The sequence below is a fragment of the Gopherus flavomarginatus genome, chromosome 5 (assembly GCF_025201925.1).
Source record: "Gopherus flavomarginatus isolate rGopFla2 chromosome 5, rGopFla2.mat.asm, whole genome shotgun sequence".
NCBI classification, from domain to species: domain Eukaryota; kingdom Metazoa; phylum Chordata; order Testudines; family Testudinidae; genus Gopherus; species Gopherus flavomarginatus.
This window is the reverse complement of record NC_066621.1, coordinates 36428062-36568406: the sequence shown is the minus strand read 5'-3', so window position 1 is coordinate 36568406 and position 140345 is coordinate 36428062. Positions and strand designations below refer to the sequence as shown.

The 140345-nt window shown below is 50.6% G+C and overlaps 5 protein-coding genes across 17 annotated transcripts; 3 read left to right on the top strand and 2 right to left on the bottom strand.

Moving 5' to 3' along the window:
* Positions 1-42539: 42539 nt before the first annotated feature.
* On the bottom strand, positions 42540-51200 carry LOC127052514 (zona pellucida sperm-binding protein 3-like). Its single transcript, XM_050956297.1, has 9 exons — positions 51131-51200; positions 48557-48735; positions 47254-47366; positions 46263-46366; positions 45553-45724; positions 44450-44561; positions 43969-44155; positions 43270-43512; positions 42540-42796 (listed from the first exon to the last, which is right to left on the bottom strand). Exons 1-9 carry the CDS (start codon positions 51198-51200, stop codon positions 42540-42542), a joined length of 1437 nt encoding a protein of 478 aa, XP_050812254.1.
* A 1460-nt stretch (positions 51201-52660) lies between these two features.
* On the top strand, positions 52661-59174 carry LOC127052513 (transcobalamin-1-like). Of its 2 annotated transcripts, XM_050956295.1 has the most exons (9): positions 52661-52757; positions 53335-53517; positions 54375-54524; positions 54762-54914; positions 55099-55277; positions 55700-55886; positions 57885-58074; positions 58535-58653; positions 58879-59174. In XM_050956295.1, exons 1-9 carry the CDS (start codon positions 52661-52663, stop codon positions 58938-58940), a joined length of 1320 nt encoding a protein of 439 aa, XP_050812252.1. In that variant the 3' UTR covers positions 58941-59174. The 2 variants fall into 2 exon arrangements, with proteins under 2 accessions (XP_050812252.1, XP_050812253.1); XM_050956296.1 differs by lacking the exon at positions 53335-53517 and having other exon boundaries at positions 52668-52757.
* A 6367-nt stretch (positions 59175-65541) lies between these two features.
* On the top strand, positions 65542-71432 carry CBLIF (cobalamin binding intrinsic factor). Of its 2 annotated transcripts, XM_050956332.1 has the most exons (9): positions 65542-65631; positions 65922-66110; positions 68452-68586; positions 69229-69363; positions 69658-69833; positions 70069-70255; positions 70560-70695; positions 70901-71019; positions 71217-71432. In XM_050956332.1, exons 1-9 carry the CDS (start codon positions 65565-65567, stop codon positions 71276-71278), a joined length of 1206 nt encoding a protein of 401 aa, XP_050812289.1. In that variant the 5' UTR covers positions 65542-65564; the 3' UTR covers positions 71279-71432. The 2 variants fall into 2 exon arrangements, with proteins under 2 accessions (XP_050812289.1, XP_050812290.1); XM_050956333.1 differs by lacking the exon at positions 65922-66110.
* A 2863-nt stretch (positions 71433-74295) lies between these two features.
* Positions 74296-79145, top strand: MRPL16 (mitochondrial ribosomal protein L16). 3 transcript variants are annotated; one of them, XM_050956423.1, is made up of 4 exons: positions 74296-74478; positions 75222-75287; positions 77989-78137; positions 78411-79145. In XM_050956423.1, the coding sequence occupies exons 1-4, from the start codon at positions 74427-74429 to the stop codon at positions 78894-78896; spliced, it is 753 nt and encodes a 250-aa protein (XP_050812380.1). In that variant the 5' UTR covers positions 74296-74426; the 3' UTR covers positions 78897-79145. The 3 variants fall into 3 exon arrangements, with proteins under 3 accessions (XP_050812380.1, XP_050812379.1, XP_050812381.1); XM_050956422.1 differs by lacking the exon at positions 74296-74478 and adding an exon at positions 74485-75116; XM_050956424.1 differs by lacking the exons at positions 74296-74478; positions 75222-75287 and adding an exon at positions 75294-76136.
* A 234-nt stretch (positions 79146-79379) lies between these two features.
* STX3 (syntaxin 3) lies at positions 79380-115066 on the bottom strand. Of its 9 annotated transcripts, none has more exons than XM_050956328.1 (11): positions 114531-115061; positions 94448-94528; positions 93928-94027; positions 93655-93729; positions 93020-93087; positions 92068-92176; positions 91045-91118; positions 90587-90721; positions 88626-88736; positions 81209-81317; positions 79380-80624 (listed from the first exon to the last, which is right to left on the bottom strand). In XM_050956328.1, the coding sequence occupies exons 1-10, from the start codon at positions 114558-114560 to the stop codon at positions 81240-81242; spliced, it is 861 nt and encodes a 286-aa protein (XP_050812285.1). In that variant the 5' UTR covers positions 114561-115061; the 3' UTR covers positions 79380-80624; positions 81209-81239. The 9 variants fall into 9 exon arrangements, with proteins under 9 accessions (XP_050812285.1, XP_050812284.1, XP_050812278.1 ...); XM_050956327.1 differs by having other exon boundaries at positions 79380-80714; positions 114531-115058; XM_050956321.1 differs by lacking the exons at positions 79380-80624; positions 81209-81317; positions 88626-88736 and adding exons at positions 82942-85420; positions 86943-86984; positions 88859-88969 and having other exon boundaries at positions 114531-115051.
* Between the last annotated feature and the right edge of the window lie 25279 nt (positions 115067-140345).

The window sequence follows — 140345 nt, the reverse complement described above, 5'->3', positions numbered from 1 at the left end:
GAGTTAAAAATAGCAGTGTAGACACTCAGGCTTGGGCTGGAGCCTGGGCTCTGAGACACAACCCCCTTGCCTGACACCTCCCACCCCACGTTCCTCACTGGCATTTCAGCTATGCAGAGATGCTCTGCACAGGCTGTTTCCACATGGTGAAGGAAGGGCACCGTCTCTGCAGCCCCCTGAGTAGATGGGGCTTGACTCTGGCACCTGAGCCAGCCAGCATCTCCAGTGCCCAATGCTGGCACAGTCCCATGCTGCAGATCACCTATGTATTAGCCCAGAGACAGCTGCATCTTTGATTCCCTGCCCCCCCTCCCCCCGCAACCCCACAGCGTGTGTGAAATTTCCTAGGCCGGGTGCAAGAGGTAGGAGACAGGGAAGGCGAGAGGCCGCCATGGCCTGGATGGTAGGGACAATGAGGCTATTATGGTTCAGACGGTGGGTCAGGAAGGGAAACTCCTCCTGAGTCACCAGGAGAACTAGACGGCCCATCTTTTAGAGACTCATTGTGTTTGGGCACCATCCACACTGCACACCAGTGTCAGCAGCAGGAGGGCAGGTGTAACTGGTGCCACAGTGTAAAGCAGGTGGTGCACACGCTGTGGTGTACAGCTACATGTGTGAGGGGAAGGCTCCAGCAGCTCCTCACTGGTGGAGCCTTTCACTGCTGGGGGGGAAGGCTCTGGTAAGGTGGAGCTGGTGGAGCCTTTCCCTGCTGCAGGAGTCTATGCCTGTGGTGGGAAAAGGCTTTAGCAGTGCTGGCGCAGTGGGACATGGCATTGTTAGACATACCAGTGTAGATGGAGACGCGTGGCTAGGGCAAGTAATGAACCAGGTAGAGTGTGCATGTGGGTACATACCCACTCCCTTCGGGTGTGTCTTTACTGTTCTCACCTAAGCCACAAGCTGGCTACTTACCCATTCCTGGAATATCGGACATTCCGGTACTTTGGGGAATGGCAGGGGCATACGCATGCAATGTGACAGCGCATGGAATGTCCTGCTCTGTGGCAGGGTGGGGGTATCCTTTTTTAGAACTGGATGGGTAGAGTGGTGTTTCCCATCAGATACTGGACAGAGGTACGTTCAGTTTTGTCCCCATACAGATAGGGAAAACCTCCGAAAAAGAGGACTGTCTGGTTTAATACCAGACAAGTGGCCTCCCTACTGAGCTATAACTCATCAGCTACACTGCCATTTATACCTGTGCTAGTGGGAACCACTCATGTACGTACTCTACATTCCCCCAAAAGCAGGCAGTGTAGATGCACCTATAGACTCAACCCTGTTTCCTGGGGCGGGGGGGAGGGGAGCTTGTCTCTTTAAATCACTATGAGCTAAGCTGGTCTGACTCTGAACTCCATTCCCCTGCCCGCCCCTAAAGTGATGCTGGCATTACTGGGTCTCTCCCATGCTACTGAGCTGGGGCATAGGGAGAGGGGCACTCTACCCCATGGAGCATGCAGGGGGCAGTTTGCTCTGGAAGGAGGAGTCCAGACTCCAGGGTTCACACCGCAACTGGATCACCCAGTTACCCCATGCATATGAAGAGCTCTGCAGAGTAAGGATTATTGACATCCTGCAGAGGGCCCATCACTTTCTGGGTTCTCTCCCTCCCCCCTGCCACCCTAGAAGTCACACCACAGAGAGGAGAGGTACATCGCACAGGGCCATTTGACTCACCACAGCCCTGGCACAGCCCCCCAGGGGCAAGGTACAGGAGAAGGAGACCTGCTAGCATGATCACCAAAGTCCTCATCATCCCTCTGTCTCCAGTCACTCCCTGGCTGTGCTGGGACCTGGACGAGGACCTGGTATTTATCAGCTGGAAGGAGGCGGGGACACCAGGGTGCCCTGCCCTCCTCCCCTGGCTTCCCTCACCCTGCTATTTCCCCATAGCAGATTGGGAGACATTAAGCAATGCCCAGCAGTATGGGCAGGTCTGTGCCCCAGAGACTGGCACAGATAGAGATATCCAGGGCTGTCAGACCACTACTCCCTCCCTATCTCCTCTGGGTGCTGCAAGGAGCCAACTGGCACCAGAGACCTAGATGGAATTCTCCCCGTCACAATCCATACTCCCAGTTCCCCGGTTGACTTGGTGTCACAGGGCCCTGGGTCACAGCTCACTGAGGGGTCGTAGGACTGTGAGACCACAGCTGGCTCACACTTCTGCATGGACACTTGGACACCATAGGCCACCCCAGTGAAGTTTTGCACCAGTGTAAGGGAGAGGAAATTTGGGCTTCTTGGCTTTATCCCAGGTCATTGTGTGCAGGTGCTCCTGGCTGTAGGCAGGAATGAGGGGAATTGGCAGAGCTTGTGGGGAAGCACTACACAGGGATAGCAGAGGTGTAGAATCAGGATTAACAGGAATCGCCAGAGCTGGGTGGGGGCTCAGTATGGGAATGGAGTGGGCAGTTCTGTGGTCCAGGACTCCAGTGGTTTCAACTGAAGCCTTAGCTGTCCAGCACCTGTGAATAGCAGGCCCCTGGAGTCTCAAATTAGACACCCAAATCTAGTGGGTCCTTGAAAAATTAGCCCTTGACTGTTCTGTGTCTCAGTTTTCCATTAGTACAATGGGAGTGGTCATCACTTCCTCACTCACCAAATGTGTGTGTGTATGTGTTGGGGGGGGGGTTAGAGTAAGTTCATCCATCTGTGCATAATACTAGGAGATCCCTGCCTAGGAGATGGGGTGTTGTGGTCTTGCTCAAGTATAACGGTTTCATCCCCAAGTGCTGGACGGAATACAGGGAAACAATGGGTGGAAATTTTGCAACAAACCCAAAACCCCATCGCTCTCTTATCACAAAGGGGTTGTGAACAGACATAAAGTCTCTTGAGAAAGTGGGTGGGTGGCTTTTAATTTACCTTCATTAGGAAGGGGGAACGTCCCCACCCCTGGGAGATGAACCTACAACAACAAAGGCTCTGGGTATTACAGGCCTGCTAGCTAGATCCCTTCTGGCCTGACAAGGCCCTGTTAAATCTATAGAGCAGGGGTGGCCAACCTGTGGCTCTGGAACCACATGTGATTCTTCAGAAGTTAATATGAGGCTCCTTGTATAGGCACCGATTCCGGAGCTGGAGCTACAGGTGCCAACTTTCCAATGTGCTGAGGGTTGCTCACTGCTCAACCCCTGGTTCTGTCACAATCTCTGCCCCCACTCCACCCCTTCCTGCTCCCTCCCCTGAGACTGCAGTGCCCTCGCTCCTCCCCCCCAGAGCCCCTTGCACATCAGGAAACAGCTGATTGGGAGGCGCTGATCGGCGGGGCTACCGATGGTTGGGCGGTGCTGGGAGCTGATGGGGGGCTGCTGACGTATTACTGTGGCTCTTTGTCAATGTACATTGGTAAATTCTGACTCCTTAGGCTCAGGTTGACCACCTCTGCTGTAGAGGATGGGACCAGAGCTGGTAATGGAGGAATCATAGACACCTGAGTGCTGCTTCCCTATGTATAAAACCTGGTAATGGGGGGCAGCTTCTTGTCATGTGGCTGTCTCCTGAGTTGGGGGTAAATGCTCATCTGAGTCACAGGTGCTTAAACTCAAAATGCTTCAGGTAAAGTGAAGGGAATGGGAGTTGCTAGGAGCAAACTGAGCTGCTTGCTCTGGTTTATCCTCCAGCTGTGCAGGGCCTTCCTACTTGTGCTCCAGCCTCCTGGAAGAGCTGCTGTGTGGGCAGAGCTGGATCCAGGTCTTGTTAAGCATGTGCTTCCTTAGAACTTTATGTTCTGGGCAAGTAGAACCTGGGGATCTCCTGTATGCAATGTACTCTGGGCACCTGCTCAGTAACTTGTCTGCTGGCAGGTGCCTACAAAGCTTCACTTCCTCCTTTCCCACATGGGAAACCCATCTCCCTGCTGGCGCTGGGTGTGGAAATTGTTCCATATATCAGTCTATGGCTGTAAATCTCCCTCCTTGTGCAACTTCCCTAGGGCTTAAATGACCAATCTCCTGTTTTATGCTGTGTAACTCTAGCCATGTTGATCCCAAGATATTAGAGACAAGGTGGGCGAGGCAATATCTCTTATTTTACCATGATGGCCCAATAAAAGATATTGCCTCATCCCCCTTGCTTCTCTATTTTTGTAAATCAGTGGCAGCTGCTGTTTATGACTGCTATTCAACAGAAGGGTCTCCAGCCCGCCTGTGATGATAGTTGGGGAGAAACAATTATTGATATAGGAACTGTTGAAAGGTGAGGTGATATGGTTGGGGTCTGCAGCAATAAATCAACTGAGTTCCCAACTCTGTGACTTTGCAGATAGGTGTGAGCGATTCTTGGGTTAACAGACCTGCTCTCTCAAAGGGCCAACACTGCATTTTTGTGTCAGGCTTCCTGGAGCTTAATGGCAGCAATGAGACAATGGTGAAGGTTCCTCTTGTGGTGGCTCTTGGTGCCTCTGGCCACACATGAGATCTGTAATACAAACTACCAGCTGGACACTCCTATCTGCCCACCTGAGAGGCTTCTAGTAGCTAGAATGGATGGGGACTCTGAGTCAAGGGCCCTGGGTTCTATTTCTGCTCTGCAGGTGTGACCTTGCATCAGTTACTGAAACCAAAACTTACCAGAATGGCTGCTGGATTTCTGGGTACTGCATTTTTGGAGGGTGTCCAACTTGAAGCATCCACAGATTCAGTGGCTGCTGCCCAACATCTGACTCCTCTGAGAAGCTTGGTGGCAAACTGTTGTGCATGTGGCATGGTGCTGTTGGAAGCATTGGAGCTCCTGGATGCCTTTTGGGTCCTTCAAGGGTTAATGCTCTCGCTTTATCAGAGAACTACTGCAGCACGAGTAATCTGGTGCTGGCTGATGCAGAGCTTCCTTGTTCCTCCTTCACAACTGGGGGATAGATGACTGAAGGTGGGGGTAGATGACTGTCTGGTATTTCAGCTCTGGAGTTGGTAGATCCTGGCACTGCTCTGGCTCCAGTTTCCACTCCCCTGAAATGGAGAGGATTCCTGGTGGCCTAATTCTGAGTAGGGAAGATGTGGGAGGCTGGGAACTGTTGGAGAGTTGCTGTGGGCAGATGGGGGGCCCAGTCACCACTCAGTTTTGTCAGTCTGGGGTGAGTGGGGGAAACCCACATTCCTGAGCCAGGCATGCTGGCAAACCCGCCAGTGCATGACAGCAGACGAGAGTGTTTATTGGCTTAGCAAGTGTGGCTTGAGGCAGTAGTACCACTACTGAGACAGGAAGAAGGCTTCTGTTGGCCTAAGCTCAGCCTGCACTAGAGGGATCTGCTAGTATAGCTGTATTGGCAAAACCTTTAGCATGTAGACATGGCCTGAGTCTCCATAGGCCATGCATCTCCACAGTGGGCCATTGCAACTCAGAAAGCAACCTGCCCACTAGAGGTAAGTCTACACTGCAATTAAACACCTGAGGCTAGTGTCAGTGGGCTTGGGCTAGGGCTGCAAGAGCCCAAACATTGACACTGCAATCTTACAGTCCCATAGCCCAAGCCCACTGACATGAGCCAGTTATGGATATCTAATTGCAGTGTAGACATACCACAGGGGCTCCAAGGACTCAGTAGCTGCTATAGGGCACCAAGGACTGTCTGACTCAGGCTAATGAGGTGGAAGGGACACGTCACTGTCAGTGATGCAGGGTGATGGATTTTCTAATCCCATCAATGGACGCTCACCCCTTCTGCTGACACTGGGCTTGTCCATCCTGCCATGTTGTCACTGGCTGCTCCTCCCAGGGGCGGTATCAGTGCGTGCCCCTGGGCAGCAGTAAGCAGGGGATCTGTTGGGGTGGTGGGGAGATCCCCTCTCCTGCTAGCACAGATCTGGTAGCTGGACCCTGGGAGGTGACGGGGATCAAGAATGGCCTCTCAAGCACAGGGCAGGTGTTTGGAATGGAGTGGAAGGAGCATGTTGGGGTTACAGCTACTAGGAGCAACTGGAATTATGGCCCTGAGCCTTGTAGTGATGTATGTAACTATCCAGCATCGCTGACTGTGTCTGGGCTGTAGGGTATCTATCCAGCCCTTCCTGAATCCCTGTACTCCTGTGTCTTGGGAGTGGTGTAAATCCCAGGACAGGGTTTCTGGCGCTTGTGTCTGGAGGATGCCGTGGCTGTGAGTCTGCTAATCCCTGTGTGCCCCTTCTGCAGTGTCAGTGGTGTGTGGCAGCTCGTGGCTTCAGATCATGGTGCTGGCAGATCTTTGGGAACGGCATGACCCTTGCTGCCAGGGAGCTGACTCTGGGGGCTGGCTGTGCCATGACAGCTTTTGGGCCAGATAGCAGCTATTCTAGCTGGAATCCATTGGCATGCAGGGCCACCATGGAGGCGAGAGCAGAGATCAGTGGAGGCTGGGTATGTGAGTGGGTGTCAATCTCTCTTCCTGTTCAGGAAAGCCTGGTTTTAGTCCTCAGTCCCTCCACCCCCCTGACCTACCTTTTCTTCTGAGGGACACTCACCTTTCCTGGGTGATGGAAATCCAGGCCTCATATTCACTCACTCCATTGCTGGACACTGCAATGAGGCTCTTCTGGAGTCTGCATATAACCTGTCCCATGCAGGAGAGGACTAATAGAGGCTCTGTCTCAGCGCAAGCCCATGTGGAGGGGAGCCCAGGGGAGAAAGTGTTTTGGTATCTGACAGGGAACTCATAGCATCTCACTTCCTAGCTGCAGCTAAACTGGGGGGAAGGGTGTACAGTTTCAAGTGTGCTGCAGGGACAGTGGAGAGCTTAGTGAGTGCTGCAGTAATACTGCTGATGGGCTGGTGCCACACAAGGGCTGAAGCAGGTCTGTGAATGCTGACTTGTGAAATCGCTTGGATATCTCCTACCTTCCTCAGATGCCCACAGGTTCCTGCATTTGCAGGAGGAGGTGGTGCATGGGCTGATCTAAGGCAGGAAGTTACAGGCCTTGGAACTTGTGGAGCTTGGAGTAGTCCCCAGAGCTCGCCATGTACAGACTCCAAAGAGAGACTGCTGAACTCGAATTAATATGCAAATTAGATACAATTAACTCAGGCCTAAACAGAGACTGGGAATGGTTGGGTCATTACACTAATTGAATCTATTTCCCTATGTTAAGTTCTCCTCACACCTTCTATGGGTCATCTTAATTATCATCTCAGTTGATTAGACTCTTCCTGTTGGTATGCATACTTCCACCTTTTCATGTTCTCTGTATGTATAAATATCTCCTGTCTGTGTGTTCCATTCTGTGCATCTGAAGAAGTGAGCTGTAGTTCATGAAAGCTCACGCTGAAATAAATTTGTTAGTCTCTAAGGTGCCACAAGTACTCCTGTTCTTTTTGCATGTACTCACTGTGCCCCCATGGGAAGGGATCCTCCAATCTGTCTCCATTTCCCCCCATCTGGAAAATGACAGCATATCTGCCTACCATGGGGGGAGGAGGCAAGGAGATACTGGGGCTTAATTATTAGTGCTCACGTGAGATGCAAGGCTCAAGTGGAAGGTACCATTGTAACCCCCTCTTCACGGCACTGCATATCCTCTCTAGAGGCTGATCCATGGAAGCTTGCCTCTCCTACAGCTCCTGGCTAGAAGAGTGATTCCTCTGGATCTTGTGGCAGCTGCTCCTACTGCTAATACTTCCTGCGCTAGGTTCAAGCCCTAATGTTAGACCAAGCAAGGATGATGATGCTATAGCAGTGAAGAATGAAGTCTCTTCTCCCTCTAACTGGAATCTATTTACTTCCCCTCTGCCCCTTCCTGGCCTGTGACTGTCAGTGATTGGAAGGTTGGGGGACTGGTCCTGGTGCTCTGAGATGTCTCACCAATGGTGTATGCCCCCTCTTCTGGCTGGTCACATAGCCCTTCCTGGGCTATGGCTGGACAGGATGCTGTGCTGCTGGGTAGATGGAGCAGCGTGCAGCTGAGTAGCCGTGAGGATACTGACTCTTGGCTATGTTTGCTCTGCATAGCTCCTACCTGACACCATCCACTACAGAAACATCCTCTACTACAGACCTTCTGCCATGGGAGGCATGATCTGAGCCAGCGCCTTCTCCCTCCCCATAGAGTGCTTCTACCCCAGGTGAGTGAGCATCCTTCTCACAGTGCTAGGGGCTGAGAACTGTCCCAACTTGCTTCAAGGAACAAAGTCTTTCCCCATTACCTGGACTTGTTCACCCTCCTGCCGAGGGTGGCCTTGGCATTGCAGGTCTGCCCCACTGAGCTCTGTGAATGGCTAGGAGTCCTGGGTTGTCTTGCTGAGGATGGGGTTGTGACATTGCTCTCCATACGTTAATGGAAATATGCTTATGAGTGTAAATATAATGAGTGTAACTATAATGTAACTGGAATATGCTTTATGCAAAAGGTCACTTATAAGGTATTACAAAGATTATGATCTACTGAGCGTTCATCCCATTTGTATGAATGTATCATTCTTGTTTCTAAAACAAGAAATATGAAGTTAACTCTTAGGTCCTATTGAATTATGCAAAGTGTGGGTCATTAATGGTGCTTTAGAATCTTGATGGCACTCATTGATTAGGACAATTGGCTGCAGATGGTTTATTTACCTGCAAGCTCCTTGTGGATGTGGGGGCCAGCCTGTGGGTAATGCAGAATGTACATGCACACCCTACCTGGCTCTTTACTTGCCCTAGCCACATGTCTCCATCTATACTGGTTTAACAATGCCGTGTCCCATTGCGCCAGCACTGCTAAAGCCTTTTCCCACCACAGGCATAGACTCCTGCAGCAGGGAAAGGCTCCACCAGCTCCACCTTACCAGAGCCTTCCCCCCCAGCAGTGAAAGGCTCCACCAGTGAGGAGCTGCTGGAGCCTTCCCCTCACACATGTAGCTGTACACCACAGCATGTGCACAACCTGCTTTACATTGTGGCACCAGCTACACCTGCCCTCCTGCTGCTGACACTGGTGTGCAGTGTGGATGGTGCCCAAACACAATGAGTCCCTAAAAGATGGGCCGTCTAGTTCTTCTGGTGACTCAGGAGGAGTTTCCCTTCCTGACCCACCGTCTGAACCATAATAGCCTCATTGTCCCTACCATCCAGGCCATGGCGGCCTCTCGCCTCCCCTGTCTCCTGCCTTTTGCACCTGGCCTAGGAAATTTCACACACGCTGTGGGGTTGCAAGGGGAGAGGGGGCAGGGAATCAAAGATGCAGCTGTCTCTGGGCTAATACATAGGTGACCTGCAGCATAGGACTGTGCCAGCATTGGGCACTGGAGACACTGGCTGGCTCAGGTGCCAGAGTCATGACCCATCTACCTGGGAGGCGGCAGAGTCAGTGCCCTCCCTTCACCATGTGGAAACAGCCTGTGCAGAGCATCTCTGCATAGCTGAAATGCCAGTGAGGAACGTGGGGTGGGAGGTATCAGGCAAGGGGGTTGTGTCTCAGAGCCCAGGCTCCAGCCCAAGCCTGAGTGTCTACACTGCTATTTTTAACTCCCCAGTGCAAGTCCAGATCAGTTGACCCAGGCTCTGAGACTTGCTGTCACAGGGTTTTTGGTTTGCTTGTTTTTTTCTTGTGTAGATGTACCCTGTGTCTTTCTGTGTCTCGGTCCCATCTGTACAATGTGCTTAATAGTACTGCCCTGCCTCATTCTGGGGTTGTTAAGGATGGTGATGGTGCCTTCTAAAGTACCTCAGGTAGACAGAAGCACATGTAGCAAGGCTGGTGGTGGGGTGGGGGTTGGGGATTGTTTTCCTGTTCCATGAGAATTTTCTACTTTTCAAGAACATTTTCCCATCCTGCATGAGGCCAAAAAGTCAAAAAAACTCAAAAAATTTCATGAACTGAAAATCCAGAAAAAAACAAACCAAAGCAAAGCAAAACCAACAATTTTGGTCAATCAAAATGTGTCATTTTGATAACTTTGAAATGTTTCAACTTCACACTTTTCTCCCTTTTTTCTGTGTAAATTTACTAAAATTTCTGAACGAAAAGTCGCTTCAGTTGAAAAACCAAAGCTTTCCAATATGGATATTTTTTTAACCAAACATTTTTCAAGATGAGTGTTTCTTCCAACCCATCTCTGCTTCCTGAACAGTTCTGACACAGAATCAGCCTTTTTCAATTAAAAAATTTGGTCATTGAAAAATTCCAGGCCAGTCTCCTTCTAGTGGTTGGATGACCTAGAGATTTATGGATCTCCTCTAGTGCTCAAGCTAATGCTCCTTGTCTTTTAGCTCAAGCAATAGAAAGTCATAGATCGAGGCGCCTTGTCCTCAATCCTAGCTAACTTCCTGGCCACAGGGCCATCACCCAGATCCTCTCTGTCTTTGCTTCTTCCTTTGCAATCCTGTACCCCCACCCAATTCCTGGTAGGATCTGTGGATCTCCCCTTGACTCCAATGGTACAGTAGTCCCTGCAGTGGGAGACACCCCCTCCTCCAAGGTATAAATGGCTGGTTTTCACCCTCTCTCCTACCCACACAGATAACCTCCCTCTCTCCACCACCACAGCTGCTCCACACACCTATTTGCAATCCCATATTGATGTCACCTACACTGCTGTGGATGGTGTGAACCAATCCTTTAATGACTCCACCTGTGTCACCGTGCGCCAGGGCTCCTTCTTCTTTGATGTGATGGAGGTTGCCCAGACGACAGACCCCGGAAGATTCAGGTACCTGGTCGGCCTGGAATCCATCGCTGGTGCCAGTGGCACCATCAGAGAGAAGGCTAGATGGTAGGATGGCACTACTAGGGCAACAGAGATGGAAAAATTGGAGGGGGTCCCCAGGATCATGGGGGGGGGAAATGCCCCTGCTACCCCACCCTGCATGATTCCCAGAGCCTGCAGTTTGCTGGGGGTGAGTTAAAGTATCAGGGGAATTAAGGGTGATTCCCCTGCATCACTCATCTGGACACTGTCTCCTTGGGGTAGGGAGATCAGAATGCACGCAAAGGCCAATTTGGCTAATTCTCAATCCCCCACCCCCGACCTATATGGCAGGGGGGTTCAGTCTCATGGTGGCCTGGATTGCATGACCCTGTAGAGCTGGGGTTGTGGAGGCTATGAGGCAATGGTAACCAGGCCTCCTGCAGGATTCATTCTATCTCTCTGTAGGTTCACGTGCACACTGAATGTGTGGGGCTCATACATCACCTCCGTGCGGGGGCTGGAGGCCCAGTTCAAAGACAGCACCTACTGGCAGCTCCTAGGCAACTGCATCCCACTAACACTAGGTGGGATGGCAGGGGAGAATGGGAGTGGGGGGAAGTGTGAGGGGGAAGGGTTCTGTGGGGGAGGGGAACAGGGGCATGAGAGGCACAATAGAAAGGGGATGAGAATGAGGAGAAGACAGACCGACCCAGGGAGGAGCTGGTGTGCAGGTGGGTGGCCGGTGCTGAGGGTTCACTGACGCCATTTGCATCCCTTACCTTCCCTTTCCTCTCCTCGTGTTCCAGGTGCTGGGTGCTACGCCGTCTCCCATGGGGAGAGGCTGGAGGTCAGGTTCTCCAAGTACAATCTCCAGGGCACTGGCCAGCCTGAGGACAAGGAGTGCTCATAAAGGCGAAACTTGTCCTGGCCAGGGTTCAGCAGCCCCACCCATTCCCCCAGAGCAGGTATCTCCCTCTTGGTGGGACAGACCTTTGGGGATGATTGTGTTGTATTCAGATCCGTGACTGTTTCCCAAACTCTGCCTGTCTCTGTCCCTCACTCCTGAAATAAACCCTCTGCAACAGCCGTCTGCACCATGAGAGTTATTCCAGGCGAAAAGAAACTGAGAATGTGGGTAATGGGGCCGCTGGAGGGCATCCTCCATCTGGAAACACAGCACAGCAGCAGGGCTGCGTCACAGTGATGTCATGTACCTCCATCATAGTTAAGGGCTTACTCTGGAGCTCCCATTTAATGTATGGCACTGGCCAGTGGGGCACTGGGCTCACCATGGAGTCACCATCCCCTCTGGGGCCCTGGCCAATGGACCACTGGGTAGTCAGTCTTCAGGTCTAGAATCTCCATTGCTGTGGCACTAGCTGTAGCAGCATTAGTGGGAGGTCGTTGGGGCCCTTGGTGTAGCAGGGCAGGCTGGAGGGCACTGCTGATGGAGAATAGGAGGCTAATGGTGTTAACGACCCAGCTAACTCGTTCTTCTGCCTGGGCTCCTTGACTCACCGACTCTGGGTCACGCTGGGTCCAAGCCCCCCACCATGGGAGGGTGATGACTTTCCTTCAAGTGTCAGCCTGCGGACATGGTCCTTTAGTTCTAACAGTGGTGGTCCCAGCTTTTAGTGCTCGGGGTTCCAGATTTGAAACCTGTCTGATCAGCAACAAGTGCCACTGGGGGGTTCTCCTCCTGGGTCTGTGTGGAGACTGCCCTGGGACTGCAGGCAACAGGGCTAGCGCTGTGGGACACACCCACTGTGATGCCCACCAAGCTCTCACAGAAAGAACCCAGGGGTACTAGAATCCTGGATCAGGGACTTGGGTTAGAGGAGGCTCCCACATTGTGGGCTGTGTCTTTGGAGATTGCTCTTTCTGTGGGCACCTCTCCTTCCAGCACCCCACTCCTGCCACCATGACCTCCCTAGGCACTAATCTCATAGTAGATGGGGAAAATGTTATGGGGCAGGGGATAAGGAGAGTGATATAATTGGAGCCAGTCAAATCTTTCTAGTGGAAGAGGTATTTTTCAATGCACTCAGACTGATACCTGCCTCCCTTTGCCCCTGGCCTGTTTTGACTGGATGCACCAGGGCTAGAGATTAATGCTCTGTGCATCCTGCACAGGGCCTTGCAATCCCATTGAGCAAAACAGCCCTGATGGCCTGCAAAGTCTTGGTGTTTTAACACTGCTAACCACTCTACTCTGCCAGCTGTTTGGTAGCCACTCTACTCCACCAGCTACCCTGCTATCCAGGCCTCTCCACTATCCACTCCTCTCCACTATTGGCTCAGCAGCTTGTGTTCCGCACCCTAACAACTCAACGCAGCTCTCAGCTTTTTAGTGACTTCAGGTGGTAGTACTGTTGCACCAGTAGCCTGAACTAACCTGTAGACCTAAGGATTAATGATGTCAGCTCTATAACATGTAAAAAGACTCCTAATAGAGTCAAAATTAGCTCTGTTATTGTACAACAGAGAGATACAGGGTAAAAATAGCACTAACAGATCTCAGAGAAGACCCCATACAGCCAGATACAAATACTTACCTCCTATATCTTCTAATTCACTAGAATGAGTGGGGGTTGGAACCCAATGTCCCTTGCCTAGTGAGTGCTACTTAGGTGAGGGCGAGTCCCTCCATCCAAAATGCCAAGAACAGTTCTACTGTCCTTGATTCACATAACCAAGATAACAACACTTTATTACTCCTTCCCCTATAACAAAGAGACTGAGGATCCCACAGCAGCCGAAGTAACCAGGCAGTCCATCATACCAGGCAGGGTGGGTGTGTCCATGCAAACAAGATCAACCCCTGAAGTCTTTTTGCACAGCTCACCACCAGATGTTAGTGGAGAGCTCATTCTGACACTGCTTACATCAGCATGTGTGACCCTTCAAATCAGTTGTATGTGCCAAACAATGGAAACTTCTTTAAAATCATGGAGCTGATGGCTGAGTTTGATGCTGTACTCCAGGAGCATCTAAAAAGAGTCACCACCCAAGAAATGTACACACATCATTACCTTGGAAAAACAATTCAAAATGAGATCATACAGTTACTGGCAATAAAAGTCAAATACAAGATTGTGGCAGATCTGAAGTCAGCAGGGGGTTGGACTAGATGATTTCCTGAGGTCCCTTCCAACTCTGATATTCTATGATTCTAAGATATTACTCTGTTATTCTGGACTGCACACCTGACATCAGCCATACGGAACAAATGACTTTAATGGTGCATTTTGTAACAACAGAACCTAGTGAAAATGTCCCTGCAATGGTGACTGTCAGAGAGCATTTTCTAGAATTTATTGACATTGTCATACTAGCTCCTGCAGTATCATCAAATGTGCTTCTGAAAAAGCTGGAAGATACAGGAATTGTGATAGTTGACATGAGAGGTCAGGGCTACGATAATGCTGCAAACAGGAGAGGAAAGACAAGAGGAGTGCAGACACGGACCCGAGAGTTAAACCTTCAAGCCTTTTTTGTCCCATGCAGTTCTCATTCATTGAACTTGGTGGTCAGTGATGCAGCATCAGCTTCCAGTGAGGCTGCTGAAGTTTTTAATGTATTTTTCTCTGCATCAACTCATCAATGGCAAATTTTGAAGAAACATCTGGAAACATCCTCTCTGACACTGAAACCACTGAGTGCCACATGATGGAAAGTCGAGTGGAGGTGATAAAGTCTATTAAACACCAAATTGGGAAGATAGATGATGCCATAGCTGTCATTATGGAGGATAATACTATGACAGGAACTGTTCGTGTGAGAAAAGTACCAGAGGGAAGTGGAATCACCAGAAACACATAACTTCAAATTTCTGTGTGACTTAGTGTTGTGGCATGACATACTGTTTGACATAAATGTTGTAAGCAAGAGACTCCAAGGTGTTGACCTTGATATATCTGGAGCAATGGAACAACTGGACAAAGCAAAGTCATACCTACAGTCTTACCAGTCAGATGGAAGATTTCAAAACATTCTGAAGAGTGCACAGAAGTTGGCAGAAGAACTTCACACTGAAGCTATTTTCCCACCCATTCAAGAATACAAGAGTCATTGAAGAAGAAGACAATGTTTTGATTACGAGGCACAAGATAATCCCCTAAGAGACTCCAAGTGCTAGATTGTGCAATACAGTCAGCTGAAGAATGTTTCATGCAGCTCAAGGAACACAGCAGTGTATTTGGGATGTTGCATGATATTCCAAAACTCCTCACTATACCTGAAGACCTACACCAGCAGGGCACTAGAGACAGTGTTGACACATGATGACATGCGTGATATTGATGCGAGGGATTTAGGTGATAAACTGAAAACTCTTTCAAGATACATTTCAGCAGGACCAATTCCAAAGGCTTTTCTGGAATATATGTGCACAGATAAGATGACCACTCTCTTTCCAAATGCTTTTGTTGCTCTGCGCATACTTCTAACACTTCCTATAACAGTTGCCAACACATCTACGCTCCACAATGACACAGAAGAGGCTGGTCGGCCTTGCAACCATCTCAATAGAGTATGAGCTGACCCAGACTGTGGACCATCAGGAAGCAGTTCAAATCTTTGAAACACGAAGGCACAGAAAGCACCACTTTGATTATTCAAACAGAAAAATGCCACTGTTCACTACGCAGACAAGAAAAGTTAACTTTCAAACGCCTGAACAGCAAATGTAAGCGTTACCTAAAATTTTTGAACAAGGTATTTTAAGTTATTAGTTCTCCTTTATAGGGGTAGGTAGTAGACCAGTACCATGAGAGAAGAAGAACAGGAAGAAGGCAGAACTGAGACCTTTCAAAGTTTTGGTCCAAGCGAGGGCGTATGGGGGCATCATTTGAGCTCCCCGCCTCAGATGCCAAACTGTTGTGGGCCAGCCCTGCAGAGGACCAGTGATGGAACTTGGGACCCCGGACAATGGCTGGGAAAATGGATACCCCAGCGACGGGTGACCTGGTGACCAGGAGACCCAGTTCAGATGCCACAACCATTCTGGACAGTGGGAGGACAATGGGCTGAGTACAGTGGGGAACAAAGGATGGCTGAGAGGAGAGGAGGCCTAGGCAACTCTATTTACCTGGACAGAAGACAAAGGACAGAGGTGGGGCTTGGGGGCAGATGATATCAGATGCCCAGCTGGAAAGCACAGGGGCTCTGGACTGGAGACAGAGAGTGGACAGAGCCCATCTGGATGCAGGGGAGAGGACCCAGAGTGTTTCCTATACTGAGGACTGTGGATCCTGAGTGGACAGAGCCCACCTGGATGCAGGGGAGAGGACCCTGAGTGTTTCCTATACTGAAAACTGAGGATCTTATACTGTGTTGAGACTCTCAATAAGCCTCCTTAACATGCGTGTAAATTTCAAACAGCATGACATCGCCTCCTCTCCACACACACAGGGCAGACCGGGGGGGGGGGGGGGAAAGTGGGGAAATTTGCCCCAGGCCCCGGACTCCGCAAAGGCCCCCACGAGAATGGCTGAGGCTCTGGCCCTGTCTCCGCCTAGTAGCATAGCTAGGGGGGCAGCAGGGGGAGCGGCTACTCCCCCTGAGCACATTATCCAAAAGTGGCGCCTTAGGCGCTGACTCTGTGGGTGCTATTGGGGAAAATTTGGTGGGTTCCGCCCCTTCCCCCGGCCCCAGCTCACCTCAGCTCCTCCTCTGCTTCCTCCCCTGAATGCTCCTCCTCACTTCTCCCCATCCCCCCAGCTTCCCGCGAATCAGCTGTTCATGTAGGAAGCCTGGGAGGGCAGAGAAGTGGTGAGACAACTTGGCACTCAGGCCCAGTGAGATGGAGATGGAGCCGAGGTGAGCTGGGGCAGGGGGGCCGTCCACACCGCAGTACGTAACCTGGGGCAGGGGCGCAGGGGAGCCTCTCCCTGTCCCAGCTCACCTCACCTGCCCTCTGCCTCCACCTCGCTGGGCCTGTGCGCGAAGCTGCCACTTGCTTCTGAGCCCTCCCAGGCTTCCCATGCGAACAGCTGATTCGCGGGAAGTGGGAGGGCCGTGAGCGCTGCCTACCCCGGTGCTCCAGGTGCTGCACGCGGCGGCGTGGCCCAGCTCCAGCAGAGCCTCGTGGCTGTAGCGCCATCAGACACCTCCAGGCAGTGAGGCAAGGGGGCAGGGAGCGGCAGGGAGGGTTGAATGGGGGCAGGGGTCCTGGAGGGGCAGTCAGAAATGAGAGTGGGGGGTTGGATGGGGCAGCAGATGGCAGTCAGGGGCAGGGGTTCCAGGGGTGGTCAGGGGACAGGGAGAAGGGGTGGTTGGATGTGGCAGGGGTTCCAGGGGGCCATCAGGAATGAGAGGAGGGGTTGGATGGAGTGACGGAGGGCAGTCAGGGGACAGGGAAGGGGGGTGGATGGGGCAGGGGTCCCGCGGGGGGGTCAAGGAACATGTGGGGGTAGATAATTGACAATGCAGCTGCGGGAGAGCCTGATCTGTGTACTTGTGCAGGAGAGCCCACTCTGCTGTATTGCTGAGGAACTGAGCCTGTACATGGAACTGCCTGGAGGGGACTGGTCATGCGGACAGTCCCAGCCCTGCAACTGCACCCACAGGCAGCTGCCTTCCTGGCTGGACTCCAAGGATTGATAACAGGAATGGAGCTGCGTGGCCTCCAAGCAGAGACATGGGTGAGCTCTGTCCACCAACACAAACCCTAGATCTGCTGAGTCAGACCTTAGCCTATAGCAGTGGTTCTCAAATTTCTGTACTGGTGATCCATATCACATAGCAAGCCTCTGAGTGCAACCCCTCTTTATAAATTAAAAACACTTTTTAAAATATATTTAACCCCCTTATAAATGTTGGAGGAAAAGCAGGGTTTGGAGTGGAGGCTAACAGATCATGACCCCCCATGTAGTAACCTCATGACCCCCTGAGGGGTCCCGACCCCCAGTTTGAGAACCCCTGGCCTATAGCACCAGCTGGGCTCTGCTAAATGTGTGCTGGCCACAGGGGCTGGAACCTTAAGCCACAGCTTTTACGCAGCACCTTTTTTAATTTACCTTCTTGCTTTTACCAGGCTGTGTGATCCCGAGGGGCAGGGGGCAGGAAAAGGGCTGAGGGCCCCCCTTTGTCACTGCCACAGCAGTGCCACCCCTTAGCAGCACCTGCCCCTGTCCCTCCCAGCCTGGGGCCCAGCAGAGACTGCTGAGTTTATGTAGCGGAAGGAGTTCCCCTGATGGAGCCCTTCCTCCTTTAGGCAGGGGAAGCCCAGCTTTGCAGGAGGCTAGGAGAGGTCAGGAAAGATGCTGTTCTCCAGACCTTGTTTCTGCTCTTAACTGCCCCCTTCCCAGTTGGGAACTGGTGCCATCCCCAGAGCCTGTGTCCTGGGTACTCTATCATGCTGCATCTTGCTTTATCCAGTCTCAGCTCTCTTCTCTGACTGCTGCAGAGATGCCCCACTGAGGGCATCACTGAGTTGCACTGTGCTGGGTGCTATCTGGAGCCTGGACTCTTGATAGGTTGGCTTTAGTTTTGAAGGTGTGTTTTTAAATGTTTTCAAGCGGCACTGGTATGTCTACACAAGCCGGAAATTACAACTCCCTTTTCCAGTGTAAACATACCCCATATCATGGGGATACTTCCTTTCGTCCACCCTCTGTATATATGGGGAGGGGAATTATTGACCTTGTGCATATGTAATGGTGTTTGTAAGACACGGTATAATAATCACACTTCTAAATTGCAATGAACTGTGGAAAAGTTCCTGTTTGGTATGAGAGATGTTACTTATACCTAGATGCACTTCCCTTCCCCACCCTCAGCCCTACGCATGCTGGCTTGGGAATATCACTGCTGTAGTGTCAGCTTTAAGACACTTTTCACATGCACCACTTCTAGTATTACAGTAAGTTAAAACAAGCTGCAGTACATTGGGACATTAATACTCTATTACAGTGTTTGCATTAGCATATTAAAAGCAATAACACTTAACAGACCAGTCTATCCAGGACATTACTAGCACACTTTTCCCCCACCGATACATAGTAGTTGCTCTGTCATCTCCCATAGCTACTTGCTTTGCAGCTTTTTCTGTTAAAACTAAATTGAGAAGAAAGACTACTGATTCAGAACTTGTGTAATGGTTACTTTAGTAGTAAAGGGTGTAGGCTTGGAGGGAAGAAGGTTTCTATGATGTAAGCTAGATCAGGTGTTTTATCCAAAACCAGAATATGAACGGTGCTGGTCTTCTTGGTGGCTGGCTGACCTTGAATTATTGTCAAAAGTTAGAGGGTGACTCTTCTTCTTCCTCACATTTTGATTGAGGATTCCATTGATAGAGGAATATTTAGTTGTAGGACTCTTCCATGGTGTAGTTTTCATCTTGGGTGGCCCGGTCCTAATTATATGAAAGCATGTACTTTAGTCTTTGTAATTATCTGTTATAACTCTATAGCTTTTTATGAAGGCAGGAGTAAAATAAAAGTAGCTGCAATAGTTCCACAGTTAACTAAAACTGAAAATTTACATAATTTAAATCAGATTCCTAATCTTAAATTTTGCTTAATAAATAAATCCATAAGAAAACTCTGTTGGGAAACTGCTACAGTTTACTTAGAAAGTGCACTTCTATATAGGTCATAAGGATCCTATCTGGCTGAATACTGGCTGCTCTTTCTTTCTTTGATCTGCAGAGTGACTGTTGCTTCTCAGATATCAGTTGTGGGTATAGGAGGATTTCATTGCATCTTCTTTCTTGGCCCCAGCTACTGTTCTACCTTCTTGTTACATTGATAGTGGGTGAGTGTGTCTCGCCTTTTTTTTTTTTTTAAATCATATATGCTAGGGACAGTCTTGTCCTCTTCTCCTCTCCTGATGTCAGTGTAGATGCAGGCAGTGCAAAATGTACTACAGTCATATAGTATCTCAAATGCAAAGCTGTATTTCTCTGATCTGAGGTTTGAAGAACAATGTGGAACTAGCTATTTTACGGGATGTCTAGATTTCATTCCTGTAGTAACAGAACTGGTGATAGGAAAGCAGGAAGAGGTTTGTTTTTTGTTGTTGGTGGTGATGTGTGTGTACAGCTTAAATTGGTTAAAAACCCTAACTTTCAGTACTCAGTGTTTCAAAAATGTTAGACTGCCAACCTGTGTCGTAGAGATGTCTTTTGTTTAAAAAAAAAAACTCCATGAATAAAGCTTCTTAAAGGGAAATTACTGCTTTGTCCAACCCTGAAGAGCTATGAGATCTTTGCTTACCAATTCTTATAAAACTTGTATTTGTCATGTGTTTTTGGTGGCTTTAGTGTTAAAATCTATAATAAATAAAGTGCATTTCATTGATTCATTTTAAAATGAAACTAGAAACTGGAAAAAATGTCCAGTATTTTTTTTAAACCCGTGACAATTATAAACTACTGTATTCTGTCATTATACTTTAGATTTACTTTCTAGAATCTAAAGTATATCTAAAGTTCCTGTGAAATGCCAGCTGTGCAAACCCTTCTGTGGCTGGATCATTCTTGTGTTTTTATTTTAAGTACAAATAAATATGTATAACACATTTAAAAGTATGTAATTAGTAATTTGATATGTCTAGTGGCGCCTTTTTTATGTGTTTGCTCCCCCTGATGTTAGAACCTGGCTACGCCACTCTGCCTCTGCCTTCCCCCATCCCCTGGTGCCTCAGCACGCCGTGTCCAGGAGTGGCCCTGGACAGAGTTAAAGTGGCATGGCTCCAGTGGGGCCTGAGCTCCTCCCTGCTCAGAGCCACGTGGTAAGGGGATGGGGGCTGTGAGCTGCAGCCGAGCGGAGGAAGCTCAGGTCCCACTGGAGTCACACTGCTGCAGCACTGTCCAGGACCACTCCTGGACCCAGAGCGCTGAGGCTCCAGGAGAGGGGAGAGGCGAGGGTAAGCAACATAGTAAGGGCCCAGGGGTGGGATTGGATAACGGGCAGGGAGACCCGACCCGGGGACAGTCAGGGGACAGGGAGGGGACGGTGAGGGGATGGGGAACAGGAGGTTGGATCGTGGGTGTTTCGGGGGCCTGTCAGGACTCGGTGTGGGGGGGTGGATAGGGGTCGGGGCAGTCAGGGGACTGGGAGCAGGGGTGGGTTGCTGGGGAGAGAGGTCCCAGGGTGGTGGTTGGGGGTATTTCAGGGGGAGGTGAGGGGACAAGGAGCAGGATGGATTGGGGATTCTGAAGGGGGCAGGAAGTGGGTGGAGATCAGATAGGGGGCAGGGCCATGCTGTTTGGTGAGGCACAGCCTTCCCTATCCTAAAGGTCATTCAGCATTTTGAGGCTTGCAGACAGATCTTTAACACAAAGAGTCAAGCTGTCATCTTTTCCATGCGGGAGGGATCACATGAAAAAAGCAATATCCTACACCACCTACCTCCTTCCCAACCCTACCAAGGCTCCAGAGGGGTTCAATTTTAGCATCCTGTGTCCATTCACATGCATGTGCTATTTTCAGCATCTCAGTTTTCACAACATTGGTTCATCCCAGATTCTGGAACAAGCTCAAATGTTCAGTTTATGGAGTATATACATAAGCTATACTAAAGACAAACCCATAGTAACTGTCTCATTTGTGAGGGACCCTATGGAACCAGTCTCTAGGAAACAGATAAATTCATGGACATTAAGTCCATTAATGGCTATTAGCCAGGATGGGTAAGAAATGGTGTCCCTAGCCTCTGTTTGTCAGAGGGTGGAGATGGATGGTAGAAGAGAGATCACTTGATCATTACCTGTTAGGTTCACTCTCTCTGGGGCACTTAGCATTGGCCACTGTCGGCAGACAGGATACTGGGCTGGATGAACCTTTCATCTGACCCAGTATGGCCGTTCTTATGTTCTAACCTAAATGAATCCAAAGTTATGGAGACAGATATGAGTCAAGGAAGTCAGCAGAGTATCAGAAACCTGGAAAAATCTCTGACTGGATGGGCTCAGGCGTTTGGTCATAAGCTGAGGTGGTTCAGAAGTTTTGGATTTTTTTTAAGCAGAATTTTTTTTATTGTTTCTTTGAACAGTCAAACACATCAAGCAGCAAATATTTAGTCACACACTTCTGAAACCCCAAACCATGTTCATGATTTGGAAGACTAATTTCAGCTTTTCAATTAAAAAAATAACAAATTTTGAAGGAAAGACATTGTTTGTGATTTTTTCTGCTTTTTAAAAACCACTAGTTTTCAATCCAAAAAAAAGTTGACGGAAAATATTTGCCCAACCCTTTTAATGAGTTTTAATGCCTTCTAGCACTAGCTGATGCTGAGAACCAGTGATACCTTGTAAAGGTGACTTGAAAAGAAGTTCTCAAAACGGGTTTGTGCCAAGATGTGGAAGGTTTTTCTATGTTTATTTTTCCCAGGGCTGCTGGGGGGGGTGGGGGAAGAGTGGGGCAATTTGCCCTGGGGCCCCCACAAGAATATAGTATTGCAACTTTATTTTATGAAAGAGCCCCCCAAAATTGCTTTGCCCGAGGCCCCCTGAATCCTCTGGGTAGCCTTGCACACACACACTTCTTGCAAGATTCAAAACAAATTGACTAGTTAACAGGAACACTGTTATTCTGCTCACTGTGAAATTGGCCAAAGAAGAAACAGAGAAAGAAAGTAACAAGCCTGAGGCAGATTCAGAGCTTGGGAAAAGATGGTTGATAGACTCACCTTTAGGTAAACTGGAGTTAAAGTTGTTCTCTAACATGCCCTGGGCTCTAAGCCACAGATAAAGGGGACACTCCTGAGTGCTCCTCAGGATCCCTGTTCAGGTGCCTCTCTGTAGCCTTATTTGTTGAGTGGTTACTGATTATATATTGAATTTTAAGAATTCCCAATTACTCACCAGTGAAAATTCTGAGGTTTAAAAGGTCTTTGTCCCAGAGTCAGGCACAGCAGAATGAAGTTCAGTGTCTGACTGTGCACACCAGCATGCCCAGTGTTTACACTGCAGGCAAAGCTTTACATTCTGTCATTAGCATAATTAATAAAAACACAAATGTTCCAACCCGAAAGAGAATGTAGCTATAATGTGAAATTAATACAGTGTCCAGCACCACCCCTTACATATACTCAATCCTTTCTCATGAAGGCCTAGTGATGGGAAACAAGTGATGTTCCACAAGGGTACTACAACCCTGTCTCTGGCATGTCAAACAAGTTTGATGGGCCAGATCTCAAAGCTTACATGGTGGTTTGGCCTATTATGGGGCCTGGTGACTGCCATGAATAGTCATATAAACACCTGGCCTCCGTTGTCCATAACTGACTTCCTCACCCTAACAATGTTAGGGTGTCCTCATCCTATAGGTGAGTAGATTAATGAACTCAACTTATTATCATATATGTCAATTCATTGCTAAGGCAAATTTGTGGTTGTACTTCTACAGATGTTCCTCTCCTAAAATATCCAAAAGCTGGTATTAGTATTCCTGAAGTTACCTGGTGCAATGAAGCAGAAAAACTGCCAGCCAGCACAACAGGAGTTAAAGAAAGCCTTTGGACCCAGCTGGCTCTGCCCGCTGTACCTGTAGCCAATACCAGGTCTGGAGGAGGGAGAAAAGAAAAGAAAGGAGCCTGGCTCATTTTAGGGCTGACTACTGACAAAGAGGCAGGGACTAGCTGTCTCTTGGCCTGAAGGGATGGAGCACCAGCCTACCAGCCAGGGCAGCCACCTGGAAGTAAGGATTGGTTCCCCAGCAAAGGGGGCAAAGATGATGTGATTCTGGATAGTGGGAGCATGGGGGGCGGGGAGAATGAGACTGCCCCATGCGTCATCTTTGGGCTGAGGAGCCACAGCAGAGCCAGGAGAACCAGGACAGCAGTGAGTGAGCACCTCAGGGAGCCTCTCATGGCAGCCAAGCTCTGTGGCCAGGGCCCAGCAACCACTCTGACTCCCACAGCACAGAGCAGGGACCTAAGCGGCCCAGGCAGCTCTTGCCAGTTTTCAATTCATTTGGTCCTAAATGGAAGGCAGAAATCTGAAGGGACACATGACCCCACATCACCTCGGCCAGGGGGACTGTGAGGAAACTTTCAGCAGACCCCAGAGACATTGTGGGACACACCCTCATGAGCTTGCAGCTGCTTCACTCAAAGGAGCCTGGGACTGCAGCAAGGCACTGCCCAGATCCCAGAGGGAATCCTGCAGGAAACAAGCTGCTCAGTCGACTGGAGCCGCACAAATGAAATGGACTGGTAGGAGTCAGAATCCACTGCTCTGGGCTGACTCCCCACCAGAAGGGAAGTAGTATAAGGGCCTGGTAGGAGGCACAGCTTAGGACCAACTCTGCTGCCCCCTCCATATCTGCCCTACTGAGTTGCTGAGGTACACAGGAGATAAGCACACATTCAGCCCCTCTGAGCAGGACTCACAGTGCTACTGCACCAGATGGACAGAAGTTTTGTGTGTGTATCACCCAGATTAGACATCCACTCAAAAAGCTCTCAGTACCAGGACAGTCCCAGTTAACTGCTATTTGGGCACCTAGACACTAGTTGTTTGAGTGATTGTTTAGGTCCAGCTCAGATGTAGCGCTGTATTGGGGATCCAAGCACCATGAGTGAGAAGGTAACAGCAAGTGGAGAGATGGCACCAAACTAGTCATATCAGTCAGACTTATGTATCCATTAGTGCATAGAGTCAGTTGGTTCACAAAGGCTTTGTCTCATTGCTGCCACTAAGCCCCAGGAAGCCTGACACAAAAATGCAGTGTTGATACTTTGAGAGAGCAGGTCTGTTAACCCAAGAACTGCTCACACCCATCTGCAAAGTCAGTGTTGTGGATTCAGTAGTTTCATTACTGTAGACCCCAACCATATCACCTCACCTTTCAACAGCTCCTATGTCAATAACTGTTTCTCCCCAACTCCCATCACCAGCAACTCTGGAGACCTTTCTGTTGAATAGCAGTCATAAACAGCAGCTGCCACTGATTTACAAAAAAAGAGAAGTAAGGGGGCTGAGGCAATATCTTTTATTGGGCCATCATGGTGCAAATAGAGATATTGCCTCACCCACCTTGTCTCTAATATCTTGGGACCAACATGGCTACAGCTACACAGCATAAAACAGGAAATCAGTCATTTAAGCCCTAGGGAAGTTGCACAAGGAGGGAGATTTACAGCCATAGACTGATATATGGAACAACTTCCACACCCAACACTAGCAGGGAGATGGGTTCCCCATCTGGGCCAGGAGGAAGTGAAGCTTTGTTGGCACCCTGTCAGTAGATAAGTCACTGAGCAGGTACCCAGAATACATTCCATACAGGAGATCCCCAGGTTCTACTTGCCCAGAACATAAAATTCTAAGGAAACACATAATCAACAAGATCTGGATCTAGCTCTGCCCACTGAGCAGCTCTTCCAGGAGGCTGGAGCACAGAGTAGGAAGGCCCTGCACAGCTGGAGGATAAACCAAAGCAAGCAGCTCAGTTTGCTCCTAGCAACCCCCATTCCCCTCACTTTACCTGAAGCATTTTGAGTCTAAGCACCTGTGACTCACATGAGCATTTACCCCCAACTCAGCAAACAGCCACATAACCAGAAGCTGCCCCCACTGCCTGGTTTTATACCTAGAGAAGCAGCACTCAGGTGTCTGTGATTCCTCCATTGCCAGCTCAGGTCCCATCCTCTACAGCAGGGGTGGCCAACCTGAGCCTGAGAAGGAACCAGAATTTACCAATGTACATTGCCAAAAAGCCACAGTAATATGTCAGCAGCCCCCCATCAGTTCCCCCACCCCACTCCCAGCTCCTCCCACCCACGGGTAGCCCTGCTGATCAGCACCCCCCTACATATCCCAATCAGCTGTTTCATGGCATGCAGAGGGATCTGGGGGGGAGGAGTGAGGGCACTGCAGGCTCAGGGGAGAGGGCAGGAAGGGGTGGAGTGGGAGCAGGGCCTGTGGTAGAGCCAAGGGTTGAGTAGTGAGCACCCTCAGCACATTGGAAAGTTGGCACCTGTAGCTCCAGCCCCAGAGTCAGTGCCTATGCAAGGAGCCACATATTAATGGAGCCACGGGTTGGCTCCACAGATTTGCTCTACAGATTTGACAGGGCCTTGTCAAGCCAGAAGGGATCTAGCTAGCAGGCCTGTAATACCCAGAATCCTTATTGTTGTAGGTTCATCTCCCAGGGGTGGTGACATGCCCCCCTCCCACTGAAGGCAAATTAAAAACCACCCACCCACTTCCATAAGAGACTTTATGTCTGTTCACAACCCCTTTGTGATAAGAGAGGAGTGGGGTTTGGCGCTTGTTGTAAAATTTCCACCCATTGTTTCCCTGTATCCCTTCCAGCACTTGGGGATGAAACTCTCATACATGGGCAAGACCACAACACTCCTTCTCGTAGGCAGGGATCTCCTACTGTTATGCACTTTCCTTCTCACATTTGGTGAGTGAGGAAGGGATGATCACCCACATTGTACTAATAGGAAACTGAGACACAGAATATTCAAGGTCTAATTTTTCAAGCACCCACTAGATTTGGATGCCTAATTTGAGACTCCTGGGGCCTGCTATTCAGAGGTTCTGGGCAGCTGAAATCACTGGAGTCCTGGACCAGAGAACTGCCCATTCCATTCCCATACTGTGCCCCCACCCAGCTCTGGCAATTCCTATTAATCCTGATTCTACACCTCTGCTATCCCTGTGTAGCACTTTCTCCCCAGCTCTGCTAATTCCCCTCACTCCTGCCTACAGCCAGGACCACCTGCACACAATGACCTGGGATAAAGCCAAGAAGCCCAAATTCCCTCTCCCTTACACTGGTGCAAAACTTCACTGGGGTGGCCAATGGTGTCCAAGTGTCCATGCAGAAGTGTTAGCCAGCTGTGGTCTCATAGTCCTACATCCCCCCAGTGAGCAGGGCTGGCTTTAGGAAGTGCGTGGCCCAATTCGAACATTTTCGGCGGGGCCCTGGCAGGGATGACTTAAAAAAAAAAGTGGAAAAAAAAGCCTTTCATTTCTTTCATGTATTATTTACTTTCCATAACTATATAAATAATAAAATTATAAATTATGTACATTGCATCATATATGCTGTTGATTGGTTATTAATTACTGCTGTTTCACATGTGTGGGTCCCAGCTGCTCCCTGCCCACCTCATTGAAGCAGGTGTGCAGGGTTACTGTCCTGGAACTGCAGGGCAGCAGTGGACATGGGGCTGGCTGGAGGCAGGGCAAGGGGTGCAGGGTTGGTTGGAGATAGGAGGTGTGTGAGGCAGGCTGGCTTCAGGCAGGACCGTGGGGGGATGCAGCAGGGGTTGGCAGGGCTGGAGACAGAGGCAGAGACTGGCTGTCTTCAGGCAGGGGGGTGCAGCAGGGGCTGGCTGGAGACAGGGCAGGGTGTGCAGGGCTGGTGCAGGCAGCAGTGTGTGTGGGGCTGGCTGGCTTTGGACAGGGCCACAGGTGTGTGGCAGGGGTTGACTGGAGACACGGCAGGGGGTTTGACAGGGACTGGCTGTGGGCACGGGGTGCAGAGCTGGCTGCAGGCAGGGGGAGCGGGGCTGGTGTGGGCAAGGCAGAGGGTGCAGCAGAGACAGTTGGAGCCCCAGCCCTTTAAATAGCCCCCAAACTCCCTGCTATCCCAGGGCTTTGGGGGCTATTTAAAGGGCCCGGGGCTCCCCAGCTTCTACCCTGCCCTGGACCTTTTAAATAGCTGCGGGAGCCCTGGGGAATGCATGGGGGTGGCGGGGCTCTGGCAGCTATTTAAAGGACCGGGGTGGCAGAGGCGGGCAGCCAGAGTCCTGACCCTTTAAATAGCCCCCAGAGCCCCTCACTACCCCAGGGCTCTGGAGGCTATTTAAAGGCCCGGAGCTCCAGCCAGGAGACCAGGGCCTCGGGGCTTGCCGCACTCTGGCTGGAGTTCCAGCCAGGAGACCAGGGCCTCGGGGCTTGCAGCGCTCCGGCCGGGGCTCCAGCCGGGAGAGCGGGGTTTGCCGCGCTCCGGCCGGGGCTCCAGCCGGGAGAGCGGGGCTTGCCGCACTCCAGCCGGGGCTCCACCCGGGAGAGCGGGGCTTGCCGCGCTCCAGCCAGGGCTCCAGCCGGGAGAGCGGGGCTTGCCGCACTCCAGCCGGGGCTCCACCCGGGAGAGCGGGGCCTCGGGGCTTGCAGCGCTTCGGCCGGGGCTCCAGCCGGGAGAGCGGGGCTTGCCGCGCTCCGGCAGGCTCCAGCCGGGAGAGCGGGGCTTGCCGCACTCCAGCCGGGGCTCCAGCCGGGAGAGCGGGGCTTGCCGCGCTCCTGCCTGCGCTTCACTCAAGGGAGTGGGACCACGGAAGACCCCTGAGCAGATCGCAGCCAGGGACCCGGGGTAAGTTTAAAAAAAAATTGTCTAAGGCGCGTGACCCTCTTAGGTGTGGGGCCCGATTCCTGGGAATCGGGCGAATTGGCCTAAAGCCGGCCCTGCCAGTGAGATGGGACTCGGGGCCCTGTGACACCAGGTCAATTGAGGAAGTGGGAGTATGGATTGTGACGGGGAGAATTCCATCTAGGTCTCTGGTGCCAGTTGGCTTCTTGCAGCACCCAGAGGTCATGGGGAGGGAGTAGTGGTCTGACAGCCCTGGATATCTCTATCTGTGCCAGTCTCTGGGGCACAGACCTGCCCATACTGCTAGGCATTGCTTAATGCCTCCCAATCTGCTATGGGGAAATAGCAGGGTGAGGCAAACCAACGGAGGAGAGCAGGGCATCCTGGTGTCCCTACCTCCTTCCAGCTGATAAATACAAGGTTCCAGAGCAGCCAGGGAGTGACTGAAGACAGAGGGATGATGAGGACTTTGGTGACCATGGTAGCAGGGCTACTCCTTCTGTACCTCACCCTGGTGGGCTGTGCCAGGGCTGCAGTGAATCAAAGGGCCCTGTGCCATGTACCTCTCCTCTCTGTAGTGTGACTTTTGGGGCAGTAGGAGGAAGGGACAGAATCCAGAGAGTTATGCGCCTCTCCAGGATGTCAGTAATCCTTCCTCTGCAGACCTCCTCATATGCATGGGGAAACTGAGTGATCCAGCTGGAGTGTGAACTCTGGAGTCTGGATTCCTCCTTCGCAAGCAAACTGCCCCCTGCATGCTCCATGGCCTGAGTTGCACGTCCCTGTGGAGTGGGGGTTTGGGAGGCTATGAGGCAATTGCAACTAAGCCTCCTGCAGGACTCATTCTGTCTCTCTGTAGGTTCATGTACACGCTGAGTGTGCGGGGCTTGTACATCACCTCCGTGCAGGGGCTGCCGGCTGATTACAACCAGCATACCTACTGGCAGCTCCTGAGCAATGGTTTCCCACTAAAATTAGGTGGGATGCCAGGGGAGAGTGGAGGTCAGAAGTGTGAGGAAGAGGGTTGTGTGGAGAGGGAGGAACAGGGGGATGAGAGGCACAAGAGAAAGCAGGAATGAGAACCAGAAGACAGACCGACCCAGGGAGGGGCTGGCATGCATGTGGGTGGCCAGCACTGAGGGGCAACTGACCCCATTTGTGGGCCAGCACCTGCAGGACTGGGACAAGTATTTACCCCACCTGCTGTTCTCATACAGGGAAGTGTCCCAGGAAGCCACAGGATTTTCCCCACTCAAGTTGCTGTATGGGAGGAGAGTAAGGGACCTTTGGACTTAATGATGGATGAGTGGGAGGGGAAGGCCTCTCCAAATGGAGAATCAGTGGTGGAGTATGTACTGACCATCTAGGAAAAGCTCACTGAGCTCATGGGCTTGGCCAGGGGAAACCTAGCCAGGGCACAAAGAAAGCAGATCTGGTACGACCACTCAGCACACTCCCACTCCTATGCTATGAGGAAGAACAAGCTGTGAGCTGCCTGGGATGACCCCTTAAAGGTCATCAGACAGGTAAATGAGCTGAACTATGTAGTGGAACTGTCTAACTGGGCACACAGCCTCTGGGTGTACTGGAACATGGAGAAGTTAGTGCTGGCTGTGTGTGGGTAGTGGGAGGAGAAGGGAGAGGATCCCCTGGTGAGACTCCTCCTTGAAGCTGAGGCTGACACCCTCGCTGGAATCAATTCCCCTCTCAGCCTGCTGGGCAGGGGTTAGCTGGTCTATCAGAGGGGTGCTGCATTCATAGTGGCAGCTGTTCTTCAATCAGCCTGGGTTCAATAACCCAGCTGTTCACGGGGTGGAAATGAGAGCCAATGTTCCCATCAGATGTTCCCCATTCAGAGTCATTGAGAAAACAGCCCAAGACCTGGAGAAAGAGGTCAGGGATATGCTAGCTTTAGGGGTCATTCAGTCATCCTCCAGGCCCTGGGCCTCTCGTGTGGTGCCGGTCCCCAAGAAGGATGGGTTGATCCAGTTCTGTGTGGACCGGAAGCTCACTGTTATCACCATGTCCAATGCCTACCCCATGCCTAGGACCAATGAGATCCTAGACAAGTTGGGGGGTGCCCGGTACCTCACTATCACTATCAGACTCCTGGCAGGTGCCTTTGGACCCGAAGGCTATGGTGAAGTCTGCCTTCCCCACCCCAATAGGGCTCTTTGAGTTCCTGGTCCTGCCTTTTGGACTCAAGGGGGCATCTGCCACCTTCCAGCCCTTACTGAGGGGGATGGAGGACTTTGCTCTGGTATATATTGATGATATCTGTGTCTTTAGCTAGACTGGGAGGAACATGTGTCCAGGTGAAGAGGGTGCTGGGTCGCCTCCAGGATGCAGGACTGACAATAAAAGCTGGAAAGTGCAAGGTGGGGATTGCAGAGGTGTCATACCTGGGCCACAAGGTGGGGAACAGCCACCTGAATCCGGAGCTGGTCAAAGTGGAGGCAATCAAGGATTGGCCCACAGGTCCAGGTTTTCATTGGGATGGTGGGGTACTACCACGCTCTAGCTCCCTGGCAGTTCCTCTTACGAGAGCTTTGTAGGAAGGGAAAGCCAGACAAGGTTGTCTGGACTGAGTAGTGCCAGAAGGTTCTCTGTGCACTGAAAGGGGCACTTGTCCAAAGCCTGGTGCTGGTAAGCCTGGATTTTAACAAACCCTTCCTGGAGTTCACCAACGCCTCAAACACCGGGCTGGGGGTGGTGCTGATGCAAACTGATACTAAGGGGGAGAGACACCCCATTGTGTACCTAAGCAAGAAGCTGCTGCCCCGGGAGCAGCACTATACAGCCCTAGAGAAGGAATGCCAGGCCATGGTGTGGGCCCTTTAAAAAGTCACAGTCATATCTATTTGGGCAGCGCTTCACTGTATACACGGGTCATTCGTCCCTAATGTGGCTACACCAAATGAGAGGGCTAATGCCAAGCTCCTGAGATGGAGCCTGCTCTTCCAAGGTTATGATATGTAGGTGGTCCATGTGAGGGTGACTGACAATGTTATAGCCAATGCTTTATCACGGAGCGGAGGCCCTGAACTTCTCCAGGTCACTAGCTAAGTGACCCCGCTCATTTCAGACTCAAATGGGGGAGAGAGGTGATGAAGTGGGGGATTTCCTTGTTTTTTTCAATGGTTTGCATGCAGAGGGGGTGGGACGCAGTTTCCCTGGGTGTTACTGATTTAAAGAGATGATGGGAGAGGGAGTTTGTTGTTATAGAAGTCCAGTGATGGAACTTGGGATCCTGGCCAACAGACAGGAGAATGGATACCCCAGTGACAGGTGACCTGGTGACCAGGAGGCCCAGGTTAGACGTCACAGCCAGTTCTGGCTAGTGGAGGACAATGGGCTGCGGAGAGAGGACCCCGGTGACCTGACCAGCCCGTAGGGAACAAAGGATGGGTGAGAGGAGAGGAGGCCCAGGTGACCCTGTTTACCTGGACTGAAGACAAAGGACAAAGATGGGGTTTGGGGGTAGGTGATATCAGATGGAAAGCACAGGGTCTCTGGACTGAAGAGAGAGAGCGGGCAGAGCACACCTGGATGCAGGGGAGACTTAGATGTACTGTGCTGAGGGAGGCCAGGCCTGAGGACCTATGCTGTATTCAGGTGCCCTCCTGTTTTATGCTGGCTGAGAGTTGCTCCGGTATGGAGAACAGGGTTGCATTATTCCCTCTGGAAGTCGAGGCCCCGGGAGTCCAGAGCGAGTTGACTCCCTGAGGAGGCCCTATCAGGTGGTTGTCAATCTTTATGCTGAGGTCAGTCGAGGTATCCAGAATGGGTGGGTAGTCACTTGTGCCAGCCCATCTTCGATGTTGTCATTAAGGCTGAAGCGGAAATGATAATGCCGCATGGAACTCCATGGCATACTTAGCAGCCAGCTGGTGTCCCTGCCTCAGCCGTGGTTGTACACAGACAACTAGGGTCATTGAAGAACACGGCCTTGGCTCAAATGAAGTCTTTGAGCTGGCGCAGGCATGGGCTTGCTTTCTCTCGGAGTGGGGATTCCCAGGCCAGAGCCTTCCCAGGCAGCAGGCTGATAATCAGCCTCACACTGCATTGGTCAGAGGATAACTATGGGCACCGCAGAAATACGAGCTGGCATTGACTGAGAAACCTCAGAAGTGTGTCCCAATCACTGTTAAACTCGTCAGGCAGGACAGTCTTTGGCTACGTGGAGCAGGGGATGGGGAAGGGTGGTGCTGCCTGCTTGTGTTGTGCTGCATTATGGACCTTCAGGGCACTGACCTGGGTCTGTAGGGTCTACAAGGCAACCTTTATGTCCTGCAGGAAAACACTGGCCAGGGAGGAATCCATACTAGCCCCCGATCTGGACTTGTCAGCCTTGTCCCCTCTGTTTTATTTTTGGGCTGCTCAAACTGTCAGTGGACTGGGTCATAGTCAGTCAGGGCTAGTGGTTGGAGCATGAGTCAAGTGTCGTGGTGGGACCCCAAATGCCAGAGCCCAGGGTTGAGACAGAGTCGGAGCCAAAGGTTGGAACCGGATTACCAGGAGTCAGAAGGCAGGAGCAGGGCTGGGCAGAGCCTTCCTTACCCATACGCAAAGTATGCAGCTGCGTAGGGCACCAGGAAACTCAGGGCAACAAATTTTCTGGTGCCCTGCACAGCTGCCTGCTACTCCAGCCTCTGCTCTACTCTGCTCCAGCCCTACCCTACTCCACCTCTTCCCCAAAGCCCCTGCCCCACCTCTTCCCACCCCTGCTCTGCTCCAGCCCCACCCCCACTCCCCTGAGAAGTGCAGCAGGGCCAGGCCTGCACTCACCCATGAATGCTGGAGTTGGTTCCCCCTACCCCAAGGAGACCTGGCCCCCCCCGGGGGGGACTGCATAGGACCCCAGAATAGCTAGGGATGGCCCTGAGGCTGGGATAAGACTTGGATGTGGGGCAGGATCTGAGTTAGAGCAGTAGAGAAGCAAGGCAGAAACAGTGCTTAGAGAGAGATGAGCACAAGGAGGCAGAGAATCCACAGGTGTGTGCACTAAGCAGCCAGGGAGCTGCTGCTGGGCTTAAGAACCCATCTGCTGGTTTCCTCAGCCAATCAGGCAGGACAATCCATCAGGCACCTAGCTGACTCATTAGGGTGTCCGTGTTGGATTCTCTTCAAGACCTTTTCTACTCAGCTTGTCCAGAATACCTTGTTCAGTTCTAGGACAACACTTCATTCAGTTCTCTGGGGTCCAAAAAACCTGTTTGACTGCAGATTTTGTCACTCAGGTTCCTTTAGTTGGCATACAGCAAAGCTATGCTGAGTTGATCAGATTTAAGCACACGGGGTGTATGTAGGGTGTACCAGGAACCAAAGTTACCCAGCAAACCTCTTCCTTTATATACATTCCCACATTACACTGTATTTACTATCCATTGCATCACACAGTTTGGCATCAGCTAGTTTACTTTGCATGAACAAAACCCTGTGCCATGTGCACTGTCCATGTGCTGTTCCGGTATAACCTGAGTTTTACATTCCAGGTTTATCTTGTCCATTGTCCCTGGCATCAGGGTGCTGCTGTTTTCCTTAGCTCACACAGATAGCCTGACTCCAGCACACTGCTTGTTAAGCCCCTATTTACAACTTCACCTTCCCAAACACACTCACTAAAAAATCACACCCATTAAGAAATGAGGCCAGTCTCAAGCCAGGCCTACAGCCAGGCTCAGCTGCAGGACATTACTCCTGACAGGATATTTACTAAAATCTGCTAGTTTACACACAGATCAGGACAGGTGCTGAACTCAGCTGGTCTACTTACAGATCTGGACCAGATCCTAAATTACTGTGCTCTGTTGGTGACTAAAATAAATCAGCTCCCCCACTACCTCAAAGCATGAGTCACTGCACCCTGATCCTGCTGCTTTTTCAACGTTAGGTTCCTTGAACTTAGTTTCACAACACAATTTACAAAGCCACCTTAACATGTGTATAAACTTCAAACAACATGACTCCCACCCACTCATTCTTGCAAGATTCTTACCAACAAATTGACTAGTTAACAGGAACACTTATTCTGCTCACTGTGAAATTGGCCAAGCAAGAGAGCAAAAGTACCATTGTCACAGACTACACCAGAAGCAAAAGGGAAAAGTAGAACAGAGAAAGGAAGTATTATGACTGAAGCAGATTCAGTTCCTGGGAAAAAGTGGCTGGCAGAGAACAATTCTAACTTCAGTTTACCTAAAGGTCAGTCTAACATGCCCTGGGCTCTAAGCCACAGGTAAAGGAGGGACACCCCCTGAGTACTCCTCAGGATTCCTGTTTGGGTGCCTCTCTGTAGCTTGATTTGTTGCCTAGTTACTGATTATATATTAAATATTAAGAATTCTCAATTAGTCACTGATGAAAATTCTGAGGTTTAAAAAGGTCCTAGAATCAGGCACAACAGAATGAAGTTCAGTGTCTAGCTGTGTATGCCAGTGTGAATAGCATTTACACTGTGGGCAAAGCAAAGCTTTACATTCTGTTGTTAGCATAATCAGTGAAAACACAAATGTTCCAACCCAAAAGAGAATGTAGCCATAATGTGAAATTAAGACAATGTGTGGCACCATCCCTTACATATAGTCACTCCTTTCTCATGGAGACCTAGCAGTGGGAAACAAGTGGTGTTTCACAAGGGTTCTACAACCCTGTCTCTGGCATGTCAAACAAGTTCAATGGGCAAGATCTCAAAGCTTACGTGGTGGTTTGGCCTATTATGGGGCCTGGTGACTGCCATGAATAGTCATATGTAACCCTTCTGCCCCTCTGAGTTGCCAGCAACAAGGGCCGGGTTCAGTATCTAGGGGTTCCATTTCAATAACACAGTGCAAAACTGGCTCAAGCCCCCATCCAGTGACCTGGGACAATTACATACCACCCACCCCCTGGGCGCCTCTAGGAGGCAATACTTCCCCACTCACAATCACAGAATCCGAATGTAGCAAAATCCTTTTAATAAAGGAAGGAAACAATGTGGCATTACATTGGAGAAACATCACAAACAGGATTATAACACAAACCATGAGCAAAAAACCTCACCTCCAAGTACGTTTGGCAATGTCCTTTTCCCCTCAGAGTCTTAAGTCCAAATCACCCCAGAGTTCAAAAGTTCATCTGCAGAGTTTTATCCCCCCGCCTGGGTGGAAATGGGGGGGGGACACAGGGTGTAAAAGGGCACCTTACGTGGGCCAAGGCCAACTGCCCCACCTTTCCGAGGAGATCTGCTGCAGTCTTCACCACAAACAGCTCTGCTCCGCTACACTCGCTGTTCCACGGGCTGCTCCAACCATCCCACACACTGCTCCGCTCCACCAGATGCTCCACTCCACCAGCTGTCCCCACAAATGGCTCAGCTCCACTCTGCTGCACTAGGTCACTCCAACCATTCTGCAAACTGCTCTGCCAACTGCTTAGCATGATATCTTCAAGCTCCCCCATTAGTTAACACAGCACTCAGTGATCTCAGCTTGTAGTAGGAGAGCCCCAGTGCTGAGGCACCATTGGTCCAAAGTGAATCCAGCTCAGCAACCTCTAGCTAGATTCCTCATAGAATCAAAATTAGCTCTGCTATTCAACAGTAGGAAGAGAAGTGCAATTGGTATGCCAGGCCCTCAAAAGGTGACCCATACACATACCTGTCCCCAACCTCTCTCAGTCCACCAGGTTTTGGCACCCATGTCCCTTGTCTAGCGAGTGCTACTTAATTGACGGTGAAATGCTCTGTCATAAAGCGGTTTCATAGTTCCTCATTCACATAATCAGGGTGACAACACTTTATTCCTCCTGCAACAATTAAAAAGAAATTGGGGATCCCACAGCTGTCAAAGTAACCATCTCAGGCTGCCATGGGCTATGCTAGGTGGGGTGGGTGTGCAAATGCAAACACCTGAAATTCCCTTCCACACTCTCCATAATTCACCACCAGATGTCAGGGTAGAGCTCATCCTGACTCTGCTTACATATATAAACACCTGGCCTCCATTGTCCATAACTGACTTCCTCACCCTAACAATGTTGGGGTGTCCTCATCCTATAGATGAGTAGATTAATGATCTCAACTTATTATCATATATGTCAATTCATTGCCAAGGCACATTTGTGGTTGTACTTTTACAGATGTTCCTCTCCTAAAATATCCAAAAGCTGGTATTAGTATTCCTGAAGTTACCTGGTGCAATGAAGGAGAAAAACTGCCAGCCAGCACAGCAGGAGTTAAAAAAAGCCTTTAGACCCAGATAGCCCTGCCCACTGTACCTGCAGCCAATACCAGGTCTGGAGGAGGGAGAAAAGAAAGGAGCCTGCCTCAGTTCAGGGCTGACTACTAGCAAAGAGACAGGAACTAGCTGTCTCTTGGCTTGAAGGGATGGAGCACCAGCCTACCAGCCAGGGCAGCCACCTGGAAGTAAGGACTGGTTCCCCAGCAAAGGGGGCAGAGATGATGTGTGATTCTGGATAGTGGGAGGGAGAGACTGCCCCATGCATCACCTTTGGGCTGAGGAGCCACAGCAGAGCCAGGAGAACCAGGACAGCAGTGAGTGAGCACTTGAGGAGCCTCTCATGGCAGCCAGGCTCCATGGGCAGGGCCCTGCACCAGGGGCCCAGCCACCACTCTGACTTCCACACCACAGAGCCAGGGGCCCAAGTAGGCTGGGCAGCTCTCACCAGCTTTCAATCCACCAGCTCCTAAATGGAAAGCAGAAATCTGCAGGGACACATGACCTCACATCCCCCTTCCCTCTCATTGCCTCAGCAAGGGGGATTGTGAAGGAACCTTCAGCACCAGAGGTAACTGACTGAGCAGACCCCAGAGATATTGTGAGGCATACCCTCATCAGCTTGGGACTGCCCCACCCAAAGGAGCCTGGGACTGCAGCAAGGCACCACCTAGACCCCAGAGGGAATCCTGCAGGAAACAAACTGCTTAGTTGATTGGACCCACACCCCAAACTGAACAGACTGGTAGGAAGTAGCCCAGAGCAGTGGATTCTGACTCCCCACTGGGAGGGACATCAACCCCCTGTTCAGGGGTTGACATGTAGAAGGCCCTGGGCTCCGACCCACTGGAGTGCGAGGCCTAGGTCCCCCTACCCATCCCTGGCCTTAAAGACAGACTACTCAGCCCAACATGGGGTGGAGAGCCAGGCGATCTAACCACTAAACTGCCCAGCCACTCAAGTCCCTGTTACAGCTGGTATCATACTATACAAAAATCCCCTAAACTTAATATTCCCAGTTCCTCAGGGCCACTGTTGAGTAATTCACTTATACTAAGACTTGTAGACCTCAAAGCCTCCTGCTAACTACTTAAGCTAAATCATAGAATCATAATAGGGTATGTCTACTCTACAAAATTAGGTTGATTTTATAGAAGTTGATTTTTCAGAAACTGATGTTATACAGTTGATTGAGTGTGTCCCCACTACTATACAGTTGATTGAGTGTGTCCCCATTAAGTCGGTGGAGTGCATCCACAGTACCGAGGCTAGCATCAACTTTCGGAGCATTGCACTGTGGGTAGCTATCCCACAGTTCCCGCAGTCTTTGCTGCCTATTGGAATTCTGGGTTGAGCTCTCAATGCTTGATAGGGCAAAAACATTGTTGCAGGTGGTTTGGGGTACATGTTGTCAGGCCCCACTCCCTCCATCCATGAAAGCAATGGCAAACAATCATTTCTCGCCTTTTTTCCTGGGTTACCCATGCAAACAACATATCGCAGCAGGGACTGACTGGAGATGGAGGGAGCACCAGCAGGAGTCTATGATGCTTTAACAGGGGTGAGCATTACCTCGTAGTCCCCAACTGACCAAGCGAAGCGGGGTGACTCACTCGAGAGTCCAACAGAGCCTTTTGTTGTTGCCTAGGCCAGCATACTTTGTTCCTGTGTTAAAGCTGGGCTGGGTTTGTCCCGTACATATCCTGATGAGGTGTGACCTGCCTCTCTGCTCCTGAAGAGTTTTGCCTGGGCCTCTGCTCTTGGACAGGTTTTTGCCTGGGCTTGTTTTAAGCCATGGAGGACACATTTTCAGCCTCATAAGTGTATACACATGAAATTACAAACTATAACAACAAATGCTCAGTGCACCATAAGCCTTCTGAAGACACCCGACATGACAAACTTTGCATGGGAATCACACAATCATCTTATAAGGATGAACATACGGGATGATGGGAACTCAGAGGGTATCAATAATCCTTCCTCTTCAGAGTGTTTTATTGCATGGAGAAACTGAGTCACAGAGCAATGACTGACCATCCAGGGGGCAATTCTAATTCAGACACACATGAAAGACCACCTCTTCACACCCATCCATACCATGTTACAAAGTGATGAAATTCCAGAACAGTTGTTTCTCATAGGTCTCCAGCAGGGCTGAAGTGGTGGTAGCATGAAGCGAAGCTTGGAATTCTTTTGGGACTGCACAGTTCAGACAACCGCATTTCCTCTACTGCTCGCAGGCTTTGCCTTTGGAGAGTTTTAACACTCTAAGTGCTGTTATGAGAAACCTGATGTTAGGCTATGCTAACATAGAGAGGGTGGAAAGAAGGAATGCTGAGCTAGGCTTTTACCCGCATGTAATTGCGCCCTGGTCCGCTCACTAGGAAGTGGGGTTAGACATCCCTAATTCCTGCAGGCATGAGAATGTTTATATCACAATTTTCCCACTCTATGGCTCAGGGTATTTACTGCCAAATCAGAGAAGAATGGAGGAGTTTATACTCTCAGTGCCATGTGGAACCTTTCTGCCCGGTGATGCCAGCAGCCAGAAGAGCCAGGGTTCCCCTTAACATTACAAAACAGAAGCAGCTTGAGCTGGCACCTAGAAATGTGGGAAACCCATTCACTACCCTTCTCCTTGAGGCAATACTTCCCCAGGTGCAAGTCATGAGTCTGTGTATAAGAGCTTCAGTGGAGAGGGGTTTGGAGGGGAAGGAACCACCAAAATGGTAACTCAAAAGTAAAGTAAAACACTTGCCCCACAGAATCTTGGTCCTCGTCCCCTGGTTCTTCCCACTGCAAGGTGAGAAACAGGCAATCAGCTTAGCACACCCGTCCCTTTGCCCCTTGCTGCACCCCTACTCACAGTTTGGTGTCCAAGGTCAGGAAAATCCCAGCCTCCAGGGGTGCATTCAGTCAGCTACATATCCTGCCTGAGGGTTGGGGGAAATGGTTGAGTGATGCTGTGTTTAGAGGTTCCACCACCTAATCAAGTGAGTGATTTGAGCAGGTGGCCACTGCTGCCCCTTCTGCATTTTCTTTTACCAGAAGACTCTCCATCTAGAGTTCAGCCCCTTACATCAGTTTATTAATTATTTCAGCTCTAACGATCACTAAAAAGGTTGAAATAAGTGGAAAGTCCTTCCAGCTCTCTTTAAACACTGGAGAAGATGGCCAACCACCACCTAAGATGCTTTAAGAAGAAACTGTACACAGAAAGTCTATCGCCACTCCATCTTTCCCTAGGATTTGACATCACTACCCCACACTTAGCAAGTGAGCTACAGTTAGAGAGTATCAGAAGGGTAGCTGTGTTAGTCTGGATCTGTAAAAGCAGCAAAGAATCCTGTGGCACCTTATAGACTAACAGATGTTTTGGAGCATGAGCTTTGGTGGGTGAATACCCACTTCTTCAGATGCATGTGGTGGAAATTTCCAGGGGCAGGTATATATATCGGTCTGTATTTGTGCAGTTAGAGAGACTTCCTCACTTAACAGAACTCAAGTGCAGTTCTCTTCCCTATCCTTCAGTTATACAATGAGATTTCATTAGCTCTGCTTTTAATCCAGAACTGATCACTTTGGCAAAGCTAGTCTGTCTGCTGATCACTCAGGCAAATGAGGCACGTCTGTGCAAATGCAGTTGGTTCCCCCTGTTCCTCAATAGATGGGAGAAGAGCTCAGTTTGAGTACAGGTTTACACACACAATCCAATTATAGTGAGAGGAAAGCAAGACCCTCAACTGTCCAAGAAGAGTTTTCTTCTCTACCATATGATACACTAGCACTAACTATAACAGGGGTCAGCAACCCATGGCACACATGCTAATGGTGGCATGTGAAATGATTTTTAATGGCACAAAGTCCCGGCCAGTGGCCCTGCTCAGCCCACTGCCAGCTTGGGTGAAGGGAACCCCAGGCTGGTAGCAGGTTGAGTGGAGCTGGTGGCTGGAACCCCAGACTGGCAGCTGGCTGAGCAGGACCCCAGCCCTGCTCGGCCCACTGCCAGCCAAGGGTCCCGGTCACCAGTCCCACTCAGCCCGCTACGGGCCTGGATGGATGGAACCCCGGCTGGCAGAGGGATGAGCAGGACCAGCAGCTGAAACCCCAGCTGGCAGGAGCTGGGGGATGGAACTCCAGACTGGTAGTGGGCTGAGCCGCTCAGCCCGCCTCTGATCTAGGGTCCCGGGCACTGGCCCCTTGCCACTGGGACCTAGAAGGGGAAGTAAGATGGAGCGTGCGTGCTCAGAGCCAGCCGATGCTGGGGAGCTCTGCTGCGGCTGGAGGTACAGCCTGTGGTGCACGCCCATCTGGGGTCCTGCTGGCTGCCAGAACACTCTGGCAGGCTGGCACTGGCGGCCCCGTGCACTGGACTAAGCAGTCAGTCAGGCAAGTGAAAGGGGCTGGTGGGAGGCGCGGTGAGGTGTCCGAGTCCCAGGCTATCCTACTGCCCCCCTCTCACCACAGTGGCTGGGTACCAGGTCACTACAGGCAAGTGTCATCCCTAGGGCATGCACAGCTGCAGCCTCTTGGGGGAGGGAGCAGCAGGCCAGGGGGTCTTCTGCCACCCTCCATTTGCCTGCAGATGCAGTGCCTGCCCACAGCTCCCTTGGCAGGAACAGCATGGTGGAGGGATCCATCCAGGTAACCTGGCTGCAACCAGAACTGTTCCAGGCCATCCCCAAGCCCCAACCCCCCCCACAAGGACTTTTCCATACACACAACCCAACCCCCTGCCCTGAGCCCCTCATGCCACCCAACCCTGACTCCTGCATCCCCCATGCTCCCAGCCCTGACTGGCATCATCCACATCCCCCCAGCGACCCACAGCCCCTAAGCTCCTCTCCCTAAGGGGAGTTGCAATATGACAGTACCTGTAAGAAATTTAAGTTACTTTCATCCTTGCTGGAACCCCAGGCCCACAGTGGACAGAGCGGAGCCAGCGGTGGGCTGAACAGCTCATCCTTTGGCTGGTCTGGGGTTCTGGCTGGCAGCCCTGCTCAGCTCACTGCCAGCCTGGGGTATGGCAGCCAGCTGAGGGCTCTGCTCCTGGCCTTGACCCAGTGCTCTTCAGTCACCCCCTGCTGTAGCCCACATTGGAAAACTCAGCAAGGAAAAGTGAGGGCAAGGATCACACTAAACTGATAGATCTGCATTTTAAATGAAGCTTCTTAAATATTTTAAGAGCCTTGTTTACTTTAAACTCTATATTACATAAACTATGTGAGACCGTCTAAAACCATTAAAGATGTCTTACTGGCACACACCACCTTAAATTACAGTGAACTTGGCACACCACTTCTGAAAGATTGCCTACCACAGCACTCAGATATCTAGGCCAAAAGTCTTAGTGAATTTGCAGAGAGATGGCCTAGAATCCACCTCAGTAGTTATTAAGCTGGACTTTAGTGAGACCTTTGAGTATGGCAGAAAGATCTTTGAGATTGTCTCTGTATGATTCTCTATCCCTTCCTGTGCTTTGTTGCCTTCCCCATCTTCTCACCAAGGCATGGCTTAGGATCAGCTATGGTATCTTGTCCCACCCCGACATCAGCCCTACTGAGGTACACAGGAAATCAGAACACATTCAGCCCCTCAGAGCAGGACTCACAGTAATACCTCACCCAATGGACAGAGAGTCGTGTGGGTCACCCTGTAAGAAACCTGCTCAAAATGCTCTCAGTACCAGGACAGCCCCAGTTAACTGCCCTTTGGGTACCTTGACTCTAGTAGTTAGGGGGATTGTTTAGGTTCAGAGCAGTGTAGGGGGAGGGGTCTAGCCACCACAAGTGAGAGGGGGACAGCAAGTGAAGAAATAGGACCAAACAAGTCACATCAGTCAGATTGACTCTCTGCACCAATGGATACATCAGTTAGTTCAAAGCCCTTGAGTTCCAAGATTTGAAATGAAGTGAGTTTGTCCTACCCCCAGGGAAGGACCTAGGAAAAGCAGATGGAGGTAGCAGAGCATGAAGACTCAACATCCTCCCCCCACTCCATTTACAGTGGGGGGGGGGGAAGAATACCAAAGTCATCCTGGTTACCTAGCTCTTACCCCAGAAAAGGAAACAATGTTCCCTCAGCAACAAGCCTCTCCCCCATCATTGTAACACACCCTGTGGCAGGGACCAGCAGTGCCATGCCCCAGAGGAAGGGACATAGTGGGTGTTTTATGGTATGGCCATTGCTAGAGAGGAAGACACTCCCCCAGCCTAGAGGTCAGCTTATAGCTCCATATGGAGGATGGAGTGTTCTTTTGGAAGTTGGACCCTCAGTGGTCAGCTTGTCTTCTGATCCTGCAGGAGAAGGTACTGGTATGACTAGCCTTAGTTAAAATGGGGACAGAAGAGGCTCACAGAAGCCAGGTGGTGCTGAAGTCCCCCTGACCCCAGCTGCCCCCACACTGAGGAATGAGACATTTCCATTGACTGACTGGTTTATTTATTAAGAGGCAACTGGAGTTTCATACAGAGCCAGACTCCCCACAGGCTGCAGCCACCACAGCACCAGGTTTCTTCGAGGCTACATTAGAATCCCTAGAGGCTGTGGGTGCCATGGCAACAGCACCAGACTCCCCCAAGGCAACATCAACAGCACCCATCCGGTATCCTCTGTGGTAGTGCTTGGTGGAGCAGTAGCAACCCAGGATTCCCAGGAAGACAAAGAGTGAGCACAGCACTGCAATGGCCAGGGTGGTGACAGAGAAGGGGAGCTGCAGCCCTGTGGGAAAGAAACAGAGCAGAGCTCAGGAGAGAGGCTGTGAGGACATGTGGTCAAAGCAGCCTGGTTCCAACAGGCCTCCCAGCTGCTCTCCACCAGGGAATGGTCGCTGCTGCCTAAAGTCATCAATCCTTGTGTGTTTTTTCCCCTGCCCCACAAAGACAGTACAGGAAGGCTCATTTTTCCACCCCCTCCTGGACACTCTGTGCATGCGGAACATGTTGGCTTGGCCACATTTCTATTTGGGGGAGAATAACTGACTTCTGATCTCCCTGTATCCCAGATTTCCAGGATAGGGGCCTGCAGCCAATGGCAGCAACCCCATTATTCAGTTCTGCCAGTTGGCTAGGTGACAAGACAATAAGGAGTTGACCAGACTGCTCATGGCTACATTGAGCAACAGGACACCCACTGACAGATGGGGGAGCTGACTGGAGTGAGTCCCATGACAGAGGGCAGATCAGAGCACTCACCTGAAGAATCCTTCATGTCCCCTCTCACAATGGGGTTCACAGCCTGATTGGGAGAGAACAGGACAGGGTGGATGGCTTTAGGGGTGCCAGAGATGGGCACAGTGGAAGAGAGTTCAACAGCCCCTGCTGTGGCAAAGGTGGGCTCTGTAGAAGCCAACGTGAGGAGGCTGGAGCCCAGTGTAATGGAGGAATTGGTGGCTAGCTTGATGGGGCCAAGCTGGAGGTCTGCTTCTCCAAGGGGTCCTGGGGAGGAGAGAAAGAAAGTGAGCACAGCCACAGTCTGGGAGCAGATGCAGGATGCCTCACCCCCCTCCTCCTGCCATGCCAATGCCCACCAGCAATCAGCACAGGGTCTGGTGGGGTGGAAGCCACATGTGCAACAAGCCAGATGATCTATCCAGCCCCCATATCAGAAGCAGCTGGGCTCAGCTCTGACATCAGCCAGATGGGAGCTTAGTCTCAGGGCAAGAAAGGAAGCAGCTCTCCATCCTCTAAGTGTTAGAAGGGGCCATATGCCCATAGGGCAGCCACTGCTCTGGTGCCAAGGCAGAGCAGTCTGAGGGGCAGGGCACAGAGACTGGAGGATCCCAGGGAGACATTAGCCCACCCAACCTCCCACAACCCACCAAGGAATGGCAGAAGCCAGGCAAGCTCCTCTAGCAGGACTGCGGGGGCGTTTCAAGGCAGGGGCAAGGTTACCTTCCCTGTCCTGAGGTAGACGCCGGCGCCGCCTCCTGCTCCCACAGCCAGCAGGGGAAGCACAGCAGGAGCAGTTGCCTCCTTCATGGGAGCGCCAGGCTGTGGTGGCTGGGTCATAGGAGCAGGCCTTGTTGTGCTGGTCGGCAGGGCCAGCAGTCACTGCCTTCAGGTGGCACAGGAGATAGATCTGAAAACATGATATGTCACAGCCAGGTATGGTTCTGTGTGGGATGCAGGGAGAGCCCAGAACTCAACTCTAGGGTCAGGCTGAGGGAACCCTCTCACCATACAGCAGCTATTCTGCCCCACACCTCTGTCCATCCATCTCTAGGACAGGAGACCTCATCTCATCTCCTTGCAGGGCCCTGTGGGAGAGTCCCTCATGGAGATGGCAGCCATGATACTCACCCCATACAGGGAAGTCTGTGCCCTTCCAGGTGTCTCAGCACCTCCCCCTACCCCCAACCTCTTCTGTACTGACCTGGCTACTGGAAGCACCAGTGAAGACAAATGTGTCCAGCTGGAAACAGAGGAACTGGTCTCCTCGAGGGGCAAGGAAGTGGGAGCGGCTGTGCTGCCCATCCACAAGACACCTGTAGGAAGGAGAGAGGGTTACCCACCCAGCTGCCTCAGTGCCATGAGTAGCCATCATCCTGGTTCCCAGACTGTCCACATGGGACCTGAGAAAAGGCTCAGGCTGGGCCTCACCCAGATCCCAGGGCGGAGGAGACAAGGAATTGTGGGGATTTGGGGCAATGGTGGAGCAGCCTGAAGATACAGGTTGTACAGATCATTACTCATAACTAGGGCCTACCAAACTCATGGACATGAAAAACAAGTCATGGATGCATCTGACAAAGTGGGTATTGACCCACAAAAGCTCATGCTCCAAAACTTCTGTTAGTCTATAAGGTGCCACAGGTCTCTGTTGCTTTTACAGATCCAGACTAACACAGCTACCCCTCTGATACTTGAAGTCATGGACTGTGAAATTTGCTCCCCCCCCCCCCCCCCCCCGCCCATGAAATCTGGTCTTGTGTGCTTTTACCCTATACTATACAGTGGTCACAGGGGAGGTCAGTATTTATCAAATTGGGGGTCCTGCAAGGGGAGGTCACAAGGTTATTTTAGGGGGCTCATGGTATTGTCACCCTTACTTCTCTGCTGCCTTCAGAGCCAGGCAGCCAAAGAGCCATGGCTGTTGGCCAGGCACCCAGCTCTGAAGGCAGCACCTCACCAGCAGCAGCACAGAAGTAAGGGTAGCAGTGTCTCAACCCTGCCTACAATAACCTTGTGATCTCCCACCCCCAAACTCCTTTTTGGGTCAGGATCCCTACAGTTACAAACACTGACATTTCAGATTTAAATAGCTGAAATGAAGTTTTAGGATTTTTTAAATCCTAAAACTGAAATTGACCAAAATGGACCCTGAATTTGGTAGGGCCTTAACAACCTAGAAAGCCCACCATCCACTTCCTTCCCACCTCTCTCCATGGGCCAGTGCTGCCTAGTCCTTCTAGATAAAGTGATGCTTTGGTACCAGACACCAATGCCCATTCAGAGTCGTCTGCCCCAGATGCTCACCCATGGTCTGTGATGACCTCATACTTTATGGAAGATGCTGCACTTGGCTGTGCCACACACTCATCCACATAGATCCTCAGAGGTGCATGGCTGCCAGTTCTCACAGATGCCTGGATGTTTATCAGGTCACCAAGGTAGTAAGTGGGGTCAGACAGGGGGAATGACCAGGTACCTGAGGACAAAAAAGATGGGGGGGAAGGTGACACTTACCTGAACCCTCCTTGTTCCTGCCTAGCTAGCACTGTTCCCACCCCACCCCCCTGAACACACACACTAGCAAGGAGTCTGCCAGAGAAAGGCGTGTAAGACAGGAGGATTGAGGGTGGCATCAACAGATGTGGGAGGGGGAACCCAAGGCTAGAATAGGGGCTGTAAGGTGGGACTGAGGGGGTACTAACAGCTGGAATAGGAGGGGGCTATGGGTCAAGGTAAGAGGAGCTCAGGGATGAGAGAAAGGGGTGTTGGCAGGGCTGGGGGAGAACACAGGACTGAGGTGCATTAACCAAACTTGGGGTGCCCCCAGTTCCCCCTTTTTGTGAACAGTTTAGGTAGTATCTGCATGAGCAATGAAGTCTCTTCCTAACTCACCCCCTGGAGACAAGCCTGGCTAGTGGGATCCCAAGCCAGCCTGCCATTTAGCTATAGACTGAGTGGGATTCCTGGAGACTCCCAAGCACTGCCCCCGCCACCCCTAATATACCAGCACTCACTGTCATACACATCCAGGGCAAAGTCCAGATGCTGTCTGTGCATTAGGGTGGAGCTGAAGGGGACCCAGGTGGGCTGGAGGCCCAAGGAAGAGACATTACCAGTCCTGGAACAGAGGAGACAATCACTACCTCTTCCACACACCCAGGATCTCCCATTGTGTGGTGAGACATGGCTCTCCCCTTTGGAGGTATCCTGGCAGCCATTGTGTAGTGTGCACACACACACACACCCCGCCCTCAGCAGGACTCTGCAGTTACACATCATAACATTTAGAGCAGTGGTTCTCAAACTTGTACTGGGGACCCCTTTGACATAGCAAGCCTGAGTGCAACTCCCCCCCTTATAATTAAAAACATTTAAACACCATTATAAATGCTGGAGTCAAAGGGAGGTTTGGGGTGGAGGCTGACAGCTTGTGACCCCCTGAGGGGTCCTGACCCTCAGTTTGAGCACCCTTGATCTACAGCCACCCCTCCATCCCCTGGCTCAAGCCAGGACTATGGTGTAGCCAGAGCAGAGCTGTAGTGAAGAACTCAGCTGAGACATCTGTGAGCCCTAGTGCATTAGTGTTTCAATCTATTTCCTTGTCTCACCATGTGCACTAGCATGACATGTGCATGGCAGTAGCAGGTCAGCATTGCACTAGTACAGGTGACAGGCAGGTCACATGGACATCAGACCCCACCAAGGCTCTGCTCAGTTATGTGTTCCTGGAGCTGAGCTATGAGTATTAAAGACCTGGGCAGCATTAGTTGATGAATACCCAGCCTTGGTGCAACAGACCCAGCAACCACATCCCACCCTCAGCAGGACAACCCAGGACTCTGGACTTCCTGGCCATCAGCAAAGCTCAGTGGGGCAGCCCTGCAATGCCAAGGCCACCCTCGGCAGGAGGGTGAACAAGTCCAGGCAACATGGAAAGACTTGGCTCCTTGAAGCAACTTGGGACAGGTCTCAGCACCCAGCACTGCATGGAGGATGCTCACTCACCTGGGGTAGAAGCAGTCTATGGGGAGGGAGAAGGCACTGGCTCGGATCACGCCCCTCACAGCAGAAGGTCTGTAGTGGAGGAAATTTCTGTAGTGGATGGTGTCAGAGAGGAGCTATGAAGAGCAAAAAAACCAGCCAAGGATCAGTACTACTCCATCCACCCAGCAGCAGGGCCTCCTGTCCAGCCAGATAGCTACTTTGACCTGCCAGAAGGAGGAGGTGCATATGCCATTGGAGACCTCAGAGCACCAGCCAGTAGGGCACTACATTTGGCCCTCAACCCTCCAGCTACTGCCATTCAAGGAGGCAGGTAATAAAGAGACTCCAGCTAGAGGGAGAGGAGAATAGGTTCATCATTGCTATAGGGTCATCAGCCCCCTCCTGGGCCAACATCAGGGCTTGGACCTAGCGCTGAGACTCCTAGAAGTGGCTAACACAAGATCCAGAGGAATCCATCTTCTAGCCAGGGGCTGTAGCAGAGTCAAGCCTCCACAGATCAGCCACTAGAGGGGATATGCAGTGCCTCGAAAGAGGGGAGCTACAGTGGTACCTTCCACTTGAACACCTCATCACATGTGAACATGAATTAAGCCTCAGGACCACCATGGAATATGGGAAGTCTGTCATTTTCCAGATGGGGCAACAGAGAGTCCCTTCCCACAGGGGCATGCTGAGTACATAGGGAACCCTGGGCACTGCTTCCAGCTCCAATAATTCCAAGGCCTGTAACTTCCCATTTTAGATCAGTCTGTGTATCCCCACCTCCTGGTATGCAGGAACCTGTGGGCACCAGAGGAAGGCAGGAGTTACCCAAGCAATTTCACAAGCCAGTGTTCATAGATCTGCTTCAGCACTTGCATTGCGCCTGCTCATGGGCAGTGTTAAGCCCTCCACAGCCCCTTCAATGCACTTTAGACACTGTACCATTGCACCCAGTTTAGCTGCAGCCATGAAGTGAAATACTATGGGTTAGTATCCAATGGCTAGAAGGCCCTCTCCCCTGGGCTCCCCTTCACCCAAGGGCTTCCTTGGATATAGATCCCTTATTAGTTCTCTCCTGCATGGGACAGAGTGTATCCGGATTCAAGAAGGGCCTCATTGCAGTGAGTCTGCTCTGTGTCCATCAGTGGAGTGAGTGAATGTGAGGCTTGATTTCCATCACACAAGAAAGGTGGGTGTCCCTCAGGAGAAGATGGAGGTTGTGGGGGTAGGGGCTGAGGACTGAAACCAGGCTGCACTCAGCAGGGAGAGAGAGATTGACACCCACCCACATACCCAGCCCCCCACTGGTCTCTGCTCTCACCTCCATGGTGGCCCCACATTCTGATAGCAGATATTCTAGCTGGAATCTATCTGGCCCAACAGCTGTCACAGCACAGCCAGCCCCCAGCATCAGCTCCTTGGCAGAGACAGTCACACCATCCCCAGAGAGATCTGCCAGCACCGTGATCTGAAGCTGCGAGCTGCCACACACCACCGACACTGCAGATGGAGCACACAGGGGTTAACAGACTCACAGCCACAGCATCCTCCAGACACAACAGCCCCAGAAACCCTGTCCTGGGATTTACACCACTCCCAAGACACAGGAGTACAGGGATTCAGGAAGGGCTGGGTAGATACCCTACAGCCCAGACACAGTCAGCGATGCTGGATAGTTACATACATCACTACAAGGCTCAGGGCCATAATTCCACTTGCTCCCAGTAGCTGCAACCCCAACATGCTCCTTCCACTCCATTCCAAACACCTGCCCTGTGCCTCCCAGGGGCCAGCTACCAGATCTGTGCTAGCAGGAGAGGGGATCTCCCCACCACCCTAATTGTTTATCCCTGGTTACTGCTGCCCAGGAGCACACACTGATACCACCCCTGAGAGGAGCAGGCAGTGACAATGTAACCAGATGGACAAGCCCAGTGTCAGCAGAAGGGGTGAGCGTCCAGTGATGTGAGTAGAGGATCACCTCCATCACTGACAGTGATATGTCCTTTGCACCTCATTACACTGAGCAAGACAGTCCTTAGACCTATGGCAGCTACTGAGTCCTGGTGCTAGATGTCTGTGAGTTGCAATAGCACAGTGGTGACATGCAGGGTATATGGAGACTCTGACTTTGTCTTGTCTACACAGTAGTAGTCTGTTAGAGCTATATGACAAAGCCTCTTGGGCAGGCTGAGTTTATGCCAACAGAAGATGTTTTTCCTGTCAGCAGAGTAATACCACTTCCTGGAACAACATTTGCTAAGCCAAGAGAAGCTCCTTTCTGTTGTCATAGCTGTGATTATATGGGAATTTTTGGCAGCTTATCATGTTCTTCCCCCCCCCTTGACTGACAAATCTGAGTGGAGACCTGCCCTAGTCTGCCCAGACTAGGTCTCCAACAGCCCCCAGCCTCCCACATCTTCCCTACTCAGACACGGGCCACCAGGAATCCTCTCCATTTCAGGGGAGTGGAAAACCGAGCCACAGCAGTGCCAGGCTCTACCAACCCTAAAGCTGAAATACCAGACAGCCGCCTTCAGCCATCTTCCTCAATTGTGGAGGCAGAACAAGGAAACTCTGTCAGCCAGCAGGTTACACTGGCTACAACAGATCTTGCTGATAAAACCAGGTTAGAGGCAGAAGAAAGTGAGAGCATTAACCTTTAAAGGACCCAAAAAGCATTGAGGAGCACCAATGTAGCTTGCCACTAAGCATCCTGAAGGGGGAGGGGGGCAGGAGATGGAGTCAGATGTTGGGAAGCAACTGCTGAATCTGTGGGTGCCTCAAGCCAGACACCGCAAAAATGAGGTACCCAGAAATCCAGCAGCTGCTCTGGCAACCTTTGGTTTCAGCAAGGTCACCTCTGCAGAGCAAGGACTACAACCGAGAGCCCCTCACTCAGTGCTCCAACTCACTCTAGCCACTAGACAATACCACCCCAGAAGTCTCATAAGTGGGCACACAGGTGTGTCCTACTGTTATCGCCTTGTGTTACAGATCTCATGCCATCAGAGTCACCTAGATAACAGTGAAGGTTCTTCTTGTGGTAGCTGTCTCATTGCTGCCACTAAGCCCCAGGAAGCCAGCCACCAAAATGCAGTGTTGACTCCTTTGAGAGGGCAGGTCTATGAACCCACGAACTGCTCAGACTCATCTCACCTGGGACAAAGTCAAGGGTTGCAGGGGGAGGGCACAGATGGGAAAGAAAAGAGAAGCACAGTGGATTCCTCACTGCAGGCCTCAGCTACATCTCATCACCTTACTGCAGCTCCTACAGCAATAACCGCTTCCCCAACTCCCATCACCAGCAGGCTGGAGACCCTTCTGTTGAATAGTGGCAGCATCTACCACTGTTTTACAAGACAAGAGATTAGAGAAACAAGGTAGGTGAGAATATCTTTTATTGGGCTGTATTGGTCCACTAAGAGATATTAACTCCCCAACCTTGTCACTGAAATATCCTGGGACCAACATGGCTACACTGTATAAAGAAAGAGATTAGCTATTTAGGCCCTAGGGAAATTACATACTTAGGGAGATTTAAAAGCCACAGACTGGCAGAGGGAGCAACTTCCACACCTGGCATCTGCAGGGAGACTGGGGTTTCCCCATGAGGGCCAGGAGGAAGTGAAGCTTTGTAGGCACCCTGCCAGCAGATAAGTCACCAAGCAGGTGCCCAGAATACACTGCATACAGGAGAGCCCTAGCTTTTACCTGCCCAGAACATAAAGTTCCAGTGAAACAAATGAACAATAAGACCTGGATCCGGCTCTGCCTACCCAGCAGCAATTCCAGGAGGCTAGAACCCAGAACAGGAAGGCCCCACACAATTGGAAGATAAACCACAGCAAGAGGTTCAGTTTACACCCAGCATCCCTCATTCCCTCCACTTTACCTGAAGCATTTTGAGCCCAAGCACCAGTGACCAAAAGGAGCAAAGCCCAACAACCCACAGGAGCTCCCATCTTCCACTCCTCCCTCAGGAAACAGCCACATGAGGAAAAGCTACCCCCATTGGCTGGTTTTATACCAGAGGCAGCAGCACTCAGGTGCCTGCAATTCCTCCATTATCAGCATGGGCCACAGTTCCAGTCCCATCCTCTGCAGCTTTGACAAGGGGCAGGTGAGAGTGGCCAGCCAAAGCCAGGCAGGCTCCATCTAGTAGATGTGTGCAACCCTGAGCCCTTGGAGTTGTAGGGTCAGCTCCCAGGGGTGGTAACTCTGCCCCATTCCTAGTGAGGGTAAATTAAAAGCCACCTACCCACTTCTGTAAGAGACTTTATGTCTGTTTACAACCCATTTGTGATAAGAGCCAGTTTGTAAAGTTTCTGCTCATTGTTTCCCTGTATCCCTCCAACACTGGGGGATGAAACCCTCATACACAGGCAAGACCACAACACCCCACCTCCCAGGCAAGGATCTCCTAGTCCTACACACAGATGGATGAACTAACTCTCCCCCTAGACCAGCTGGTGAGTGAGGGGAAACCGAGGCGCAGAACTTTCAAGGGCTAATTTTTCAAGCACCTACTAGATTTGGGTGCCTAATTTGAGACTCCTGGGGCCTGCTATTCAGAGGTTCTGGGCAGCCCTGGTTTCAGCTGAAATCATTGGAGTCCTGGACCCCAGAACCACCCACCTCAGTGACATCCTGAGCTCCCACCCAGCTCTACCACTGCCTGTCAAACCAAACCCCGCTATCCCGTCCCTGGGACCCCTGCCACACACAGCTCTGGTGCTGATGAGCCTCAATCTCAACCCATAGTGCCCTGTTACCACAGCCCTGGCCTCCCCTCACAGCTCTGCCAAGGCCCCTTAATCCCAACCTGTAACCCTCTGCTATCCTACCCCAGGGCTCCATACACCAGCTCTCCTGATACCCCTCAGTCCCAGCCTATGGCCAAGGTCATCTACACACAATGACCCATGAAACCAGGAAGGGATAAAACCAAGAAGCCCAAATTCCCTCTCTGTTATTCTGGTGCACAACTTGACTGGAGTGGCCAATGGTGTCCATGTGTCTGGGCGGAGGTGTTAGCCAGCTGTGGCCTCACAGTCGTATGATCCTCCAGTGAGATGTCACCTGGAGCCAGTGGCACCAGGTTCACCAGGGTGGTGGGGGACAGGGGTGTGAACTGTGACGGGGAGAATTCCGTCTAGGTCTCTGGTGCCAGTTGGCTCCTCGCAGCACCCAGAAGCCATGGGGAGGGAGTAGTCGTCTGACAGCCCCAGCCAGTTTTATCTGTGCCAGTCTCTGGGGCACAGACCTGCACGTACTGCTGGGCATTGCTCAATGTCTCCTCTCTGCTATAGGGAAGTAGCAGGGTGAGGCAAGCCAGGAGAGGAGGGCAAGGCACCCTGGTGTCCCCGCCTCCTTCCAGCTGATAAACACCGGGTCCTAGTCCAGGTCCCAGCACAGCCAGGCAATGACTGGAGACGGAGAGATGAGGAGGACTTTGGTGATCATGCTAGTTGGGCTCCTGCTCCTGTACCTTGCCCCTGGGGGGCTGTGCCAGGGCTGTGGTGAGTCAAATGGCCCTGTGCCATGTACTTCTCCCCTCTGTGATGTGACTTCTGGGGTGGCAGGGGGAAGGGAGCCTTTCCCCACTGCCTTCCCCACCAGAGCCTTCCCTTGACTCATGTAGCTACGCCCCACAGACTGGGCACAGCCTGCTTTTCACTGTGGTGCAAGCTACTCCTGTCATCTCTGCTGCCAACACTGGTGTGCAGTGCAAAAATCATCCAAACCTGGAAGCTAGTCCATCCAATTCGCCTGGGATCTCAGGAGGCGTTTCCCTTCTGGATGTCCCATTGGAGGCTGAACCATGTGCAAACAGCCTGTGCAGAGCATCTCTGCATAGCTACAATGCCAGGGAGAGACTAGGGGGTGGGCAGGGAGGTTGGGGGGGGGGGCTGATGAAGGTGGGCTTAGAAATAGGGTGTAATTGGTGTGGGGCTAGGACTGGGGTGTGTTAACTTCCTCCTGGCTGATGCCTGGAGCCCCCCATTCCCCGCTCAGCTGGTTCTGAGAGCTGGATGGGGGAGGTTGTATAGGTCCCCAGCTGTGACTACCCATGTGTCATCCTGGCTTCTCCACCAGCCGTGAATGAGGCTGAGCGCCCCCTAGTGAGGGATCTGCAGAAGAAGATGATCTATTCGGTGAATGTTAGTGCTCCCCCGAACCCCAGCATCCTGCTCGCCCTGAGGCTGGCCCAGGAGCACAACAAGCGCATTGAGCAGGACATGCTGAACAAACTGAGTCAGGACGCAGTGGAGCGAGCTGGTAAGGGCTCTGCCCCCCTCCCCACACATAGACACCCACCAGGCATGTTGGACTCTGACATTGCTCCCCAAATAGAACCAGCCTTCCCAACCCAGCAACTCCCATTGGGAAGTGGGGTCCTCAACAACACCACACATAAAGTCAGACCCCTGAAAGGGTAATGGTGACCCCACAACAAAGCTGTCCCCCAAATATGCACCCCTCTGGGAGATAGAGGTGACCTCATAGCAGCCCCCCAAATATGCACCCCTCTGGGAGATAGAGGTGACCTCATAGCAGCCCTAGAACCACAGCCATCTCCCCAGGCCCACTGTGCCCCACAGCACCCCCAAACCACAGCCATCTTCCCATGCCCATTGTGCCCCACAGCACCCCCAAAACCACAGCCATCTCCCCATGCCCACTGTGCCCCACAGCATGCCCCAAAACCACAGCCATCCCCCCATGCCCACTGTGCCCCACAGCACCCCCAAAACCACAGCCATCTCCCCAGGCCCACTGTGCCCCACAGCAGCCCCAAAACAACAGCCATCTCCCAACCCCCTTCGCGTCCCATAGCACCTCCATCGGGTACAACAATGCTGGTGCTGAAACTGCTGCTCCCTTCCGAAAAGCATGAAACCAAAAGGAGAAGAGAAAGGCAGGAAAATAAAGGGAGACAGATAGGAACAGATAGACTGATGGGGTCGGGTGGGGGGAAAAGAGACACACCCAAGGGTAGTGAGGTGCAGGGAGGCTGGGACTGGGGCAGACACAGTGGTTGGGCCAGGGAGATAGAGGCTGGGGCAGGGAGCATAGGGCAGGTTTGCAGCATGACCAGCCTCACTGACCCCCATCCCGGGCGCGCTGCATTTCAGTTGTGTCCTTCTCCTCGGGCCAGGTGGCCCTCCATATCCTGGCTCAACAGGCCTCCTGCTCTGACCCCCGGTGCATCTCTGCAAACGGCTCCACCATCAATCTGGTGCGTCTCCTGGAGCAGAAGTTCAAGGCAGAGCTGCAGAACATAGGTGAGGAGCCCCAGCCTTGGGGCGGGGGGAGGGGGGAGATCCTGCCTGGCTCAACCCCTCTGCCCCTGCACAGTCGAGCTCTCCCATCCCCTTTTCCCTTCTTTCTCCTCCCTCTCTCTTTGTCTCCCTCTTTCAGGCCCTTTCCCCCCATCCCATGCCCCCCCCCGTTTTGCCCTCTCTGTTCTGGCCCCAGTCTAGGAGTATGTCTGTGGCTAACAAGAGGTCTCTCCCCCACAGCGATCCATGGCAACCCCTTGACCAACTTCTACCAGCTCAGCTTGGACGTGCTGGCCCTGTGCCAGCTGAATGGCCGCCTCTCACCAGCCAGGGCCAGTGCCCTCCTCAGCCCGGGCCACAAGAAGTATTACCTCGGTGGCCAGTTCTCTGTGGGTGGGTAAAGCCGTACATCCTCCTATGCCTGGAGGGCCCATGGCTTCCCCTATGGGGAGGTCCCAGGGTGGCATGAGCTGGGATCCCCGTGACTGTATCCATGGGGTCAGTGCTGGGATGACCTTCTCCTTCACCCCTCTCTGGTGTGGCAGTCCCATCTGAGCCACTTTTCCGGTCCCCACAGACACTGCAGCAGTGGCAGTCCTGGCTCACGTATGCCTGCAGACCAGGGGGCAGCCCCTTCCCCCGAAGGTGTATAAGAAGATCAGACAGAATGTGCAGTGGCTAGTGGACAAAATCCTGGCTGAGAAGAGAATTGATGGAGAGATCGGGAACATCTACAGCACTGGGTTGGCTATGCAGGTGAGGGACCAGAGTCCCATTGGGAATCAAAGGAGGTGGGACTGAATTCTAGCTTCAACCACAACCCAAAGGTCCTCGCCCCAACTGCCGAGCAGCTGGATAATTCAGTTGTGGAATAGTTAATGTCAGCAATTACTGTGCCATTGGTAGGTTCCAGAGTTAACACCATATTGCCATAAATGGAGGCAGCTCTCAGTGCCAGAGAATTGGGGCTGCAAATTCCCTCACTTATAGAAGGCCTTAAATATCCCTCCCTTCTGTCTACATTCCACTCACCCTTCTGCTCTCTCCCTGGTGGGCCATCCGGACGTGTTCTTGTAGCGCCTTCCCAGCTGCCTTTGCTCACAGTGTTGTCCTCTGTCATGGTCATGGGCAGCCAGGCCCCAGCAGGTAACCCTGCCCTTCCTCTCTGTCCTCCATAGGCCTTATCTGTCTCATCCAGCTATCAGAAACCCGGGGCCTGGAACTGCCTCCAGACTCTGCACAGGGTCCTGGACAAGATTCCCCAGGGCACATTCAAAAACCCCATGGCTGCTTCCCAGGTCCTCTCTTCCCTGGAGAACAGGACCTACCTGGACGTGAGTAGGCTCAACTGCTCCATGGACCCAGGTAAGGAGAGCAGACCATTCTCCCAGCACAGGACATGAGAACTGATAGCACCCAGGCAGACAGAGTCCATTAATTCAATCATGCAGTGGTTGGTGTAGTGGCGGCCTAATGGTTGGGCTCTTACCTGGCATTTAGAAGACCCATGTTCAGCTCCCTGCTCAGCCAATGACTCCTTGGGTAAGCCACTAAGAGTACATCTACACAGCAAAAAAAAAAAAAAAAAAAAAAAAAACCTCTCTGGCAGCAAGATTCAGAGCTTGGGTCAACTGACATGGGCTCGTGGGGCTCATGCTGGAGGCTAGAAATAGCAGTGTAGATGTTTGGGCTTGGGCTGGAGCGTGGGTTCTGAAATCTGGCAAGGGATTAGGTCTCACAGCCCTAATATCTACACTGCTATTTTTAGCCCCAGAGCTCAAGCCCAAATCAGTGGACTCAGGCTCTGAGACTTGCTGCCATGGGGTTTTTTTTGTTTGTTTTTTTGGATTTTTTTGCTGTGTAGATGTACCCTGTGTCTCTGTGCCTCAGTTTCCCATGTGTACAATGTGGTTAATAGCACTGTCCTGCCTCATTGGGATGTTGTTAAGGATGAAGATGGGGCCATCTAAAGTACCTGCGGCAGACAGAAGCACATGTAACAAGGGATGGGGGAAGGGGAATGGTTTTCCCATCCCATGAGAATTTTTGACATTTCAAAAAATTTTCCCATCCTGAATGAGGCTGAAAAGGCAAAAAAATCTCAGAAATGTTTTCAAACTGAAAATCCAATAAACAAACAAACAAACAAACAAAAATTAAACTTTTTTGATTTGTATCAATCAAAATGTTTCCTTTTGATAGTATCAAAATGTTTCTACTACAAACTTCCCTGCTTTTTTTCTCTGTAAATTTACTAAAATTTCTCAGCAAAAAGTTTTTTCAGGTTGAAAAACCAAAACTTTCCAGTTCAGAAATCTTTCTGCCAAACACGTTTCGATGCAGGAGTTTCTACCAACCCAACACTGCTTCATGAACAGTTTGGACACTGAACTGGCATTTTTCAGTGAAAAAATGGTTTATTGAAAAATTCCTGCTCAGTTCTATGTGTAGCCTGTGCTAAGCCAGTGTGGTTCTATGTCACCATCTAATGAGTGGAGGGCCTAGAGATTTATGAGTCTCAATCTAACGATCCTTGTTCTTAGCTCAATCACTAGGTCAGGGGTCGGCAACTTTTCAGAAGTGATGTGCCGAGTCTTCATTTATTCACTCTAATTTAAGGTTTCACGTGCCAGTAATACATGTTAACGTTTTTAGAAGGTCTCTTTCTATACGTCTATAATATATAACTAAACTATTGTTGTATGTAAAGTAAATAAGGGTTTTAAAATGTTTAAGAAGCTTCATTAAAATTTAAATTAAAATGCAGAGCCCCCAGACCAGTGGCCAGGACCCGGGCAGTGTGAGTGCCACTGAAAATCAGCTCATGTACCACCTTCGGCACCCGTGCCATAGGTTGCCTACCCCTGCACTAGAGCATCATCATCATAGATCCAGAGGCCTTGGGTTCAGCCCCAGCTAATCTCCTGCCTAGACAGCCATTGCCTAGATATTCTCTGTCTTTGCTTCTGCCTCTTTCTCTCCCCTTGACTCCAGTGGGACTATTCCCCCTACTGTTACTCACACCTTCTTGTCAATTGTTGGAAATGGGCCATCCTGATTATCACTACAAAAGTTTTTCTCTCTCCTGCTGACAATTGCCCACCTTAACTGATTACACTTGTTATAGTTGGTATGGCAACACCCATTTTTTCATGTTCTCTATGTATATATATCTTCCTACTATATTTTCCACTGCATGCATCCGATGAAGTGGGTTTTAGCCCACGAAAGCTTATGCTTAAATAAATTTGTTAGTCTCTAAGGTGCCACAAGGACTCCTCGTTCTTTTTGAAGTAGGAGAATAGCTTTCTCCAAGGTATATGTGGCAATTCTTCACCCTCTCTCCTCTTTCTCTCCACACAGATAACCTCCCTCTGTCCACTGCCAGGCCCACCTCACCCACTACCTGCCTACCTAGCATCAGAGTCACCTACACTGTTGCCGATGGTGTGAACAACACATTCAATGACTCTATCAGTGTCACCGTGACCCAGGGCTCCGTCTTCTTCAAGGTGATGGAGGTCGCCCAGGATAAAGACCCCAGCAAATTCAGGTACTTGCTCAGCCTGGCAATGTGGCACCCATCGCTGATGGCAGTGGCAGTGGCAGAGAGCAGGCTAGATGATAGCATGGGGCTCGTAGGGCAACAGAGATTTAAAAAACAGAGAGGTCCCTAGGATCACAGCGGGGACATGCCCCTGCTACCCCACCCTGCATGGCTTCCACAGCCAGAAGTTTGCTGGGGGCAGATTAAACCCTCAAGGGCTGGGAAGGGGGATCAAGGCTGGTTCCTCTGCATCACTCATCTGGACAATGTTTCCTTGGGATGGGGAGATTGGAGCTCAGGCAGGGGCCAGCTTGGCTGCTTCTCAATCCCTTCCTTCTCTTCCCCCTCCCACAATGGCATGGGGGTTCAGTCTCACTGTGTCCTCGGTTGCACATCCCTGTGGAGTGGGAGATGGGGATGCTATGAGGCAATGGTAACCAGGCCTCCTGCATGACTCTCTCTGTAGCTTCACATACACGCAGAGCTCCTGGGGCCCGTACATCACCTCCGTGCAGGGGCTGCAGGCCGATAACAACCACCGCACCTACTGGCAGCTCCTGAGCAATGGCATCCCGCTGAGCCAAGGTGGGACAATGGGGAGAGCAGGGGCGGGGAGCCGCGTGAGGGGAGAGGGGCTGTGGGGGAGAGAGGGAGGAAGAGGGGTGTGAGAGACACAACAGAAAGTGGGGATGAGAACCTGGAGAAGACAGATGGACCCAGGGAGGGACTGGTGTGCAGGTGGGTGACTGGGGCTGAGGGGCCACTGTCCCCATTTGTGTCCCTTATCCTCCCTTTCCTCTCTTGTTCCAGGTGCTGGGGACTACGTTGTTTCCAACAGTGAGAGGCTGGAGGTCAAATTCACCATGTACTGAGCTCCACGGCACTGGCCAGCCTGGGGACAAGGGGTGCTCCGGAAGGTGCAACTTGTCCTGGCCTTTCCACTGTTCAGAGATTTCAGGGTTCAGCAGCCCCCACTCCTTCCCCCCAGAGCAGGGGGAGGACGGACCCCTGGAGACAACTGTGGGTCTTGTAGTCATGTCTGTGTGACTGTTTCCCAAGCTCTGCCTGTGTCTGGCCCTCACTCCTGAAATAAACCTTCTGCAAGAGCTGGCTGCACTGCAAGGATGATTCCAGGCAAGGAGAGGGGCTGAGAAACTTTGAATGCGGGTAATGGAGCCTCTGATGGGCACCCTCTATCTGGAAACACAGCACGGCAGCAGGGCTGCATCACATGGCAGCCACTTCCCCCACCATAGATAAGGGCTTACCCAGGAGCAACCATCCCATCCATAGCACTGGCCAATAGGGTGCTGGACTCACCCTAAAGACTCTGTCTCCTCCATGATACTGGCTAATGGGGTGCTGGGCTCACCAAGGAGTCACCATCCCCTCTGGGGCCCTGGCCAATGGACCACTGGGTAGTTGGTCCCTAGGCCTGGAATCTCCCTTGCTGTGGCATTAGCTGTAGTATCATTAGTGGGAGGTCGTTAGGGCCCTTGGTGTAGCAGGGCAGGCTGGAGGGCACTGCTGGTGGAGAATAGGAGGCTAATGGTGTTAACAGCCCAGCTAACCCCTTCTTCTGCCTGGGTCCCCAGCAGCAGCACTGCCAGGGCTCCTTGCCTCATCCACTCTGGGTCTAAGCCCCCCAGCAGTGGCTGATCCACATGGGAGGGTGATGATTCTCCTAAAGCTGCCAGCTGGGGGACGTAGCCCTTTAGCCCTAGCAGTGGTGGCCTCAGCCACTTCACCTGGCCCTTGGAAACTGGGCCTGAAGGGAAAGGGCCAAGAGCTGTGGACTCACCCTACAGGGGGCAGGCGCAGTATCATAGCATTCCTTCTCAGATCTGAACCTTAGAGTTCAGAAAATGAGATACTAGCACCTGAATCCTCTAAGCTTAATTACCAGCTTAGATCTGATAGCACTGCCACCACCCAAAAATATAGTGTTTTGGGACACTCTGACCTCCCCAACCTTCCCTGGGGACCCCAAGAACCCAGATCCCTTGGGTTCTTAAAACAAGGAGAAATAAATCATTCCCCCCACCTTTCCCCCTCTCAGAATTTCCCTCCCTGGGCTATCCTGAGAGATACTGATCTAACCTCTAAATCACCATACAGAGAAGCATCTCCCTTCCCTTCCACCAAGAGGCAAACAGATTCAAGGAAAACAAAGAGAGATTCTATCTCTCCCCCTCCCATCTCCCCCCGACCCGTCCCGGTGAGTATCCCAATCCCCTGGAATAACACAAGGGAAACAAGGAAGAAAAAATCAATCAGGTTCTCAAAAAAAAAAAAAAAAGAAATCTTTTAATAAAAGGAAGGAAAAAGTAAAGAATTATCTCTGTAACTTCAAGATGTAAATCTTACAGGATCCTATAGCTTACAGACACCAGAAAGAGACTTTCCCCGCAATACCAATACAAATCAGAATATTCCCAGCAACTACACATATAAAAGTTAACTAGCCAGATCCACAATTGCAAATAGAGTAAAAACAATCAAAAACCTAAACCGCCTGTTTTTACTTACTATATGAAAAGAAACTTAGAGAGCCTGTAGTAATGTCTGCTCTCTCTCAGACCCTCCGAGAGAAGAACACACAACACACAAAGAACACACACAAAAGTTTCCCTCCGCCCCAAATTTAAAAGTATCTTGTCTTCTGATTGGTCTTCTGGTCAGGTGTCCAGTTCCCTGCTTGTAACCCTTTACAGGTACAAGAGACATTAACCCTTAACAATCTGCTTATGACACTCAGTAAACCCCAGACTGTGATATCCACTGAGTCTCCATAGCAGAACCCAGAGATGTCAGAGGCCTGGATCATGGGCCATGGTTAAAGGAGGCTCCACTCTGTGGCCATGTCTTTGGAGATGGTTCTTCCCATAGGCATGTGTCCCTCCAGCACTCCACTTCTGCCATCACAACCCACTCGGAGATTACTGCCTACGAAGTTAGAAAAAGAAAAAAAACAGGAAGAGGGCTAGGGAGAGTGATGGGAGTTAGAGCCCGTGAAAACTTTCTAGTGGAAAAGTGTTTTCCAATGAAAAATGGCTTTTCATTCCCAACAAAAATGTTCGTGTGGACCAAAAAAATCCATTTTTAATATCATTTTGTAAGGAAAATAAACCCTTCTTTCCTTCCCTTTTTTAGTTCCACCCACCTCCAGCCTTACAAAACAAAATTGTTTTGAAACATCAAAAAAAACCCCAAACATTCAAATGGGAGGTGGTGGTTTTTTTCTGATTTTGTGTGTGTGTGCGCGCCCATACTTGCCTTTCTCCTATCAGCTCTAAAGGGAATGAACCGGCTTCTAGTTATTATTGATTTATCCAGGTCCCAGTGGTGCTGGGCGCTGTACATACACAGGACAAAAAGTCCCTGAAACCCCCCTGCTCTGATCTCTCCAGGTCACAGTCCCTGACCCCCAAGTGTGCATTTGCTGCCCTCTCCAATTTAGTGCCAGTTACACATTGAGCCACAGTGGCAGACTGTCCGAGGATTAGCGGGACTGTCCCATGTCAATGCCCCAACCCCCCTGTCCTGGCTGAAGAAGAGTATTTCCCACATCCACCCAGCATGCAGGAGTGGGTGGGAAGGCTGCACTGGGTGCCCCATTTCACAGGGCACCCAAACCAAGCAGCAGTGCAACCTGGTGTGCAGGGTTTCAGCATCACTCGGGTTTGGCCCAGCACCCCTTTGTCTACATCTCCCCCTCCCCCACTCAGCTGCCCTTTGATACAGGGCCACAAGTAGTAAAACTAGGACACTACCTACACTTTAAGCACAACATGGGGAGGATGGGAGCTGAAGGGTGGGGGGGAATCCTCACTGCCTTGGGGAATGTGCTGCAGCAGCAGCCCTTTGGGATCCAGACACTGCAGTGATCAGCACCCAAGAAATGCATGGTTAAGCGGGTGAGGGTGTTCAGGGGCACTAAAGGGATTTAGCTCCTTAGCTCCCTGCAGCTTTTTCCCTTAAAAAGCTCATCCTCATGGCTGCATAAGAACTGTTCTCCAGCCAGGCCAGCTTCCAGCCTGGAGCAACTGCTCCGGGAGACATGCCAGTCATCCCCGTTTAGAGAAACAGGGCGTTCAGGCTGAAACCTCATGCTTACTGCTGAAACAGCAGCCAGGTTAACTATTTCACGGCTCCCGTCAGCCTGCTACAGCCAGCAATTATTTCAGCCCACCTTTCCCCTGGTAACCAGACACATTATTCTCCTACGCACTCATGCCGCTGAGCTGGGCCTTGGCCTAGCTCTGACAGGGTGCTTGGGTGAAGCAGCTGCTGGTGGTTTCTCCATCATGTTGTCTCCCTGTGCTGTGAGCAGGGGTGAGATGCCATAGCAGTGCCAGTGCTGGCACCTGGGCCGCACTAGCTGTTTCTAATAAGTGCTACCACTTGGGAATAAAGGATAGGAACATTCTAATGTAGAGACAATCAGGAATTCAGTCCCCAGTCAGCTCCCTTTCCCTCTGCCCAGGACGAGGGGAACACATAGCCACACCTGGACTTGGCCACATCTTGGCTTTATTGACCACAATTTCAGCCACCTCCTGCATGCCAAAACCCCATCCTGTCTTCCAGCTCTCCCATGTTCCCTAATGCACCCTCCCCAGCTGCCAATCCTTCCAGCTTCTCCACCGGACGACTCCTGAGAGGCTGGCATGATTGTCAATGCAAAAAGCCTGAGGGCAGCATAAAATCAGTTGAGCTTTGTCTTGGCAGGAGTTTGTTGAGCAGCAGCTTCCCAGCTGCCCCAGGAGCAACTCAGAAAGGTGCAGGTCAGCATGCTGGGAGCTTGTTCAGGGGCATCTGGCAATGGCCTGGGACCTGGAGGCTGGATGAGAAGCAGAGAGCTCAGTTGGGAAGTGTATTGGCTGGAGAGGGGCCAGGTGCAGCAGGAGACCTTGGAAGCAGCCTGCAGGCAGGAGATCGGAGACAATGGCTAGGAGTCAGTGATGCCACTCATGCTGGAACAGAACTCTGGCCAGTGGGAGCTACAGATCTCTGCTTAATTGTGGAAACGGTTACGCCTGCACCAAGGGCTGTGCCAAGGGGCCTGTTAGGAACTGCTGCATTGCTCTCCTAGAGAAACTCCCTGAGCCATTCCAGAGGGTGATTTGCCTCCTTCCCATCAGCTCTCATAGCCTTCTCCATCCAGCAGTGTGCAAGTGGGAATTGGAAGGACAGTCTGCAGAGCCTAGCAGCTGACCTGCCCACTGCACTTGCTGCTGAATCTGGGGTACACTTGGGACACCTCTGAGCATCTGGAGGAGGTTGGTGGATCATAGTCCCTCCCCATGTAACAGGGTTGGCTGCTACCTAAGCTCCCCCTCATAGCCAGAGGTCACCTTGTAGCACTCCATCCCTGCTGTCTCCTTTACAGGGTTCCTTAACCAAACTCAAGAGCATCCAAAGGAAATTAAAACATTCCCCACCTGTCCAATTTATTCACTCTTCACACATACACTGGCCCTCCAGGCCCCAACCTCAGTTCAACATCTGTCTCTATTTCGCTGGGGTGTTCTCAGCCCTCTTTCCCAGATCTGCACTGTCAAGGTCTCTGCAAGAGCTAATCTTGCTCCCTGCAGCAGTTTCCGTTTCCTTCTCCTTCTTGCCAGCTACAACTTCTCAGGCCTCTATTTTCTGAATGGTTCCCCCAGCTTGGGTCAGCCATCTGTAGCCTTTTATAAGGAATTCCTGATGCCACTCAGGCAGGCCTCATCCTGTAATTAGAGTTGGCTTAGTCCCAGGATCTGCACTCCATGGGGCAAGACACTCTGTTACAGCCCCCAGCGGCGGGGTGCATTACAACAGCAAAATAAGGAACAGCTGCACAGATTGGACCACTCATTCCCATACTCAGCTCAGCAAAAGATGCCATTTATTAGGTTTACCCGATACTGCCACAAAATTGCTGATCTGCTGCTCCAGAAATCAAAAGGAAAATGGGATAGGCACAGGATTTAGACTTAGCTTGCCCTGGAGCATAAGCCTTTGCTTCTTCTTCGATATGGCTTAAAACCAGCCGTGTCAGATGTCCAAGCCTAGGTTCGCAATCCATTTGATTGCTTCAGGTGAGGCACAGTGATTTGCAGAGAGCCCACTGGGATAGCATCAATGTCCCAAATGATTCACGAGGTATTCCATAGTCTGAAGTCCCTTTCCCCAGGCACAAATAAGACTATGCCTCGGTTCCCCTTTACGGAGAAGATTGGTGCATCTGCCATGTGATGTGTGGCTGCGATTGAAAGTGTATTTTCCATGGGAGTGAAAAACCACTGGGTTCTTCACTTGGGGCATTGATAGAGTGTTTCTTTGGGACATTGGCATCCTTCCACCTTGCTCACCATTGATCTCTGAGGGGGAAACTCTGAATCCTCAAGCTCTTGCCTTGCAAGCTAAAAAAGTTTCCTGGATTTGAGTGATGACAATCATCTCAGGGTCTGTTCTGTTACGTGCTAAGGCACAACCAATGTCAAATCGGTATCTGAACGTCACTCGGTGAAGTCCCAGGCTGAACAGCAATCAAAAGAGCCCTTGCTTATCACCTCTCTAATGTGATTTTACTCTCTCTAGTGTACCTATCAAGGGATATTTTGAGTTTTAGTTGTTGGAGGCCTATTTCTGGAGGGAAGGGAGGAGGAAGAACCTGAATATAGTAGAATACAATAGATTATAAGGCCCAAAGGAACCATTAGATCACCCGTGTCTGACCTCCTGTATAACACAGGCCAGAGAATCTCCCATGGTGATCCCTGCCTCAAGCCCAGTATAGAACTGGGGATCTGTCTTCAGACAGCAAAGGATTGGAGAAGATGCCCCCAGTAGAGGAGATCTGTTGCCCCACATATCTCAGCTTCTCTCTATGGGCCAGCAAAGGGATTGCCCTTTGCCTGCTGTACAGGTAATGATACTGATTTCTTTTGTAAAGTGCTTTGAGATCTATGGATGAAAGGTGCTAGATAAGAGCTGGGTGTTGAGCTTTGGCTCTCAGTGAGATTCAGAGGGGAATTCACTCTGGCCAAATACCAGTGCACAACAGTAGGCTTAATGGGGAGAGACTACATCTTGGCTGACTCCTCTTGATCTCAGACACATTCTCTGCTAGCCACCCCCTGCCCTGTCCTACTCACCCCACATGTTGGTTAGCTAATCAGAAGGCACCTCTGGTTGCTGGGTTGGCTGCTCTCCAAAGAATGGGGTAAACAATGGTGCTCACATGGTCCTTGGTGCGTCCTTCCACTAGCTGTGTACCTGACCCCACCATCACCAGCCAACTCTGGTATTTGTTCTCCGGAATCACCTTGCGAAATTCTTGAGAGTCTGTGCTGTAGAAAGTGAGATAAGTAAATATGATGAATGGTATCAGAGATAGGGCAGGGAAGAGATAGGGAGAGGGCTGGGGCTGTGCTGGAGAGTGCATATAAAGGATGACGCAGAAGGCTGCCAATGCTCAGCAGGAACCATTGCCCAGAAGAAAAGGCAGAATGTTCCCCTGGGCCCTGGCTGTTCTGTGTGTGCTCTGCGCAGCGACCAGCACCATTGATGAGTGCGGTGAGTACCAGCCATTCCCTAGGAGAGACCAGCGCCATGACAGAAAGGGCCAGCAGCCAGCAGGGTGCAGGAGCTGGGCTGGTTCAATATCTCTTGGGTGGCCCCTGAGCACAGTTAAGGAAATAAGCAGAGGTGGCACAACGGGTGTTGGTTCCCAGCATCAGTCAGAGCCAAGAAAGTGAATCCATGGTGGGTAGGGGAGGTTCCTTAATTCATAACCTGGGGCTGCCAAGGTGGCCTCCTAGGGCACATGCCCTCCTGAATGAATGTCTGCTTCTCTCCATCTCCAGTTGTCCCTGCCAACCAGCAGTACCTGGTCACCAAACTCCAAAGTGAGATGGAGAGTTCTGTCACCCTGCAAAGCCCACTGAACCCCAGCATCCTGATCGCTTTGAACCTGGCCGGCACACAAGATAGCATGAAGGAAACGCTACTGGTGCAGCAGATAAAAGACAGGGTCATCAAGGAAGGCACAGCGGGTAGGATGCCAGAAATCAGAGATTATTCTGTGTGCTAGATCAAAAACCCACTGAAGTCAACAGGAGATTTCCATAGACTTTGAAGGGCATTAGACTCAGGTCTTCTGTGCATGCCCCAAATCCCTTCTCCATATATCCTGCCCTTAGAAGAGGAAGTGGTATATCCTTCAGTCATAGAATCACAGAGATATAGGCCTGGAAGGAACCTTGGGAGGTCCTCTAGTCTAGTCCCTTGTGCTGTGGCAGGACCACGTAAACCTAGACCATCCCTGACAGGTTTGTCCAACTTGTTCTTAAAACCCTCCGGTGACAGGGATTCCACAGCCTCTCTAAGCAACCTGTTCCAGGGCTTAACTAGCTTTGGAGTTAGAAAGCTTTTTCCTAATAACTAACCTAAATCTCCCCTGCTGCAAACTAAGCCAATTCCTTCTTGTCCTGCCCTTGATGGATATGGGGAACAACTGATCCCTGTCTTCTTTATATTTGAAGACTGTTATCAGGTTCCCCCTCAGCTTTCTCTTCTCTAGACTAAACATACCCAGATGTTTAACCTTTCCTCATAGGTCAGGTTTTCTATACCTCTTATTTGTGTTGCTTCACTCTCTCCTATTTGTCTCCAATTTTCTTAAAGTGTGGTACCCAGAACTGGATACAAGACTCCAGCTGACGCTTCACCAGTGCTGAGTAGAGCAGGAAAACTACCGTCCCTGTCTTGCATACAACACACCCCAGAATGACATTTGCCTTTTTCGCAATAGCATTGCACTGTTGGTTCACATTCAATTTGTGATCCATGACAACCCCTGGATCATTTGCTGCTGCCCAGCTGGTCCTTTCTTCTGCTGCTCAACCAGGCCATCCCTTCTGCCATCCTGATTTTGTATGATCACAGATCTGGAAGGATCTAGTGACCAGGTTTCCCCAGCAGCTATTGTAAGGAATGATGTAAATGCTGACCCCTAGTGGCAATAGCAAAGAATATTCCTTCCAGACACATTTTGCTGAGTTTGGAGGGGACTGGAATAATATTCCATGTTAACACCCTGGCCCTCTCCACCAACACACACGCAATCAGTGAAGAGGACAGTTACATTACATTCCAGGTTACACACTGACAGGTCAGCTGTCACAATTATAATTTCATATCTAGTCTTAATTCTGCCCCCTTGTGTGGCTGCATTTCTAGCATAAAGGTTCTAATTACAGGATCTCAGACAATTTCTCAAATAAAACAGTGTTTCAGCTCAACGGAAGCTGAACTTATGAGCCACTGAAAACCAGAGGAAGGGGAGTGGAGCTAGAATAGAAAGAGTAACTATAGCAGTAGTTGCTCCTCCTGCTATGTATTTCTATAGCTGTTTTCATCCCAGTCTGAGATCCTTTCATCCAGCCACCTTGTGGGAACAACATTTTATAATCTCTCCCAGCAACACTACACAATGGTTTAGCACAGGAAATGGAGACAAATCCTGTGTTCAATGGAAACAGGATAGCAGATGGCCTGGGACATGAAGAAAACTGGGTTTTATTCCGAACTCTGCCACTTACACCCTTGGGCAACTCATGCAGTTCTCTGGGCCTCAGTTCCCTATCAGTAAAATGGGGACAATTATTATTTATTAGGTGTATTATGATAACACTTAGGAGACCCAATCATGGAACAGGATCTGATTGTGCAAGGTGCTGTACAGACAGAGAACAAAAATTCTTGTTGATTTCAATGGGAGGTTCTTTGGGGCAGGAACTCTCTCCTACTGCAGGGATGTGCAGCGCCTAGCACAACAGGGCCCAGATCTCAGCCAGGGCGCTTAGATGCTATCCTAGTAGAAATAACAATAAACCTAAGGTGGAATTTCAGGAAGAAGGATGTTTTTGGAGCTGGAATTCAGGCAAGACTCCAGGCTTAACAGCCTTGCTGTCAAGAAGAGCAATACAGGATCTAAATTACACAGGAGTGCTCAGGACCTCAGTTTTATAGCCCATCTGATAGACAGCACCTGCTAGCTCTCTACCAAGGTCCTGGAGGCCATACCGACTGCAGAGGAAGAGCAGTAAGTCACCATCACCCTTGTGTAGCACGCAAGTGTCCCTCAAATGTTGCCTGTCCTAACAAAGCCCCATCACAAGCCCACTTAGCTTTAATACCAACACACGCTGTGCTGGCTGCCCCCATCCCGTGCACTGACACCCTCACTCCTCCTGGTGTTTCAGACATGCAATCTGTTATAGCTTTAACCCAAGGAAACAGGAAAGACATGATCTGTGTTGTGCCAAGGACCCCTTGGTGAGTTGGTTACACTTTCTCTCTCTCTCTCCTCTGCTCCCACTCTTTGTACTGCAGAAATGACCTCTGGAGAGGTGGCCCTCTATATCCTTGCCCTCCTCTCATCCTGCGAGGATCCCAAGCACGTCACAGCCAACATCAGCTTGGTCGAAGTCTTGACGTTGAAAACCAAGGACGAGTTGACCTACTTGAGTAAGAGGGGGAGCAGGGCTTCAATGGCATAAGAATTGGACGGGGTCTCAGCAGGACTGGATTCTGCTCCCAGGTCTGCCACTGGCCTGCTGGCAGACCTTGAGCAAGTCCCCGCACCATTTTGTACCTCAGTTATCCCATATGTGCAATGAGGATAATGATCCTGACCTTCTTTGTAAAGAGCTTTGTGATCTATGAATGAAAAGCACTATACAAGAGTTAGCTATTAGTATTCTAATCAGGGAAGAGACTTGAGGACTGGACTCCAGGTCTCCTTGCACCTTTGGGGTCTTGCCCAAGTGTGCCTGGGATCTTTCTGTCCAGGAGGAATGTCCTCTGCAAATCTCCCTGGAGGCAGCAGTTGCCCAGGTCAGCACTGCGCCACCATCTCGACTGAGGGATCACTGGGATCTTTGCTCTTTTTCTTTACCCAGTTGAGTGGGGCACTGTGGAAAGTGCTCTCCTGAGAGCTTAGCATCTCGAAAGTCACCTTTTGTGTCCACGGTGGGTACAGCACAGACGAGGACCAGGACAAGGGGTGCACTTCCCTTCCTGACCTACAGACACAACCTTTAAGGGAGGAGAGGCCCGGTGTGTCTCAGTGGCCCAGTGTTCAGTCACTCCTGCTCTGGTGCTTTCCAGGTGACCATGGCACGCCCAAGACAACGTTCTACCAGCTCAGCCTGGACACCCTGGCTCTGTGCCTGGAAACGGCAGATGTCGAGGAGGCAGCTCTAAGCCTGGCCAAGGAGGCACTGGCCACGGACTTCTCTGTGGGTAAGAGCTGCAGTTAAGAATGTCAGACCCTCCCAGCACTGAGACCAAGCCACTGAGGCTTACTTCCCATCAGGCCCCCTGCTCTGCTCATTGACCTCACCCCTAACATACCTGCTGCTGAGCCTCCCCATTATTTCCTCCTGCCTGCCCCCATTACCCTGCTGTCCTCCTCGCTGCCCCTCCCTGCCAGCTGCATGGAGCTGTGCTCCAGAGAATGGTCTGCCCTAACCACCCTTGCTGTCTCCTTCCACCCTCAATGGTCATGGTGACGATGGGGCGGGGGATGATCTGCAGACACTGGATCCATGGCAACTCTGGCACTGACTTGCGTGCACAATGGGCTGGCAAAGGCTGAGCAGACCAGGATCCTGGAGCTCATCCACGAGGCACTGGACAAGCTCCGACAGCTGATCCTCAGGGCCGTGGAGACCAACACCGCCAATATATACAGCATCGGCTTGGCTCTTCAGGTACCAAATCCCCAACCCCTCCCTGCTGAGAGCACTGGCCTGGTACAGAGCCCCCAAAACACCTTGAGCCATGGTCTGGCTGTGTCATAACTGAGTCGTGGTTCCAGCCTGGCTGGGCAGCAACCAAACGGCCATGGGATGGCGAGCAGTAGGGCTGAGTACACAGGGACACAGCCCCTACTCTTCTCCCACCATGCCCTGCTCTGTTAGAGGCCTCTCCCTCCTCCTTTGACAGGCGCTCAATGTCACTTCAGTGTCCTATCCCTCCGGGGACTGGAGCTGCTCACAGACACTAGCCAAGGTGCTCACCGAGATCTCCCAGGGAGCCTTCGACAACCCCATGGCCGCTGCCCAGATCCTCCCTTCCCTCGTGGGCAAAACCTACCTGAATGTGATCAGACTCAGCTGCTCATCAGATATGGGTAAGGATCACTCCGTAGCCCCTTCACCCACCAGTCACTTCCCCAGCCCCTTGGAGCAATGCAACAATGACCCTAGGGTCCCAAGATCTCTCATCTGTTGCTTTACCTTGGTAGAGGTCCGAGCTGACTGGCCCTGATCCTGGCCTCTGCTCCACTGGAGAATAATCCCAGTCTTGGGGGTTTCCTTGGCTGGTATAAGACTGCTGGACTAGGTCTCCCTCACACCCTCTGGCTGGCCCAGGACCACAACAAGAGCTCTAACCACTAGGGTGACCAGATGCTCCTATATCCTCTCTCTGCTCAGTTATGGTGGAATACACCATCATCAACCAGCTTAGAGGGCAACACTTCACCTACACCATCCGCGTGAGCATACCCAAAGGCTCTGTGCTGCTCTCTGTCCTGCAAGCGGCTCAGCAGGACAATCCACAGGACTTCAGGTGAGTGAGGCAGGCCTCATGTGGCTACAGGTTGGTCCTCCCTTTTGATCACTCTCTCCCTACTGGTGCATCAGTTTCCCTGTTTGCCGCTGTCTCTCTCCTGATCCATCACATCTACATCCCTCTCCTTCCCTGCAGCCAACAGCTGTATCCTCCCCACATTGCCCTGGCTCCCTCCTGACTCTTGCCTTCATTCCCCTTGCAGTTTCGAAACAAAGCAGACTTCCTGGGGCCTCATGGTGGTCTCCATCAACAGCCGTGCTGCCAACTCCAACGACAAGACCTACTGGCAGTTCTTCAATGGCACAGAGCCCCTGGAGCAAGGTGTGGGGTCTGGGGGGGAAGGGAGCAGGCGAGACGGTTGTTGGCAACCACCTGGCAGGGGAACGTGCTTGTCCTCAGAGTTGCATCAGTTCCATCCAAGCAGGACGTTTCATAGGAGGGAGGCAACAGCAAGAGCGAGAGGGATTCAATCTGAGCAGCACCTCTCCTTCCTTATCATCCTGTCCCATTTCTTCCAGGTGTCGACAGTTACATACCAAGTAACAACGAGCATATCAAGGCCGTCTTCAGCACGTACTGAGCACGCAGGTGGCCTGAGGGAGGAAGGGGATGCAATCAAGAGCAGGAGAGGCCTCTTCTGTTGCCCTTCAAGATCACAAGCTGGGCAAGACCTCTCTAGGCTGCGGAGATACATGCACAGCTCATCACAGGGCTGTCAAGGGCAAATAAAAAGAGTTCTCTGGTTCTCATGGATCGCTAAGTGTTTATTTCAACCTGGGGTGTGACACTGGGCTCTCAACAAAGCGCTCAGCTTCTGAAGGGCTCCCCAGTTTGGGATAGTCTCTACCAGCAAGCTCTAGGGACAGATATGATTTCTGCTTCTAAAGAGGGCCCAGATCAGCTCAAACCCAGATTATAGCTGGACGCCAAGTCTGCGTTAGTTAAGATTGAGACCAGCTTTCTGTTTAAAGCTTGACTCTTCCGAGTGCTTCTAAAATCCACATGGCTATTTGGATTTCCTTGAAAGTTGGTGTGCCTCACAAGGCGCTTAAAAGAGTTAGTGTTCCAAATGTAGGGGCATTTGACCAAGTGATCCCCAAGGTACAGCTCCTGAAAAAACATTTTCCCCCTCAAGTTTGTCTAAAGATGCTCCAGAATAGGCCACTCCCTCCCAGCTCTCACAGGGACACCATTAAATTTTCTCCTAATCTAAAGAGGTCCCTAGAACAGGACATTGTTTCCTAATCAACACTAGGGGATTGATAAAGATCTTCCCTTTTAACAGGCCCTGAGATGGGGTCATACCCTTCAGGATAACAACAGGGTATCAATAAAGTGTCTGGCTTTCAAGGAGAATGCTAACATTCTAAAGTGGCCCCAAGATGGGATGATCCCTTTAGAAAAAGAACAGGATACCATCAAGCAGTGGGTCTCAACCTTTTCTATGCTGTCCCTGTCTTCAGGGCAGCGCAGCCCAGTGGCCAGAGTTTATATGGCTGCCCTTGAGCAGTAAAGTGTGTTCCTTGGGTGGTGACTGCCCCAGTGGTACATGCAGTGTGGGAGACCTAGGCCCATCTTACTCCATTGAGTCCAGACCCAGGGGCCTGAGAAACCAATTCTCCTGTGTTTAGGCTCGGTCACTCTCTGCATCCATTCCAATCTCCTGGATCGCTTCCTACCTTCACTTTCAGTGTAGTTAGTCTCCTGGTGTCAACCAACATTTCTCCATCATCTTCAGTGGTTGGCTGGGTGTCTGCAGGGGCCTCAGCGTGGTTGGCCTCTGCAGCCTAGGACTCCTGCAGCCTGAAACACACATCCGCTCTCCTCCTCGGTCAGCCCAAACTGAGCAGAGCTGGTGCCTTTTATACCTTGTCTCCAGTCCAAGCATGCCTGGCAAGGGCGAGGGGGCCTGGCTTCTTCAGCCCACAGAGTGTGGTTAACCCTAGATGGGCCAGTGCGGAGTTGATACACCCTGTAACATATACCATGCGGGGCATTGCCAACTCTTGTGATTAAATTGCAAGTCTTGCAATAATTTGTGTTTCTAACCCATTCGACCTGCACTCCCCTCCCAGAGTTGGGGAGAGAATCGTGACTCCCATCTCCTCCATTTCCAGTTCCCTGCATTGGAATGGCACCATCCAATACATCAAATGGTGTGACTCACACCAAGGTTGGCAGCTGGATATTGGATGGCTGAGGACACTCAGCTGGAGGTGGTCTCCCACTGGGCAGGCAGCAGACAGCGTTTTGAATGAAAAGCTGAGAAACATGACCTGAGAGCTCCCTAGAGGCTCAGAACCCAGAAGGCAAAGAAAATGAACACTCTCTCTCTCTCTATATATATATATATTTTCATGGAGATTTGGGGAGGGCCAATGCAGGGTTGGTGATGCTGCATGTGACCCCACATTAGAGCAGGAAGGAGTTGCAGGGCTCCCCTCTCACCTTGCCATAATGAAAGGGAAGGGGGCTGAGTACCCAGATGCTAAAAGATTTCCTGCCCCATCCCCCGATCAGGCCAATCTGGATGGCTCACCCTGGGTACTAGTCCCCACTGCGGGTTATAGGCTAGGGGGATAATATGGGAGAGCCTCAGTGTCCAGCAGGGCTGGGAGTATAATGTGGGTGAAGGACTCCCACAGCATGAGGGGAAAGGTGCATAGAACCCAGGAGTCCTGGCTCCCAACCCCCCTGCTCTAACCACTAGAGTGACCATATATTCCCAAAGGGAAAATGGGACACCCCATGGGGCCAGCCTTGTGTGAGGCCAACCTAAGCCCTCCCTGTCTCCTGCCCCACGGGGTCACCCAAGCCCCTCCCCCCCAGCACATGAGGCCAGACTGAGGCCGCCCTCCTGTACACAGGACCGGCCCAAGCTGCTCTCCGGAGTGGGACTGGCATGGCCACTGCCCCCCTCCCCACATACCTCTGCCGCCCACACACCATTGCACCTCACATTTTTGGAAAAACTGCATTTGTCCGGTTTGCTCTTGTCAACTGATGACCATTTGGGAAGAGCAAACAGGACAAATGCACCATTTTGCCAAAAAGTTGTGACGGCTGAGACAGGACTTAAAAAAGGGACTGTCCCATACAAAATGGGACACGTGGTCACCATAACTAGACCCCGTCCCTTCCCTGAGCTGGGATGGAACCCAGGAGTCCTGCCAGGGACGATGGGGGTGGGGGGGACCAGTACAAATTACCAGGGCCCAGCTTCCCCGGCCTTGTTTAGCCAGTTCGCCCTTACTGGGGAGCCTAAAAAAAATTTTCACCAGGGCCTGAACCCACGCTCAGCGGCCCCACCAATGCCTACAGCACCCCACCCCCCTTTGTGGCTGCAAAGACTCATGGGGGACCACTCCCTAGCCCGTGCTTTCTAGGACGAGGTTGATGGGGAGAAGGGGAGACAAAGGCGCCCCTGGGGACCTGATCCGCTCCCGACCGCTTCGCTTCCGCCGGTCTTGCAGGCTGGAAACCACTAGTCCCGGAACCAAATCTCCTGACTCTTGTTTCAGCCAGTGCCACACGCCTTCATGATTGCCGGAAGTGGTTCCTCCCGGACGGATTAAGGAACACTCCAAAGATGGCAGCGCCCTGGCGCCATTTCCCCCTCCCCTTCCGCTTTCTCCCTTAGATGCTTCTCAGTGCAGGTCCTGAGGCAGCCTCGTTTCGGGGGCATCCCGGCGCGAGGACACCCCCACTGTCCGGAGCGGCGCGCGACCATGTGGAGGCGACTCGCGCGTCCTCTCCGCGCGCTGCCAAAGGTCCCCGGAGGTCAGACGGTCGCCAACCGACCTTATGCGGGGGCGGCTTTGAAGGGCGAGCGCCCTTTCCTGCCCCTGTGAGCCGGGGTGTTGCCCGCCCAATGAGGGGCTAGCCTTGGCCTAGTGTCCCTCGACACCCACCTTCCAGGCTTGGCCTGAGTCACGCCAACACCTATTCCCCTGGAAGGCACCTTTCATGGGGGGCCTGGGACTCCTGGGTTCTATCCCAGCGCGAGGGTCTAGTGGTTACAGCTGGAGGGGGATGAGTTGGGAGCGTGGACTCCTGGGTTCTATCCCAGTGTGGGGAGGCCTAGTGGTTAGAGTGGGAGGGGCATGGGCTGGGAGCCCAGACCCCTGGGTTCTATCCCAGCAGGGTGAGTGGGATCTAGGGGTTAGAGCGGGAGGTGGGTGAGCTGGGAGCCTGGACTCCTGGGTTCCATTCCAGTTCTGGGAGAGGGGACCAGCAGGTTAGAGTGGAGATTCTATCCCAGTCTGCCTTGCCTCCCTTTCTCCATCTGTAAATTGGGGGTCGTGCCACCTGACCTCTGAGAAGCGCTTTGAGTTCCTCTATGAACAGCGCACTGTTAATGCAGCGTATTAGAGTTTCATTCTGTGCTGGGGATCTAAGTCATGTTTCAGTGATAGCAGGTTATAGTTGGTGATGGTCTTGGCTCTGTGTCTCCTGCTAGTGTTTTATTAAGGGCCAAGGACCTGTGCAAGGTCTCTCTACATCTCCTCTCTTTTATTTTCCAGATCCTTTTTCTGCCAGAGTCCTCAGTGCTGGCCTGAAGAGCTATGTGCTTCCCCAGGATTATACCAGTGAGTGCTGGGTATGGAGAAATGCCAACACAGAAGGGCAGCGGGTGTCTTGTAATGTTGGACACATTTGTCACCTTCCTTGGAAAAGTGTTGGGGGAAGATGTTGAGTCCCTGTGGGGGGCTGGAGTGGTAGGTGAGGGGAGAGCATTACAGAAAGCATATTACTAATTTTTGCTGTGTGGTGGGTATTGACTAAGCGCATTGTCACCATCTCTTGGGGGAGCATGGGTTAGTTCGGAGGCATGTTATTAATCTCGCTTTTGAGGGTGGAGGAAGCATTTTGTAATCTTTGCTATCAGGGAGGACTGTATCAATTCTTTTTTTTTTTTTAAATATACCTAGTTGCATATCTCCTTTGTCAGGAGAACACACCATTTGCTCTAGGTCAGGGGTCGGCAACCTTTCAGCAGTGGTTTGCTGAGTCTTCATGTATACACTCTAATTTAAGGCTTCGAGTGCCGGTAACACATTTGAATGTTTTTTAGAAGGTCTCTATACATCTATAATATATAACCAAACTACTGTTATATGTAAAGTAAACAAGGTTTTCAAAATGTTTCAGAAGCTTTATTTAAAATTAAAATTCAGATCTTATTAGTTTCGTGTGATCCTTGCCCTTGCTTTTCCTTGCTGAGTTTTCCAATGTCTGGTGGCACCTATTTAGATACTTTAAGCAGCACACAGGCTTATAACTCAGAAGTTGATAACCAGCTGTCAGAAGGTCAGTGGCTGGAACCCCTGACCCACAGCTGAGATGAGTGGAGCTGATGGCTGGTAGGGCTGAGCAGGGCCAGAAGCCTGGACCCTGTCTGGCAGGGGGCCTGCGCTGGAACTCCAACTGGAAGCAAGGTGAGTGGGGCTGAGGGGACCTCTGCTGGCAAAGGGCCAGCAGCCAGAACCCCAGAGTAGTGGAGGGCTGACCACCAGAGCTCCTGGGTTTCCACCACTGGTGCCTACCAGCTGGGGTCTCAGCCCGCTGCCAGCCTGGGGTTCCTTCCCCCAGGCCAGCAGTGGTTGCTGGGTGGGACCCCAGCTGGCAAGGGGCCAGCAGCAGGAACCCCAGAGCTGCAGTGGGCTGAGCAGCTCAGCCCACCACTGCTCTGGAGTTTCCACCACCAGCTCCTGCCAGCTGGGGTCCTTTCCCCCAAGCCAGCAGCTGGGCTGAGTGGGACTGGCAGCAGGACCCAGTGGTGGAATCCCCAGAGCCGAGGCGGGCTGAGCAGCTCAGCCCGCTGCTGCTCTGCGGTTTCCACCACCAACCCTTTGCCAGCTGGGTTCTCAGCACACTGCCAGCCTGGAGTTCCTTCCCCTGGGCCAGCAGCAGGAACCCCAGAGCGGCAGCAGGATGAGCAGCTCAGCCCACCCCACGTGCCATGAAAAATCGGCTCAGGTGCCACCTTTTGCACGTGCCGTAGGTTGCTGACCCCTGCTCTAGGTTGTCCTATTTCTTTTGTAAACACCTAGGGAGAGGGGTAATGCACCATTTTCTAAAGGCTAATGCACTTGGGTTTTGGACCAGTGTGAATAGTAGACAGAATCTAGGGGCTTTGAGCTAACAAGTCCTCTGCCTCTCCCCACCCTGTTGTCTAAATGCCTCCCACATATTTGTATTTCTCTCTTGACTCCAGGCAAGACTGAGTAGTAGTAATTTTTGCCAGTTGCTCTTCATCCAAGTGCTGATTTTGGCTTTATTGAAATAGGAGAGAAGCTCTGCTGGTTATGTTTGATGTAAAGAAGCACTAAAGATGGTACTTAGGCCTGTCTACACGTAAAAATTAGGTTGACCTAGCTACATCATTTAACGGTTACGAGAAATTTCCACACAGTTAGGTCAACCTAACCCCACTGTAGATGCAGAAGAGGAGAGAAGATGCAACAACTACAACCCATGAACCTTCCAGTGCATTATCACCTCAACCTAGCTATCGTCTCTTGGAGGGGTGGACTATCTACGTCAACAGAAAAACCCTTCTGTCGATGTAGGAAATGTCTACATTACTGTGCTATGGAAGCACAACTGCAGCACTATAGCTGTGCTGCCGCTATAGTGTAGCCATATGCTTAGGTCTGTATTGGCTCACCAGCCTCTCCCTCCGCCATCATGTAGACATTAGATAAAATGGAGGCGAGGAATAGAGCTTTGTGGGACTGCTTAGATGAGGGCTTTGAGGTGGAGGAACAGTAATCCATAACCACCATCAGGGTTTGGTATGAGAGGACAGGCCTTTGCCATTTCAGGATGTCTCATTCATCCCTTCAGCTTCAAGGAGGTGGAATGCAAATAGTTGGGGATAAATAGCAGGAGGCCCCTATCATTCTCAATCATCTGCCCTAAAAGGAAGCATTAGTGACTGAGAGAATTGGCAGTATTATTACTAGTGTTAAAAAGTAGTTTCTTAAGCAGGGGACTAACCCAGGCTGCCTTCTTGCCTTTCCTTAGAGAAATCAGTGTTCTCAGCCTACAGTAGAGCCAATGTCTCCCCTTGCTTAATTTAACATACCTAGTTGTGAGATACATAGGCTTAGGTCCCTGGCCACACTTTCAGCAGCTCAGTGAGGAAAACTGACTGATGTTTCCCTACTGACTGTTCCATATTTGCACCCTGTAGCTACAGAGCTGTGCCCACCAGACCAGCTGCCCCAGTGAAAAAGTGAGGGTGCTTGTGAGGCATGCTGACATCTCTTTTGTTCATCCTTCCAGACATCTCCATCCCTGACAGACCCAAACTGAAGTTCATGGACAAAGTTCCAAGTGTACCTAAAGTGAGGCGGGAATTCAAAAACCTACGTGACATCCGTGGCCCATCCACTGAGGCCACTGAGTTCACCCAAGGACAGTATGGCATTTTGGTGAGTGGGAGAGGAGGGGAGATACAAATTGGGGTCACCTTTGGGCTGATTCAGCCAGAGCAAGGAAAACAAAACCCTAGGAGCTGACCTTTTCACCCAAAGCAGCTGAGATCATTAGGGCTTACTCCATCCAGGATGAAGACATAAGCTAAATGAGGCCGAGAGAGAGTATGGAAGTGGTATGAGAGGGAACTGTAAATGGGTGGCAGAAGAAGCCCCTTCACCTGTATTTGAGTCATAACTCCTGTGCTTGTGCTCTCTCTCTCCTTGCAGGCATTGGGTGGTGGTTACCTTCATTGGGGTCACTTCGAAATGATGCGCCTAACCATCAATCGTCACCTGGATCCCAAGATAATGTTCGCTGTGTGGCGCATTCCAGCCCCTTACAAGCCCATCACCCGCAAGAGCCTAGGCCAGCGCATGGGTGGGGGCAAAGGTGCCATCAACCACTATGTGACAGCAGTGAAATGTGGCCGCCTCATTTTGGAAGTGGGTGGGCACTGTGAGTTCGGGGAGGTGGAGCACTTCCTCACACAGGTGGCCAAGAAGCTGCCGTTCCCAGCCAAGGCAGTCAGCCGCCAGTCCCTGGAGGAGATGCGCCAGGCAGAAGAGGAGAGAAGACACAAAAATCAGAACCCATGGACATTTGAGCGTATCATCACCTCCAACATGCTGGGGATCCGCAAGGTGCTGAGTCCCTACGATCTAACGCAGAAGGGGCGCTACTGGGGCAAGTTCTTTCTGAAAGACAGAGTGTGATGACAGGAGGGAAAAATCTCAGGGCTGAGTGCCTGGAAGGAACCTTGATCCTCCTTCCTCAGCAGGTGTGAAGTCCCTCCTGAGTGCATCCTATCTTGTTGTGGTAGGCTCTCAGAGGGTGGGCATTGCTGTGGAGATCTGCCCCTCAGCTCCAGAGGTGGCTGAGTTGTATGCAGTAAACAGGGAGGTGTGAGGGACAGGTTAGGGTAACCAATGATCATTTTGGATTAATAAAGTTTTCCTACTGTGGCATGGTCTTGTGCCTCTGTGTCCTGTGTACCTTGACGGCTAGAGAGGATGATTAAGGGGACATCCAAGGAGTCTCAGATCCTCTGTGGAGTATTAAGTTAGAGCCTGTATTGCTGCACATCTGACCAAGTCAGGAAGATGGATCTCTCATGCTGCATCACTGAAGTTCTAAAGAACACTTCTTCCCAGATGACCCACCAACCCTGCTACATACTGAATACACTATAGCAGTGGTCATGGAATTGAACTCTTTATTCAGAAAGAGGCTTCTGTATAGATGATTGTGCCTTTAGAAACAGTAACTATACAGATAACAGCTGATATAAATTCAGGGTGGGGGCTATCTTAAGCACTGAGTGAGGCAGAGAGTCCTCTGCTCCACTTACACCTGACCCTTAAGGGGAACATGTCATTTGCCCTCTGTTAACTGGGGAGGGATCATTAGATTTCATGGAGATCTCCCTCTCTCTGAAGAATCTCTCACTGATGATTATTCATACATGAGCCAATGTAGGGGAAAGCAACCTTAGAGCTTTCCTCATGTGGATAGACAAGGAAGGACCCAAAGGAACAGAAGCATCAGGAGATGTACAGAGTGACAGCATCCAAGTCGCTCCTGCCTACTGCAGAAATGATTTATCTGAGGAGAAGGGGAAAACAAACACTCAAGTTGACACAGTTTGAGGTTTCAAAATAAGTGACATTTTCAGAAGAAAGATTTTTCTGTAGGATAAATGAGACTATCCCACAGATCAACATGGGAAATACAGTCTGTTTTGTGCCCAAGAGACCCTAGCGGAGTGAGTGAAGGGCCTTACTGCCTTCCAAATATCAGTGATTCAGGTCAAGCATGTTCTGATTCCCACCCTCAGCAGCAAGAGTGAACTGGGAAAGAGCTAGAGACGAGGTCACAAGAATCAGAGAGTGAAAACAGTTATGTTGCTCATCTGAGGAAAGATGTTCCAACAGTTCAGTGCCTGATTACACTTTTGATGTACTGATAGTTACAATGTCAGATGTGGTCTTTAATCCCTGGCTATCAAGGAGGATAACAGCCCCCAAGAGCAACATAGGCAGGATTGTGCCATTCCCTACCCTTCAGTAATTTTGTGCTGAGCATACACATTCCATTGAATGGATGTCCTCTGCCAGCTGGTCAGTCTCCACCCACAAGTGGGCAGAAGGAGCCACTAGGACTGAGAACAGAGTTGAACTAGAAGGTTGATATTTAGAAGCACTTCAAAACAGCCAATAAACATGGAGTCTGAAAATGGTTACATTGGAAGATGAACTTCTCTTAGTGTCAGCTGGCATCATCCCTGTGGTGTCTTGTTTGGTTCTGTCTTTGCGGCCCATCCTCCCTGTTCCATTCTGGCTTCCTCTGCCCCTCCAGCCAGGAACGCTCTGAATGGTGAACATCTGACAGGTAGGGTACACTAGCCAGGCCTGTGACTTCTCAATAAAGAGGAAGTGATAGAGCTGGTGAGAAATCCAGATGGGAAAGAACATTCAACGGGTGGCACCAGGGTGCAGAGTGGAAGAACGGTGAAAGGCCATCTGCAAATCCATCTGAAAAATCAGAGCAAGAGACACCAAAGGAAAAAGACAGAGGGATCTTGCAGTTCCATCTACCTCATGGTCCCCTTTTCTGCCAGTAATCTATCGTCCCTTGTTCTTTTTGGCATTGTCCCCTTGATCATCCCTCAGGCTTGGCAGTGATGCTCCTGAATTGCACTTCCTGCTCACTCCTCAACTTCCCTTTTTCTCCTCATGAGGTGAGAGCTCCCCTGCTGCTCTCTTATCTGACTCAGCACCCTACTGTGCCTCTGATCAGTTGTGGCATGTCAGATACCTCAAGCATTAGATACAGCACTGCTGAATACAGCAGCTAGACACCTAGCAGGCTGCCAGTCTAGAGCACTTCCCCCCCCCCCCCGCCCCATCCAGAATAAGGGCATAAAGCAATCACAGCACAGGGAACGCAACCCAGAAGTACAAATACTGACTGAACCAAACACCAGCTCCCACTCTGCTCACCCATCACACTGCTACACCTGGCTCACCTGTGGTGGGCGGACGGCAGGAGATGGGCACTCAGGCGAAGATGCCCCCAATGGTGGAAGCCAGGATGATGGCCAGGATGATACAACAGATCATGATCATGATCTTCTTCTGCTTGGCAAGAGAGAAATGTAAACAACACAGTACATGCAGCGGGCTTACGGTGAACAATAAATGGAAGTGAGGGGAGAGGAGAGGGAAGGGTCACCCATCCTCCATGTGTCAAAGAACAGAGGAAGGGGGTCCATCACTTTGGGCTGGAGAAGACGAAAGGGATCCATGGATAGTAGGACGGAGATGTGGAGGGAGGGAGTAGGGCTTTTCTTTCACAGAGAACAGAAAACGTTATATCCTTGGTGCTGGTGGCTCTCGTGGGAAATGATTGCTTAGTGAGCACATTTCCCTTCCCCTCAACTCTCGTGCCATGCAGAAAAAGCAAGCTCCAGCCATGTACTCTGATGCCATCATTACAGGGGCCACATGAATAGCTGAATAAATAGGACCTAGCCTGCCCCACACATACAGCCATGCAGAATGTCACACCCCCAAGGAAAAGACACAATCTCATCTTACCAGAGGCACTGGATACTGCAGAGCAGTGGAGGAGAAACCCCAGCCAAGTTTTCTGATCCATGTGGGTGAAGTGGAGAGGAGAGGCCCTTCTGGAGACTTGGAACAACAGGCCAGCCTGGGTGGGTGGGGTTCTCTCACCCTTTCACCTCCCCAAGGTTCATCAGCGGAGCCAAGTGGCATAGAGATTATAAACAAAGCTCCTTCCTTTGCAGCCAAACCTGGTCAGTGCTGCTATTCTGAAAGAGGAGCTGTCTCTTTAAATGTCAGTGAGTCAAGTGAAAGCAGTTCTCAGCGCAGTGCTGGAGGCTCAAAGTCCCAGTCTCGTCCCCAAGGCAGTGCTGCTGTCCTGAGGCTATTTAATTCCAAACATTTCAATCATTAACCCCTCGTTGGGCAGGTCACTGTATCTACTGACTTTCAGTTTAATTAATAGAATATCAGGGTTGGAATGGGACCTCAGGAGGTCATCTAGTCCAACCCCCTGCGCAAGGCAGGACCAATCCCCAGGCAGATTTTTACCCCAGTTCCCTTTCCCCATCTGTTGCTTTACTCAGCCTTGACTCTTGCTGTGGGTTGGATAATTGGGGCAGGGCTAAGGCCGAGCAGAGCAACAGATTCCAGTCAGGAGCATTCTGAACTGGTGTATCCCAATGTTTGTATGGAGCAGTTTCTACCAGGCCAGGATTTGGCCCCTGTGCGGTGCATTGGGCAGCACAGGCTGTACTACTCAGGCTGGGAGCTGGTGAGCCAAAGAGAACCACAGCATCAGTCAGTGCCTGGCAGCGCTGCTACTAAAGTCTCTTTTACACTAAGAGGAGGATGACCTAGTGGCTAGAGCACTGGACTGGGACTCAGGAGCCCTAGGCTCTATTCCAGGTTCAGCCACTGGGCAAGTCTTCCCCTATCTGTGCCTCAGTTTCCCCATCTGTAAAATGGGCCTGACCTCGTTTTGAGACCTACTAAGGATCTGAGCTAGTTATGAATTATTACTGCCATTCCATTCCAGCCAAGTCCTTTCTGTCTCTCTCTACCATGAAGGATGCAGGCCAAGGAGACAGCACCCCTGCCTCCCAGCCACGAACAGCTAGGGTAGCTTTAGCTGGATGTTGCATTTAGGCAGTGACGGCTCATGCAGGGAACACCATAACACAGGCGAGAACTGTTCATGATTAAATGTAAATTTATTTACTTTTTTAAATTAAAAATAAATCAAAGTTAAAAAAAAAAGACACACAAGCTAATACCCTCACTTGGTGAAACAATGACATTTCCCCTGTCTACAGAGCTCTGGGGAGTTTCAGGGGCATCTCAGGGCTGCAATGGCAACCTTGCCCGGGCAGCATGCTCCATACCCACTACCTAGAAAATCACAGACATCAAGACCTAGATAAGAAGACAAATATGAACTTCCTCCCAGCTCCGTCTGTTCACCAAGGGGTAATGGCCAAGTGCAGTCTTACATCAGGAGAGTGGGTCATGGGGCATCAAGCTGGTGAGTGCTGAGTGGGTCTAAGAGATGTGCAGCCCCTAGAACACCAGGAAGGATGGTGGGGGTGGAAGTGTGCACCTGGACCAGCCAGATGCTGCTAGAGCAGGGAGTTTAGCTTCCTTCACGGACAAGAATCCCTCATTCTGACTAACAAGTGCTGTCACCCCGTATCCTTCAACAAGGGGAGAGGACATTTGTCAAGTGGATTTAGTATAGCCCTTGGGCCTTGTTTATCCTCAGAGCAGGCACAACATGGGTAGGCTTCCCCCACCCCTCTGCCCCGGGAAGATCACCACTGATTCAGTCCTTAGCTTCTCTACTGAGGCTTCCAAGCAGGGAGCCTGATTGGTGTGATGGTATTTCTGTGATCCAGAGATCTGTTCACTGGGAACGCGGCCCAAGACCCTAATCCCCCTTTCCTACCAAGGCCATCAAACGGCTGTCATACAGCTACAGCTGTTGGTCATGCCTGACTTGGGTGGATCACACCCAAACCCACATCACACCAGTAAAAACAGGCCACCCTGATTTCTGTGACAAATGCAGACATTCAGGAACTGGCTGGTAAGAATAAATACACACAAGGACTCCTGATCCAGTCACATTTAAAACAACATACATGAAAACTCAACAAGCCCTGAGTAAACAGCCCATCAAACAAACAAACAAACAAAACAAAACAAACAAACAAACACTCTCTCTCTCAAATCATATCCGCAGCAGAAGTGGGCAACTATACCCACTGGTCCCATAACCAAAGGAGAAGCCCCCAGCAAGGATCAGACAAGGTCGGTGCTAAGATTCCTGGCCCAGGAGTCACTGATCACTATTTAACAAAATATGTCACCCAACCTAAAGTTTCCAAGAGCCCCAGCCCTGCAAACCAACCACAGGAAGTATCAGAGCCCGGGCTTTGGATTGGGTGCCAGAAGCCAACTGGATTATTTTTGTGCTTAGAACAAACAAGTAGGTGGAAACTCCAGTTGCAAAGGTTCACACTTCAAAGCAAACAGAGGTTTTGATTCCTCCCAGGTCTTAGCAAACAGGGAATCACACAAGACGGGGCTTTCAGGCAACTCCTTCCATACACAGGCACCCGCCCTTCAGGAAGGGATTAATAAGAGAAGCAACCCATGCTCCACTGGGCTCTTACTCTGCACTGAGCTCAGAGTGCTCATGCGTCCCAGCGCTCTGCTGCAGAGCCAGGTGTCAGTCTCTGCCTTGTCACCCATCCCACCTAGTGCACTGAGGTCAGTGCCCACATGTCCTGCTCTGCTTTGCTTCCACATCCCATCCCTAATTCTGTGGTTGGCAAAGTTGAGGACCCTGCCAAGTCTGTCCATGTTGGTTTGACCTACATCCCTTATTAATCCTGGTGTCAACAAAGCTTGGGAGCGCTGCTGATTCCGGTGCCATGGGTTTAGCGCATTGCTACACAGGAGACTCAAGATCAGGTCCATCTGCTCACTCTCCTTGGGGTTGGCAGGTCCTGGGAGCACTGCAGAGTCCAGCCTCAGTTAGTGTCCGATATGCCACACGGCCGACCCAGGTGAGCTCCCAAGCCCTGATCTCTCACTCCCTGACCTGGCTGGAGCAATTCAGAGGGGTAGTTCTTACATTCCCTGGCCTCCCTCAATAAAGATTTTAAACAATTAAAAAATTCGCACTAAGAAAGATGAAAACAAGACAGGCTAGTGAGGTAGGAAAAACAGTCCTGGACATTCCTTTAAGGCTCTGCTATCACTGGTGAGAATCCCGCTAGGAAACAAAATCTGACCGAAACAGGAAATGACATCAGGAGGAGGAACTGGGGTTGGTGGTTGTGGACTTGGAGAGGAGGGGAGAAGAGGAAGGCTTGATGGCGGCTTCTCTCAAGTGCATCAGTGGTGCAGGAGACAGTTACCTCCTGGACATGGCGAAGCAAGCTCAGATCCTCCAGGAGGGATACGTCAGCTAGCTGATGAATGGGCTGGCAGCTCTCCCAGAAAGTGCTATTAGGAAAAGCTCCACCCAAAAGGGAAATATTCACAGCAGAGCCCAGAGGGCAGGCTGTGATTAGCAGGTCCAGGAAAGGCAGAGGGAGCAGGAGGTCGGCGTGTGGGACACGAGGAGGATCACGAGGGAAAAAGCTCACCACCAAGATCAGGAGTGTCTGGAGAAATTGAAGGAACAAGGGAGAAATCAATTCACATCTGAGGGCAGGCCAGCAAGGTAATATTAAGCATAATCACGGATATCTAAACACTAACAGATCCTGGGCCCAGATAGCTAGAGATGGGGAAACGACCTCTGCAGATGGGCCAATGACCCCGCTGTGGGGCTCAGAAACAGCCAGCATACACACCCATATGTTGCATGATGTCGTCTCCAAAACCACTACCTTGCTCCCCAGAGTCTCAGCTTTCATTTAAAATAAAAAGCGATTCTCTTGCAATTTCCTTTGCAAGCAGAACAGCTAAATCGTGACCCAAGTGTAAGTGAGCGGAGGGAGCCTGGAACAACTTTCAGAAATTAAATGGCCATTTTGTTAGCTGTGTGTGTCACGGCTCATCTGAGAATGGGGAGGGTCACAGATTGGCACAGTTCTCCAATTTTGGTGCCACAGGTGGGTGGTGTTTGGGAAATGTCACATTTGCCTCTCCCCGAATCAGCCCAAGCACCTTGGTCAAGCCCAGGAGGGGCCAAGCAACATCACACCCCTATTTTGATTATCTGAAAAATCTGAGGGGGTCTGGTTTTGGTGACTCATAGGGGTGGAACTTGGAAGAGTCCTGCCTTTTTCCCTCCTTCCCCCCCAAGGCAAGGAATGGAGAGCAGACCAGAATTAACCCTTCGGATCGCTTTGTGAACAGCGGCCTACCCTTCACTCTCTGAGCCTGCAGAGATCCAGAGAGATAGGAGTGCGCCCTGTAAGAACAGCAAAGGCGCCTGCTTTGCAGCAGACTCTAGCAGCTGCCTTCACTTGAGCCACATCCACAGAACTATCCTCCCCACTCTAGAACCTTGAGAAATCATGCTGTCCCTGACCCCAGCTTTCCAAGTCATGATCCTTAGATCATCCCCTCTTCTGCAAACACCTTCTCGTCTGCCACATCCACAGTGCTGAGGCAAGAGTTAAAAATGTAAGAGATTGAATGCAAAGCTCAGCTGCAAAGCACAGAACCCAAAGCTAGAGCCAAGAATCTACAGGCCAGAGCCCAGAGTTAGAACCCAAAGTACAGCACATAGTCTAGAACCCGAAGCCAGAACCAAAAGCACAGAAGCCAGTCTGGAACCCAAAACCATAACCAAGAGCTCACAGCACAGAATCCACATAGCACAGAACACAAAGCACAGTGTCCAGAGTCTAGAACCCAAAGCCAGTAGCAAGAACCTAGAGCACAGAACCCAATGCATAGACAAGGTTGCGGATATAGCACCCAGGATAGATCCAACTGACATTAGTGAGAATACATTTTATTTCTGGCCCAAGGCAGGGTTGGTCTCCAGGTATGAGGAGCAAAACCCCACCCAATATCCAAGGCACCCACCAATACACACCCAACTCCTAGAGGTTTTGAACTGTCCTGGACAAGCAAGCAGCAATAAGTTCAAGTCACTCCGCCACCTTTGCTTGACTGTCGCCCCACTGAGCCAGCGCCCCAGGAAACCCCCACATTCCCCACACTACTTACAGTTTGGAGCCAGCAACCCTGGGGGCTAGCTTTACTTGAGCCCTACGGAAAGTCCAATAATCAGAGCTACTATTGCGAGCAAGACAACCACTACCACAATGATAATTATCATTTTCTGGAGGAGGGGACAAAAAAACAAAAACAAAAGGATAAACCATAAACAGCAATGCAACAGCAAATGAGAAACAACAGATATGGCTCCCCCTGCACATGTCGCTTTAAGAGACAGCTATTTCAGAGCTGCAGAGCACTGATATCAGCCATCCCTTTACAGCAGCATAGCAATTTTTAAACACCAAAAATATTTCCCACCAGAATCTTTCAGACAAAAATCAGACCATCTGCATTTCTAGGCTTCTTAAATTTTTCTCCCTTTTTAATTTAATCCTGTCCCAGCCTTCTCCAGCAAGAGATGCTGCAGGGAATGGCACAAAGGCACTGGGAGCACACAGCTACTCCAGTCCTAGCCTCCCTCAATTGGGGGTACTATTGGGAATGGTGAGCAGAGAGGTACTACCAGCCTCTCCTAGCATGGAGTGCTGTAGATAGCCAGGAGTGCTGGCTGTGGGGGTGAGCTCCCTGCTACTCCAGTCCCAGCCTCTCCCAGCAGGGGGCACTGAAGGGGGAGCTCAAGTTACTCCAGCATTGACTCCTGCCAGCAGGGAGTGCTATAGGTAATAGTGTAGAGGTGTGGGCTGCAGGGAAGTTCACAGCCTCCCCCCACCCCCAAAGGCACTTTAGGGAAGAGTGCAGGAGCTCTGGGTCATAACCACATTTATCAAGACGTACAGAAAAGAAGGAAGGGCCAGAGAGGAGCCCGGAGCTAGCAAAGTGAAGCAGGGAGACAGCCCAAGCAGTTACCTCGGAGAGGGATGCAGCATGGCACGTCATACATGGAGGGACTCAGTGTCCGGGCTGTGGGGGACAAGTGAGGGAGGAGGAGGCTGTGAAAGAAGAGCACAGGAAGCTAGAGCAAGGGATGGGGAAATATTACTGAGAAACCAAGGGGTCACCAGGGCCCCTGGATTTGCTCTGGACCTTTGCCAGCCAGACTCATTGGCCCAAGTGCTCAAAAAAGTATTCAGGTGGCTTACTCCCCTGGAAATCATAATACCTTTGAGAGCCATTGGTCCTTTCCCAACAGGGAGGGGGCTGGAACAGGGATGAGGTGGCGGGATGGAGACCAGTAAGGTCAGAGAGGGGTGGGATGGAAGAGGATAACTGGAGGGGACTGAGAAGATTTTGGGAGGTGGATGGGAGGGTCTGAGGGGCTGGAATGGGAAAAGGACTTTGATTGGTGGGTGGGGGCTGGATGCAGTGGGGCTTTGGTTGATGGGATGGGTCATGGTTGGATGGGTGACAGAAGAGTGAGATGGGAACCTTTGATTGACATGCATGGGGACTGGACAGGGAGCTGTGATTGGTGGTGTTGAGGTGATGGGGTGGGGCTTTGGTTTGTAGGATGGGTCATTATTGGATGGTTCTGAGAAGGGTGAGATGGGGGCTTTGACTAGTGAGAGGAGGTTGGATGGGGGACTATGATTGGTGGCATGGGAGACTAGATGGGGTGGGGTTTTGGTTGGTGGGATGATTCAAGATTGGATAGCATCTGAGAAGGGTGAGACAGGACCATTGATTGGCAGGATGTGGAGACTGGATGGGGCTGTGATTTGTTGTTCTCACCCTTCTGGCCTCGCTCTGGTATTTCACAGCCTTTTTGGTGTCAGCCACGGCCCGTTCCACAAAGCCCACCGACTGGTCCATGTTGGTCTCTATGCGGTCGATCATGGCTCCCTTGCAGAGGAAGAGAAAGATGGCGGGAGCAGCAGAGAGCGGCGGAAGTGGCAGGGAGTAGAAGAGAGCAAAAGAGAGCCAGCGAGGCAGCCTGGGCACAAATTGGGGCTTGGGGGACTCACCTTGTGTGCCTTTTTCTTGTATACCAGAGCCTTTTTGGTCTCATCGCGCGCTCTCTCTATGTGGTCTACCGCATGCATCATGTTCAGCTCTATGTTATCTAGGACCCCGCCCTGTCAGAGGAGAAGGAAGAGAGGAAACTCAAACATCTAAAACACCCAGTGACCAGGGGTGCCTCAGAGTCATGCACGGTATGTCTACACTGCACAGTTAGCCTGGGCTGTCACCCAGGTTTAGCCCAACCCCTCCTACCAGCCATGAACAAAAACTCCCAGACTCTGGTTTGGAGGGGTGTTAAGCCTGGGCTAGCTGACTCAGCTGGGGGAGGTATGTTAGAGCCCAGCTCTGGTTTAACTCGGGCTGCAACCTACCCAACTGGGCAGCGAGACTGCCAGGAAAAAAAGTTACTCGTGTGCTGATAGTCCTCCAATGCCCTTCCCACAATGTCCCATGAAGGACAAACAAGATCTCCCGCAAATGACTGGGAAAGAATCCTAGAGCGTCCCAGCACGAAGGCCCACAGGTGTCTCCAAGCACACAAGAGATGAGTATGGACACAGTGGGGACACACTAACTGGGTAAGGCTTTGCAGTGGGGATGCTCGTGCAGGGGCTCAGACCCGGATGCCAATCACCAGGGTTAACTGTGCAGTGAAGATACAATGCAGCCCATCCATGAGACCCCAGCAGCACCTCCCACCATGCACATGCTCCTCCCATCACGAGATCCCAGCCCTGCCCTTGAAGATCTCCCACTCTGTTCAGGTGAGCAAGGCAGTCATTCCCACTGCCCCCGCCCTTCTCCTGGGAACAGAGGGGTTGATAATGGGTTGTAGGGCTTCAGGGTCAATCCATCACCTCTCCCTGGGTCTGATGACAGGAAAGGGGCATACTCACCGTTCCCCGACTCACACGCCGCCTCCTCGGCATTGCATTGAGGGTAGAAAACAGAAAGGGGGCCTCAGAGAGAGAGACACTGATGCCTAAGTTGCAGTGAGAGAGGTGGCTGCACTCCACAATGCAGGGGCATCAGGAGAGTGAAATGGAGGCTTTCCCCCAGGGACACACAGAGCAGGGATTGGGCCCTGGCTGCAGGAGCTCTGTGGGGTCCGAGGAAAGCCAGGCACTGAGCACTGGGACAGGACAACAGACCTCTGGGTCTCCATGACATCAGCCATGTCACCAAGATCGCAAACTCACTCCCACCCAGCTCCCGCATCCGAGGTACCACCATCAGAAAATCCCTGGCTGCTAGAAGGCACTGGTGTTCAGTTGCTTAGTTACCCATTCTAATTCCCAGTTTGGCTGCTCAGTCCCTCCATTTCCCCCATCCCTGCATTGCTTGATTACATGGTTTTCACCCTGCCTGTCTTGTACAATCCTTTGTTTTCCTGCTCCCAGGTTATATGGCGGTCATGCTGTCTCCTCCCATGGTTACTCAGTTACTAAGGTTTACCCCACTTTCCCCTCCTGTTATACAGCTGTCACCTTCATGCTGGTTTCTCAGTTACCCTGTTCCCTGCCCCTGGTTGCTTGGTTAGCCTACCCTTATCCCTTGAGAGCCCCACCCTCCAGTTGCTCGGTTACCCGGTTCCCTGCCCCTGGTTGCTTGGTTATTCTGTTCCCTAACCCTGGTTGCTTGGTTACCCCTTCCTGTCCCAGTTGCTCAGTCACTCAGTCCTTATCCCTCCAGAGCACCCCACCCCCTCATTGGTTGTTCTGCCCAGTTACCTGGTTTTCCACCAGCATGGCGATGTCCACGAACATGTCGTGAAGCTCCTTGATGCTGCTCTCAAGTTGCACAATGTCCTTGTGCCGCCCCTCAATCTCACTCAGCGCCTGCTTCGAGATCTGTGAATCCATGATCTGGAACAGAGCCGGGCAGTGTCGGTTACCATCCCGCACAAGCCCAGATAATGCTAAGGAGCTGTGAGTTAACACCCTGCCATTCCCACTGCTCAGAGTCACCCTGCTCCCCACCACCCATATCATGACACCCACACTCACTGCCCATCCCCCCAAATTCCCACTGCTCACCCCCAGATTTCCCATTCTATAAGTCTTTGAGATCTACTGATGAAGGCGCTGTGTAAGAGTTAGGTACTATTATACCATCATATGCTCCAAGGTCCCTCCTCTTTAAGCACCTACATTCCCCGATCTCCTCCCAGTCCTCACTGCATCCTCACCCCAGATGTGAATATTGAGGGGTTTCCACTCTCTAGCATCTCCTCCAGCTCCTCATCTGTCGTATTCTTCCCAGCTTTATCACAAGAGAAAGAGAGGAGAGATTAGACCAAATCCCTGGGCATGAATGGCAGAAACAGCAGGGCTTGGGGGCGGGGGGGAGACAAAAGATTCACTTTGGCTGCTCTCAGGAACAGGTGTGTGCGAACCCCTCTGGCCTCCAAACTGAGACATGCCTTCCAAGCCCAGATTCTAAATCTCCCTCACATTCAGCAGAGACACAGCTGGGGGATAGGGAGGAATCCCACAAATGCCCAGACCACACTTCCCAGCAGGGGGCACTGAGACACCCTGGGTGGGAGGAGATCATGGGAAGGATTATGGTTAAGACTCTCCCAAATTCACAATCCATTTTTGTAAATTTCACAGTCACAGCATTTTTTAAAATCTTGAATTTCTCGGTGTCAGATATTTAAATCTTAAATTTCAGTGTTGTAACAAATCATATGTATTTAAAAACAGCAAAATATAAAGCCCAAGATGACAGCCCCTCCCCAAAAATTAACCAACTCCCCTGCACACGCGCACACACGCACGCGCGCACACGCCCCCTTACTTCTGCACTGCTACAGTGCTGCCTTCAGAGCTGGTAGCCCAGCTGCCACTCTCTGGCAGTCCAGCTCTGAAGGCAGCACAGAAGTAAGGGTGGCAATACTGTGACCCCCTCCCCCAACGGTCTTGCAACCTCCTTTTGGGTCTGATCCCCAGTCTGAGAAACACTGTATAGTATAGGAAAAAGTACACAAAAGATCAGATTTCATGGTTCATGACACGCGTTTCACAGCCGTGAATTTGCTAGGGCCCTATTTACGGTTTCTGCAGTAACCCAAGCACACAAACTGGAGTGGGGTAGTTTCCATTCCTGTGGGCAATTAATCCAACCACCCCTTGGTCTCAGGAGGAGGGTCAGACCCTGGCCACATGCTGCCTGTGGGCCATGTCCCCTGAGTGGGGAGGGTACATACTGATCTCGAGCTGCCGCTGGATCCGCCCTTTGCTCCGTTCCCGGAAGTCAACCTGTGCCTCGTTGTACTTGGTCATCACATCGACAAACTTCCGGGAGAGGACAGAATGCTGGAGGGAGGGAAAGGAGGAGACGAGCAGTTCACTGTATGATCTATTTTGTGGTAATGTGGGTTCACGGGCACTATCTCTCCAGCTGCGATAGCCATCTGCCCCATCTGATTGGGGAGCTCTCTCCATACCCTCTCTCCTCCTTATCCTCCCCTATCCCCAAACACAGCCTGGATGGTTCTGACAGGAGCGCCCACTGCAGAGTTGGGGAAATGCTGTCACTTGTCTGTGCTTCAGTTTACTCATCTGTATGAAAGGGATAATGCTGCTCTGGATAGTGCTTCTATAGCACTTAAGGTCTGAAGGAATTATCTAGTTCAACCTGTATAGCAGGCCAGAAATTTCAGCCGATGAATCCTCCATGAAGCCCAGAACTTCTGGGTGAGCTAGAGCAGACTGTCTGGAAGAACATCTGGTCTTGACTTTGAACAACAGACTCCTAGAAGTGTAGGGCTGAAGAATTCACCTCAGCCCTAGATAAAGTCATTCTAATGGTTAATTACCTCCTAATACAGAATTTGTATCTTATTTCTGGTCTAAATTTGCACAAAATCAACTTCCAGACATTGGATCGAGTTCTGCCTTCGTCTGTTGGACTGAGGAGCCCACCACTCAGAGATCCTCAGATGAAGCCAAAGATCCATGTACTGCTCTTTTTGTTCTCTGTAATGTATCATCTCCCCACACAGGACTGAGGTACAGTCTGCCATCTCTGACGCTACCTTTGTTCCCTCCCCACCCGGGATTTCTATGGGTGCAGTCCGCTCCCTCTGGGACCCATTCTGGCTAGGGGCAGGTTGAAACAGGGATTGCAGTGTGGGAATGAGGAAGTGCTCTGCTCACCTGGGATTTCCGTATCCGCAGATCCGCTGACGACTGGACCTCATCCTGCTCGATGCTCCGCTCCATGCCTGGGGACACGGACAAGTGGGGTGAAATAATGGGGAGGCTGGACCAGCTGCAGTCTCACGTCTCAGCTTCCCTACCCTACGAACTTTGAGTTCTCTTCTTCCCTTAAGAAAGGGGCTCAATCCCTTACTGCCCCCCATCCCTCCATAGCCAAGTCAGTGGGTTCGGCCTTCTGCACCTCCTTCCTATCCAGACACTAGGAGGCACCAGATGCAGCCACGCCCACTCTGCATGGCACTCTGTCCCCGCTAGTGTTGTCTGAGCCACAGAAGTTGGTAAGCCTGCTACAGGCTGGACTAACAGGGGTGGATCTTTTAATGCAAGCAGTAGAGACCTGTGCATTAAGATCCAAAGGTCCCAGCATCCAGCCAGTGCCCCACTAGGGGGAGAAAAGCTCCTGGCAAGGAAGGGTCATTTCCAAGAAGCAGTCCCTGTGAGGTGCAGGGAGGAAAGGGCAGTCCTGAGGAGGAGGAAAGACGAGCAATGGATGGGCATTGACAGGGGACAGTCGGCCCTAGCAAGGCCTCCAAAATCAGCCAGCCCAGGGGGGTGGGGGATCAGTCTCTTACTCTTAAGCTTGTTTCGGACGCTGTTGGCTATTTTCTTGATCTCTGCCGTGAGCTGCTCCAGGTCATCTTTTGTCTCTGCAAAAGCACAAGCAACGAAACCCAGTCAGCAGTAGTTGTGGACCCTGGCCAGTAAGGTTACCGAGAGAGCACCTGCTGCCCAGTTCCCCCTCCACCCCCTGGCAGATCCACCCCCTGCCCCCCAGCTGGACTGACCCATCCCAGGCAGGTGACCTGTTCACTCTTGTTCAGGCCCAGAAGGAGGCTCAGACTTACTTTGCTCAGGGATGGGGGCGGACAGGATGATACTGTACAGCTTTTTTGCCCCCTCCACATTCTCTGCAATTTTCTCAATATTTTGTCGGGTTTCTTCAATCTAAACCGCAAGAGATCACTATTAGCAGTATTACAGTAGCACTGAACTGTGATCAAGGCCGTAGGGTGCTAGGGGCTGTACAGACATTTAGAGACAGTCCCTGCCCCAAAACGTGTCTCAGTCTAAATAGGCAAAACAGACAAAGGGTGGGAGGGGAAACTGAGGTACAGAGAGGGGACAGGATTTGCCCAAGGTCACCAAGCTAGCCAGTGGCCGATCTGGGAGAAGCACTCAGATCTGGGCATGAGCCCCATCCACTGAACCACAGCTGTTCACTAAAGGAGAGGGGATCTCTAGCCCCAAGAGCTCCCCAGGAAAAGGAGATCTGCCAGCCCACCTTGCTCCCTCCCCCCAGAGAAGGGACACACGGACAACGTAAACGAGACAGAGGCCTGTCCCAGGGCCATGCCTCCTCCTCACCTCGGAGAAGAACTCGTCCATGAACCCCGTGTTCTCGATGGCAATCTCCACATCGTCAGCATCGTCATCCTGGTCCTGCTTCTGTAAGGGAGGGCAAGGCCAGTGAGGGTTAGGGGACCTTCCCAGAGCCGGCACGCCCACACCAGGCTTCCCAGCACAGAGGAGGAACCCCTCACAGCCTACCCCCGGGGTGCAAAAGGCCATCTCACCAGTGCCCCAATTTGCACTTCTTACTCCCTGGAGCCTCCATGCCAGTGCAGCACCGTTGGGAAGCCAGGCATGTGACTCCGGGACTCAACCTCACTCAGAACAATGAGGAGGGTGGGTCCTGCCCTGGAAAAGATTGAGATCCACCAAACTAATCTAAAGTGAAGGATCATCCTTCCTGGAGATGCTTCTCTCTCTTCCTCCTGCAGTGACCACTATAGGTACTCAAACATCAGGGGGCTTTTCAGTAACATCTGTAATGGGGCTGGGTTCTAGACTGACCCCCTGAGACAGCCATCTTTGGTTCCTCCCCACAACTGGTGCATCACGAGCTGTAGCCCTGCAGACTTCCCCCACACCATTCAACACCAGCGTGCCTCAGCCCAGATCTAGAGGGACCTGCTTAGGGGAAGTGGACAGCTCAGCCTCCACAGCCTATCACTTTGTGGGATCTCTGCTGAGACCGATGACAAGGAGGCCAGCTAATTCCAGTGGAGGCCACGAGTTTGGTACTTTGCCCTCTAGGGACAAGATGGGGGAAAGACCAACTCATCTCATACAGGGCTACTAAAAATACCAGCCATCAGAAGGTGACTCAGTGCCAGGCACATGGGGATAATCTAGAGTAACTGCACTGACTTCATTGGAGTTGCTCCTGATTTACCCTGGTGGGACTGCGATCCGAATCCAAGCCCAGCAGCCCCAGCTACACTTGGGAACCCAGGAGTCCAGAGGCTTTGTGGAAACTGTTGCTGCTGCTAATGAGGACATGGTGAAGAAGCACCAGGAATTTGGGGTGGGAAGGTAAAGAGAGAGTGGGGGAAATAGGAGACTTATTGTGGGTAGCCAGTAAAAAGGCAGAGTTCATAGTGGAGGGGTCTGGCCCCTATTTTAAATTTTGCCTGGGGGGGGGAGAGTGGCCCTCACCACACACTCCTCCCAATCAGAGCAGAAATAGGATTATTTTATAGTTAAGACGCTGTTCGCTCCCAGCCCACAGCAATGACGCAGCAGCACTTGACATCACCACAGCTTCAGTTAAATCAGGGGTGAGCAAACTTTTTGGCCCGAGGGCCACATCGGGGTGTGAAATTGTATGGAGGGCTGGGTAGGGAAGGCTGTGCCCCCCAAACAGCCTGGCCTCCACCCCCTATCATTTTCCACCCCCCGACTGCCCCTCTCAGAACCCACCACCCATCCAACACCCCCTGTTCTCTGACTGCCCCGACCCCTATCCAAGCACACTGGCTTTATGATACTCTCTGAAGGTCAACAAACTCAGGCTGTTTTGGGCAAGCAAATATCCAGTGTCAAAAATCTTCTGCTGAAAAGGTCTGGCTTTCCTATGTCCTGCTGCTTCCACAGCTGGCCATGCGGCTTCCAATTACATTTCCACCAGGGAAAATCCAGGGTAATGCCAATGAAATCAATGCAGTTATTCCAAACTCACTCTGATGTTAGTGAGGACAGAATCTGGCTCTTCCACTCAGATCCACTGGCCTATTACACGCACTGTGCACTAATGTAAACAGCTACGCAACATGCACCAATGCCTGATGTGGGGCAATGCATGATGGGATAACCCACCACACCCCAGGACCTGCCTCAAGTACCCTTTATATGCATATCTAGGTACCATCAGCAGAAACAGCCCTCTGATCTCAGCTGCTGACACAATGCACCAGCAGAGGAGCTCTCTCACTCACCCAGGATCCACAGCATACAGGGTTGGAGATGAAAGTCAACCCCTTGAATTGCACCTGGAGGCAAGTCAAAAGCTAGCATCTTCTACACAGGGCAGGGGATACACCCTGTACCATCTGCATTGCTCATTAAATGAGCAGCTGCCTTCTGCCCTAGCTGAAGCTCACATATGGCCTCCAAAGACAGCCCCAGGTTGTGCTCAGTGCAGTGATCAGACAGATGTTCCCAAGGCATCACTGACTGCAGGGAGCTCCACATCAGAGGGCACTTTGCAGAATCCTAGCCAAATGCAGAGGTTGAAGGTACTCCTGCCACCTGAGACTCCATAGGATGTGGATCTCACTTGCAGAACAGTGCAGTTCTCTAGATGGTTCCTTTCACCAGCAACAAGCTTCACTTTCATCTTGCCCAGACTAAGCATTAGCCATCTCAGCCAGGAACCGGGAAGTTAGAGCCAACATGATTTGAGTCTGCTGAGATGCAGAGGAGAGAGTCATCAGCACAATGACAGGACAGCAACCTAAGAAATGTAGTACTTCTTCCTAGCAGCCTTCCTCAATGTGTGGAGCAAGAGGAACCACATGAGAGAGTCTTAGTATCACCCTCCAAGATCTCCCCAAGAGGAAGAAACAGAGCCATCAAAACAACTCCACCAATGCTGGCTGCAGTCTGTGTGGGAGGGAAGACCCCTTCGTGGTCAATGGCATCAAGGAAGCAGACAGCTCCACAGGGATCAACATGAAACTAGGGAAATACAACCTAGATGGATCTACTATAATGTAAAAGCAGCAAAGAATCCTGTGGCACCTTATAGACTAACAGACGTTTTGGAGCATGAGCTTTCGTGGGTGAATACCCACTTCATCAGATGACATGCATCTGAGGAAGTGGGTATTCACCCACGAAAGCTCATGCTCCAAAACGTCTGTTAGTCTATAAGGTGCCACAGGATTCTTTGCTGCTTTTACAGATCCAGACTAACACGGCTACCCTCTGATACACTACTATAATGTGGGTGCATAACTGGTTGAAAAACCATTCCCAGAGAGTAATTCAGTGGTTCGGTCAAGCTGGAAGGACATATCAAGTGGAGTCCTGCAGGGATAAGTTCTGGGTCTGGTTCTGTTCAATATTTTCATCAATGATTTAGATAATGGCAGAGAGAGGGGTTGCAAGTGCTTTGGAGGATAGGTTTAAAATTCAAAATGATCTGGACAAACTGGAGAAATGGTCTGAAGTAAATAGGATGAAATTCAATAAGGACAAATGCGAAGTACTCCACTTAGGAAGGAACAATCAGTTACACACACATAAAATGGGAAATGACTGCCTAGGAAGGAGTACTGCAGAAATGGATCTGGGGGTCATAGCGGATCACAAGCTAAATATGAGTCAACAATGTAACCCTGTTGCAAAAAAAGCAAACATCATTCTGGGATATATTAGCAGGAGTGTTGTAAGCAAAACACAAGTAGTAATTTTTCCGCTCTACTCCGTGCTAATACAGCCTCAGCTGGAATATTGTGTCTAGTTCTGGGTGCCACACTTCAGGAAAGTAGTGGACAAATTGGAGAAAGTCCAGAGAAGAGCAATAAAAATGTATAAAGGTCTAGAAAACATGACCTACGAGGACATAACGGTTTTCAAGTACCTAAAAGGTTGCTTCAAGGAGGAGGGAGAAAAATTGTTCTTGATAATCTTCTGAGGACAGGACAAGAAGCAAAGGGCTTAAATTGCAGCAGGGGAGGTTTGGGTTGGACATTAGGAAAAAATTCCCAACTGTCAGTGTGGTTAAGCACTGGAAAAAATTGCCTAGGGAGGTTGCAGAATCTCACTCATTGGAAATTTTTAAAAGACAGTTAGACAAACCCATCAGGGATGGTCTAGATAATACTTCAGGCCTGCACAACTCGTAAAGTGGCGAGGGCCACATTACTCCAGAGAAAACAGCTGAGGGCTGAAACTCTCCGGCACCGTGGAAACACTCCGCCCCAGCACCGCCCAGCCCTGCAGAAACAAACACTCCTCTCCCAGTGCCGCCCCACCAAAAAAGCTGTGGGCCAAAAAGGAAGGTTGGGGGTGGGGAGGTGATACTTGATTTTAAATCAACCAGGGGCTCCCAGCTGAAGAGCTGGCTGGGAGCCCTCAGGGTCAAATTAAAGGGCCTGGGGCTCCGGCGGCTGCGGGAACCCAGAGCTTTGTGGGGCTGGCGCAGGGATTTAAAGGGCCCAGAGCTCCTGCTGCTGAGGGGAGCCCGAGCCCATTAAATCCTAGCCCCAGCGCATCTGCTGGAGCCACTGCCATGATTCAAAGGGCTCTGGGCTGCCTGTGGCGGTGGGGAGCCCTGAGCCCTTTAAATCTCAGCCACGGCCGAGAATCTCTGCAGGGAGCCCTGAGCCCACAGCTGTGGGGAGCCCAGAGCCTTTGAATCCCATCCACAGCTGGCAGGGCCGGCTTTAGGAAGTGCAGGGCCCAATTCGAACATTTTCGGCGGGGCCCTGGCAGGGATGACTGAAAGAAAAAAAAAATGTAAAAAAAAAAAAAAGCCTTTCATTTCTTAGCAACCGGTTCCCTATAAAAATGTATGTATTTTTTGTACCAATAGGGTTACCATATGTCTGTATTTTCCTCCTGGATGGCGATTTAAGATTCAAAAAGCCTGACATGTCCGGGAAAGTACAGATGTATGTTAACCCTACCTAAAGTTCTTTTTTAAAAAGATGTGTCTGAACTAGAAATGAGCTCTGCCACTGCCTGAGGGTGTGCTAGGGTGCATGTGTGGGTCCCAGCTGCTCCCTGCCCACCTCATTGAAGCAGGTGTGCAGGGTTACTTCCCTGGGAACTACAGGGCATCAGTGGACATGGGGCTGGCTGGAGGTGGAGAGAGGTGGCTAGAGGTAGGGTCTGGCTGCAGGCTGGGCAAGGGGTGTGGGGCAGGCTGGAGACAGCGTGGGGATGGGCTGGCTGGCTTCAGGCAGGGCCACGGGAGGGTGCGGCATGGGTTGGCAGGGCTGGAGACAAAGGAGTGCAGGACTGGCTGGCTTCAGGCAGGGGGGTGTGGCAGGGGTTGGCTGGAGACAGGGAAGGGGGTGCAGGGCTGGCTGGAGACAGGGGTTGGTGCAGGGCTGAAGGCAAGGCAGGGGGTGAGGGGCTGGCTGGAGACAGGCTGGCTGTGGGCAGCGGGTGCAGGGCTGGCTGCAGACAGGAACTGGTGCAGGCAGGGCAGGAGGTACGGCAGGGGTTGGCTGCGCGCAACTGGTGCAGGTACAGGGGGTACAGCCCATCCTGTATGGTGAGTGCCCCCTCCTCCTGCCTCCCCCACCAGGGTAGCAGTAGCAACCAGTGGCTCAGGAGCTATTTAAAGGCCCTGGGGCTCCCCTGCTTCCACTGCCCCAGCCCTGTAAATAGCTGCAAGAGCCCTGGGGAAGTGGTGGGGCTCCAGGGAAGCAAAGGCATCTGGAGACCCCTCCCTGCTACCCCAGGGCTCTGGGGGCTATTTAAAGAGCCTGCAGCTCCCCTGCTTCTACCACCCCAGCCCTGTAAATAGCCGAGGGAGCCTTGGGGAAGCGGTGTGGCTTCAGCGACTATTTAAGGACCGGGGCGGCAGAGGCAGCTGGAGCCCCGGCCCTTTAAATAGCCCCCAGAGCCCCCCGCTACCCCAGGGCTTTGGGGGTATTTAAAGGGCCTGGGGCTCCCCTTCTTCTACCGCCCCAGCCCTTTAAATAGCCACAGGAACCCTGGGGAAGTGGTGGGGCTCTGGTGGCTATTTAAAGGGCCGGGGCGGTAGAAGCAATGGGAACCCTGGACTTTTTAAATACCCCCAGAGCCCCACAGCCCTACCCCAGGGCTCCAGCAGTGGTGCTCTGGTGGCAATTTAAAGGGTCTGAGAGCCACAGGCCTTTTAAATTGCCCCCTGGGGAAGCTGGGCCACCCCGCTACAGCACACTGGCTTTTGCTGGTACACCGTACTGGGGCTTGGGCATGTGGCTCTCTTAGGGGCGGGCTGATTCAGGGGAATTGGTTGAATGGGCCTAAAGCCGGCCGTGGCGGCTGAGATTTAAAGGGCTCTGGGCTCTCTACGGCTGTCGGCAGCCCACAGCCCTTTGAATCCCGGCTGCGGCTGAGATTTAAAGAGCTCTGAGTTCCCCACCGCTGCGGGCAGCGCAGAGCTTTTTGAATCTCGGCCGGCTGAGATTTAAAGGGCTCTGGGCTCCGCGCCACTGCGGGCAGCCCAGAGCCCTATGAATCCCGGCCACGGCTGAGATTTAAATGGCTCTGGGCTCCCCACTGCTGCAGGCAGCCCAGAGCCTTTTGAATCCCTGCCGTGGCTGAGATTTAAAGAGCTCTGGGCTCCCTGCCGCTGCAGGCAGCCCAGAGCCTTTTGAATCCCAGACACGGCTGAGATTTTAAGAGCTCCCCGCTGCTGCGGGCAGCCCAGAGCCCTATGAATCCCGGTCGCGGCTGGGATTTAGACAGCTCTGGGCTCCCTGCCGCTGCGGGCAGCGCAGAGCCTTTTGAATCCCGGCTGTGGCTGAGATTTAAAGAGCTCTGAGCTCCCCGCCACTGTGGGCAGCTCAGAGCCTTTTGAATCCCACCGCGGGCTGCACAGTGAGCCTCTGTGGGCCGCATGTTGTGCAGGCCTATAATACTTAGTCCTGCCATGAGTGCAGAGGACTGGACTAGATGACCTCTCGAGGTCCCTTCCAGTTCTTTGAATGCCTCACTTCTGTCCATTGTCAAGGGACCAATCAGGGAAATCTGTGCTTGTCTCTGAGTGTCTCTAGGCCAACAAACCAGACCAAGAGGCTACAAAACAATCTGAACCCTCCACCACATTACCATAGCAATTCTTCTCAATAGTCCCCTCTCCCCATACTCTCATAAAAAAAAAAAACAACCCCTAAGATGGTAAAGGTGTTTTACTAAACAACAGCCTTGCTCCCTGTTTATGGGAATATGGCTCCATGTTCTCTTCCACAGAGGCACAGATGATCCGTACTATTAATGACTCCAGTAGATCCCCACTTGTTTTGCTGCATGCAACAGAGACGGGTCCTTCTCACATGTCATAGGCTGCCACTCTGCCAGAGCCTCAGGAAGGAAAACTGGCTGGAATTCAACCAAACGCTATGCTTGTCTCCTGATGTGGCTGCGCTTCCACAGATCCATCCACTCGGAGCATTTCCTTGCACCAGAGGGCAGTTGCTGCTGTTGACTCCAGATGCAAAAGAAGGTGGTTCAGATTTACCTGGATGTCAACCATTGGCTGGGGCCTGGGGGAAGGGGTGGGGTCAGTGAAGAAAGCTTTCTGAGCCTCCACCACAGCCAGAGCACAGGACTTGAGACTTCACAGTCCACCACAGCAGGATGACAACTCCCCTCCATTTGTCCCAGTCATCTGTGTAACCAAAGTGGCCTGCAAGGATGGCACAAAGATGGGATCCTTAGCAGCCATCAGTCAGCGGTCAAGGATATCTGACCAGGCCATCCACAGAAGGAGCCACAGTATTAATCCTTGAGAGTTGCAGCAGTAGCAACCTAGCTCTATCACTGTAGTACCTGAGCCTTGCACAACCCCCTTGTATCTTCACTTTACAGATGTCGCGTCGCACCGCACCTCCAGCCCCCTGAACAAGGGAAGATTGAGAGACGAATACGTACATGTTACACGCACCCACTCTGCTACAGCCTTGGCTAACTAAGGTGAGTCTTTTGGCTCAGACACCAGAGGCACATGTGTGAAGATCCAGAGGACCCAGGTTCAAACCCCTCAGCTGATGCACCCCCTCCCACCCCCACACACAGAGAAGGGTGTGGTGTTACGTACAGCTTGACTAGGAGATGTGCAAGGCATGGTGATGAGGGACAGTCTGTAAATATCTGAAGGATGTAAATGCCAGTGAAAGAGAGGAATCCCTACTCATGGGACCATAACTAGGTCTAAGGGGATGAAAGCAAAAAAAAGAACATTGGAGATGAACGTCAGAGAGCATGCATCCCTGATCGGGGGCTGTGAAATTGATTCCTAAGGGGAACAATCGGAGCCCTGACTCTTGGGACATCTAAAATTAGACTGAGCCGAGCGCTAGGAAAGGTCGAGAAGGGCCCAGTGGACGCAGCCAGCTAAAATATGGCAGGAAGGGCATTTTCCAGCTGGAATGTCTCAGATTCTAGCAGTTTCTAGTCACTCTCAGCCTGGGGCTAGATAGGAGCCAGTGACCTAGAAGTAAGAGGCTCCTTCTCTCTCCCACATCCTGCAGCCCTAGAGCTCTGCGCTCCCTACAGCTGCCAAGAGGTTTCAAACAAACCCTGCTCAGTTGCCGCCAAGAAAGTGTGAGATGCTGGGGCAAGGATGCTGCAGAGGGGGAGGGTTCCCAGCCCAGAGGAGGGGTCTTTGGAGGCTCAGCAGGCAAGCTCCCAGAGAGGGGTGTTCCCTGCATACTGGGAAAGGTTTGTTTAGCCATCTGCATTCCTGATTAGCAGCAGAGCTAATCTCACATCTGGTTCCAGACACACAGCGAAGGTATTAACCGATTGCTGGCGGGGAGAGGGGAGCTGCCTGCTCAGGCGCATGCACAAACCGTCTCCCAATCATGTACCCCTATTGGCTTCGCCTGGAGCCCCTCAGCCCAGCTCTTCCTGCTTTAAAGGGACAGCGACTCCCCTCAGACAGGCTCTCCCATGTGGGTGACCCTCCCACTGGATCTGAAGAGACAGCTGCTCCCCTAAGCCACACAGAGATTCACCCCAGACCCATGCACACCCCATAGCCAAGTGGTTCTGCCACTTCCCCCATTTAAAGGCAAGAGACTCAATACCGCCCCCATACACCCATCACCATCCCCAGCTCTCAGTTTAAGGGACAGATGACCATCCCCCTCCTTCCCACAGGGCCTGATGAAAGCCAGGACCAGATGGCTGGATTCCTGGTTTAATTGCATTACACCCTCCCAAGACGCTCTGCAGAGCCAGAGAAAGAAGGGGAGGGGGGCAAGGGGGCTCTCCAGCCTGACACCATCTTGAGGAGCGGAGAGGAAAGTCAGGGGATATGCATGAGGGGAAAGAACCCAGCTGCTGGTTTGGGGCTGATCCTTGTGCAGAGTCACTTGGAACCATAAAACAGCCACTCCTCCCTAAGGGAGCAGGGCTTGGAGTCAGGATTCAGGGACATCTACGGAGCTGGGGTGGGGTGGAAGGAAGAATGACTGGGCTAGCAGAGGGCTGCAGGCTGGGATTGAGGGGCACCAGCAGAGCTGGGCGAGGAGCCTGGGGCTAGGATAGCAGGGGGGTGGGACAGAGGGGCATTGTCAGAGCTGTGTGTGGGGAGCAGGGTAGCCAGCAAAGCAATACACAGGGAGCCCAGAACTGGGATAGCAGCGTCTGCTGCAGGGCAGAGCTGAGATGCATTTGCAACAGGTAACTGGGAATGCTGATAAATTCAGACAAGAGACAGCGACTGCAGTGCAGGCGGTCTGTGTTGCACCTAGCCCTGCCAATACAAAGAGAGAGACAATGTGGGTGCGCTAATGTTTTATTGGGCCAATTCCTGTTGATGAGAGAGACAAGTTTCCCAGCTACACAGAGCTCTTCGAAAGCTTGTCTCTCTTACCAGCAGAAATTGGCCCCATAAAAGCTATTACCTCACCCACCTTGTCTCTCCAATATTCTGGGTCCCAGCCAGCTACAACAGCACTGCGTAATACGAAAAAAGACCATTTAAGCAGCTGCCTGAAAACAAGAAACATCTGTAGCTGTGTGAGTCCTGCACGCTGCTAAGAAGAGAGGGGGGCAGTTTTAACAGGAAATACAGCTGGAATTGCCATATCTCCCCAACACCTTCCTGCAGCTGCTGTTTTTGAGTCAATTTGAGGTGACGTCCCTTGAGGAGAAAGGTTGGCACCGACCTAAACTGAGTCACCCCAGCAGCTTATTGTTGTAACCCTCCTCCCTCCCCAGCCTATCTCCTTGCTAACCCCACTCATCAGGTCACAATTACAGTTAGGCCCTGATCCCCACAAAGGACCCACATAGCTGACCTTAATCTAAGGGACTTATCTCTTTAACCTCCCAGCACCCCTGTGAGGTTTGTTCCAGATGCAGAACTGTAGCACAGAGTCCAAATGACTTGCCCAAGGTCTGGGAAAGCAGAGAACTGACCCTGGATCCCCCAGTTCCCACCCCAGACCATCCTTCCTCTCTTCTTTTAAGCCTTTGCAGAGTCCTAGGTGCAGATCCTCAATGGTATTTAAGCACTACCTCCCACTGAAATCAATGGGAGTTGGGCACCTAAATACCTATGAGGATCTAGATCCCCCCAACTTGAGTTCTGCTTTCCTAGATCCTATTGTAGGGCCTGGAGTATGATTTCAAATACTTATTGCCGTGACCATTTTTCTGTTTGTTCGGTAAAGCGCCCAGCACAGTAATGTGATGGAGGGAATTCTGGGGGAACCTCCTGTTGAAATCCTACCACCAGCAGAAGGGGAGGTTGAGATGACCTCAGTCTCTATGGCATCACTAGATCCTGCCCTCTACCTGTGTGTCCCCAGGGCTCACACAGACACTTGGGGAAAACACATTATTCTGCCTTTGGAACACACCAGATATCACCTTGTGCCAGCTATTTCCAGGACATTTTCTGGAGAAGGGTTGCTCCAAAGCCAGTATAAGGACTTCAGACCCTGAGTTATTCAGGTGAGACACTCAGGTTCCCCCCGCCCACCACCACCACACTCAAGGAACAAAGTAGAAACATTTCCAGAAAAACAAAAATGTAGCTTCATCCTTCCTTAGGTTTGTGTTGAAATGGGAACATTCCCCACTCCTTTACCCCTTCCTTCTGTAAGTACACGAACCCTGGTATGAGAGTGTCAAAGACTAAGATGTGATTTCCCCTTGTTAATTAAAATACCAGAATCCTATAACATTGGCTTAGTGAAACCACTGAGGGCAGAACTTCACTACCCGCCGACTGATCTATCGGGGATCGATTTATCATGTCTTGTCTATATGAGGATAAACTGATCCCCAAACGCACTCCCCATCGACTCCAGAACTCCAGCGAGCGAGAGGCAGAAGCGGAGCCAACGGGGGAGCGGCAGCGGTCGACTGCCCGCTGTCCTCACAGCCAGGTAAGTCAACCTAAGATATGTCAACTTCAGCTACGTGAATAGAGTAGCTGATATTGCCTCTCTTAGGTTGATCCCCCACCAGTGTAGAGCAGGGCTGATAGGAAAAGATAGGTCATTGTCGCCCCTAGTGGCTGTACCACATATGAAGTTAACACATCCACAAATGCCAGTCAAGGGACTTACTCCTTCAGCTCTAGTGGAGGTTCATGCTTCTACCACTCAGAGTCCCGGGTTCGATGCATGTTCTTGGCTCAAAGCAGGGTTGCCTACACCAGCACGCTTCTGGGCACCATAAAACCAAAAGAATAATGTTTGCTGCAGGACAGGACAGAAGAATTCAAGAGTAGATTTTAAAATAAAAAAACCCAGTCGATAGAGATGAGAGAGAAAGACATCTGGAGCCGGTTCCAGCCATAGAGTGGATCGTGAAAACCTCAGGAGTGGCATCCAGGATGTATATTATTGTCATTGACAGGGAGTAGGAGGAGCTTAGTCACGTGTTACGTTGTGAAGGAAGAAAAATTGCAGCCATAAGTTGGGAGCTGAGTGGAGGATCTGAGACGCGACAGAGTCCCCAGCACCAAGGACTAGCTCCACCTGCCAGCAGGGAAACCCAACCGAAGGCTGGACAATTCATTGGCCTCTTTGCAGCCACCCATTGGTGGCACCGTGGAGACCACTGGTGAAGGAAAGGATGGAGCGAGGGAATTACCCTGAGATCATGAAGTACTAAAACCCAATTGGTTTCCATGGGAGTTAGGCACCTAAATAGCTTTAAGGATCTGGCCCGAAGTTCTTAGTGTCCCCCACCAGGGCACAGCCAGTGGCCTCAGTTCCTACACCATCCCCACCACAACAACAGCTACCTACAGCTGGTAGAGCACCGGTGGTGATACACTAAGTTCCACATTCATCCCAGGGTGTTACCCCGAGGATGAGCTTAGCTCTCAAAAGTCCCTGCTCTGGGTTTCTCTCCAGTTATCCAACAGTTGGTGGGACTCGATGGCTGATCCTGTAGCCATTACAGAGACCCAAGGCCCACCATGAGCACGAAAAGCCTTCACTCCTCACTCTTCTCCTGGACTTTGTCAAGAGCTGCCAGGCAGCGGAGGTTGTCTCCTTGTGTTGTTCTCTCCGTGCCTCCACCTGACACGCCAACTGTCACAATCTCCAGCGATCCTTCTTCATTTAGAATCAAATACATGACTCATACAGAGTCTCCACAGGTAACAAACAGCACAGACTGCCAGCTGCTGCCCTCCCACCTTGCCCCACTCCCCTGGCCTGTTTAACAGTTTATTCTCACCCCAATTTTCTTACCCCTTCAGCCATCAAACCAGCAAGAACCTGACTCCATCTGTTGTAGGCATCACCCAAAACATTCTGCTTCTTTCTTGAATCTCCATAGCAGAAGGCAGGAAAGTGAACTACTGTATTTGTTATGCTGAGGACCTCGCTTAGCTGGGGTGGGGGATGGGATCACAGCTGCTCACTGGTGTGCCACTGGCCCTATGCTGCTGCCAGTTAATAGAGATTTTCCTTGCAATTAAGTGACTTTTGGAGTCTGAGGCTCTGGCTTCTGGCCTCTGGCCTCCCTTTGCTATGGAGTTCCAAGTGTTATGGAAAGGCTACATTAAAGAGAGCTACAGATGTATATACAGATTGCCAACAGAAAGAGCCCACCTCTTGCACATAAGAATATACAGTATTGTTGTGCAAAGATAATTTTCCTAGACCATTGCTGACCTCCTCTCTTTGCATCCCTCCTCTGTCTCCCCTTTCTCTATCGCATCAAACTTAAGCTGCTTGTCTTCACTGCCAAGGCCTTTCACGGTCAATCCCCACCTGACCTCTCATCCCTCATTCGCTATCAAGCTGTTGAGGCTCACCTGTACTTGGCCCCTCGGGCCAGCTTCCACCGCCCACGTGTTATATTTTCAAACAGGCACCTCTGTGCTTTCTCCCAGACTGCCCCTTGTGTTTGGGACATGCTCCGCGTAAAACATCTCCATTTCTGCCTCATCGTCCCCAGTCAGATCCCTCTTCAAAAAACTCTCCTTTGCTGCAATGCCTATGAAAACCTGACAATGCTCAGACCAACGTGCGCAGATCACTGCCCATCATGCTGACCAATACTGTCTCGTTGTTTTCTTGTACTTCCCGGTCTGTGCTAATCTGTTTTCGTACAGTACCTAGTACAATGGGTCCTCTCCCAAGGACCATGGTAATACAGATAAGTAATAATAATAGCAAGTTCAGTAAAGCTGGTGGGATGCACTGAAGCAGCTTCCCAATTATGCAGTGCTTAGCTCCAAGTGGACACTGCCCAGGAGCATGGACTAGCATCTCTCCCAGCACCATGCCTCTCTAAGAGTCTGTCCCCTTGCCCTCAGGGCTGATCCCCTCCCACGGCTGGAATACAATGCAGGAACAGAGTCCTCAAAGTTACAATAGGCTTGGTTGGTGCCACTGTACTGAATGAGTGACTGGCTTAGCGAATCATTTCAGGCCATCGGAAATAAGACCAGAGACATGCTGGTAAAATTGTGCTCATCAGGATGTTAATTCTAGAGTCTCAACTCCCTAAAGGCTTCTCTACCTGGGAAATACCACAGATAAAATATTCATCCTCAGCCCTAGCTCTTATCCAAACCTTTTCACCTGTAGGTTGCAAAGAAGGCAGGATCATTATCCCCATTTTACAGCTTGAAGAAGTGATTTGCCCAAGGTCACCCAGCTGGCCAGTGGCCAAGCTGGGACTAGAAACCAGGCCTACTGAGATGCAGTGCTCTGCTCACTAGGCCATGCTATCGCATAGTCACTCCCCGCATGAGCACTCTATTCAGGAACAGAATAGAGGGGTGCTATTCTGCAATAGCTATCGCGTTTGAGTTCCCCAGAGGGCTGCAAAGTTATTGGAGGAAGGTATTGAGGCTACTACTCCTGCATTAGCCCCAGGCCACTGCCAGATTGGCCTGTTTGACGGCTGGCTCCATAGCATCGTAACTTCCAGCCTGGAACATGTTCTACTCTCCACAGGACCTTTAGGGGCGGGGGCAGTAACACAGCTCTGCTCAGATCTTTACTGCTATGCTCATCCATCTAGGAGGCTGAACTTTGCCCCAGCTAGAACAGGCCAAGCATAACCAGTGAACCTCCAGCCTATTCCTCATCAACGATTTAGATGTTGGCATAGAAAGTACGCTTATTAAGTTTGCGGACGATACCAAACTGGGAGGGATTGCAACTGCTTTGGAGGACAGGGTCAAAATTCAAAATGATCTGGACAAATTGGAGAAATGGTCTGAGGTAAACAGGATGAAGTCCAATAAAGATAAATGCAAAGTGCTCCACTTAGGAAGGAACAATCAGTTTCACACATACAGAATGTGAAGAGACTGTCTAGGAAGGAGTATGGCAGAAAGAGATCTAGGGGTCATAGTGGACCACAAGCTTAATATGAGTCAACAGTGTGATACTGTTGCAAAAAAAGCAAACGTGATTCTGGGATGCATAAACAGGTGTGTTGTAAACAAGACACGAGAAGTCATTCTTCCGCTTTACTCTGCGCTGGTTAGGCCTCAACTGGAGTATTGTGTCCAGTTCTGGGCACCGCATTTCAAGAAAGATGTGGAGAAATTGGAGAGGGTCCAGAGAAGAGCAACAAGAATGATTAAAGGTCTTGAGACCATGACCTATGAAGGAAGGCTGAAACAATTGGGTTTGTTTAGTTTGGAAAAGAGAAGACTGAGAGGGGACATGATAGCAGTTTTCAGGTATCTAAAAGGGTGTCATCAGGAGGAGGGAGAAAACTTGTTCACCTTAGCCTCCAATGATAGAACAAGAAGCAATGGGCTTAAACTGCAGCAAGGGAGATTTAGGTTGGACATTAGGAAAAAGTTCCTGTCAGGGTAGTTAAACACTGGAATAGATTGCCTAGGGAAGTTGTGGAATCTCCATCTCTGGAGATATTTAAGACTAGGTTAGCTAAATGTCTATTAGGGATGGTCTAGACAGTATTTGGTCCTGCCATGAGGGCAGGGGACTGGACTCGATGACCTCTCGAGGTCTCTTCCAGTCCTAGAGTCTATGAGTCCCTCTGGAAGAGGAAGGCAGCCGAGGGGTTGGTTGGTGATTATGGGGCCTGTCTGTGTTCCGATCCACAGAGAGACTGACCCAAAGCCCCTGCTCAGACACCCAAGTGGGGAAACCCCTGGAACAGGGATCTCCTGTTTAGACACCAGCTGCAGCTCTGGATTTCTCAGTCTCAGCAAATGGTCCAAAGAGACTAGGCCCATCCCCCTGCCAACACAATGCCTCTCAGATGGAGCTCTACATCTCAAGATGGCATCTACCAAGGAGACACATCATATGGCACAAACAATGGGGGAGCGACTATTGGAAATATGCTAGTTGCCCCACTGCCCTCCCAGGCTACAAAGAGTAGGCCCCAGTGACCGGCCTGCTCCTTGTGCCCCATCGATCACACCCTGACACAGTCCCCATGCCAGGACAGATCTGGGATTGTATCCAAGGGGTGGGGAACTGTCCCTATGTGCCATGTCCTACTCAGACCCTAGTAACAACCCCCCCAGGATCATTTCCCAAGAGGACAGACGGACCTGTTACCCATCTAGATCCCCTCCTTTCGCCTGCCCTCCCAATCTCACTGCCGGTTCGGGACTCCAGCCCTCCTAGGAATAAAAATAAAATTAATCCCCTTTTCTCCCCCCCTCAAGCGTTTTATCTCCTCTTCCTCTAGTTGATGGCTTTGTAATCCCAGCTAAATCCCTGTCACTCTCCCCCACCCCCTTCTCTCCCAGCCACCAACAGGGAAACCAAATGAATCAATGCTGCCATGTAATCCCTGGACCACCAGAAAGAGAAGAGCTCAAAGAACGCCTGTTCCGTTTCTATACCACAGAGATCAACCCCCCAAAGCAGAGAGACATTCCAGAATAGCCCACCTGTGACGCAGGAGTCGCAGGTTCAAGGCCCCTCTCCCCCTGATTCAGGGCAGGATTTTGAACCCAGGTCTCTTACATCACACGTGGGTGCCCGAACCACTGGGCTATTGTAGGGACACAGATGCACTCTGTCTCTCAAGGACTCTTTTTCATTCCCATGCAGAAAAATAAATCTCCAATCCTCTCCCTTTTTTTACAGAAAGGGCTTTTTGTTTTCCAGACGGCCCTAATAGTCACTGGGGTGATGGTGAAAGGGAGAGTTTAACCCCTGGTGTTCTGGAGGGACACATCCAGACCAGGAGAGGCCTTTGTTCCCCACAGTGGAAGCCAGGTAAAAAAGTTTAACCCTTTGGGCTCTGGAAGAGATCAATCTGGCTGGGAGAGGCCTCTCCATTCTGGGTAGTCCAAGACTTTTTTGGGGGGAAAGCTGTTAATTTGACAAGCCTGATGTGATCCTTAAGGTGAGCATTTTCACAGGAGATGCTGGTTTCTTTCAAGGGGTCTGTTTTCTGGCACAGGCTGCTATTCCCCATTGAGAAGAGTCATCTTTAGTGATGGTCTGGATCTCCCCCCAGGGTCTCCCATAGTGGGTGTAGTTCAATCAAGGCACATGGATTTTCCCACAGGGCCCCCAGGCTGGGGCAGCGTCACCTCTGGGATGCCCTGGACAGAGGGGGTTAGGTTGTCTCTCATGCTTCCCCCTCAGAGCCCTGCAGATTCCTGCCCATCATTTGCCACTTCCTCATGCCCCACAGCAACCTCCTTTTTCTGATGAGGGCAAGGGAAGGTGATGACTCTCTTCAGAGCCTAACAGCACTACTCATTAAGTAGGGAGGAGTGCTGCTGAGCACTCCCCCTGTCTCCAGCCCCAGGGGCTGAGGTTGCTGCTCCCCCAGGCTCCCACCAGAAGAAGAGACCCTAGTTCTCTTTTGAAGTAAATGGCAGAAAGTACATGGCCTTTCCACAGCCCACCATCATTAGCTCTATTTCGCAGATGGGGAAACTGAGCATGGGGAGGTGGGGGGAGTGACTCAGCCAAAGTTACACAGTGAGTCAGCAGCAGAGATCCAGATGTCTAGAACCATGCTCTGACCCCTCGTCCACACTCCCTCTTATCCCCACATCCCAGCCTGATAGACTGGGATATCATCAGGACTTCAATAGAATATGGGCACTGGATGTTGCTGCCCCAGGTGATGGGATCAGAACAGGGATGGTTTGGTCTCCAAATACCTGCTCCCTTAAAGGTGACACTCCAGGGTGGGAGCTAGACCCACTTCCCACAGCATTATAGATTTCTCTAACACCTCTGACCAAAAACCCCCAGAGCCCCCCTGAAGCAAAGAAGCGGCGGACAGGGTATTACAGCCATGCTACTCCCACTCAGCTCTGCTTAGCTGCTGCCCATTCGCTACCAAGCAGGGCAGATCCTGCATTACAGCTGGGTTGGGACAAAACAGGCTGGGGAGAATGAGGGCGCAGTGGGACCGGCTAACCCAGGAGCCTCAGAGACACTAGGCCTCCCATTTGTTTCAGTCGTTTATTCTGTTCATTCAGCCCTTTGTCTGATACAGCTTTCATTGCCAGGAAGCGCTGGTTAAAAATGTGAGAGTCTGATCCCGTGCCAGCGGGTGGCCTTGCCCTGGGTGACCTGCCTTCTGACATCAGTGACACCACCAAGGGAACATACACAGCTCTCATGGGTGACCCTACAATAACAAGGCAGCGCACACACAGCTTTGGGTGGCCCTGCCTGGGGGGGGGGACAAGGGGGCAATTTTCCCCAGGCGCCACAGGGACCCCCATGAGTGTTTTTCAGGGGCCCCTGGAGAGGGGTCCTTCACTTGCTCTAGGGGCCCCAGAAAACTCTCGCAGGGCCCGGGTCCCTGGAGCTTCTTCCACTCCGAGTCTTCGGCGGCGGGGGGTCCTTCCGCACTGGGGCGGAAGGACCCCCCGCCGCTGAATTACCACCGAAGCGGGACCCGCCACCTAAGTGCTGGGTCTTTGATGGTAATTCGGTGGCAGGGAGCCCCCGCCATGGGTCTTCGGGGCACTTCGGTGGCGGATCCTGGAGCAGAAGAACCTCCCCGCCACTGAATTACTGCCAAAGCGGGGGCTCCCCCCGCCACCAAAGACCCCAGGCCCCCTGAATCCTCTGGGCAGCCCTGCTCACAGGTGACACTACAATAATGAGGCAGCACGCACATGCGTCTCCCTTGGGTGACCCTCCCATCATGAGGGAGCCTGCAGAGCCCCTGGGAGTTTGCACAAGCTCATAACAGAAAGATGGGTGCGTAGGCCCAGGGAGTGGTTGCAAGCACCCTACAGGAATAACAGCATGTGCAGCTCACAAGCGACCCTACAATAGCAGCAAGTTGTGCACAGCCCCTGTTGCTCACAAGCAACCCCACACACTAAAGAAACTAGCACCAGAGCCAATGCGCCCAAGCAACTCTCCTGAGAATAACTCCAGGCTCTAGCACTCACCACCCAGTGATCAGCCAGCAAGGTGCCTGTGTGATGTGGGGGAAGGAAGCTCAGTCACAGAGCAAAGTGCCAGGGTAATAATGGGTGTAACCCTGCGGGTACTGTTATCGCCAATTAACGGACAGGCTGAGCAATGGGTGGGCAAGGCCGTTAACGGACAGGCTGAGCAATGGCTGGAAAAAACCGTCCCCAAGAGGAAAAGAAAAGGAGGAAGTTGCCAGTTCAACTCATCCAAACGCAAGTGGGGGGGATGGGGTGATTGAAATGGCCTCCATCCCCTAAATCTCTTCAGCCCATCCCCCCTTCCTCAGCTGACTCCCGTGGGGCCCCCCGATAGAAGAACAAGGGCCCCTGGCCAACAGGCCCCCTCTGAACCCTGGACCCCCACCACCTGCTCTCAAGGCACAAAAGAACCTCAACCTCAGCATCAACCACCTCCTGAAGACACAATCTTCCTTCCCTTCCCCTCCCCTCCTGGGGGCATCAAACACTTATCCCTGGGGTGGGGGGAGCTGCCCTGGGTTTGCCCCCCAATTTGCAAAGTACAGCCATCACTCCAGCCCCCCCACCCCAATCTCTCTCACTGTGGGAAGAGAGACAAACAATCACTCCGCAAATGGAGCTTGATTATCCCCCTGCCCTCAGCTTTACATAGGAGAGACCAGGGAGATAGGAAGGAGGTTGATTGTAGGGCGGGGGGACTAAAGAAACCAGGGAGTTGGGGGGGGGGGGATGGCTGAGTGTAGAGCTGGGGGGAAAACACTAGAGAGACCAGAGATGGGGGGCTGATTGGGGGGCTGGGGTGGGGATACTGGAGAGACTAGGGAGACGGTGGGGGTGGGAGGAGCTTAATACGTGGGGATACTAAGTATCAGAGGGGTAGCTGTGTTGGAGTCTGGTGGCACCTTAAAGACTAACGGATTTATTTGGGCATAAGCTTTCATGGGTAAAATACCCACTTCTCCGTGCATCTGAAGAAGCGGGCTTTTTACCCACCAAAGCTTATACCCAAATAAATCTGTTAATCTTTAAAGTGACACTGGACGCCTTGTTGTTTTGTGGGGATATTGGAGAGACCAGGGAGATGAGGGGGGTGGGGGAGCTGATTGTGGATACTGGAGAGACCAGGGAGCTGGCCGGGTGGGGGCCTGGAGAGACCAGAGACGGGAAGGGGTGACTGTGGAGCTGTGTGGGGATACTGGAGAGACCAGGAAGCTGGGAGTGGGGAGAATACTAGAGATGCGGGGAGGGGGCGATACTGAAGCGACCAGGGAGCTGGGGGCGGGGGAGTGACTGAGTGTGGAGCTGGGGGTGGGATACCGAAGCGAGCTGGGGGCGGGGGGCTGAGTGTGGAGCTGGAGATGGGGGGAGATACTCGGGAGACCAGGGAGCTGGGGTGGAAACCAGAAGTACCAGCGAATGCCTCCTTCCCCTGGCCCTTCCCACTCTCAGTATCACCATGGCATCGAGCCCCCCAAGCGCGACAGAAGAGCTGGGTCTTATTACTAGCATCAGCCCCGGGGCGCAGAGATCGAGCCCCCACCGTGCCCCGCCTTGCTCCTCTCAGCAGCTGCTGAAGAGACTCACGGCTTTGAGCTGCTCCAGCCGATCCTTCATGGTGCCCCGGCGCCCCGCGGCTCCTCCCAGCAGCCGAAGGCTCCCAGCGGCGCTTCCTAGGCGGCCGGCTTCGCTCCAGGAAGTCCTAGCGCCTGCAGAGGCCCGGGGGATGGATCTTCGCCTTCTTCCCGCCCAGACTAGAAAGGGGGTGGGAGGCTCATTAGACCAGAAAAAAAATAACTCAAGACCCGTCCCCTCCTCGTTTATTTGTGGTCTCTGTGACTCTGCGTGCGGCCGTGCGCAGCGGATTGCCAGGCCCTGCCGAGCTGGCCGGGCCCCAGCTGCTAATCCCCAATGACATACAAAGGAACGGAGAAGGCAGGAGGGAGGGGAAGGAAAGACAGAGAGAGGGGGAGGGGGAAGACGGGAGCCTCCCACTTTACCTGGGCCCACAATCTGCTGCCCCACAATCGCTTAAAGAGCCAGGCCAGAGACAAGGTGGGTGAGGCAGGGTGAGCTGGTCTCGTGGCCGGCAGAAGTTGGGCCAGTCAAAGCTGTTACAGTACTTCCCTCACACTGTATCTTTAATGTCCTGGGATCCACTCAGCTGCAACAATTAAGAGACAGGGGGTTGGACTAGATGACCTCCTGAGGTCTCTTCCAACCCTAATCTTCTATGATTCTATGACACAGTCAGGCCAAACTGGGCCCCAGGCTCGGCCCTGATCAGAAACCAAAGAGCTCAGAGAAACCTCTCCTGCCATCTTTTCAGCTTGTAATCAGATGGGGATTTTTAAGAGCCAGCCTTTGCAACCAAGGGCTTGAGAAACTGAGGCTGAAACTGACCAGGGATGGCCTGGTGTCCCAGGTGCCTTGTCTGCTTTCACAGAGGGAAAGGCCCAGAACAAACATGCCATCAGAAAGCTGTTAAAATTCCTTCTGGTTTAATCATCTCAGAGGCTAGTTGCTAAGGCAGGGAAGCCACAGGATTTCAGCCCCTTTCAGGTTTGGATCCTTAGTGGTGAACTGCAGGGGAAAAATACATTGAGCATGACTTTTTTTACTTCTCTGTAATGTATAAAGAAAGTGCAAAGGAGAAAAAGGGAGGAGGAGAGCAGGGCTAATGTGAAAACTGATTGAGACAGGGAATTATTTTGATTCAAGATGCTTAAGACTGTGGGAGGGACTGCATGGCCCAGCCCAAGGGAGAGGAAGCAAAGATGACGTTAAATCCTTTTTGTGCCCCTCTTGGTTCTGGGCTGGTCAGGAGCTAGAACAGCACCTAGCATAATTTAGGCACCCCAGGGTTATGGCAGCCCTGTGACCCGGAGTGACTATAGAGGTGGGCACTGAGGCTGGGCAGGTTGGCCCTGTGGTTAGGGTGTTACCTGGAGACCCACACTGAATTCTCTGCTCTGCCACAGACTTCTTGTGTGACCTTCGGCAGGTAATTCAGTCGCTTTGTGCCTCACTTTCCCCATCCATACATTGGGGATAATAGCACTGCCCTGCCTCACAGGGGTGTGTGAGAATCAATACATTAAAGTCTGTGAGGTGTTCAGATACTGGGGTGGTAGGGGGCATATAAATATATTAAATATGTTCCTGCCCTGTGTAGGGCTTGTCCTACATGTTGCCTGCCCCCCAGAGAAATTCTTCCTAGAGACTAAGGTTTTTTTTACTAGGGGGTTGCACATGTTGCTTGTGTCAGCTGAGCTTACTGCACCCCATTGGCTCCTTGCATCTCTCCACTCTCCCCAACAGCTCCCTGGATGCCACTCTCCCATCCCCCTCCATTGAAGGGATTCCCTGAACACTCTAGCTAGGGTCTCTGTGTGCCCCAATACCCCCCCTCCTCCCACACCAGAATCCCCCATTTTTCCACCATGCTAGTGGCTTTGCATGAACACCCAGTCCAATATCCTCCATGCTCCCATTGTCTGAATGGCAGGGGCTCTGTGTGCCCCCTTCCTCCCTCTTCCATTCTATAGTCCCCCTTCTCTCCCTCCATGGCAGGGGTTCTGTGTGCACCCTCTTACTCACGTCTTCCCCATTCCAGGAGCTCTGTCTGCTCCCCATTTCCCATCTTACTAAGGCCTATGACTCTGTAAATTGAGATGGCCTGTGGACATTCCTCCACAAGTTCGGTTGCCTTGGTAAGTTTGTCAACTTTATTAAATCTTTCCATGCAGAAATGCAGGTTCGTGTCCTTCACCAAGGCTGTTTCTCAGCTCCCTTTGTTGTCACCAATGGAGTAAAACATGGCTGTGTTCTTGCTCCAACACTATTTGGCATCATGTTTGCAGTTGTTATAACAGATGGGTTCAGAGACATTGATTGTGGCATTTATGTGCAGATGGAGGTATCTTGAATATGCATTGCCTGCCTGTGAAGACAAAAGTTATGAAGACAATTATTCATGAACTACTGTTCACTGATTATTGTGCTTTATTGGCCCCTAACCTCAGGAACATTCAGTTGCTCACTGACTGCTTTGTGTTTGCCACAAAATGTTTTGGCTTAACTATCAGCCTAAAGAAGACAGAAGTCATGGTCCAGACTTGACTAGGAGGTACCGCAACTACTTCACTTGTGTCCATCAATGATGCTTCATTCGAGGTTGTTGACAAATTTTGCTACCCAGGCAATGTCATTTCGCAAGATGCAATGATTGACAACAGCATTACCAAGCGAGAGTGCCCAGCAGAAGGCAATGAAGAGGGGTTCCAAAGAGGATGGAGCTAGGCTGTTCTCAGTGGTGGCAGATGATATAACAAGAAGCAATGTGCTCAAGTTGCAGTGGGGGAGGTCTAGACTGGATATTAGGAAAACCTTTTTCACTAGGAGTGTGGTGAAGCACTGGAATGGGTTATCTAGGGAGGTGGTGGATCCTCCATCCTTAGAGGTTTTTAAAGACTAGCTTGACAAAGCCCTGGCTGGGATGATTTAGTTGGTGTTGGTCCTGCTTTGAGCAGGGAATTGAACTAGATGACCTCTTCTAACCCTAATATCCTATGATTCTAAACATATTGGTGCAGCAGCAATGCCTTCAGAAATCTTTGTTGTTGTCTGTGAACAAATGGTGTCAAACTGTAAACACAAATGGATGTTTACTGCATCATTGTCATCACCACACTCCTCTCCGGCTGCAATCTGTGGACTACTTATCAACGCCATCTAAAGTACTTGGGACCAATGATGTCTACGGTGGATAATGGGAATAAAATGGTAAGATTTGGTTCCAAATGTTGTCAGAAGTCACCAGTGTGGTGCTCCGCTCTGTTCAATATTGATAATGGTTGGCTGCGTGTGTGTGTTCTCCCTGTCTGCTGCCTCAGCTCTGCAGATAGCTGACACAGAAGACCCTGAGAGAACCCCCAATGACCACAGACTTTGATAAGTTATGAAGGCACCCAGTCAGGTTTATTGCCAAATGAAACACAGTCTCCAGCTTCCCAAATCAGATATCTACAGTTCTGCTAGTACATATGCACTCCCTGATAATGGACACAGCTCAGTCAGTGGTTGGATTTACCGCTGCCCCACCTGCATGGCCCAGCCCAAGGGAGAGGAAGCAAAGACAACCGCCCCAGGGCTGCATTCTTATACACAGGTACAAACAAGTTATACATCACTTCTGATGCGTAGAGGTGCCGCCTCTCACAAAACAACTTTACCATATTACCTTCCTGTCCCTGTCTTTAGGATAGGTCATCCTGTTCCTGTTATCTGTGGGGAGTGTGCTCTGGTACCATCCTGGCACGTGTTTCTGTAACTAGTGCCCAGTACCTTTTAGGTATGTGTATTTTTGCAACATCAGCCCTCTTCTTGCCAGTTTCTGTGAACAGGGCCTGCCTCTGGCTCACAGCTTAACTTTGCTTTATGTTAACAAAGTCTTGAGCATTATTTTAGTTCAGGCCTTAGGCTTCATACCAGACCTCTGATGCAAGAGTTTATGTTTCAGGGCCTCATCTTACTACACCAAACATTGAGGTTCTTGAGTGCTGCAACATCACAGTCATTGAAGCTTTTATCGTAAGAGCACAGCTGGGATGGTGTGGTCATGTGGTCCATATGTCTGCCGGTAGAATACCAAAGGCCGTCTTACAGAGAATTGTAGACTGGAACTTGTGTTAGGGGCAGACCAAGAAAGACACTTTCAAGGTCAACCTCTGATCTTGCAATGTTGACCTCAACACTGGGGAGCTCTTAGCTCACAACAAGATCCAATGGTGGCAGTTCTGCCATTTCGAAAGTGCATGGATTGCTGCAATCAAGGAGAGATGTGTGAGGTGTAAAGTTAAAAGCAGCACACATGTATCTACATTTGTCTTCACCTGTGGCACCCACGGACAGGATTGCAGGTTCCACATCTGGTCTATGATCTACAATAAGTGACATACAGGACCTACAATAAGTCACTGCAGCTCATCCAATGGACTTGATGGGAAACTCCATCATAACTATGCCAGCCCAGCTCCTGAGTGTAGGTGCAGCCTGTATTGATAGGAGTTTTTCTCTTGGTGTAGGAAAACCACCTCCCGAATCATGTTAGTGCCATTGATGGAAGTGCTCTTCCATCAACATAGCTGCGTCTACACTGGGGCTTCTGTCAGTGTAGCTATGTGAGTCAAGGGTGTGTTTTTTTCACATCACTGATCATTGTAAATATGCTGATATAACTTTTCATTGTAGGCCAACTCTAAGTAAAAGGCTAAGGTCTGTATTTTAAAAATTCATGCCCTTAAGTGCCATAGCTATCCTGAGCTAACCCTTGGTGTAGGTGCCGGTTGGTCAACAGCAGAATGCTTCCACCAACCTAACTACTGCTGCTCAGGGAGGTGGATTACCTACATCAACAGAAAAAACCCTTCCATTGCTGGAGGGAGTGTCTACACTATGGCACTATAGCCGTGCCATTGTAGTGCCTGTAGTGTAGACACGCCCTGAGAAAACTCCCAAACCACATTTCTGAGTCTTCCAAGGGGTCCTCCTACAAAACCAGGGAAGACATGGCTTTCTTTGTGGATATTTCCAAGGTAAGAAACAAGCACACATTCCTGCAGTTCTTTCAGAATGGCTGGAAGAATTGTCAAAAACACAGCTTTGATTGAAAAGTAACTTACCACCAGCAACAAAATGGGGGGAAAGACACTAAACTTTGGTGTCACATGGGTGCAGTTACAATTATGCAAGAAGGTGCCTGTAGATTGTGTCATTATTGAAACATTTTTCAGATGACAGACAAGATTTTCAAAGGCAAGTAGTGATTCAGCGAAGGGCTGGTCAGGAGTTTTTCTATGAAATGGGTTTTCATTGGAAAATCTTAACTCATTGAAAACAAATTTTTCTATGGGAAACAGGGCCTGCTCCAGGCACCAGCGCAGCAAGCAGGTGCTTGGGGTGGCCAACAGTAAGGGGCAGCACGTCCGGCTCTTTGGCGGCAATTCAGCAGCGGATCCCTCAGTCCCTCTCAGAGGGAAGGACCTGCTGCCGAATTGCTGCTGAAGTATGAAGCTGCACGATAGAGCAGCTGCCGAAGTGCTGTTGATTGCGGCTTTATCTTTTTTTTTTCTCTTTGCCGCTTGGTGCGGCAGAAACACCGGAGCCAGCCTTGATGGGAAAGGGTCATTTTCAAGTTGTCTTTTATTGGGAAGGAGTCTCAAGTCCAGGATGGAATTTCTAGTCAAAACCAGAGAGAGAAAGACCCACCCCCAGAATAGGCAATCACCTGTCAGAGGGGAGCTGACGGGGTCAGGGGCTGAGCCTACCTCCAATGCTCTGTTCACTTGGGATTGGTTAACTCATTGAGTTACTGGACGGCAGTTAATTAGTCAGGGAAGCACCTGGGCAAGATAAAAAGGAAGCTACACTGCAGTGGAGCTAGAGGAAAACAGCAGTCCCCAGAGTGCAGAAAGAGAAAGCACCTCTGGAGAAGGCTTCTCAGGGGGAAGGTGGTGATGGGGGCTCAGCAGCAAAGGAAACCCAGGAGGAGATTGCTCCTGAGTGGGAGAGTTTCCAGAAGGAAGGGACTACGAATGCTAAGTCTCAGAAGAGCCTGGCTCCCATGGATAATTCCAGCAGGCAACAGAAGCCCTGTAAAACAGGAATTATGTGCTGTCCTGAGGAAGGATCCTTGAGGTTCAGCCTCCACTGGAACCCTAGATCCCTGGAAAGGGTGCTGTTCAATATACAAATATCACTGGATTTATTAAAAACCTCATTTTGGAGAAACTGAGGCAGGGCTGCAACGGTGACACTGTCCTGGGCCACCAGGGTGTGCTGCAGGGTGAGGGGAGGATCCCCATTACAGGCACTCACTTAAGATGCGGGAGACCTAGGTTCAAAGCCCTGCTGAACTGCTTGAACCTGGGTCTTCCACACCCCATGGGAGTTTCCTAATGAGCAGGCTACTGTGGGGTGGGGGGAACACTTACTTTTTTTTTTTTTGGTGAAAAGTTTCACAAGGTCTCAGTTTTTGTCACAATGCAGAATGAAAAATAAATTGGAAATTTCAAAAAAGTTCATGAGATGTGAAAACTATTTCCCATTTCACTCTATTTCTGAGTCCCTGCAATTTGGCCTGGTCTAAACTACGCATTTATACCGATTTTAACAGCGTTAAACCGATTTAATGCTGTACCCGTCCACACAACAAGGCCCTTTATATCAATATAAAGGGTTCTTTAAACCGGTTTCTGTACTCTTCCCCGACAAGAGGAGTAGTGCTGAAATCGGTATTACCATATTGGATTAGGGTTAGTGTGGCCACAAATCGACGGTGTTGGCCTCCGGACGGTATCCCACAGTGCACCACTGTGACCGCTCTGGACAGCAATCTGAACTCGGATGCACTGGCCAGGTAGACATGAAAAGCCCCGCAAACTTTTGAATTTCATTTCCTGTTTGCCCAGCGTGGAGAGCTCACCAGCACAGGTGACCACGCAGAGCTCATCAGCACAGGTAGCAATGCAGTCTCCTGAGTATTGAAAAAGAGCTTCAGCATGGACTGCAAGGGAGGTACTGGATCTGATTGCTGTATGGGGAGAGGATTCAGTGCTAACAGAACTCCGTTCCAAAAGACAAAATGAAAAAACATTTGAAAGAATTTCCAAGGCCATGATGGAGAAAGGCCACACCAGGGACTCAGTGCAGTGCAGAGTGAAAGTTAAGGAGCTCAGACAAGCCTACCAGAAAACCAAAGAAGCAAACGGAAGGTCCGGAGCAGGGCCGCAAACATGCCGCTTCTACGCTGAGCTGCATGATATTCTAGGGGGGTCCGCCACCACTACCCCACCCCGTCCGTGGATTCCGAGGTGGGGGTGGTAATCTCAGCCATGGCTGAGGATTCTGCGGATGGGGAAGATGAGGAGGAGGAAGAGGAGGACGAGCTTGCAGAGAGCACACAGCACTCTGTTCTCCCCAACAGCCAGGAGCTTTTTCTCACGCAGACAGAATTACCTTCCCAGCCCTCCCAAGCCACTAGCCCAGACAACGAAGCCATGGAAGCGATCTCTGGTGAGTGTACCTTTGTAAATATAAAACATGGTTTAAAAGCAAGCATTTTTTAATGATTGATTTGCCCTGAGGACTTGGGATGCATTCGCGGCCAGTGCAGTTATTGGAAAAGTTTGTTAACATGTCTGGGGATGGAGCGGAAATCCTCCAGGGACATCTCCATGAAGCTCTCCTGGAGGTACTCCAAAAGCCTTTGCAGAAGGTTTCTGGCCAAGGCAGCCTTATTCCATCCACCATGGTAGGACACTAGACCACGCCATGCATGTAGCAGGTAATCTGGTATCATTGCATGACAAAGCCTAGCTGCGTATTGTCTCGGTGATTGCTGGCATTCAAGCAACATCCTTTCTTTATCTCGCTGTGTTATCCTCAGGAGAGTGATATCGTTCATGGCAACCTGGTTGAAATTCAGGAATTTAATTAAGGGGACAGAGATGGCCATTCCTACTGGGCTGTTTGCCTGTTGCTTAAAAGAAATCCTTCCTTGTAGGTAGCCAAGCGGGGGGATGGGGGGGGGAATGGCGCTGAGCTTTTTCACATTTGGCTAGCAGAGATCTTCCCTGCTACCAGCAACGCAGTGGGGGGGAAGGGAGTGATTAGCAGTGATCTTCTATGATACCAGCCACACGGTGGGGGGAGGGGTAAAGCGATCATCCCAGAGAATTGGATGCGGGGTTGGTTTCTGCTGCTGCATGTTAACAGGAAAGAAGCAGCACTGAACGGGATTTGCTTGGTATTTGAGAAAGGAGGGCATTGTGTATGTGAAGGCTGCAGAAGCTGAAAAACAATGGCTTACCAGGGCCGCATGCAAGCTGAATTCTGCTGCCCGGACCTGCATCTGTGAGATTTCTAACACCGGAGCCGCAGGCACTGAATATTAAGATGCAAAATGCGACTTTGTAATGAAATCACATGTGCTATGTAAGGTGAATACTGTTGTTCACCGTGAAAGAGTATAAGAATTGTCCTGTAAAATGTATCTTTTTAAATACTTCTCTCCCTTTTTTCCCTCTCTCATGCAGCTGCAAATTTTTCAAGCCTCCCTACTCCATCCCGAAGGCCATTTCAGATAAGGCGGCAGAAAAAAAAAGACGTGAGACAAAATGTTCTCGGAAATCATGGAAGTGACCCGCAGTGAAAGAGCTCATCTGAATGAGTAGAAGGACGTGGTAGAAAATTACAGGAAAGATGCCAGTGAACGTGAGGACAGGAGGGACCAACGTGAGGATAGGAGGGACAAACGTGAGGAGAGGAGGGACGCTCGAGATGAGAGGTGGCAGCAGGAAGATCAGTGGTGGCAGGATGCAACGCTGGGGCTGCTGCGTGATCAAACTGACATCCTCTGACGTCTGGTGGAGCTTCAGAAACAGCAGCAGGGTCACAGAGTGCTGCTGCAGCCCCTGTATAACCATCCTCCCCCCTCACCATGTTCCATATCGTCCTCACCCAGACGTGTAAGAACGCGTGGGGGAATGCTTAGTGCACCCGTCCACTCCACCCCCGTGGACAGCCCAACCAAAAGGCTGTCATTACTTTGAAATTTTTTTAGTGGCCTTTTCCTTCCCTCCTATCCGCCTCCCAAACCACACCCAGGCTACCTTGTCAGCTCTCTCCCTCTTTTTATAATGACTTTTTAATAAAGAATACATGATTTTTAAACGATAGTGACTTTATTTCCTTAAGCAAGCTGTAATTGAAGGGGGAGGGTGGGTTGCTTACAGAGAATGAGTCAATCAAGGGGGGGGGGTTCATCAAGGGGAAACAAACACAACAGTCACACTGTACCCTGGCCCATGATGAAACTCGTTTTCAAAGCTTCTCTGATGCACACTGCTTCGTGGTGTGCTCTTCTAATCGCCCTGGTGTCTGGCTGCACGTAATCAGCGGCCAGCTGATTTGCCTCAGCCTCCCACCCCGCCATAAAGGTCTCCCCCTTACTCTCACAGAGATTGTGGAGCACACAGCAAGCAGCAATAACAATGGGGACATTGGTTTGGCTGAGGTCTGAGTGAGTCAGTAATGTGCGCCAGCGCGCCTTTAAACGGCCAAATGCACATTCTACCACCATTCTGCACTTGCTCAGCCTGTAGTTGAACAGCTCCTGACTATTGTCCAGGCTGCCTGTGTATGGCTTCATGAGCCACGGCATCAAGGAGTAGGCTGGGTCACCCAGGATAACTACGGGCATTTCAACATCCCCAACTGTTATTTTCTGGTCTGGGAAGTAATTCCCTTGCTGCAGCCGTTTAAACAGAGTAGTGTTCCTGAAGACGCGAGCATCATGAACCCTTCCTGGCCATCCCACATGGATGTTGGTGAAACGTCCCTTGTGATCCACCAGTGCTTGCAGCACCATGGAAAAGTACCCCTTGCGATTTACATACTGGGTGCCCTGGTGCTCCGGTGCCAAGATAGGGATATAGGTTCCATCTATCGCCCCACCACAGTTAGGGAATCCCATTGCAGAAAAGCCATCCACTATGACCTGCACATTTCCCAGAGTCACTACCTTTCGTAGCAGCAGCTTAATGATTGCTTTGGCTACTTGCATCACAGCAGTCCCCACAGTAGATTTTCCCATCCAAATTGATTCCTGACTGACCGGTAGCTGTCTGGCGTTGCAAGTTTCCAGAGGGCTTATGCCACTTGCTTCTCAGCTGAGAAGGCTGCTCTCATCTTGGTATTCTGGCATTTCAGGGCAGGGGAAAGTAAGTCACAAAGTTCCATGAAAGTGCCCTTACACATGCGAAAGTTTCGCAGCCACTACGAATCATCCCAAACCTGCAAAACTATGCGGTCCCACCAGTATGTACTTGTTTTCCGGGGCCCAAAATCGATGTTCAATGGCTAGAACCTGCCCCATTACCAGCAGGATCTCCAATGTGCAGGGGCCCATGGTTTGAGAGAATTCTGTGTCCATGTTCTCATCACTCTCGTCGCCGCTCTGCTGTAGCCGCCGCCTCCTCACTTGGCTTTGCAGGTGCTGGTTCAGCACAGACTGCGCGAGAATGCGCGAGGTGTGTACAACGTCCACGATTGCGGTCTTGATCTGAGCAGGGTCCATGCTTGCTGTGCTATGGTGTTTGCACAGTTCACCCAGGAAAAAAGGCGTGAAACGGTTGTCTGCTGTGTTCACAGAGGGAGGGGTGAGGCTGTACCCAGAACCACCCGCGACAATGTTTTTTGCCCCATCAGGCACTGGGATCTCAACCCAGAATTCCAAGGGGCGGGGAAGACTGCGGGAACTTTGGGATAGCTACGGGATAGCTACTCACAGTGCAATGCTCTGGAAATCAACGCTAGCCTCGGTACATGGACGCACACCACCGAATTAATGTGCTAACGTGGCCGCGTGCACTCGACTTTATACAATCTGTTTTACAAAACCGGTTTATGTAAAATTGGAATAATCCTGTAGTGTAGACATACCCTTTGGGTGCCCAATTTGGGGTGCTCTACCTGGCTCTGGTTTTCAGGAGGTACTGAGCACCCTCCTTCTGAATGTCAGATCTCTTCAAGGTGTTTCAAGTTGACCGCCAAGAAATCAGGACATCCAAAATCACTAGTCATGTTTGAAAATTGTGACCATGTACATTGAGTTTACAGCTTCTCACTGACCTGTTCCTTTGCCAAAGTTTTATTAAAAGCTAAAACCATCAAGCAATTAACCCGTATGGCTGCAGTCCTTTATTCTGCTGTCAAGGATAATGATTTAAATACTTGCCTGTATGTCTTGTTCACAGCATTTTTTCAATTCTATGGCTTGAAAAAGTAATACTTTTTTTGTAAAAAATGAGGGGGGGCAGCAATTATATGTATAGATTATTTGGGGGGTGGAGGTAATTTGGGGGTTCTGTTTATCATTAAGAAGTAAAAGATAGCATAATTGCATTTTATTTCCCTTTGCAATTCACCTCTGACATTTTGGTTGCCTTGATGTAGTGACATTTAGCAGAATTGCCTTCTAAGCAGTTAATATTTGTTCCCATAGGAACTAGGGGTGCTGCGGATGCTGCCGCACTTCTTGCCTTGAAGTGGTTTCCATCATATACAGAGTTTACAGTTAGGTTCAATGGCTATCAGCACCCCCACTATATAAATTGTTCCAGCACCCCTGTGTGTTCCATGTGGGCCAGCAAAGGGATTATGCTGCCCACCCTACCACATCCCTGGGGGAGTGTAAGGATCTGTGGGTCTAGAACAGGAGTGGGCAAACCATGGCCCGTGGACCGGATCCGGCCCATCAGGGCTTTGGATCCAGCCCACAGGATTGGTCCCCATGGTGCCACAGGCTTCGTGCCGCTCTCAGAAGTGGCCGCTCCACGTCCCTGCTGCCCAGGCAGGGGGCTCTGTGCATTGCCATTGCCTCCAAGCACTGCCCCCCACAGCTCCCATTGGCTACGAATAGGGAACTTGGGAGCTTTGGGGAAGATACCTGGAGGCGTGGCAAAGGCAGCGCCCAGAGTCCTATGCCTCCCACCCCCAGGGGCTGCACAGGGACGTGGTTCCAGCCGTTTCCCAGAGTGATGCGGTGTGAGGCCAAGGCAGGCATGCAGGGAGCCTGCCCTGGCCGCGGTGTGCACTGCTGCCACCCCAGAGCCACTTTAGGTAAGCGGTGCCGGGCCTGACCCTGAACCCCTACTGCACCCCGCCCCCCAACTCCCTGTCGTAAACCCCCTTCCTGCACCCAACCCCCTTCCCTGATCTCCCTGCTGCACCCTGCACCCCTCCTCTGCCCCAATCCCTTGCCCTGAGCCCGATCCTGCACACCGCACCCCCTCCAACACCCCACACTCCCTCCTGCACCCCAACCCCCTGCCCCGGCCCTGCATACAGTTTCCCCACCCAGATGTGGCCCTCGGCCCAAAAAGTTTGCCCACCCCTGGTCTAGAACATGGGTCTAGAGATTCCCCAGGTGGTGCTCTGATAGTGGCAACACTTGGCAAATCATGAGCCTCAGGGACCCGCATACCACAGGATGTGCTACTGTGCTTGAATCCCACTGAAAACCATAAGCAACAGCGGCCATCTTTACTAGGGGCAACCCCGCCTTCACCTTGAAAGGCTGTAGGGACACGGCAGCCATCTTGACAAAGGGCCATCTGTCGCTTCGATCCTACCGGCAATAATTGGAGAGGGCGGCCATTTGGGATAAGAGCAAGACTTGGTGAACTTGAAGCAAATGTGAGCAAGAACATGAAATACCTTAAAATAAGTGAGTCCTCTGAGAAAAACCCTCCTGATAAACTCATGAGCTGGCAACTCTGCCTATTACTCCAGCTCCTGAGGGCCTTGGTGATCTGTACTCACCCGCACTACTCCCTCTAGACTGGGAGTCTGCATAGTAGCTCAGAAAGCCTGGAGTCCCCTGCCATAGGCCTTCTCTATGGGCATGAAGACACACTGACAGCCCACTAACATAAAGCTGGGGGAGAGGTGGCTGGGGAGCTAGGCAGTAGGGCCCAGACCATTCAAGTTATTTGGGTGCTTAACTCCCAATTTTAGGCACCTAAATACCTTTGAAGATCTGGGTCTGTGTGTCTTGGGCAGGGCCGGTGTAACTACTAGGCGAACTAGGCGGCCGCCTAGGGCGCCAAGATTTGGGGGCACCAAAAAGCGGTGTCCCAAAATAGGACCAGATAGCAATCAAGACGCTGGCTGCAGATTGCAGACTGTAAAGAGGACGTATATGATAAGAACCACGCTCCCAGTTAATTGCTTTCCTGCCATTTAGAAGGCCAGCAAAGTCCTTTGATTGTGAATCAATAATTGTACAGATTGCTGTGTTGGTAGGTACATTATTACAGTAATAACTCGTCTCTCTTGTAGATTGCACAGCAGCAGCCAGGAGAGTGGAGCAGCTTGCGGTGGGAAGTGTAAGACTCCTGCTGGGGCTGAGCTGTGCTGTCAGTGTGGTGCAAGCAGAGCCAGCTTGCACATGCCATGCTCGGAAAGCGGGCTGCAGGATTTCCAGGCAGAGGCTCTGCACCCTGGGGAGAGAAGGGAGGGAGGCCACAGCTGGCAGCTCTACGGGCTCTCTTGTGTGGAAGGCCTAAGCCACTTTAACCCACAGCCACCTCCCTGCGCCCCAGATTTCTAACCTTCTGACCCTGCTTTGGCGTGAGGGCCACACACTCTCTGCCTCACAGTCCTGCCTGCCCCACACGCCCACCCCCTGCTGGAGCGAGAACCCAGCATTCAACTCCCCAGCCCGGGCATAGGACTGACTCATGAAGGCAAAGCAGGCGACATACTCCCGTTGCCCTGTCACAATTGCACTTGGCCTCCTGCTGCATGCCAGGTACCGGAGAGGAGAGCGCCCATTTCAGCTTGCGGCTCTTTGAATCCTACCCTGCTCCCTGGCCAAACCCAGATTGCTCCCTCTCCCCCCTCCACACCCAAACCCAGCCTGCTTCCCTTTCCCTCCCCATCACACATGATCCTCTCTCTGACCGAACCCAGTCTGCTCCCCTTCCCTATCAAACCCGATTCCCTTTCTGACCAAACCTGGCCTGCTTCCTTTCCCCACCTAACCCGATTCCCTCTCTGACCGAACCCAGCCTGTTTCCCTTCCCCATGTCAGGGTTATCTTTATCCCAGACTTTTAAGGTTCGTTGTCTGACCGCAAGAGAGACAGGCAACCCAGCAAAGTCCGAAACAAAGTTCTTTATTGATGCATGCACACAAGCAACAAAGAACAAGTTTGTTCTCCACAGAGAACCAGAACAAGCCCCCCCTCCTTTCTTCAATACAGCACAAATTTATATAAGCAAGTTTACATCACAGTTAAAGCATTTAATTGCCTGCAGTTAATTAACAGCGCCTGGTGAAGCATTTGATTACAAAATTCATGGCCTTGAGCAGTTCCTGGCACACAAGCATCTTCCTTATCAGTACTGAGAACTTTTTGATCGGCACTTCCCAAGCTTGAGTGCAAGGGGGGGTTTATCCACCCAGCTCCTGCTTGCTGACTTCATTCACCCGCCTTCTGAGCCCCCCTTGTTCATGCATCAAGCTTGTGATCACCTGCTCAGCCTATCTTGTGGGCCTTCGGGCCCACTTTAAAGCATCCTATCTATCACCCACCTAACCCGATTCCCTCTCTGACTGAACCCGATCTGCTTCCTTTTCCTCCCCATCAAACACGATTCCCTCTCTGACCGAACCCAGCCTGCTTCCCTTCTCCTCTCCATCAAACATGATCCCCTCTCTGACCGAACCCGGCCTGCTTCCCTTCCCCACCTAACCCAATACCCCACTAACTCAACCCAGTCTGCTTCCCTTCTGCTCCTCAGCCAAACCCAATCCCCTACTGACCCAAACCCAGTCTGCTTCCCTTCCCCACCAAACCCAATCCCCCAGTATGACGGAGTATCCGCCATTCTAATTTTATAAATTTTATTAATAACAATAATTGGATATTATAAAGGTAGAATAAAATGTAGTAGATTTTGATATGAAAGAATGAAGGAAGGAAGTATACATGACTAAAAAGGGTGCATTTCCGATTACAATCAACATTGCTTAATTTTAAGGAAAAGTCATCTTGATCTCTTAATCAATGTTTACATCAAACAGTTGATGAAATTCAAAGAGTGACTTATAGTTAGTAAATGACATGTACTCTCTATCCTTTACTTTTAATAGCGAACAAGAAAAAGAACTGACAGGAATAAAATTTCATTTTTTTCGTTTTCAGTTGATGCAGCCTCACGGCAGACAGAGAAAAATTGTCTGGGGCACAATTTTGTAAGTGGAAGGCTGATAAGCAAAAAGAAAGAAAGAAAGAAAGAAAGAAAGAAAGAAAGAAAGAAAGTTAATTAGTTTCTGAAGTATCTACATCCACTGGCCAGAGATGAAGGTAGACCAATGCCAAAGGATCAAGCAGAGATGGAGGTGGAGATGACAGTTTCACAAGTTAAAGAAGAGTTTGAAGAACATAATCTGAATATTGAAGACAAATCAAATGAGACACACAAGGATCAAAACTTGGAAGAACGTGAAAGCGAAAATGTCACTTGTTTGAATTGAGCTTTAGTGATCTTGCCACTTGGGCCAAATGCGATTATCAAGTCAGACAAATTTTGATGGAACATGGGCCAGAACAAGTTCAGCAGTTTGATTTTCCCAAAGATAGTAAGCAAAGAAAATTCTCGACAATTCATTACAAACATAGGCTTGTTAATGGAGAAGAAATGCACCATCAGGGCTGTAGTATTTCCACATGAAATGGTTCTGTCTTTTGCTTCTGCTGCAAGTTGTTTGCCAGTAGTACTATTGGCACATCATCTCTTTCTGAAAAAAAGCTCAAGGAGTTGGAAAAACATGTCTGCAATTCTTTTAGGGCAGGAGAAAAGCAATCAACATTTGACGAATGTTCAAACATGGAAGGAACTCGAACTGTGATTGAAATACAAGAGAACAATTGATGAAGAACATTTGAGCTTCATTAAGCAAGAAGAAAAGTATTGGCAGCAAATACTAAAACGTCTGATTGCTTTGGTCAGAGTTCTAGGTATGCAAAACCTGGCCTTTTGGGGAACAGAAAAAAACTGTACTCTTCTGGTAATGGGAACTTCCTCAAATTTGTTGAATATCTAGCTTTGTATGACCCTCTTATGGATGACCATCTTCACAGGATTAAGGACAAGGAGATGCATGTAAATGACCTAGGGAAAGACATACAGAATGAGCTTATTCAGCTCATCAAACAAAAAATCCTAGCATCTGCTCATGATGCAAAATACTTTTTGATCATTCTAGATTGTACACCAGATGCAGGCCATGTTGAACAAATGACCATGATCATTCGGTTTGTGGATAGGCCTACTTCAGAGACAGAGAATGAGACTGAATCAGTATGCATAAAGGAACACTTGGGATTTTTGTCACTTATGGAAACAACTGGAGCTGGAATGACAGAAACTATTCTTCACCAGTTAGAAGAGATGTCACTGCCTATAGAAAACTTGTGTGGTCAAGGCTACAATTGGAGCAATATAAAAGAGAAAGAAAATGGTGTCCAGTGAAGAATTTTTTATATTAATCCACGAGCCTTTTTCATTTCTTGCAGCGCACATTCATTGAATTTGGTTGTTAACGATGCTGCAAAGTGTTGCTTGGAGGCAACCGCCTTCTTTGATTTAGTTCAACGTGTTTATGTGTATTTCTCAGCTTCTACACATCGCTGGGAAGTTCTAACACACCAGGTATCTAATCTCACAGTTAAACCATTGACTGAAACAAGATGGGAAAGTCGAACTGATGCCTTGAAACCTCTTTGCTATCAGCTTGGTGACATCTATGGTGCTCTGATAGAGATCTATGATGACACTACTCTAACAGGATCATCTGGCAATACGTCACGAGTTGATGCAAAGGATCTTGCAAAGGCCATTTCTAGTTTCAAGTTTCTTGTTTGTCTTATTGTGTAGTATGACATATTGTTTGAGATCAACATGACTAGCAAACAACTTCAAGTGAAAGAATTCGACATACATGATGCCATTAATTAACTTGGAAAAACCAAGTTCTTTAAGTGACACAGACTTTGAGAAAACATTGGTAGATGAACTTGCGGAGGAGCTGGATGTACCAGCACTTTTTGAACCAGATCCAATCTGTATTAGAAAAAAGAAGAAGCAGTTCACATATGAAGCAGATGACAAACCTATTTATAATCTAAAAGAAAAATTCAAAGTGAACTTTTACTTTGCAGTCATCAACACAGCAATACATTCGGTTGAAGAAAGATTCACACTGATGCAGCAAATTAGTTCAGTATTTGGCTTCCTATACGATGTTTACAGTTTGCAAAATACAACACCAAAGCAAATTATGAACATTGCTTGAATCTGGAGCAAGCTTTGCAACATGGTGAATCCAAAGATATTGATGCCTTTGACTTGTGCAATGAATTGCAAGCTATTGCAAGACAAGTCCAAAAGAGTGCATCACCGCAAGACGTATTGAACTTCATATGGAAAAATAAGCTGACAGATAGTGTACCCAACACAGTTATTGCTCTTCACATCCTCTTGACTCTCTCAGTTGCTGTGACCAGTGGCGAGCGAAGCTTCTTGAAGCTCAGGCTGATAAAAACATACATGTGAACATCAATGTTGCAACAAAGACTTGTTGGGCTATCTATCTTGTCAATAGCCCACGACATTGCTCGCAGCATTGACTTGGAGGAACTTGTTTCTAAATTTGCTAAACTGAAAGCGTGGAAAAATAAATTCTAAATGATAACGTGTTACTCTGTGACAGTGTATTGTGTATAATGTATGTGATTTATTTTAAGATCCATGCTATGTTGTGCAAAGTGAAAACAATAACAATGTCAACACTGTCAAGTTATTCATTTATTTTCATTAAATGTGTAGACTAAATAATGAAATTAATAAATTTTCAAGCCAAACGTTTATTAATTCTAATGAACAATGCCACATTATGCAGTAGTCATTTTTGAAACTTTATAATAAGCGATGCTCCAGGGGGAGGGGAGGGAGTGGGCGGGCACAAGGTGGAAGTTTCTCCTAGGGTGAAAAATATCCTTGTACCAGCCCTGATCTTGGGGTGACTTGAAGGTGATGCTTGCTAGTGAGGGCTCTATAATCTGAAGTTGCAAGTACAGCCCTTAGGTTCAAGCTCCCATTGCCAACCCCAAATGTTCAAGAGAGCAGGAGTCAAGCGCCCCCTCCCATCCCAAACATCATGAGATGGGCTTAAAAATCATGAGACTAAAATATGCATTCAGTTCTTTTCATTGGCCTTGTGGGTTTTAACTTAGAATCATAGAATCATAGAATATCAGGGTTGGAAGGGACCTCAGGAAGTCATCTAGTCCAACCCCCTGCTCAAAGCAGGACCAATTCCCAACTAAATCATCCCAGCCAGGGCTTTGTCAAGCCTGACCATAAAAACCTTTAAGGAAGGAGATTCCACCACCTCCCTAGGTAACCCATTCCAGTGCTTCACCACCCTCCTAGTGAAAAAGGTTTTCCTAATATCCAACCTAAACCTCCCCCACTGCAACTTGAGACCATTACTCCTTGTTCCGTCATCAGGTACCACTGAGAACAGTCTAGATCCATCCTCTTTGGAACCCCCTTTCAGGTAGTTGAAAGCAGCTATCAAATCCCCCCTCATTCTTCTCTTCTGCAGACTAAACTATCCCAGTTCCCTCAGCCTCTCCTCATAAGTCATGTGCTCCAACCCCCTAATCATTTGTGTTGCCCTCCGCTGGACTCTTTCCAATTTTTCCACATCCTTCTTGTAGTGTGGGGCCCAAAACTGGACCCAGTACTCCAGATGAGTACACACCAATGTCGAATAGAGGGGAATGATCACGTCCCTTGATCTGCTGGCAATGCCCCTACTTATACAGCCCCAAATGCCGTTAGCCATTCGGTCCCTAGTCTGTAACAGTGAATGGGATTCTTCTGTCCTAAGTGCAGGACTCTGCACTTGTCCTTGTTGAACCTCATCTGGTTTCTTTTGGCCCAATCCTCTAATTTGTCTAGGTCCCTCTGTATCCTATCCCTACCCTCCAGCATATCTACCACTCCTCACAGTTTTCAGGGGTCACATTTTCAAGCTTTTCTCCACAACTGCATGAACAAGAAACACACTTTTTTAAAAAAAGAAAAAAAATTAAGCTGAGATTCTGCTATAATTCCATGGCTCCAGGGTTTGGCGCTTTAAGGAAAACACCAAATCTCACGAGGCTCTCGATGAAATCATGAGAGTTGGCCACACTCAGTCCATGAAGCCCTTGTGAGCCAAACGTTGATGTACATGCTCTGTGCTAACAGGTGTGAGTCTGTTCTCTTCCTTCACAGTGCAAAGAAGCTTCAGAGAAGTATAACCCCTTCATCTTCAGGGGACACAGAGCTGCCTGCCTCATTCAATCTCCTTGGGGTCTTTCACACTCCAGATTCAGAGCTCAGGAGTGCAGAGCTGGCTAGAAAACTGGCATTTTTTTTCCTCTTCAGAAATATTTTACTTTTCTACTAAATAATTGCAAACTGCAATGTTTCATTTAGGCAGTGCTGCCATGGTGCCTCGTGGGCACTGTAGTTCAGGTGTCTCACGCTTCCATTCTCCTCCATAGGCCAGGTTCCCTGGTCAGATGACATCTCCCATGATGCACCATGGTTTTCTTTCAAGGTAAGGCTAGGCAGCTGCTGTCAGGGCCCATACATGATTGATCTGACCTAATGGTCAGAGCCCAGAGTAGAATCAGGGGTATGGTCAAGAGTTACACTCAGGGTCAAACCAGAGTCAGAGCCAGAAGTCTCACCAGGGGTCAAAGCCAGACTCAGAGTTGTGTCAAGGGTCAAGCCAGAGCCACTAACTGGAGTTAGGGCAAGAGATCGGGGACAAGATATGAGAAAAGGAGGACAGTGCAGGAACCAGGTGAGGGGGCAGGAGCTTGGTCTCAGCATCTAGTCAGCAGAAGGCCCAGCAGCTAGTTGCTCAGACAAGGGGTGTGGGAGGAACAAGAAGCTTTATGCTAAGAGGTCACTAATCAGCAGCTGGCTGCTGGTGAGCTAATCATTCTGAGTCAGCAGATGTTACCCGTTTGTGGTGTATCAGCTCAGCTGCAGTTGTGCTGACTGGGTTTGCAGACCAGGGGTGCAGACAGTACCATTCTTACTTAGCAACCCCACAGGCCTGGGTTCAAGACTCCCTGTTGCCTGACAGTTGTATCACTATGCATAGCTAAGGCACCCTTAGGAGATAGAGCCTGGCCTATAGAGGAGAATGGGGACATGAGGCACTGACCCAGAGACCCCTTGGTGCTAACTGGCAGAGAGCATAAGGGATATAGTGGGCTTTACAGGGATCCTGTGGGTCTAATGTCTACATAATAGTGTAGCAAAGGGTGGCATGTAAGGCCTCTACCAACAGCCAGTAATGTACTGGTTGCCCTAAACATGGTGAGATGTGTGAATGTATCTCTACTGAAAATTATATTATTAAGGTATATAAGTTATGAAGGTAAGGTTGCCAACTCTGACTGAAGCTATTCCGTGAGATTTTTTCCTCCCAACATAATGTCATTTTCTTAAAATATCCTATTAAAATCTCCTGGCTTGCTTTCAATAGTTACCAGGAGATTGGTGCCAATTCTGGGAGTCTCCAGGCCAAACCCAGAGGGTTGGCAACCCTATATGAAGGTGATAAACAGGTTCTGTTCAGGCAGGGATAGGACACCCTTATCGCCCTGGCTGACCATTGTGTGTCTCACAACATGAGTCTGTTTGCATACGGAGCCACTGGATAATCAAGATTGTGAAGTCAAAGTCAACGACAGATCACAAAATCTACAGGAAGGAACACCCAGCAGGGGGTGTCCTGTTTATGACAAAGTTCGAAGAATTAGTCTGGTCTATGAGGAGAATGCAGAGAGATACTCAGGGCCGAAGCGCTGCACTGGCCCAGCTGTGCTGCTGGAGGGTGTCAGGTGAAGGTGCTCTATGCCGACAGGTGAGCGCTCTCCAGTCAGCGTAATTACTCCACCTCTACAAGAGGCAGTAGCTGTGTTGGCAGGAAAGCGTCTCCCTCTGACAAAGCACTGGTGTGAACGTCTCTTAGGTCTCTATAACTTGTGTTGCTCAGAGGGGGGCTTTTTCACACCCCTGACATAAGTTAGATCAATTTAAGCGATAGTGTAGACCTTCCCCAAGTATCCTTCAGCTAGGGAACAATCTACCAGTGTGCTTGTATTCTATACAGAGAGTCACAGCCGGCCTGGTTGCTAATGGCTGGGAGTACTAAGCTTTGTTAGGTCAGGAACGTGTCTTGTTAGTTGACTCGAGTCTCTAAAAAGCACGTTATAGTTTTATTTTACATATAGCCAACTATGTCTAATACCTGTCCCTATTTGCTATTTCTTCAGTCTCTGCTCTTTGTTAAATAAATGTATCCTTGTTTTCCCTATAAACATATCGACGTGCTGGGAGCTGAGCTGAGCAGTGATCTGAGATGTAACTGGGAAGCTGAGGGGTACCTTTCCTTTGGGAACAGTGGATCAGTGAATTCTGTAAGTGTCCAGGGGAGCAGAGGCTGGCACTTCAGGAGGCCACTCTGGGTGGAGGCTGGAGCATGCCTATTGCTAATCTGTAGGGGAAGTGGAGCCTGCGAGGACCAGAAGGAAGTGCTTGTGTGTAGCCCAGGCTGGTGCAGTCAGGGAGCTGACACCTAGCAGGCAGACAAGCTCTCCTCATGCTAAGGGCAACGCCTGAATTACAATTCCTATGATATGCCTGCAGCAGGCTGGACAAGTCCAAATATTTCTGTTTTCTGGAGTTTAATGTTTTCGATGAAAATCCAAAATGTTTAGAGAAAAGTGCTAGATAAGAGTTGAGGTAATATTATATTATTAATTATTATATAGTTAAAATGAATGGCTTCAATAGTAAAAATAGTAAACTCACAAACCTGGAAAAATATCATCAATGTAACATTAAGAGTCTGCTTGATAGCCCATTGAAGGAAATGGGTGTCTTTCCATTGGCTTTAATGGAGTTTGGATCAGAACCCAAGTGAACATAATTTGTCAAAGCAGAGCACTCAGCCATAAAACCCACTTTAGGCAACTTTTAAAGAAATGTGCTGCAGCATTTGTCATGTTGGAGTGAACTTTCCAAAAGACCTATTAGCATCTAGCAATTACAAAGCAACCCAAAAAATATGGCAGGAGCAGACTGATCTGAAAAAGCACTTGTGTGTAAATCCAATACATGGATGACTGAAAAAAAAAATCTACAAATGATATAGCTGTACTCAGGAATCTTTGAAATTACATTTGAAAGTTAATCGTCATCAGAAATATCTACGTTTCCTTCCACCAACTTCTCTCATTTTTGTAATGATTATGATGATTTATTATTAATTATTATGCAATAAGTGCTCTCCACACATTCAAGGATATTCTGTGCTGCAAGCAGCTCATAATCTGAAGCCTCAATTTAGTAAAGCACTTAAGAACATGCTTAAGTCTCATTGACTTCAAGTTAAAGTTTATCCTAAATACAGGCTTATTTGTTTTGCTGAATAGGGATGCTTTCCTGAATCAGGGCCTAAGGAGAGACAGACAAGAAGAGGTAGCCTGCAGAAGAGGAACAAAAATAGGCAACAAGGAACAAACCTGAGACCCAAATGCATGAGCCTCTGCTATCTGAGCTAAAAGAGCCAGCTGTGGTAGCCAGGGCGTTGGCATAGAATGTCATGCCGTGATTTAACTTGCTTGTACTAAGAATGATAGAAGTGGGTGTGGGGTAGTGATTTAAATGTGGATGGGGTAGGGACCTCATGGCTGAGCTCGTGGATGTCCTGCCATGCTTAAGAGGGCTGGGGTGGGGGTAGGGTAGATGACAAATGAGCCAACACTAAAGTTTAGTGACAGTAAAATTTTAGCAGCATCACATTTCTAAAAAATTATATATACTTCCCCCAAAAAACATCAGTACAAAGTCTGACTGAGAATAATGCAGGCACTATGATATCAATCAGACATTTCTTCCCACAAGCCTGAGGTGCCTGGGAAACATCAGGAGACCTCTAGATCTTTTAAAATCTTGGTGCTTTGAATTAACTTTGCATTGTAAAATTATAGACATACTCCAAGAACATACAGATATCTAGCCCTTTGTAAATTTTCTGTAACTCTCTAATATTATTTTCCAAGAGCTCACTTTTAAGAAAAATGTTAATTTATTGTGTATTATTACAGTATTGCCTAACTGCCCCAACAAAAATTAGAGCCCCATTGCGCTGCCGTAGAGGTAGTCCCTGCCCTGTAGAGCTAACAATCTGTGGCCTGGTCTATACTACAAAGTTAGGGTGACGTAAGCCGCGTTAGGTTGATTTAACAATGTGCTTGTTTACACTACTGAGTCCTTTCCACCGACATAAGTGGCATATAAAGTCAACTTCTATACTCCACCTCCATGAGAGGCGTAGCACTTGATTCAATATCTATGGTTTGACATGGGGATAATGTAGATGCTGCATTGCATAATTTGAATGAATTGGCCTCCAGGAGGTGTCCCACAGTGCTCCATTGTGACAGCTCTAGAGAGCACATTCAACTCCACTGCATGTCAGCCAGAAACAGCCATCCATCTGTTAAAGCCCTGAGAACTTTTGAATTTTCATTGCCTGTTTGGTCAGCATGGAGAACTCATCAGCACAGCTGATCATGGTGACTCAAGGCCACAAATGCGCTTCAGCAGGGAGTACACAGGAGGTGCTGGATCTTATCGCTATGTGGGTGGGGGAAGAGTCTGTGCAGACAGCGCTCCAATCCAGCAGAAGAAATGCTGACATCTATGCCAAAATTGCATGGGGAATGGGGGAGAAGTGCTACACCAGGGACACGCAGCAGTGCCGCGTGAAAATAAAAGAGCTTCAGCAACCATACCAGAAGACAAGGGAGGTGAACAGTCATTCTGATTCTCCCCCACAGACATGCCACTTCTATGAGGAGTTCATGCAGTTCTTGGCAGAGACCCCACCACTATCCCAAAACGCTCTGTGGATACTGCCCAGGGGCCCCAGGTGACCTCCAGCAACAATGAGGAGGACATTGTTGAGGAGGAAGAGAAGAGTGCAAGGCAGGCAAGCGGAGGATCCCGTCTCCCTGATAGCCAAGAACTGTTTTTAACCCTGGAGCCCATCCCTTCACAGGACCAGTTGGCAGCAGAGCGTGATGCCGGGGAAGGCACCTCTGGGGAGTACACACTTCCAGTCGAACTGTAGGGGTTACATGCTATTGTTTTTAATGTTTAATGTGAACAAAAAAAGTAGCTATAGTGGCCATTCCAGCTATGCAGAAGGTACTCTCTGAAAAAGGCTGTTTATGTGCACTGGGATGGCCCTGGAATCCTCCATGGAGATCTCTAGGAAGCTTTCATGAAAGTACTTTGCAATCCTGTGCAGAAGGTTTCTGGGAAGGGCTGCCTTATTTCGTCCACCATGGTAGGACACTTTCCCGCGCCACTTCAGTATTAACTCTGCTGGTGTCATTGCAACACACAGCATTGCAGCATAAGGACCAGGTCTGTATCCAGAAGCTTGCAGCATCTGCTCCCTTTCCGAGTGGTATTGCATAGGGTCATCTAGGGGAAACGGGGGAAGTTTTAAATGCTAACCCTTAAACTGCAAGCAATTTGACAAGTAATCCGTCTCTGTTTGGTGAATTCTGGGTCACACAACCACGCTTTCCCGAGTATGCCCTGGTTATGGTTGGAAGGGATCACTGTGTATTGCAACCAGCATTTTAAAAAGTAGGGGTTGGCTTCCTGTTTGTCTCCCTTCTCCCCCAACCTGATGCCACTTTTGTAAAAAATCAAACTATTTGGGGAGCTTTACACTGGTGCCTGTCCTCAAGCACCATCCAGGTTGTTAGGGGAAAGGGGGCTTTTCTCAAGTTGGAACCATTGATCCCAAGGGTGTCTTCACAAAAGCTGCAGCACAAGACCTCTCACCCATGTCTTATGGCCTTATTCACTATGGCTGGAGCAGCAAACTGACTCTTGCAATAGCCAGCGGTTGTGATTACATTGTGGCTTGCAGGAAAGTGTATTGAGGGGTGTTTCTTTTATAAAAAGAATTAACCTTGCACCAGAAACAATGTATGAACCTGTCAATGCTACCCTTGTGCTTTGTTTTCTTTGTAGCTGAAACCTTGTCCGTCAGCGCATTCTCCACACCGGGAAAGAGACTTTCCCAGATTAGAAGGTGGAAAAAGAAGACTCGGGAGGACATGTTCAATGAGTTAATGCATGCCTCTGAGAGTGACAAGGTGGAGCTCAGCACATGGAGGATTACGCTGTCTGACAACCTGCACAAGGACAGGGAGGACAGGAGAGGATGCAGGGAACAAGAGCATGCCACACAGGAAGAGATACTGCAGATAATGAGGGAGCAATCAGACATGTTGAGGGTCTGGCTGAGGTTCATGAAAGGCAGCTGGATGTTAGAGTCCTGCTGCAGCCTTTGCTGAACCTGCTGCCATCATCGCCAAGTTCCACATCCTCCTCTTCCTGATGTCCTAGGATGTGGGTAGGGGGAAGTCCGGTATCCCTTGCACTCAACTCCAGAAGAGGGTACAGGGACCACACTTTTGATTGTTACTGCAGTGCAACTGTAAGCAAGCTGTCCTTGTTTCTTCTTCCCCTCTACGCCCCAGAGTTATCAGCCTCTTTGCCCCAGGTTATATTACTTTTCTTTGCTGTCTCTGTGTGTTTGTGAGCATAATAAAACTTAACGGATTGAGGAGAAAAGGCTCTTTATTCATTCAACACTCTGTGGTTA

Excerpts from the sequence above, each read along its gene's own strand:
- LOC127052514 (XM_050956297.1), bottom strand. The coding sequence starts at position 51,200 with ATGGGAGCTCCTGTGGGTTGTTGGGCTTTGCTCCTTTTGGTCACTGGT. Across the intron at positions 47,367-48,556 it reads AATGTGGGGCCACCATGGAG|CTCCTCTCTGACACCATCCA; the intron begins GTGAGAGCAGAG and ends TGCTCTTCATAG. Across the intron at positions 44,156-44,449 it reads CTGGTGCTTCCAGTAGCCAG|ATCTATCTCCTGTGCCACCT; the intron begins GTCAGTACAGAA and ends TCATGTTTTCAG.
- LOC127052513 (XM_050956295.1), top strand. The coding sequence starts at position 52,661 with ATGACTGGAGACGGAGAGATGAGGAGGACTTTGGTGATCATGCTAGTT. Across the intron at positions 54,525-54,761 it reads GGCAGAGCTGCAGAACATAG|CGATCCATGGCAACCCCTTG; the intron begins GTGAGGAGCCCC and ends TCTCCCCCACAG. Across the intron at positions 55,887-57,884 it reads CAACTGCTCCATGGACCCAG|ATAACCTCCCTCTGTCCACT; the intron begins GTAAGGAGAGCA and ends CTCTCCACACAG.
- CBLIF (XM_050956332.1), top strand. The coding sequence starts at position 65,565 with ATGTTCCCCTGGGCCCTGGCTGTTCTGTGTGTGCTCTGCGCAGCGACC. Across the intron at positions 69,364-69,657 it reads GGCCACGGACTTCTCTGTGG|ACACTGGATCCATGGCAACT; the intron begins GTAAGAGCTGCA and ends GATGATCTGCAG. Across the intron at positions 71,020-71,216 it reads CACAGAGCCCCTGGAGCAAG|GTGTCGACAGTTACATACCA; the intron begins GTGTGGGGTCTG and ends CATTTCTTCCAG.
- MRPL16 (XM_050956422.1), top strand. The coding sequence starts at position 75,038 with ATGAACAGCGCACTGTTAATGCAGCGTATTAGAGTTTCATTCTGTGCT. Across the intron at positions 75,288-77,988 it reads GCTTCCCCAGGATTATACCA|ACATCTCCATCCCTGACAGA; the intron begins GTGAGTGCTGGG and ends TCATCCTTCCAG. Across the intron at positions 78,138-78,410 it reads AAGGACAGTATGGCATTTTG|GCATTGGGTGGTGGTTACCT; the intron begins GTGAGTGGGAGA and ends CTCTCCTTGCAG.
- STX3 (XM_050956321.1), bottom strand. The coding sequence starts at position 114,560 with ATGAAGGATCGGCTGGAGCAGCTCAAAGCC. Across the intron at positions 93,730-93,927 it reads CGCCCCCATCCCTGAGCAAA|AGACAAAAGATGACCTGGAG; the intron begins GTAAGTCTGAGC and ends GTGCTTTTGCAG. Across the intron at positions 88,970-90,586 it reads CCATGCTGGTGGAAAACCAG|GGCGGGGTCCTAGATAACAT; the intron begins GTAACTGGGCAG and ends CTCCTCTGACAG.